Below are 121,896 nucleotides of genomic sequence, written 5' to 3'. Positions count from 1 at the left end.
TTCATTCAGGACCCACAGGATATCTTATCTCTGTATGCAAGATTTCAGTTGGAAACTGGGAATATAATGTCCAGTAAGATATGATCCTTGTCTCCAAGGGGCAACCAGTCTTGTGGGAGAAGACAGCCTTGTAAAGGCTCAGCACAAAATCCTGGGGAAGTACAGAGGAGCATGTGAGCCAAGTCAGGATAGTGTAGGGAGAGTAGGGTTTGGGGAAGGATCTGACAGAGATGCTTTAGTGGAACTTTGGAAGGCAATTAAGAATTAACCTGATGAGAGGGGAATGGGCATTTGAAGCAGGTCACAAAGATATTTGAAAAAACTAGAATGGAAGTAGAAAAAGCAGTGTGATCAGGGAACTGCCAATTGTCTAGAATGGCTGAAGCTAAGGAGTGGGTGGGGGCCCAGAAAGAGATGAGCTTGGAGAAGTCAGGCACCAGATCCAGAAGCTCTTGTGAGCTGATCTAAAGGGACTTTGTCCTGAATGCTCTGGGGAGCCTGAAGGACTCAGTTTTGTTTTTTGTTTTTTTTTTTTAACCAATTTTTCTTCTAGACATTTCAGTTCCTAAGACCTGAAGATCTCAGAAGTAGCCCTGTTCAAATGGATGTGAGAAATGAGCCTGCTCAATGGACATTACAAATGATACCATTAGACCCAGAGCATGGGCAGTCATTTCTATTCTGGGCTTGGTTCCTGATGCAGGAAGAAACCTTCAAGTCATCTCTTCCCCTTCTGTGCCCACAGTCTCTACTTTAGCAGAACAGGGATAAAAATGCTGCCACCAAGCTGCTATAGTATGAGAAATGATAAGACCAAAATGCTCCATAAACATAAAGCACAGAACACCAGAAAAGTCCTCCCTAGTTAGAACATGATGTCTTTCCAAGTAAAGTCTGGAGGAATCAGAAAAAAATGTATTGCATTAACTTTGTTCTTTCATTATCAGCAGGAAAATTGGCAGATGTATTTCTCAGGACTGGTTCCACTGCCACCTATGTCTTCTTAAGATCTTGAGTTTGCTGCTGGAGCTGGGGTTAGAGGTAACTGGGGGATTTCCCTCTTCTGAGCTGGAGCTAGAGAAGGGCAGGAGGATACGAGAAGAGTGGCAGTATATGTTACCACCCAGCAGGTTCCTGCCAACCTCATAGGTTGTTGGGAGGATGGAGAAAATCCAGGTAAAGGGTTTAGCTGAGCACAGTGCCTGGCACATGGTAAGCCCCCAGAAAATGTTAGTGGCTATCATTAACCTGTATATATTTTGAGACCAGCTCTGAGCTCACAGGGCCTTCCATCTCTTGCATAAAACACCTATCTTTTGAGATTTTATTCCCTATTAAGCCACAAGAACTTCCTGGGCAGGTACCATGATCTGGCAAGCTCTGTATCCTCCACAGTACCGAGTAGGGCTCTGTAATCCTCCTTGTCCCTCTTCTGAGATAGCACTGGTCAGTTTGCCTTGTATTATAATTATTCATGTTAGTGTCTTGCCTGAACTGTGGGCTGGGCTCCTCAAGGCAGGAACTTTAAGTCTGTTCCCAGAAACAAGCATGCTCAGCCCAACCCTGCTCTAAGGCCTTAGCACCTGCTGTTCTTTACCTGGCCCTCTCTCCCCAGCTCACACAGTAGCTGTCACCTGCAGAGATGGTTCTCCTGACCATTAAGATACTACCTCCCCTCCACAGTCTTTTACATTATTTTATTTTCATTAGAACTACCAGTATTTGAAGTAATTTTATTGGTTTACTTACTTGTCTTTTCCATAAGAAAATAAGCTACTGCATGAGAACAGCAGCCTTATTTATCCTGTTCATTTCTGTATTCTCCTGTTTTCTATAATAGTGCTTGGCATATAATAGGTGCTCAGTAAATATGAATAATTGCTGAATCAATGTTACATGAAATGACTGGGGGAGTGGGCATTAATACCTCTTCTTCCAGACTGAACAAAAGGTCAGCACTGTGAAGAATGCAAAACACATGTGGATCCAACTTCTAAACTGTTTGGAGAACAAATACCAATATGCCTGAGAAAAAGACAAGGCAAACTATGACCAGGTACTTGATGGCATAGAATCAGAGGCAATAGAGAAACAGGTGGCTGAGAAAGAGCTTGAGAACAGGGATCACATCCTCCCCATCCTCTCGTGTTTAGCACTTAGCACAATAGTTGTGGAAGAGTTGCTCTGTGCATAACTATTGCACTGTACTGAGTAGGTGGCACGCCAAGGTAATATTGAGGAACTAGGTAAGATACAGACTTGGTGTATAACTTGGTATCTTGGTTTACAAATATTTTTACTCAACAAATTCTCAATCTTTGTGTGTTAAGAAATTCTCTTGGATTGGGGACGTGGTTCAGTGGTAGAAAGCTTGCCTAGTATGCACAAGGCCCTGGGTTTCAACCCCAGCAACACAAAAATAAAGAAAAGAGAGAGAGAAAATGAGAGACAGAAAGGGGGCGGGGAGAGAGAGGTGCAAAGAGATATTTTCTCTTAAATCTACAGTCTCTAAATAGATACACACACGTGTACTAACAAAATAATGTTTTGGTTAAAATCCATGTCATTTATTTAAACCACAGAAAACTGAATATCTTCTATGGTCCAGGTCATATTCTTGATGCTGGAAACAGAGGTAAATCCTGACCCTCAAGGAGCTTACAGTCTAGTGGGGAAAAGACACAAGAATAAATATAATGTAACTAGAATATGCAAAGGGGACCACTATGGAAGATAAAGAGCAGAACAACCTAAATCCTATGGTCAATGTCTATAGGAAAGACAAGACCCAGCTAATGGACATTTTCGTGAAAGATAAATAAGATAATGGTTCTCAAAGTGTGGCTCAATGATTACTTACATCAGAAGTCTCTGGAGTACATTATTAAAATGCAGATTCCCAGCATCCAACATTCTGATTAAGGTCAGGGGCCTGGGTATCTGCATTTTAAAACACTGAGCGAATCCATTTGAGAACCAGTGAGTTAGGGTTTGTCCTTTAATTGGAATGAGGAATTATCTGTACATCTGAAATATTAAACTGTTGGTCTTTAATGAGGAGCAGGGGAAGTAGAGGAAGGGGTTGCCATTTATCAAGTTCTATTATAGTCTATTTATAAGTTAACTTAATTCTTAAAATAGTCCTATGAGGTAGGTATAATAATCCTTATTTTGCAGATGAAAAAATGAGAATTAGAGAGTTTAATTTATTCAACATTATAGTTAATGAAAAGCAACACTGATATTTGAACCCAGATTCTCTTAACTTTAAAGTCTGTCAACTTTCTATAACACCATACTGGTACCAGGGGACAAATTAATGGATTAAATGTTACAACTTTCTTTTAGTTCTTTGTCAGATCTCTCTAGGTAAATAAATATAAAGAACAGCCAGATGGTACTTTAGTCACACCCAATATAATTTATCCATGGATACATCCTTCTTTGGCAAGTTGGGATTGAGGGTAAAGCTGAGAGGAACCATAAAACAGGTGGCTGTTTCTTCTTTTTCCATCATCATCCTACCTCCAGTGGAGGTGTACTATGGCACTGGGTATGGTGCTGCATGCCTGTAATCCAAGTGATTTGAGAAGTTGAGGCAGGAGAATTGGAAGTTTGAGGCCTGCCTAGGCAACTCAGTGAGATGCTGTCCAAAAAAAAAAAAAAAAGTGTGTGTGTAGATCTGGGGAGGTGGAGATGTAGCTCAGTGGTACAGTGCCTGGTACTGGGAGGGGGGTGGTGGTGGAAGGTACTAACCGGGTCTGTCTAGAGGGAAAGGCAAACAACTACGTACCCATGAATGCAACCCCGCCTGACAGCAAAGATTCTTGGATACAAAGTATTCAGAACTGTGGCGGGCATTGAAGGAAAATGGTGGGCTGATACCAGTTAAGTTTCTCAAAAGATGAACTGTCAGGACCAAGGGTTGGTCCAGAGTTTGCAATTAGCTCGGCATTTTTCATTTTCTTCTGTGGTACTGGGGATTGAACCCAGAGCCCTGCACAAGCTGAGCAAGTACTCTACCACTGAACTATATCCCTAGCGCTTTTTAAATTTTATTTTGAGTCAGGGTCTTGCTAAATTGCTCAGGATTACCTCAACATTACCATCCTCCTGCCAGCCTCCTGAGTAGCTGGGATTACAGGCATGCCTGCTGGAAATGGCTCAATCTTTGGAGAAATTGTGGAAAAGATAGCAGCTTCTGTAAGTTAAAACAAACTCTATCTGCACTATCTCTCTACACACTGACTCAGAAGTACAACAAAATACTCAGCTCAAAAAAAAAAATGGGAATCCAGTCCTTTTTAAAAGCTTGTAGATAGGCCCAACCTATAAATCTTCCATAATGAAGAACACACATATACACACATGCAAGCACACAGCAAAAACTGCTTAAATTTCTACTCACCATTTTCAGTGTTACCCAGATCTTATGCAGGGGCAGCAGACAAGTAGAGCACATTAGATAAAGAAAAGGGAAGTGTGGTGCAGGTGACTGACAATAATAGTGGGGGTAGCAGGGACCCTGAGCTCAGAAGGATGGTGTGTAACTATCATTCTCTTCTATTACTGAGCTTGGAGCCATAACAGTGATACTATAAACTACACATGAGTTTCCAGTGCTGAAGAACAATTTTCTTATTTCTGGAGTTTCAAGAAATTGCTGAGTGCCAAGATGAAGTGTTTTTTTTTTTGTTTTTTTTTTTTTTTTTTTTGGTGTTGAGCATCAAATCCAGGGCCTCATTCATGCTAGGCAAGTGCTCTACCACTGAGCCACATTTCCATCTCCAAGATGTTTTGATAAAATCAGCCCATAGCACTGACCCCATGGACAGACAGCACACAGCTTAGATTTTACTATTTTGTATAACAGACTGTGAGCCAGATTTTATTATTGCTACATTTTCTCACAATCTGGGGACGTGTGCATCTATCCATTTTTCCATGTAATGCTTAGTTGTTAAAAAAAAAAATCATGCAAATCTGGAATAATCTCCTCCTTAAAAAAGTGCTTTATTTACACTGTACTGATTCATCCCCTTCGAATGCATAGCTTCTAACAGGCAGAGTTAGAGGCATAGGTACCACAAACTGTGGTTTAACAATGTGCAGGCACTGTCTCTATTTATCTAATTGTACCTGAAATCTGCTGATACCCCAAACCAGCTACACTACAGGAAACTCTGGGGGGCATCTAGATGGAAGTAATATATAATAACATATATTAGAGGCTAACAGGATATTTGGGTTGTGCCTTTGGCTAGCTGACTGGCACATGGGAAAAGTATATAAAGCCCATATCTAACTACAGACCTTCAAGTTTATCATCATGTCACAAGTTCACAAAGATGCATAACTGGGAGCAATGAGCAACTGCACTGTTACACTATGTAAAATCAAGTCAACCAAACTACAGATTCCTGGCTATCTCTTGTTATGACCAGAAACACTTAAAAGGAAATCTCAAATGTGCTGAGAGGTAATTATCAGAACATGTGGGTACCTCTATTCTTGAATATTAAGTATTAGGGCTCATCTCCATAATCCTTTTTTGCCATAAGCACACAGGGCAACTCAACACAGACTGCTCATTAAATGCTGAGCTCTTTAAGTTCAAGGGAGGATGGGTGGGTTCTAGGTTATCCAGGGCTGAGCTGCTCTATGAAGGGCCAAACTTTACAACTCTAAGTCTTATCTTGGTTCTGGGTACATTTCAGTTCTGTTCCAAGTCCACTTTGCTCCAATTCAGCGATGACAGACATATATTTGAACTCATTTGGTCTGAGGTTAAAGGTCTCCACTAAACCATAGGTCTCTTTCCGATCAGTGCCATAGAAGAGCTGGACTTGGTTGGCAATGCACTGTGCCTCAGCAACATTCTGTAAGGTAAAAAGAACTGTGAGGCCTCTCCTTGCACAGGGCCACAAAGCTCTGAATGCGAGTTCTGTGGTGGCTGGGCGCTCCCAGGAATCACTGCTTCAGAAAGCTTCCCTGACTCTTTGATTTCCCAGGTCTTGGTCAGAATGTTGGCGGGCATTTAAGGAAAATGGTGTAGGGCTGATACCACTCAAGTTTCTCAAAAGATGAACTGTCACCTACTCCATAAAACCAAATCACAGTATTTATCCCACTGTATTGTATCTGTCCTTTTTATTTCTCTTTTGGACTTGACTAATACAAATTCCTCAAACACACAGACCATGACTTGTTTTATATTTCTGTACACAGTGACATCTGGTGAATGTTTGCTGAATAAATTAATGCATATGTTCACAATTTCCCTCTTCATTCAATTTCTAAATAACTGTTAAATATATCTACAGGAGAAAAAGGAGCAAGGGTTACCCAGCTCTGAGAACTAGTTTTTGTGAGTACTAAGTTCTCAACTAACCAGACATACACTTGAATAAAACCTGTTACTGATACCAGTTCAGTGTGAAAAATGATGTGAAAGCTAGTTGTGATAGTTTTAAATAAAATGTGTCCACAAATTACAAGATACTTCTCCTTTTGGTGGAGCCTAATTTCCCTTTCCTTAAGGGAGGGTGCACTCAATGACTTGCTTCTAACAAACAGACTAAGATGAAATGATAAGGAAGGATTCTTGCTAGTAAGACATAAGAGATTATAGCTGTGTCTTGGATCACTCACTCTGGGGAAAGCCAGTTACCATACCATAAGGACATTCAAGTAGCCTTATGGAGAAAGGAATGTGGTGAGGAAACAAGGCCTCTGCCAATAGCCATGCAAGTAAATCCTCAAGTGCAATCTGCCTTTGATGACTACACTCCTAGCCAACATCCTAACAGCAACCTCATGAGACTTTGAGCCAGAACTCTTCTTTTTTTTTTTTTTTTTGGGTGCTGGGGATCGAACCCAGGGCCTTGTGCTTACAAAGCAAGCACTCTACCAACTGAGCTATCTCCCCAGCCCCCTGAGCTATCTCCCCAGCCCCCTGAGCTATCTCCCCAGCCCCCCAGAACTCTAAAGAACTATGAGGTAATAAATGTCTGCTGTTTTAAGTCACTAAGTTTTGGAGTAATTTGTTATGCAGCCATTTATAACCAATCTACCAGCAAAACCTCAAGTAGAAAAAGGGCCACCTTCTCTAAAGGCAGAGCAGGGATGTAGTGATCACAGGAGTGTGGGGGTATGTGGCAAGGACCACACCATCAAAACCTTACAAAAGAATTACCTCAAATGATTCTTTCATTTCTACACATTCTGCAGTTCTAGCTCATCAGAGGCACTTATTCATCATCATCATGTTCACATGGCCAAAATCAAACCCCAAAAGATACTGGAAAATTCCCATAAAACCTGACTGTTCAAAGTGTGATGGGTCTAGTTACTGAATGATGAAGATGAGTTTATAAATACTGTAGGCTATGCTTCACCTCTATTCCCTCCATGGGACTTTTAGGTAATTTTTCATTAGGCACTAATCTCTGAGACTGGATCTTCAATCAAAATCCTTTTCCCAAAAACCTGGCTATGTAAAATTAATAGAATTTTAAAGTTGGAAGGAGCCTCAGAGATCACCCAGTTCTCATTTAATAGGTCAGGAAACCAAGGTAGATGAGGTTCAGGGACAGGCTCAAGGTCATGTAGTTGGCCAGTGGCAGACCAGGATAATCCCAGACTGGTATTCCTTCCATTTCACTCTGCTACTGTTTCTGATAATTAGGATTGATTGAGGTCACTAACTTTATCAATTTACTTTTCTTTTTTTTTTTTTTAATTTTTTTTTTAGTTGTCAATGGACCTTTATTTTATTTATATGCAGTGCTGAGAATCAAACTCAGTCCCTCACACATGCTAGGCAAGCGCTCTATCACCAAGCTACAACCCCAGCCCTCAATTTACCTTTCTTAAATTCAAATGTGCATCAACTGCAAACCCTTCCTAAAGTAGGTGCACTGCCACAATCTTAGGCAGATACTACCATTCTCTGAGCCCCAGAGGGGTAGGACTTCAGACATCAATCATTCTTTTATCTGAGGCTTGGGTTGGTGAAGGTAGGGGTAAGTTTAGTTGTGTTCACTCCAGAACAGTGCTGTCCAAACTATTCTGTAGAATCCTAAGGGTCCCTTCACCTCAGTTTTAGCTGTTATTTCCTGGGATTTTACATAAGATTGTTTGGATAAAGGGTTGCTCCCTCTACTTTAAAAAGTTTTTAAATGGTGTGTAGGGAGGTAAGATATAGGGAGAGGTACACATCTTTCTCTCCTGGAGGGTTATGGAAAGCATCCCTCATTCCTTATTCACTCAGCCTTTTGTTCTCTTGATTTTCAACATAAAGCATCAGTCTCTTCCCTTTCCAAGACCCAAGAAAAATATACTAACTCCCTCTGATGCTCAATAAAAAGGTATATTAACAGACTTGATTTTTTTCTCTCTTTCAATCTTTGTATCTCTTATGATTTGGATCTGGACTGTCTCCCTAAAAAGCTCATGTTTTGAAAGTCTGGTTCCCAATGCAGTAAGATTCAGAGGTAGGGTTTTGAGGAAAAGATTGGATTATGGAGATGTAAGCTCATCAGTGGATTAATACATTTGACGGATTAATAATGTGAATAGACTACTAGGTGGTAACTGTAGTCAGGTGGGGTGTGGCTGGAGGAAGTAAATCACTGGAGGTTGTGCCTCTGGGGACTACATCTTGTCCCTGGCTCCTTGCTCTCTCTGTTTCCCAGCTGCCATGAGCTGAGCAGCTTTCATCTGTCACATCCTTCCGCTGTGATCTTCTGCTTCACTTCAGGTCCAAGGAATGGAACTGGCTGAACATGGACTGAATCCTCTGAAACCGTCAGTCAAAATAAACTTTTCCTCCTCTAAATTTTTCTTGTTAGTTATTCTGATCACAGCAACAAAAAGCTGACTAACACAATATATAGCTACAATCTATGTACCAAGTCCGGCCCATTTTATTCCTTTGGACATTTCTGGGGCCATTTTCTCTCTTCCAACTCCACTACAACTGCTGTAATTCAGATCTTCAATACCTCTGGCCCAGACTATTCCAACTGTCTTCTAAATGATCACACTGACCTGACTAGAACTGCAGAATGTTTAGGAAGCAAATAATTGAGGTTAGCAGTCTTAAAACCTAACTCTTCATGTGTTACTTTGTTAAAACCCTTTAATAACTCTTCATGCCTTTAGGTATTAAAGTCAAATTTCTAAACACAATCCTGCAAACCTCCTTGAAAAAGAAAAAAAAATATAAGTATATATATATGCTATATAAACATATATTTAAATGTATATGTAATATATATACACATATACATATACATATATACACATACACACATATATGTATATGTATCCCAAGTCATTTTATGCCTTTTAACATTTACTTATGTTATTTTCTCAGATGGAAACACTTCCTCTTCCCTGTCCCTCCTCCAAGAAGCCTTCTTACTCCCTTTGGGCCAAGGACACTGCCCCATCCCTGACCCCACTTCTGAACCCTATATAGCATCAACTGTATTCTAATAAAATCAATAAAATCATCTATTCATACAGATGTGGAGTCAAGCAAGGTTAGATTTTTTTAATATACTACTAACTTTTCAGCATGAAAATTCAGAAGAAACCTCTAGTTTTCACATATTTCTATCCATCTGAGATTAATGCTTTACAATACTTGGAAATGCTGTGCTGTAAGTGCACTTTTCGTGTTCCAGAATATGAGGGACCATACATGCATATTACATTTCTAGGTTTCCCTTCTCTGTATCACGTACCTTTACAATAAATTCTAAAGCATGTAGTTCTGTACTACATTGGAGCCTCATAGTCATTTATACAAGGCAACAAATGTTGCCTGGTATGTTGTCAAATGTCATAAGGTCAAAAACCAAATTAATGGTGATAAGAACTATGTAGCAATTTGAGACCACCAGAGTGAGGCTTTACCACCTCCCTGTTTCTGCATGGAACAGTGCAGAAAGGGTCTCCTCTGATCTGTAGAATTCTCTTTAAATATGGTCAGATGCTGTGCTTTGCACTCTATCACACTTCCATGGCCAAATGAAACTTTGTTATTATCGGTAACTGTATTCCCTCCAAATCTCATTGTGTAACATACACATATTGTCTACTATTTCCTACCTTTCTAATTCACTCCCAACTCCAACAATCTTTAACCCCACAATTCTTATTGTTTCAAATCTTCCTTATCTTTTCACTCCCTCTTTACTCAGCTTCCATTCCTTGGTCAATAATTATAATCATTCCTTTGCATCTACCTTTAACTTCTTGGTCACTTGGTCAAACCATATCCTTAGTTCAATTCAACTCTCTCTCTGTACCCTACCTACACAAAAATCCTCTCTTCCTGGTATGCTGTCATACCATGGGCAGACAAACACTTCTGTGAATAGTAAATATTTTAGGCTCTGTAGGTCATACAATCTGTAACTACTCAACTCTGCTATAGAACAAAAGCAGCCATAGATAATAGGTAAATGAATGTGCATGGCTATGTTGTAATAAAACTTTTATATATAGACATTAAAATTTGAATTTCATATACTTTTCACATGTAATGAAATTTCTCTCTCTCTCTTTTTAACCTAACCATTTAAAGATGCAGAAAACATAACTCATGGGCCTTATGAAAACAGGCAGTGGGTTGGATATAGTCTATAGTCTGTAACTTGTGGATCCATCCTAGACAATTTTGTACTTTCTCTTTTTGATTCAAATGTCTAACATCTATTTTTCTATCTTACTTTCAGTGATGGCCTTCCTTTTCACTGGGCAACAGTGAAACTTTGTGTCCTTATACTCTGCCTTCTCTCCATTAATATGCTCCTGGCAAGAAATCAAACCCTCATTCTCAGACTTGTCCACTCAAAAATATCACTTTCCCTCTTTTTCTTATATTAGCAATATTTCCCTCTCTATTGAATCTTTCCCATTAGCATGTAAGTGTTATTTACCCCATACTCAGAACAAAGGACATTCCCACTTCTCTTCTTCCAGTCAGTGCTCGACTCTCCTCCCCTTAAGAGTTGTTAGTGTTTACCCTTCCTAATTTCTCTTTCCATCCTCTCTTAAATCTACCCCAATTATGCTTGTACATCATACCATTTCTTTGAATCTGCTCTCATAAATGCTCTCCAAAACCTCCATATTTGTTAAATCTAGTAAATTCTCAGTCCTCATCTCATTTGTCCCATAAGCAAGTGAGATTTGGCCACTTGAGCAATCCCTGTAGCTTGAAACATTTTCTCTTAGCTTTTAGAGCATTCTACCATCTTAATTTTCCTTCTGTCTCACAACTATACCTTCTTAATCTTCTTTGCGGATGCTTCATCATCTCTCCAGGACTCATGTTGTTAGAACTCTTCTCTATCTTCACTTATTTCATTGGTGATTTCATTCAGTCTTGTGGCTTTAAATACAATCTGTGTGCTGGCAATCCCATATTTGTATCTGTAGTCTGAACCTCTCCCCTGAACACCAGGTTCATATATCTAACTGCCTACGACTTGGAGATCTGATAGGTATCTCAGATTCAATATGTCTAGAAGTAAGTTCCTGATTTTCCTTCCAAACCTATTTCTTCTGAAATCTTGTCTATCTCAGTTAATGGCAAAACTGCACTTCTAGAAAGGATTTTAGATGACTTCCAGTTGCGTATGATGGGTAGAAGATTTAAGTGGAAGGAAGAATGGGAAAAATGGAACTGGACAGTTTTATGAATAACAAGCAGAGAATTAAGAGTCTCCATCATGTCCTAGGCCTGCAGCCTACTGCTACTGTAAGATATTAGCTGAATAACACTGTCCTTTCCACTATGCATCTGCTAAGAGAGAATAAATGAGTGTTATAATGAAAAATCTCAGGGTAAAGAGGCTCTAAAGTGTCACTATATTGAGGACATCCTGAACTATCTCTGTCGGATAGTGAGATTGAAATGAGCAAGAACTATGCAAACAAGTTGTAGAGTAATCATAAAACTGCTCCTTGAATCTATGCAGGGAGAATGCAATGGACGTTATCAGCTGTGGGCATATATATGGTCAGTGCTCTAACCTGGTGATTCCCAAGTGGAAAACGAAAAAGAAGGAAAGGAAATCACATGTAAATGAAGGTTATATGTGAACAGTGTGGAAAAAGATAAAGAGAGAACTAGTCTAGACTTTGAGCTCTTCTCTACACTTAAGAAGCCATTTATTTGTCCACAATCTCTTACCTGAAATCCTTAGGGTCAGATGTGTCTTGGATTCAGAATTATTTTAGAAAGGGAATAGGTACAGATAATGTATAATTATGTATCATACAACTCCCATAGAAATACAGTTAGTATTTCCCTAATAAAATGTGTAATACTCTATGTCAAGTGGGACTAATAAGGACTATAAATGGCCTCATCTCAGTTTAAGTGAAGATTATCTCCCAAATGAATGTAAGCCAAGTAAGGTTTGTTTGTTTATTTTGGTACCAGGGATTGAACTAAGGGGTGATTGACCACCAAGCCACATCCCCAGCCCTTTTATACATTTTATTTAGAGATAGGGTCTTGCTGAGTTGTTTAGGGCCTCACTAAGTTGCTGAGGCTGGCAAGTTGCTGGGAAGGCCAAGTAAGGTTTGTGACCAAATGAGTATTAAAAAACGATCAGAGCTAGGTGTGATGGCGCATGCCTGTAATCCCAGCAGCTCAGGAGGCTGAGGCAGGAGGATTGCAAGTTCAAAGCTAGGCTCAGCAATAGTGAGGCACTAAGCAACTCAGTGAGACCCTGTCTCTAAATAAAATACAAAATAGGGCTGGGGATGTGGCCCAGAGGTTGAGGTTGTGTGCCTCTGAATTCAATCCCCAGTACCAAAAAAAAAAGATCAGAGACACTGGATTTCAGAATTGTGAAAAAGTGACTGAGGATGTGTTCTAGCTTCAACTAGCAAAAGTGTGAGCAAGACCAAATTATTGTTAACTTTGTAAATAAGAAACAGCACAAGTAAGTCTCTAGAATTTTACCTCTTATGAACTTTGATAGAAGTCGACGAACACCTTCAGAACCACTAGGTAAATTCAAAGAGGTAAATGTTGATTCTTACCAGAAAAGTGGAATCCATTTCTGCTGTCATCAGCACTATGCCCTTTTCTTCCTTAAGTTCAGGGTAGTGATATAAAATCAGTTGGCTGGCCGCAGTGTCCCCTCGGGTCTGCAAGAGGAATACTTATCAAGGTTCAATAAGGTGCCACCACAACAAACTGCAATTTCAAAGCAATAGAGAGTCTGGAGGAAACTATGGCTCTTAAAAGCCCCTTGGGTGGCAAGTGAGTTGGAGGATTGGTATGTGGGGGCAAGGTCAGACCTGTAAAGGCACAGTGAAACTGACAGTTTGCATGGTGTTATTTGTGTCTTCAATTGGAAAAGGTTTGGCTTTTTTCCCAGAAAATGTTTATAAAAAGGCAGTGAATCCTTCATGTCGACTATACATTTAAAAACAAAATGGCACAAGCAGTTACCAAATCAAGTTCTAAAGAAAGCAATGTGCCTGTGTAATTGCTACATTTATGGACTAGTTCATTTCATAGCTAAAATCTACTCCCCTTGGTTGGTTCTGAAGACTGAGCTCTTTTTAAGTTGCAGCAAGAGCTGGAGACACAGGCCAGATTTGTAATGAACAGTTTTAAAATATAATCTGGTTGGGGAGGGGAGGAAGGAAAAAGAATGACAACATCATAATTTTATGAAGAAGCAGCTGTGAGCTACCATGCTCAGCAAAATATTGACTTTTGTTTTAAAAGATTCAAATGCTTTGAATCTAACTTTTAAAATCTAATATTTGGGAATAAACAAAAAAGGAAGCAAACAAAATGACATTCATTAAATGGAAACTATTACCCTTGTACCTCAGAAGGTGCTGACTTGGTTACTAAAACACACAAAAGACAGAGAACCTTCCTCAATGGGCTTAGAGCTTGGGTTAAAAAGATAACATCCTAATAGCCATATTTGTTAAGTGGGGCACATGCAGTAAGAGCTACTGAGGTCTGGGAAAGAGACAAAAGAGAACCAGATATAGTAAAAGAAAGTGTTCTGAGGTCTTTCCTCTAATTTCTTGGCATTGAGTGGGGCCTGGAAAAGTAGCCCAACATTCAAAGTATGGAAATTTAGCAGTGCCATACCAAGTAATGCTGGGAGTTAGTACATATTCTGTGCCCCAAACCTCAGAAAGGGCTCTTAGTCCCACCAACAAGTAGGTCTTTCTTCTACCTGTGTGCTTGGTAGGGCACAAACCACCTACCTGAATATTTATAAGTGCAGTGAAGTGGAGTTCAGTACCTGTCCATTGTCCTACAAAGAACTCATAACCTTCCCTTCTTGGTAGTGCACACAGAAACTGTGGGAAAAAAATACACAAGGAGACAGATAAATAAATGAAGTCATTTGCTCTATGTTTATCCACCTGCATCAATCACTTCATTTTTTCAATACTTGGTTTCTAAAACATTTTAAAATTATGAAATTCATATGCAACAATAAAACACTTTTTGACCCACTTAAGAAATAAAGTGGGGCTGGGGTTGTGGCTCAGTGGAGAGTGCTTGCCTAGCACACATGAGGCACTGGGTTTGATCCTCAGCACCACATAAAAATAAATAAATAAAATAAAGGTATTGTGTCCATCTATAACTAAAAAAAGAAAAGAAATAAAGCATTAGAGATATAATTTGAGGATCTCTCTGCATGCCACTCCAATCCCATTCTAGGATTAACGTTCTGTCTTGAATTTGGCATCTCTCATTCCTTTCTATGCTTTTATACTTTTAACCTATATGTGTAAATCTATAAGCAAAATATACTATTTGAATGTTCAAAAACTTAAATCTTATCAAACTGTATATATCTTCTTATAACTTACTTTGAATTCACATTGGGCTTCTGAAACTTATACATGTTGATAAATATAATCCTTTAATTTTTCACTACTATATGCAATTCTATTACAAAAAATTCTCACAATTTATTTCTCTATTTTTCTCTTGATGAACATTTGGGTATTTTGGAATTTCTAAGTTGACTAATGGTACTGAAATAACTTTTGTTCCAATTGCTATAATCATTTAATGATACTAGCACAGTATCATTTTAAGAGTTTTAATATAATCTTTTAATATAAAGAAATTATTAGTTTTATGCTCAGGATGCTCAGAATTAATGATAAGCAGTAAAGAATGGTGCCAGAACAAAATAAAGTCCAACAGATATTAGTCACAGAGTTGTCTTCTTATTGGCAACCACTCAGGCTCTGATTCATTACTATTAGATGAGATAACTGTGGTGGCTATTTGATATTCTTTATTAGGGGGGAAAAAGTTTATAGAGTTTTATTTAGGCATACTTGAAGTACAATAAATTACATATATTTGAACTAAATATTATAAATTTAATATTTATATTAAAATTTGATGAATTCTGTCACTTGTATACTGTGAAACCATTACTATAATCAATATAATGAACGTATCTCAATCTCTAATAAAAGTTTTCCCATATCCTTTTGTAATTCACACCTCCCTGTCCCTCACTATCCTTAGGCAACCACTGATTTGCTTTCTGTGACTATAGGTCAGTCTATATTTTAAAGAATTTTGTATAAATGGAAGCAGAGAATATGTTCTTTTTCAGGGAAGACTGGCTTCTTTCACTGAGCCTTAGTGTTTTGTGATCTATCCATGCTGTTGCATGTATTAACAGTTTATTCCTTTTCATTGCTGTAGATTACTATTTTATATATGTATAGGTACAGGTGTATGTTCTCTCTCTTTCTCCTCATAATTTCTATGACCTGTGACAAATATTTGAATTATTTCTACTATTTGGTTACTATGAACAAAGCTATTTGAACAATCATGCACAGATCACTGTATGATTGCTTTTAGTTCTCTTGGAAAAATATCTAGGAATAGAATGTCTAGTTAATATGGGAGGTATGGGCTTAGACTTAAAGAAACTTTTTCTAACATGGTTTTACCATTATATATAATCAATAGCAGTACGTGAGAGTTCCAGTTACTCCATATCTTCTCCAACACTTGGTGTCATCAATTGTTTTAATTTCAGCCATTCTAATGGTAGCTCATTATGATTTTAATTTGCATTCTTATAATGACTAATGATCTCAAGCATCTTTTCAGCTGCTTATCTGTCATTTCACTTCTTAGGTGAAACATGTATTCAAATATCTTGTCCATTTTTTAATTGCATTGTCTGTCCTCTTTATTATTGTTTTAAGAGTTTTTAATATAACTTGGGTTGCTTCCACCTTTTGGCAATTTTGATTAGTGCTGTTAAGAACATGAGGGCTGGGGAGATAGCTCAGCTGGTAGAGAGCTTGCCTCGCAAAGCACAAGGCCCTGAGTTCGATCCCCAGTACCGCAAAAAAAAAAAAAAAAAAGAGAGAACATAAGTATACAAGTAAAATGTATTTCTTTTGATAAAAACTAATGATTTCTTTTCTTTTGTAGTTTGTGCTTTTCATGGCATACTTAAGAAATCTTTGCCCAACTAAACCTAAGATTTCCTCTTTTATTTTTCTTCTATTAGTTCTATTTATATCTATGACCTAGTTTAGATTAAATTTTGTATAGTATGAGATAAGAGTAGAGGTTTATTTTTTTTTGCACATGGTTATCCAATTGTTTTAACACCTTTGTTGAAATCATTATTCCCTATTTAATTATTCTGGCATCTGTTGAAAAACAACTAACCTGAGATAGGTTGGTCTATTTCTGGATTCTCTATCCTGTTCCACTGATTTCTATGTCTATTTTTATGCCAATGCCATGATTTTTTTTTTTTTTTTGGTACACCCCCAGCCCTTTTTATTTTTTATTTTGAGACAGGGTCTCATTAAATTGCTTAGGGCCTCGCTAAGTTGTTAAGGCTAGTCTCAAACTTGCAATCATCTTGCCTCAGCCTCCTGGGTCACTGGGATTTCAGGTGTGTGCCACTGTGCCCAGCTCCACACTGTTTTCATTACTATATCAAAGCCTACTGAGATTTTGACTGGAATTGTGTTTAACTTAGAGATCAATCTGGAGAAAACTTACATCTTAACAATATTGAGTCATCCAACCCAAGAACATGATATATCTCTCCATTTACTTAAATATTATTTATTTTCTATCAGCAATATTTAGAAAAAAATTTTGAAAATCCTAGAAATTATTACCAATACCAAACTCACCGGTCAAGTCAGCTACCCATTCTCTTTCCCTGGAACCTTCTGACAGCTCATTAATTCAGCAACAACCTCATAATTTACTTTAGGCACATATTACCAGAATAGCATGGCCAAAACTACAAAGAAAATTGCCAGTAAATTAGGAACTTGAAAGAGGTTGAACAGATTAAGGTCTCAGGTACCTTCTAATATGCACTTACCCTAATAGAGTAAGATCAACATCAGAAAGGCCTGAGATGTGGTAGAGAGCTACTAGTCCAAGGCTTATTGGGTTAAACCCACATGATTTTGTAAGGCTACAAATCTCACTTATCAGTACAATTAACATGTGGGCATCTTTGTTAAATAAACAGTACACTATAACAAGTGAGAGCAAGGAAAAATATGGGATGGATTGGAAAACACCTTTCTTGGCAGTACTGCTGGGCAATCCTTACGTGGTCACCAAAAACTTACTGTTGGACAGGACTGAGCCCGGTTCCAGATCAAATCAAACTTTTCTTTCTGTAAGTTAGAAAAGAATAAATCAGTTCACAAACAAGGGAGCACAAAAGACCACAATCACAATTAAATTCACCAAAATTGGATTCTAGAACTATACAACAACCAAAACAATCTTTAAATTTCATAATTTACAAATCATTTTTGTAACTGAAAGACAAGAGAAGTCAAATGTATGCTTTGCGGTTCATTTTCAGAATTATGAGTAAAGAAAATGCTTCAAACTCTCCAGGGAACTCACTAAGTTGTTCAAGGGAGAGCTGAGAAGGTTTGTTCAAACAAGGAGTTGGTATAAGAGATCTAAAATATAATGAAAAGTGCAGATTGTTTTGAATGTTGAATTCATGAAGTGTATAGCTATATATGTATATGAGACTAAAAAAAATGAAACAAAAAACTGACAGTGATAACCTCATCCATAACAATCAAAAGGTCTGGCTTTATTCTTCTACCTATGTTTTCCTCCTTATTCTTATACTTATTCATGTAAGCACAGTATATATTTTTATGCTTGATAAAAATTAAGCTTAATCTAAGCCACTTCCTCTTCAGGGAAGAAAAAGAACAATTGAAGAACTAGCTGATAACCCAGTATTTTAAATGTTTTCTGGTCAGCAGAAGGGCATTAAACCAGAGAAGCCAACAGCATCCCTTTCTAGTCACAGACCTTAATGGTCATGCCAGTGACTATCTCTAAGACAGCAATTTCAAGAAGGGAAAAAAAAAAAAAATCAAGAAAATGTACTTGCTAAGGGGAAATGCCAGAGAAAGACCAGGAGGAGGCTCCAAGTCAGCTTGGGTATATGCTATTTATAGACAAGAAGTGAAGAAAACTATACTAGAGGCCATGTCTTAAATTCCAACAGCTTGGTTGAAAACATCAAAAAGAAATAAAAGACATCTGGAAATTACTCAGCAACATGAACTTATACCATGCTCCCTTGTCAGAGACTTAACTCAGAGACATTTCTAAACCAGAAAGAGGGAAAACAAAAGCCATAAATATACCATATGGAGCTTCCAATCTTTGGTGCTTAGGGCGTAATAAAACTCCTCAGAGCGGTAAAATCCAAGTTCTCAAGAGGCCATAAACACAAGAAAAGTAAAGGCAACTGCCTGCTAAGGTTAGAGCACTGACCTTCATGTGTAACACTTTCATTTCCCGTCCAAACTACTTACAGGAATAACTGCATAGACTGTATCTTTTGCTGCAAAATACTGCTGCCAAATCTGTATAGAAAAAAAGGGGATGAATTTGTGACAATGTGGCTAATCTTTTCAACCTATGCCAAGAAATGGCGATAACTTTTGTTGCTCAGAATATGCTATTTGATAGCAAAGAGGAAAAATCCACTGTAGTGCTTTTATAACTAATACATAATTACAAAGAAGATTTAATGTCACACTCTTATAAATGATTTAATTCTAACTCTTACTAAAAAATTCTGTCAGAGAAATAGATTTTATGACCTTTGAAATCACTATTTTCAAGATGTGCCTTATGTGTGAGATTCTGCCCCCCACTTTTTTTTTTAAATATATATCTTCCTTCTTTCCTCCCCAAACCCTCATCTCCTCAGTCAACTGTAAGCCTGTCACTGACAGAATGAACATCAGTCATTTGGAGTTCAGGGTCTGGAGTCAGGAGGACATGAATGTAGATCTCAGCTTCAATCATTTACTTGCTGTGCTACCTTGGGCAAATCACTGAAACTCCCTAAATAACATCAATAAAATAGCAATAATATCAACCTCACAGGATTGTTGTGAAAACTAGCTGAACTAATACAGGTTTGTGCTTGGCACAAAGTAAATGCTAAAAGTAATGCTAGCCTTTATTAGCTATTATTGCCATGTTATAGGCAGGTTTTGATATCCTGCTTCCTGAAATTCTTTCATATAAGGAAGAGATAGAATTTGCTAGTTGACTATGGTACATATCATACAGAAGTCCTACCTGTGCCTTGTATCAAAGAACAAACAGCGCACAGTTGACCTTCATGATGTAAATACCAAAGTGTAGGGAATAAAAATTTATATAATGCAGGGTTGCAGTTTTAGCTCAGTGGTAGAGTGCTTGCATAGCACATGGAGGCACTGGGCCTCAGCACCACATAAAAACAAACGAATAAAGGTACTGTGTCCATCTAAAACTAAAAAAAAATTAAAAATAAAAAATTATATAATGAAATTACAAAATTAGGAAATATGGCAAAGAAAAATATGACCCTAGTCTTGCTATCAGAAAAGAATCACTGTTGTTATTTTTAACATATCCATTTCTAGTATGTCTTAAGAATGTTTTTTCTATTATAGTATAAATAGATATAGTACATATGCAATACATATAGTACATCTTGCTTTTTTTAATCCCTTAGCATATCACATACTGTGTTCACATTTTACTATTATTACTTTCATTATCTTCCATATCTTTTTATGTTATTGCCTTTGACTGGCAAACCTTCCTCTCTATCTCTGACCACCCAAATCTTTCCTGTTCTCTGAAGCTGAATCTAAATACCTCTTATTCCATGTAGTTTCCCTTGATCATTTCAATTAGATGAAATAAAAATAAAGCAAGAAGAAATAACAGACACATTCTACGAACAGAATGACAATAATGAGGGCACAGAAGTCAGGAAAGGCATCATAACCAAGGTGACCTCTGAGTGAGCAGGTGTTGAAAATGGGTCATCCTTCCCTAGAAATTGCTCTACTTTGTCAACACTCCCACTAAAATATAAGGCCCCAGGATGATGGCTCAGTGGTAGAGTACTTACCTAGCATGTGTAAAGCCCTGGATTTGATCCCTGGCACCACACACACAAATACACACAGAAGTCCCAACTGAAGACACTAATCAAAGTTGATCTAGCTAAGCAAAATACAGAGCACAAAAGGACCTGCTACCTCCTAGGACCTAAGCAAACCACTCAACTAATGCAGCCTAAGGTTGCTTTGTCTTTTTTTTAAAAGAGCATGACAAAACATTGTCTTCTTATTTTAAGGACAGCATATTCTGATCATTTGATTTAATTTATGATATTAGCAAAGTTTATGAATCAACACTGAAATTTATGAGACTAATAGATATTTTCTAACTTGGTTGACCTTCACTACTCAAAAATTATTTCAATGAATATAAATTTATATCTATATTTATAGGTCTAAATGATACCTCTATGATTAGGCTTCTTAGACCTGGTTCTCTCGCTCCGAAGTGACAAGTATGGTGCCCATGATCCACTGGCACTCCTTCCCAAAGGCACAGTATGAGGTTGCATAAGTCCCTATTAACAGAAACTAGAACCCTGTGCTGACTTTATTTGTTTTTGTGTTTGTCCCTCCACTAAACTTATTGAGGGTAGGAAATTTTGCCTGGCATAGAGCCTGATATTTAATAGGCATTCATAAATCTTGCTAAAATAAATGATATAGTATCCAAATGAAGTCAACTCTAAGCAAATATGATGCGAAGTCAAACAGATATGGATTTGAATTCCAGTTCCCTCAACTATAAATTGAGAATAACAATACCTCCTTCACAGAGCAGTCCTGAGAATTTAATGAAATAATGCATATGAAGCACTAGGCACAATATCTGACGGAGTTTGCTACTTTTATTATTATTTTGATAATTTAGTATATATACCTAAAATTAAATTCATGAAATGCCAAAAAATAGATTCTTGTAGTTTATAAAGAATCAGGCATGAAAAGGTAACTGGCAATGAAAATCAAGGCATATATAATGATCAAGTAGGCAGGACAGATGATGAGTACTTTGAAGGGAGGAATTCAGGAAGCTTCCTACAGAAAGTTCTGGAATAAGGGGAAGAGATGTGGCTCAGTGGCAGGTACCATAGCACTACATATAAATAAATAATTAAATAAATAAAAGAAAAGATCCACTGACAACTAAAAAAATATTTAAAAGAGATAAGGTTCTAGAATAATGGAGGATTATGAATGCCAAAAAAAAAAAAAAAAAAAAAAAAAAAGGCAGAGAGATAAGTTACTTAACATTTACACGCAGGTTCCCAACATAATATTTATTTTTATTCATTTAAGAACATAACTATAGCCCATTGTTCTAAGTACTTTACAAATGTTAACTGGTTTAATTCTCAAATAACTCTTTGAAGTATGAAGTTGTTATCTCCACTTTGCAGTGGGGAAACTAAGGTTCAAAAAAATAATTTGTCATGTCAGACAACTAGAAGGTATAAAGCTAGGACTTAAAACTGGCATTTCTGTTCTAGAGTCTATGTTTTAACCAGTATGCTATGCTTCTCTATAAGGCAAGCAAAACTTCAAGAGGACTCAGCTGGTGAGGATATGATATGTAGAAGGGGAGAAATGGGAGCAGGAAACCTATGGAAAAGATAATACTGTAATTCAGGTTTAGGGTATTGATGGTTTCAAATTAGATGTAGGCAACAGGAGTGAAAAAGGGGAATTGTAAGTTGGTCAGGTATGTGAGAGTGAGAGCAAGAAAGACAAGTTTGCTTATGCCACTGTTCATATAATTCATCACTTTTGCCTCATATGACTACTTTTTCATTTTGACTAGAAAGAGGTGTCAGAAAATGTATGCTCTTCCTACTCTCAGATTTGGTTCATGGAACACATTTTCATGGAGTATGCCAATTCATTTTCATTCATTACCTGTTTTATTTCTTCTGCAGTTTTGTCTTTCACCATCTCAATGTTAAAGATTGAACTGAGAGTCTTGAAAGAGAAAATAAAAAGCATTAACAACTATAATTAAAACAATAATAACAAACACCCCTCCCCACAGCTTGATTCTGTCTCTAAGCCTTGTAGGAAACAACATGTCAGTACATAGAAACAGATCTTCATTAAGTATAGAAAAAGCATATGAAAACCTGTATGCTCAGAGACAGTGAGTCTCCAGCTCATACAGCCTTTCATTGTTCTACTCCTGGGGAGTATCTATTAGATCTCCATGTTCATGCTTCATCCTCACCAATGAGTCCTACAGCACTTTGCAGATGCTAAAAGGAGAAAGGTGGTTGTTATTTTTAATGTAACTGCTATTTTACCAGAGATGGCTCCTTATATGCAAATTAAGTGACAGACTAAATATGTTTTTATTAGATTTTTAAAACTACTTCCTAGAGAAAGGAAGGATGTTACTATGATCCCTTCAAATTTTCTCCAGCACCTCCAGAACCCATACTTAAACTAGGGGTCATGTCAAGGACACAAAAATTCATAGAAATATTTCTCATCTCTGGTTGAAAAAAATCATCTTACACAAAATCACTGAACCACAGTAATATGCTCAAATTTTCAGCTTCTTGCTATAAATGTCTCCTACGACTTTAGACTTAGATCTCTATATTTAACTGGAAACCTACCTTGTCTTTAGTGAATCCTCTACTCATAGACTGTTTCCCCAAGGCATCTCTCTGAAATACATGATGGGACAGGATATCAATCTATGCTTTATTCATAGGAAAAAGAAAACCAATTTAGCTGAGGTGCACAAACTCATTAAATGATTTTGCACCTAAGAACTCACTGCTTTCCACTATTTATAACAACTGTACACATTATTCTATGAGTTATTGTTTATGAAACAACTTGTCCCTAAGATTCTGAGATCCACAGATGAGAAAGGATTTGTTTGTTAGTAAACATTATCTGCTAGTACTGAGAGTTCATTCTATACCTGCCACTATGAATATGAGGAATTCCTTTGAAGAATTAGGTCTGCTTGAGTTTCCTGTGCTAGGCCCTTTCACCTATTTCACATTGAGCTGCAGAGGAGGTGAGAAATATAAAGATATTTTTTTAAAGACTGCTTCTTATTTCTGACATCACTTCTGATGGCAGGTGTCCTTAGTGGACTAGAGTCTTTCTGAGTACTGTCATTTATTTTATTTTATTTTATTTTTGTACTGTCATTTTTTTCCCCCAGTACTAGGGACTGAACCTGGGGGACCTCAAACATGATAGGCAAATTGAGTACTCAGTCTCAATAGTCTTTCCATCAAATCAGATTCCCTCTCAAAAAGGCAAAAAAACCCTGAAAATGATTATTTTATCTCCAGGCTTACTATCTCTGATAGAAGTTACAGACCAGAAATTCTAGTTCAAGGGTTTTTTAAAAAATGTTTTTTTAGTTATTGGTATATGTAATTAATATGTATATATAAACCTTTATTTTATTTACTTATTTTTATGTGGTGCTGAGGATTGAACCCAGTGCCTCACATGTACTAGGCAAGTGCTCTGCCACTGAGTTACAACTCCAGCCCCTCAAGTTGTTTTTGATACTAAGAATGGCTGGTGGATGGCAGATAATTCTGAATTTTCTACTCAGTCTCTAAGTTTAAGACTATGCCTTTCTAAGATATGTGGGAATCTGAAGCATAAAACCTTGCTTTTGTCACTCTATGATTTAATGAATCCAAACATTTGATAACTTTTGTCCATAGAACCTGGAACCACAAATGAGATAAAAATCTGGTGCAGGGGCTAAGATTATGGCCAGTGGTAGAGCATTTGCCTAGAACCTGTGAGGCCCTGGCTTCAATCCTCAGCACCACATAAAAATAAATAAATAAGTAAAATAAAGGTATTGTGTCCACCTATAACAAAAAATATTAAAAAAAAAAAAAAACCTGGTGCAGAAAAAACCTGTTACACAAGATATAGTCTTGTCTTTTGGTCATAGCCTTATATAATGGTTGCATCCTAAAGAAGCTGTTTCTTCATATGTAGGAGGGAATTAATTTCATGTTCTTACTACTTGTTCCCAGGTATACCATGAAAACAAAACAAACAAGACATCCATTTACATAGCTACATTCATCTTCCAGTCATAAAACCCTATGTATTCATTTTCTGAAATATTCTTCAAATTCATTGTTTCCATTTCACTTATAAAAAAATTTAAGCTTCAAATAAAAGCTTATCACATTTTGTCAAATCAAAGACACCACTGATCTTCAGATTCACCATTATTTTATGTATCAGAAAATAATTAATGTGGTTATTAAACAATAATGCAATACTTTCATATCACATCAATTTTAATTTTGGAAATGTTAAAATATGGGGAAAAGTGGTCTTTAGAATTGATCAAATAATTACAATAGTTGAAACTGTATGCCAAAAGTCTCAAATGCACTTAATAAAAAATTTAAATGGATGCTTTACTTTCCCTGTTATGGATATTTTGAGTCTGTGAGGAGAATTTTTTTGTTGTCACACTAATTGATTAGATAGTTACCATAAGCCTTCCTCTGTCTAGTTAGATAAGGAAGATATATAGTAAATGAATATTTACCTAACAGTTGCAGAATTAAAATTAGGTACTTATTCTATATCTTATCATTATATATTTAATTTCCAAGAGTGCTTACAAAAAAGGTACAAAGACTTCCCCCACATAATATTGAAAATTTTCAATAATATTTACAAGAGCTACTGATGGGTAACCTTGCTACTATAAACATTTATGATAGGAAATTAAGGTATTTATAGTAGGAATGAATTTGTTCACATGAAGTTGTAAACTTCACAGGAAGTTTATCATAGGAGGTTGAATTTGCTCCCCAATTTTGTGATTAGCTTGTGACTATTTATTTTGTTCTAATGAACTCAACCAGTTACTGAGTAGATACTCTTAAAATTTAGGATGCCTAAGACAAAGAAAGTTAATTTCCAAGTAAAATTAACATCTCTAATTTGACTTTACAATACCAGGTAAAATCCAAATTTTCCACTTTTACTACTTATTGCAGGGTATCAAAAACTAGTACCTGGATTACTGCATATTTTCCCTGGTTCCAGCTTCTCTTATTTCAATTGTTCTGTGCACCACCCTACATTAGTATTGTTCAAATTATAGGCTGTAAAATCAATTTAGTGGACTGTCATTAGATTTTTTAAAAGATGACTTGCATTGCAAGTCATTTTTTGTTATATCATATATATATATATATATATATATATAATAAGTTGCAATATAAAATATATTTCTTACATAGGTCATGGCCAAAAAGTTTGAAAAATACTGCATTAGATTAATTTTTCTACACACAACTTTCCATATACTTTCCAATCAGCTTTGTTTCCTGTTTAAGCATAACAATGGCTATTATATATTAAATACTTCTTATGTGATTATGTATTAAGTACTTACTGTGTGCTAGAGTCTGTGCTAAAAAGTTTTCCATGATATCTCAATCAATCTTCAGCACAACTCTATAAGCAAGGTACTGTTAATATTCCTTTTTCACACAGAAGCAAACTGAGTCAAGCAGAACTTATATAATTTTCTTGGAGAGTCACCCAGAGAGTAGGTAGAAGAGCTAAGATTCAATTCCTGGCATCTGGCTCCAGAGCCCAATCTCTTACCAAGTAAGCAGTTCTATCTCCACTCCTTAAACCTAAATGCTCAACTTGGAGGTTAACTATTTCTTTGGTCTTAACATTTCCCTCTGCCTAAGGTGAGGGGCATCCTTTGCGAGCACAGCTCTTGCTGGGCTGAAATTAGGCAAAGTACCTTACTGTATCCTAAAATTCTTTACTTTCAAAGCTCTTCCTCTATTTAACCTAGTTCCTTAACAAGGGGTGGGAGCTGAGTATGGGTGGGCAGTAGTTGGATATTAGCAAACTAAATCCAGTTTGCCACCTGTTTTAGTAAAAAATTTTTGTTTTCTGTTGGAGTTGGGGACACTGGGGATTGAATCTAGGTGTTGTGCATGTTAGGCAAGTGCTCTACTACTGAGCTACTTCTCCAGTCTTATAAATAAAGTTTTGCTGGAACATAACCACACACTCATTCATTTACTTACTGTCTGTCTGCTTTCACAGTATAATAGCAGAACTGAGTAGTTGCAACAGAGACCATATGGCCTACCAAGTCTAAAATATATACTATCTGGTCCTTTACAGAAAATGTTTGATGACTCCTATTCTATATCCAAGTCCTACTCTCTTCTCTCTGCTTAATTTAAATCCCCTAGTGTTACAATTTGGATCTGGAATGTCTTCCAGAGGCTCATGTATTGAAAGCATGGTTCCCAATGCAGTAATGTCCAGAGGTGGGGCTTTGGGGAAGTGATTGGATCATGAGGGCTCTGATCTTATCAATGGATTAATCCACTGACGGATTCATAATTTGATGGCATTATTGGAAAGTGGTGGAAACTACAGAAGGTGAGTCCTAGTTGAAGGGAGTGGGTCTTTGGGGGCATGCTCTTGGGGACTATATCTTGTTTATAGCTTTTTTCTCTCTGCTTCTCAGATGCCATATTCTTCCACCATGATGTTCTGCCTCACTTCAGACCCAAAGCAATGGAGCTAGGAGACTATGGACTGAAATTTCTGAAATCAAGAGTCAAATTAAAAATCTTTTCCTTTGATTTTCTTGGTATTTTGTCACAGAGATGAAAAGCTGACTTAACATACCCAGACTCTTCCTATCCTGGATCAGGTCCTACCTTCCCTGAGAAATTTTCCGATTCCTACAGTCCAGTGCTGTTTACACCTTGTCTTCACCATTAGCCTGCACGTGCTGGGAGCAGGGACTCTCCTTTTCATCCTCTACCACTCCACCGTGACCACACTATCTTGCCCAGAAAGAGAAGGTTAAACATACATGGATGAAGACTGAGTAGAGAGAGGCTATGTTAAGATCATCTAGTTGACCCATCAAGGAGCCCACTTCAAGGGTAGGGGTTGTGGGGTATAGGGAGGGGTACTGGTAGGCCAACGACATAAAAAGGGGCAAGTCTTACCTTCTCCACACATTTGATAAAATCACCTTGTCGGGAGTGCCCCACTGGCTGCTTCTGAAACTCAATGCGCTTCTCCAGGCGAGACTCAAAAGCAGCTGGGTCAGACCTGATCAAAGATAAAACAAAAGATAAATTGCCTGTGTTGTTCTGAATTTTGAAACAATAAAGCACTGTATTCCACCTCAACAGAGAAAGGACAGGGGAATTCAGAGAGGCTGAAGTGTTTGTCTGGACTGGGCACAGGCCTGAAAATCAAGAAAGTAGAAAAACAAATCTAGTAATCTGACTATTATTAATCCTTAAGGGGCCAGCATAACTTTTTTCTCCTGCAGACTCCTTCCTAGGCAATACAGGGACTGGTTGCTCATATATTGTCACTCTAGTGACAAAGAATCCTCAGGATGGAAAGTGTATTTTGAGGTCATTTTACTGGGTCATCTCCTCAGGCAGGAATCCTACAGCATTTCTATGAGGTGTCAAAGCTTTCACTGAATATATTTAGTTCTTTGATATCCACCTCCCTCAGGTTAAACATTAGTTTTATTCAGATCAGGGTAATTCAAAGACCTCAACTACCCTATTTTGCAGAAGAAGATTTAGCATCTGAGGTTTTCCCTGACATATTTTCCAAAAAACCTGCAGATGGAACATGAGAAATTGTCTTTTATGTTAAAATGGGGCTCATCTCCAGGCTTAAAGTCTAGGTTAGGGTTGCCATCCTGGTTAATTCTTCAGGCTGTGGAGTTGACAAGGGGATATTTGACAAAGGCATTATCCAGGTTACTCTCCAGCTCCTTGATTGTGAGGACCACAGTGTCATGGGTGAGATCTGTAGGAACCAGTGACATCTTCACTACCCCTCTGGTAGACTTTCCTGATTATGGCATTATAAGGAGCCCTTCTTCCATAACATTCCTTTCTAGAGATGACATCAAATACCACTCTATTCACTGACATGTAGATATGCAGATCTTCCTTCCCTCTGGAAGGACTGTGTCAGTCCTGCTAGTGGCCAGATACCTGGGACTGTCATGGTGAGTCCACAGAGAGAATGGCATCTTGGGCAGTAGAGGGCTTGCTGGGCCTTAGAGATATAGAAATAAATAAGACAGCGTCCCTACCTAAAGGAGCTTACTATCTAATGGGAAAGACGGACATGAATAAGTACATAAGAGTGCTACAGGTATTATGAAAATTTGTTCAGACATCCCCAAATGACTGAGGTGGTTTCATGCCTCTGTACTTTTGATTATGTTAGTCTCCCCCTTAACTGGAACATCCCACACCTTTCTTCCTATTGTGTGTGTGTGCTAGATCATAGTACTCAAAGGAAATTTTGGTAATAGAAAAGGCTAAAGAGAACAACAGATATTAGGGTGTGAAGTCAATGTGGCACCTTGGAAAGCTTACTCTTAAGTAAATAACAGTATGTGTACATGTTGATGGAATGATCTGGTAGGGAAGGAGAGCAAAACCATTATTTGTTCATGAGTTAAGAATGAATGGGAGCTGTTAGGCTTTCAGAATGTGAGAAGACAACTCTTCAGATGCTTGTGTGTTAAGGGATAAAGGAAAAAAACTGGAGCGGAATTGCAGGTGAGGGAAAAGTTTCTGAAATGACAAATACTTGAAAATATCTAAATGATGGAGGGCAAAAGCACTCTATTCATTTATTCCATCGTTGTTTCAAAAAGTGAGAAAGATCAAGATAGTAGCAGTGAGATTAAAAGAGACCCCCTTTGAAATTAAAAGCAACTTCCTGGTCATTTCTGCATCCTGAACTTCCTCATGCTTAAAGGCAGAGGCCAAAGAAGACTAACATACTCTGGCTAAGCACAGCCTAGCTAAATCTACATGTATACCACCAGGCTTTTGTTTCTAGAAATATAACTTTCTGTTGAACTAGTGGGAAGCAATCTAGCTACTTCAAACTGCATAAAATTCCTCTTTCTACTGTTTGCCTATTTCTTATGTGGGCAAGTGGCAAAATGCAGCCAACTGGGATCCAGGTAGGCTCCCTGGCTTGGCTACCAGTTACAAGATAGGGTGGTTTGGAGACTACCCTGCCAAAGTCTCTCCTAAGTCCCCTTTTCACCTTTGGTCTCTTTCAGCCGGCTCTTCCCTTTTGAACTCTTCAGACTCTTCATGCTCCCAGGTTTCCCAAACCCCTTCTAATTTCTAGGTCCTTCCCTATGGAAGCTCAGGGGTAGTGTTAGGAACCCTGGAGTCAGTCAAATTCCAACCAGTTGTGTGACCTTTGGCAAGTCTCTTCCTTTCTTGGGTTCTCAGTTTCCTTATCAGAATGAGAGGGTTCGACAAATGATACAACTGTGACAACACTGTGCACTTCTCCCGTCCACAATCTCCTTCCTATGCAGTTAGGGCCCTAAGTTAGGAGACTAAGAACCCAAGCTTTGGGCCAGGCCTCGGCTGACTCAATATGTGACCTTGAGCAAATAAAGTCTGGAAGGCTTCATTTTTTCATTTCTACAATGAGGACAGGTCTCTCTCAGCTGCCTGACTCACAGGGCTGTTAAAAAGTCAACTAAAACAGACAACTGTGGAAAGAGCCAGGGCTGTGCAGAAACTAAATAGTTGTGTGATCTTGGGCAAGTGCTCCAGTCTCTCTGACCCTCGATACACTATCTGCTCAGTGGGAGCTGCACTAGTGCCCACCACGCGGGGCTGATGGAAGGCCCAGAAGCTCCGATCGCGGCCGCCAAGTCCTTCCCTCTCCCCGCCCCCCGCCAGCCGGCCGGGGCGCACCTGCGCAGCTGCTGGATCTTGTCCCGGTAGCGGTCGTAGAAGGGGTTGGCCTCAAGCTCGGCACCGACCCCACTGCCCTCCGCGCCCCCAGATGGCCCGCCCGAGCCGAGGCGCACAGGGAACACGCGCAGCTGTGCGGGTGAAACGAACCCCAGGCTCAGGGCGCGGCTCCGCACCGCGCACAGGCCCCGGTAGAGCCCAGCCACCTGCAGGACGGCTGGGCCCGCGCCACCCGCCGCCGCCACCACAGCCGCCATGGCCGCCCCCGTGTCCTCCTCCTCTGGAGCGTCGGCCCCCGGCCCGCGCGTCCCCTCCATCGTCCTCCGGGTCTGCGGCGCCCGCGCTACGCCACCGTGGTTCCGGGCGCCCGAGGTTCCGGGTTCAGGAGATACGCCAGGTGAAGCGGTGAAGAGGGTGAAGGGTTGGGGACAGGGGATAGAAGGGGGATCAACGCTCCAGCCCCTGCGCTCTTGCCGCCCTGCGTGCGCCACGGCCCGCCTCCTCCCGAGAGCCGGCCCGGATTCACGCCCTCCCTCTCGAGACCAGCAGTCTCTGCGCGCTAATCCTCTGGAGAGCCGGCGGAACTTTAGGGTCTTCTCGGAGCTTGCTTCTTTTAAAATTCACTTGACACTCAAGTAGCAGTCTGTTCTTTTACTTCTAAGTTTTTTTCACCAACCATCCTCACAGCTACGGCTTCTCTTTACTGAGTTTTCTAGGTGCAGTAAACCTCATCGGATGCATATCCTTTGAGGCAGGCATTATCCTCCTTTTACACATGAGGAAGCTGAGGCTGAGGGTGTAATATTAAATGACTTCTCCAAATTCTACCCAAGAGCTGACCTTTTTCATAATGGCAGCTGCTTCCAAAGTCTTTTTTCCCTCTGCTTCCTGACATCTAATTGCAGCTCTAGCCAAACTGAACTACTTCCTAGAGTCACCAGGAATTTCCCTTGACAAGTCTTTATTAAGGCTTTTTTGGATCCCTGGAATGCATTCTACCTCTTCCTCAACCCAGATGCCACTATCTTTTTCACCTCTAGAACTATGTGTGAGCTCCTGAGGTCAGGGACAGTGACATCCACATCTGTCTCACCGGTCCCAGCCTGAGTGGACCCTCTGTCAAGGCAGTCATTGGTTTGCATTGTGTGGAAACCTTAACCTAGGTCTTATCTGACTGAAACCCCACCTGAGGCAGGGACAGAGCCTCCAACCCTGCTCAATCAAACCTGTACTCATGAAGACCCACCGCTCTGTACTGGGAGCAATGTTGTGCTGGCCTGTACTGGCTCAGAATCATTGCACTTGTTCTCTCTGCATAGATCTGCACTGGCTGCCTCATCATCATCTAGGGCTCAGTTCCTATGTCAGCACCTCAAAGGAACCTTTATTGATGAACTTTCCCATCCTTTTTTAAAAGACTTTATTTTGCCCTATTATTTATTTTACCCTACTTTATTCTTTTCATAGCAGTTATCACTATCTCAAATTCTTAAATCCTTGTTTACATCAACTCGAGATGCTTACATTCCAGTGCAGTGAGACAGACAATAAATAAATATATGTTGGGTGATGATACATGCTATGCTGGAAAAAAAAAAGCAGACTAAGAGAGATGGAGATAAGGGGACACTCAAGTAGAGACTTAAAGGAAATGAGGGAATCTATATGAATATCTGAGAGAACAGCTTTCCAGGAAGGGGGAACAGCAAATGCAAACACCCTGAAGCAGGAGCATGTGTACTCTGCTTGTGGAACAGCAAGGAGGTTATCTATTTGAATGAGTGAGAGAGACAGCAGTAGAAATGAGACTAAGGAGGTATGGGAATGGTTGATTAGATTGCTTAGGGATTTGGAGGCCTTGGTCAAGGACTGTGGCTTTAAATCTGAGTAAGGTGGAAAGTCACTGTATGTTTTTTGCACAGTAACATGATCTATTCTTAAAAGGATCATTCTGACTACTGTAACTCAATGGTGCCAAGGAGCCAAGCCAGGATCAGTGGTGCAACCTTCTGGGAGGCTGTCCTAGGCTTGATCAGGAAATGACTTTCTAACTGAGCTGGTCATAAATGCCTCAGGAGATGGTAAGCAAGTCCCAGAGTCAAATGAACCCTGGGGGACTGGTTGCTGAGAAGGGAAGTTCTGCCCTCAGCCCTCAAGCATCTAATGGGAGTTGGATGAGACAACTCTCCAAGTCTCTTCAAACTAGAGATGATGGGAAATCAACTGAAAGGACTATTTGCCTCAGAGTAGGGTTGACCACCTGGGAGGATAAGGAGGTGTTCAGTGGTGGAAATATGGGGAGAGGCAACTCCTAAGTGAAGGAGCAGCATGAGCCAAACTCTAGAGGTGAATAAATAGGGTCTTTGGGGAATCTGGCATGACCAGAAGGAAAGGTATATGAAGGATATGGAGAAAGATGAAGCTGGAAAGAGATGCAGGACCACACGGGGGGAAACTGATAATGTCTAGGAAACACTTGCCAGCACTTGTTGAAGAAACAAAAGAGAGATCGTAGGAGCCAAAGAAGGAGGCTTTGACCAATTAGTTCCTCTGAGCAGTTGTTTCCCTAATAACTTTGTCAGAAACTTCTTGAGGGCAGGGCTGCACAATGTTCACTGTGCTCCCTACTCCACTCCCCACTGGAAAAGGTATCCAGAAATGGCTCCCTAATAACCAACAACATAAATATGAGCTCCTGAGAGTGTGAGGGCCCTTTCCTGGGGGCTGTTCTGTGAGTTCATCATAAGAAGTTGGGAACAGACACTTCTGTGGTAGACCAGCCTTTGATGGAAGACAGCTATACTCATGAGATGCCACCAGATGGAGTCCCTTCCTTCCATCAACTCAGAACCACTCCACAAGCACCACCCTTGCTCAGAACCTGGTGACTTCTTTATGGAACAATGGGCCGTGGGCCTTCTAATGATTCCCATGAACAGATGAGTGCGCGAGTGCATTCTTTCCAGGGCCATAGGCCTGGTAACAACTCAACCTTATGGATTCACAAAAGGAAGTCCTGGGTCTTTCTGGCAGAAAGTACCCCTTCAGTCCTTTGAGTGTGAGGACAAACTTTCAGGAAAGACCTTTTGCATGGACGGGGCGGTGGCTGCCTGCATGGCGTGCTAAATAGTTAGACAGACTTTTCTAGGAAACTAAGGATTCCTAGAAGACAGATCATGTTCTGCCCAACCAGAAAAGATGCTGTCCTTGTCAAGTGGTGAACTTTTAACTTCCTTAAGGGCCTTGCCCTTAGTGAGGCTTCTCAGTTTGATTGATTGGATGGGTCCTGACCTGGGAGCCAGAAGGCCTGATGACTGGGAAGGTCAAGCTGAGTCAGCTTGCCTCTTTTTCTTTCTTTCACTGCCTCAGTGTGGGGTCTCACTGTATTTTGGATTCCTGGGGCTGTGTTCTGTGATAACTGGTGGCTGTATTCTCTTTCTGCACTGGAAGAAGAACCTGTGGCAGGAGAAGTGTGTCCAGCAGTGGGTGGAAGTGATGAGAGCTGCCACCTTCGCTTATAGCCCATTGTTATATTGGATAAACAAGTGAAGGCACTATGACATGAATGCAGCTGTCAACACAGGCCCTCCTCCAGCTGTTACCCAAACTGAGATTAAAGTCCAGATTTCGGATTCTCTGTAGGAGGTGGACACCTCTCAAAGCAGGTGTTATGCTGTCAGAGACAGCAGCCCCATTGCACAGGCCCCTGTTCCCCTGCAACCTGCTCTGGTGGTCCCACAGCTCCCCTATCTAGCCGGATGCTGCAGCACCAGACCAGATCCCCCATTCCCGATTCCCATCTTTCAGGAGATACCCTTTGCCTCACCCCTCCTTAACCTACCTCCCATGCTGAACCACTCTGCCTCCTACCCATTGGCCAACTGTCCTGAAAGGAATGTCCACTTCCATTCCGTTCCCACACTGGCCCATAGGGTGAACTGTTTCAATGCAAAGCCTTTTGCTTCAGGGTTGTATCCTCCTCTCACTGATGGTGGGAGCTTTAGGTACCAGGGGTATTAGTAGAAAATGGAGCTAACTTCAGGGAAGTGGTATTGACACAAGAGGTCAGAGCCCATTTGGATGCTACATTATTAAAGATTTTTTAAAAGTTAAGAGTCTTTTGTGTCTCATTTGCTGTTAGGAGAGCAATGTCCTTCCCTGTTTAATGAGGGGCACAAGTCTCACCCATACAATGAGAATTAGAGGTTGGCTTTGAAGAGACACATTGAACCAATACTTGTGGATGAGCTCAATTCCCTCCCTCCAGTATTTAAGCTCAAATGTGTGCAAGACCATGGGTTGGGTTCCCCAAGGCACTGTTCTGCAGGATGGGAACTATAATTGCCACAAGAGTGACAGTTGCTGAGGGCACATGGCTATGGCAGTTCACTGGCCAAACAAGTCATGAGGTCCATGAACTGCATCACACTATGGGTCGAATGACTGATATCAATGATGGACTGATTTTTAGGTGGTTGTCTCTGTATATTATTTCTAATACTTGAACACTGCAAAATGGCTATCATGATTCTTCTCTACTGATGAAGGGACAAGTTTCAAGGGAATATGCCATTATCATTTTTTGTTGTTGTTGTTGAGTTCTCCAGTTTACATCTGCCAGGCATTAAAGTTCCTGGTCTTTCCGCCATACCCCATGGTATCCCTTCCCTAATCATGTCTTGTTAAAACATAATTGGTGAATGCTTTGGTGTGTGTAGAGTGTCATCAACTTGGTTTACAGATTGGCTTAGAGGAAGGGCTGGTGAGTACCTCCTAAAATTATACATAGAAATACATCCATGGTATGTATCTTAAGAGATCTATGGCTGCCTGTCATTCTACTACATGGGAATATTAATAATTTTTATACTTCCTGGAAATGGTCCTAAAAGGAGAGACAAAGATAATTATGAGCTATTTGGCCCTAGTTTAAAGATAAAAAAGTCTGCTTTTGTCACAGAAATTTCCCCCATTTACTTTGGAAATGAGAAAACCCACTCACCATATTTGATCTAAACTTTAAATGTAGACTTCCCTGAGAGGAAGGGCCAGTTTTTGCCTATTTTGTGGAGTGTGTGGTGTGTGTGTTAGATTGTGATTCTCAGAACTTAGTAAACGTGTAGTTAATTTTTTTTTTTCCTGTGTGTGGGCTGAAGATATTAGGTCTAGCAACTGCAAAGAAAGTCCTAGCCCTATCTATATGACCTCTCTCTAGCAATGGATTTTAAGCCTTTTTCTTTTTTAAAGGGTAGTTGGGACATTTTTTTTTCCTTTTGTAAACATGATCCTATATACTTTTTTTCAGAATATAAAACAGGACTGAGTGGATCTTCTCTGGTAGAACAGGGGCAGAGCTTCACTGCTACCTTACCTTGCCCCCTCTTCACCTTACCTGCTTCAACCCTGCAGGCGCCTAAAGTCCATGACCTATAGTCTTCACTTCTTCAGGCCCAATACTCTGATTCTAGAATACTACTTTGTGCCCACCATCTGTCAGCCCTTGCTTTCAAAGGAGGAAGGAATCCATAAACATAGGGATCAAAGCAGATTTTCTTTCTCTTAAGAACCAGGGGAGTGGGAGGAGGCTTTAGTAAGACACAATGAGAGAAAAAGGAAATATTTTATTTAGATAAATTAAAATGGTTGTTATCACTGATATGAAATAAATAAAGTTCAACTTGAGTCATGAAAACCTTGAATTCACTCCCTCAACAGAACCAAAATTGCTTATATGTTACCAAAATAGCTCCACTAGAATAAAGTAGATTTGCATTTCTTAATATGAGAAAACAAGGTAGGTTAGGTTCATATAACAAACAATACACGCTCTATAAAGTCTCAGGATACCCAAATGTGTTCTGGTTTGGTTATGAAAGAAACCACATCTAGTTGGTGTTGGTAAGCAAGCCAATGAGGTGTGCAGCAAACAAAAGCTGTCACTAAAAACAACTCAACAGGCCATTACGAATATGAGCCCATCATAGTCAAAATCCCCAACTGTGACCGGCAGGACAAGCAAGGGGGGCTGTAGGGCTTATGTCCAGCAACTGCAAAGAAACAAAACTGTAGCAGAATGCAAAACAGCCAGCAGCAGGGGAAGGGTGTCCACTCCTCGCTTTGTTGCCTCAGACCCATTCCTGAGTGCCAGGTACTCTGCAGTCATCTTGAAGCCAGGCACTTTGTTCCTTTGGGTCTTCTCTTTCTACAGTACCTGTTTGCCTCCTTGACTTATGGGGAGGCTCTTTTAAGTAAACACTATGCCAGACAGAAATATAAGGCAATAGAATAAGAGGATCAAGAAGTAATGCTTTGGGAAACTAAGGAGAGAAGCAGTAGGAGCTGCCAGACTGAATAGGTAAAAGGATTTAAAATCAAAGCCAAACTCATACCACTACCCGATTTTTCTCACAGAGCTGAGAATGTGGCAGGTGAGTCTTGACTATAGCTAAACACAAGGCACAGGCTGGGTAAGTGAGGACAGCATACAGCTGTCAATCCCAAATTAACACCAAGTGATAGGTTTCTGGGGCTTGTAGGCTGGTGAGTCTGCTCCACTTGAACTAAAGTTGAGATACCTACCTCTGACTGGGAGACATGGTAGTTTCTCAGGCAGGATGAAAAGGTTATCACAGGCCTGAATGCAGTATGGGTTCCTCTGGCAGACTTGGCAGAGGAGGGGATGGCACTACCTACAGCTCAGGGGTGATGCTGGCAGACAAGCTTGAGGTGGGAAGAACAGAAGAGAAACTGAAAAAAACAAGAGTTTTCCATGGATATAGCTGTTGGATATAAAAGAAAAGTACATACTACAAAGAGTTAAAAGTGTCCTGAAAGTATATGCCTATGAATAAGAACTTGAAACTAAAAAGGACAAGCTACATTACCCTCAAGTATATTTCATATAAATCAGTTATCAAAAAAATACCTTCCAGGTACAGACATACTATTTATGGTACAGTATATACAAACATAGCAGTATAATTCAATTTATTGCTAGAACTTTATTTGGTTGTTACAAAATCTGTAGGGGTGTATATATTAAAAAGGAGGAGGCATGGAAAGCAGCCAGAAAAGCAAAAAATTATCTTCAAGTTTCCTAAAGTGCCAGGCTAATTTTTACTATACTTTAACCTTTCCATGAAAGTGAAATAACATAGATAGGCAAGGGAAATGTTAAAGAAAGCATTTTAAAAGGGAGAAACATAAGCAATAATGACAAGCAGACACATTCATTAGAAAAGACATTGTCTTGCTTTAACTGAATTTTAATACTTCTAGAAAAAAATTTAAGGTTAGCCAACACCAAGCTGAGTGTTATGTAAAGAAAAAAACCAGCCTTTACACGTTTAAGGGTACTGGACTGCATTGGCTCACAGGTCAACTTGGACAATTAAATGAAATGAACTCTACTAGAGAAGTCGGTGCCATGAGAGCTTCTCTAGTTTCTCCCTGACTTGGCTTCAGCAAAGTTAAGTTTTGTACAAGTAAGTTTTCCTTTTGTGTTGCCCAAAGATTGCTTCTGGGAACAACAGAGCAAGTGTAACTCAACATACAGGTGACGTGGAGGTACTATTCCTTCCAGTCCAGAGACCTGCTGTGCCAGGTCCACATAAGGGAGAAGTATTGCACTTGCTACCATCATATGAAGGCTCCTGCTGTAGTGCCAGCTAGTTTGGCATCTTCTGGACAGAAAGCCTCTATCTACTTCTGAGCTGATCTCTGTAAGGAAACAATATGATTTCACACATTTCATTTTACAACTTTTTTGGCCTTAGTCATCTTACCAAGAAAACTATCAGTGTTTTTGGTTAGCTCCCAGGTAAAAGCTCAAGTTTCTTGTGTTAAAAGTAGATGTACCCCTTTCTTCTAATGCTCTGGGTGGCTAGTCTGAGTCAGTGACTAGGAACTTGCATTATGCCATTCAGAATGGAGATGGTACTGAAGGTAGGAGCTAGTTATAGCCTTAAGATAGACTTGTGGTAGGTGGGTTGGGGAAGACAATCTAACTCACTTGAGGGAAAACTTTTTATGCTCATAAACCCTAAAGAGGATTAAAAATGAGGAAAAATCCCCAAAAGACTTCTCTGGTTCACAGGTAGGGATTCACTGAGGGAATAGGAATAAACACTCAGAATCCAACTTTCTTAACCCTGGAGTTAGCACTGTTCCCACAGCATCCAGTCCCTGAATCAATGCCCCTATATGCAGGCTAAACCCCATGGCAGCACCTTGGCCTTTGAGGGATGAGTTAAGTATATGTGAACATAGTTTCAGCTGCTACCCAGATCAGATAAGTGATTTTTAAATAAGTTCATCTGTTCACATCCTGCTCAAAATCATTCTTTCTACTTTCTACACAATATGCACAAATTTTCTTTCATTTTAAATATTTACAAACAGAAAAGGCCTATCTTTTAAAGATAAGGCATTTTCTGAGTCTCTATAAAGTGCAGCTATTTAAGGCAAATTTATATGAAATATAAAAGGTGGCTTATTCTCTCTATATACATTTTCCAGTTTTAAAATATAAGGTCTCCTTCCCTCAAAAAAAGGAAGGAGAAAAAAAGAGGGCTTTATTATTTCTTTTCCTGGCAATTTTAAAATGTAAGATATTACTGGTTTCAGGAAATCATAGATTTCTGAACATCAGATTATAAGTAAAATGGTTTTCTTTTTTAAAAAAATAACTTTTATATAGCTTTTCAAACAAGTTAGAAGGTGGCAATGTGTCTGCTACAATAGTTTGGAGGACTAGAGGGTTGATGTGTAAAAGGGTTGTTTTGTTATGTAAGCAGATTTTAGGTAGTCCAGGGTATACATCCATTCCTAAAATATGTCTGATGAGGCTAGACACCTAAAGCTACTCTTAGCTCCAGGAAGGAGTATCTTCCATCTCCATTGGAATCAAATGCTCTCAAGCTCTCTGGTTCTGGCAAGGTAGAACCTAGGGAGTTCCAGATTTCCTGGTAGGTCAGCTTCCCATCCACATCCTGGCCAGTCTTGTGGAATAAATCCTGAAGATCTGTCAAAAAGGAATTATGAAAAATGTATGTGTCTATTATACAGAGAAATTCAGTTGAGAATAGGCTATTAAAGCATTGAAAAGAAAGCTACTTTGCAGATCTGTTTCTAGAAGGCAACACTTAGGATTTCACTAAATCAGAAAGACTAATTTTTGATCCTGTAAGAATGAGAGGAACATTATATGACACCATCCCCCCCAAAAGAGAAGCAGCGATAGGCAGCTGTGGGAAGAACACATGACCTGACTTTCTCTCTGTCCAGGGTCTTCCCTCTAGATTCTCCAGATTTTAATCCGTTGAAGGAATACAGAGGCCTGTTTGATAGAAGCTAGTCTGTAAAACAGATGTATTGTGATATTTCTCACTGGATGACTGAGTGGGGACTGGAGGAATGTCTTGGATATTCATAAGCAGTAACAACACCAAAAATTCAAAGTTCTCTCAGTTTTGATAGGAAAACCGAAGCTCAAAAAGGAAAGTAACTTGCCTAAGTTCATGTAACTCTTATATGGATAGATATAGACTAGAGTAGTTTTCTTATTATCCACGGAACACTGTCTCTCTGGGTCCAGAAATTGAACAGCTCAAGACCCAGGGACTCAAGAATACAATGAGATGCCATTTCATAATTTCTTGGATGGCCGTCATCAAAAAGTGTTGGTTAGTATATGGAAAAAGTGGATCAAATTCTCATATATTGCTGATGAAAATGTAAAATGGTGCAGCTACTTTGGAAATAGTTTGGCAGTCTCTCAATAAGTTAAGTTACCAGCAATGTCCCAGTGATTCCATTCCTAGGCACATACTCAAGGGGGATGAAAACATAGTCTACAAAACCCTACACACTAATATTCACAGCAGCATTATTCCTAATAGTTCTAATGTGGAAACAATTCAAACCCTAATCAATTCATGAAGGATAAATAAAATGTGCTATGTCCATACAATGGAATATTACTCAGCCAAAAAAAGGAATGAAGTACTGCTACATGCTACAATATGAATAGACCATGAAACCATTACACTAAAGAAGCATACACAAGATCATATCTTATGATTCCATTCATATGAATCGCTCCAAACAGAGAGGAAGCTGGGAAATGATTGTTCAATGAGTATAGAGTTTCCATCTGGGGTGATAAAAATTTTGTGGAATTAGTGACTGGTGATGGTTGCATAACTCTCTGAATATACTAAAAACCACTCAATTTCACATTTTAAAAGGGGACTGTTATAATTATGTGAATTTTATTTCAGTTAACAAAAGAAGAACCAGAAGAATATTTTAAAAAATTTTTAGTTGTAGCATGCCTTTGTTTGTTTCATTTTTATGTGGTGCTAAGGATCAAACCCAGTGCCTCACACATGCTAGGCAAGTGCTCTGCCACTGAGCTACGGCCCCAGCCCCAAAGACTGTATCTTTTCAAAGCTTCTCTTTTTCCACTCCCCACCACCCTGCCCGCTCCAACTTTCTTGTAGTTAAGAAACAGCAATGCCACCAGATGATCTGTATCTTTTACATTCCCAAGGCACTATTTCAGCCGACTGGATTGGAGAATTTCTATCAATAGTTTAACACTTAAAAAAACTTCATTTTGTCCCCATAGTCAAATAAAAAAATTAGTCTCTAATACTGAAGAAGGTCACTGAGGTTTATATGTCTTTAAAAATCTTCCTAAATTCTTTTTTTTTTTTTCTTCTTCATTTATTTAAGACTACGCTTAACATTCAATAAGCCTTATGCTGTTTGGAACCTTGAAAGAATGAAAATGTCCCAAAGGGAGGGAAAACCATTTCAATGCAAGGTCCAGTCCAATAAGGAGTTCTTGTTAACAATTTACAAACAGAACCCTATTCTCACTCCTGTCATAGGCCCAGTTATGCAGCAAGCAAAACCTCAAAAGCTCTCTGAAAGCCAGAAAAGCAAGTGGGACTCTTTTCCATGCCTGCCACCAAGTGGCTAGAGGAAAAAACTATTTTTATATATATATAATAAATACTTTTTTTTTTTTGGTGCCATTGAGTTTACATAACATGCTATGAATTTTGTAGCAGAATTCAAATAAAAACGATTGCTGCTTTGAGTCATTTCAAAAGTGTCTAAGGCCCATGTTGAAGACTGAAGTGTAAATGTTCAGACTGCTATTCCGTAATCTGATCAGTCTTTCTCCCATTCATACTCATCAGTTCTTGATATAATAATGGAGAGCAGGGAGACAACTTATTTTGCCCTTAAATGTCACTCTCTACCCTGCCCCCACCCTGAAAATAGGACAAGAAAATTCAGGGAGAGGAAAAAATGAAGTGATCACATTTAAATGGTGATTTAAATCTTTAAGTGTTCTATGTTTTAAGTATTAATTGCAGTGTGTAGGTAACTCATTCATTTACTTAACATATATTTGTGTGTACCAGGAATTACATCAGAGGTTAGGGAGTGAATAAAGACATGGACTTTGTCCATGGAAGTTAAGTTTTATATCACCCAGGAAATCACAAGAGTGACATGTGCTAAACATGGGCAAACTCAAACAGCAGCATATAGGAGGAGGTCTTGAGAGGTATGTTTCCTGGTGGAATGGTATCTAAGTGAAAGTGAAGAGCAAGAGAAAGGTAGGTGGAAGGAATGGGTGATTTTCCAGGGAGTTGGCAAATGCAAAAGGTCTTAACATAACAACAAGTAGAACATACTATTGGATATAATGCAAATATACTCTTCTACGAATTCTATACTTCCTGTTATTTATTTTGCTAATATTCAGAAAAAATATTTTTGGAGGGCCCTGAAAAACCGGGTCAATTTTTACTTTATTTTACTAATCTTACAGTATTGTATATGCTTTTCTGCTCTCTACACTATACTATAATATCTCTGAGGCAAGAAAGTGAGACGGCACTGCTTATTATATGATCTAATGAGGTACTTAGTGAATGAATGAAGCTCTTAAGAAACAATGGAGAAACCAGATGGTATACTGGTTAAGAATGTAAACTTTGGTGTTATAAAGTTGCAGCTTGAATTCTGCCTTAACCAATTATTTGCTCTTCAGATTTAGGCAGTTTCCCTATCAGTAAAATGAGCATAATGCATGAATACTTATGCTCATAGGATAGTCATCGGGATTATATGACATGACACATATCAAGTGTCCACAGGAAGTACTCAATAAATATAGGATGTATTTTATCATATGTTAAAACATTAAGAAGTTATTACTTTAACATTCCCACAATTATCCCAAAGTACAAAAATTTACCTTCAATGCTAGAAATTCCTGGTAGGGAGATAGGCCTTAGTTGGGCAGCTTTCTCAATTTGGTCTCCAAGAAACTGTGAAAATTTTGGCGATGTTGATGGCTTTGATGTGAAACTCTGTACTTGTTCTGTAACAAACACGTATGCTTTAGTATAATCAAATCTAACACCAATTAAACTAGTATCAAAGGTCATATTTTAAGGATAATTGTTAATGCACATAATTTAAGAGAAATAGTTGAGAATTAAGTAGTATAGTGACTACGTGAAGTTAAAGGCTTGGATTGAGATGTCTATAGACAAGTGAAGGTGAATCAAGATTACATTTTAGTTTTCAAGTAGAAGTCCCACTGGAATATTTATACAGGTTGAACATGCCTAATTAAAAAATCTGAAATGCTCTGAAATCTGAAATTTTTTAAGTGCCAACATAACAGAAGTAGAAGATTCCTCATGTGACCTCATATGATGGGTCACAGTCAAATGAAGGTGTGCTGGGCTAGGTGGTGCATGCCTGTAATCCCAGAGGATCAGGAGGCTGAGGCAGGAGGATTGTGAGTTCAAGGCTGGCCTCAACAATTTAGTGAGGCCCCTAAGCAACTTAGTGAGACCCTGTCTCTAAATAAATATAAAAGGTTTTGGGGATGTGGCTCAGTAGTTAAGCACCCTTGGGTCCAATCCCCAGTACCAAAAAAAGAAGGTGCATAAACATATTGCGTAAGATTACTATCAGGGGCTGGGATGTAACACTGTGGCAGAGTGCTTGCCTAGCATATGTGAGGTCCTCAGTTCAGCCCCCAAACTGCAAAAAAACAAACAATAGGGGGAAAAAAACAGTCTGCCCCCCCCAAGAGCTATCAGACTATATGTGTATAAGGTGTACATGAAATGTAATAAGTTTCATATTGTGACTTGACTACCCTACCCAAGATACCTCATAATATACATGCAAATGTTCTAAAATCTGAAAATCTGAAACACTTCCAGTCCCAAACATTTGGATAAGGGATACTTAAGCTATAATACAAGTTAGCATTATACATATTTAGATGTAAGAGTTTAAGCAGCCAAGTGACAACAGCATAAAGCTGGATGTTAAAGATCTTTTAACATTCTGGGAGATATGCAATAAGCCTGGTCTGGGATACATGCTACCAGACAAGTTGGTGCTAAACGAGTGTTACTATGAGATTATATAGCACCAAATATTAGGACAAGGCCTCCCACTGTAGTTCTGTTTCCCACCAAAGAATCCAAGGGAGGCTATATTGCTTTTCCAACCTGTTAGAGAGGGGTCAAAGCCAACACTGTGTAGTGCCTTTGTTTTGTCCATAAAGGAGGTGAATGCATTTGCTATATTAATAGTTATGTTTCTACCCAACCAAAGTCAAGTACCCTTCTAATCTAATAATTCTACCATTACATGTTCATGATTTTCAGAAGGACTAAAATTTATTTTTAAGTAAATTTTATACAGAAATGAAAAGTCCCATGAACAACATTTAGGGCTGGTTTAATATGTTGTGACAGTAACATTTTTGCCTATAATTGGATGCAGACAGCATGGAGAAGTCTATTTCCAGCTAAACATTACCCATTCTTCCCTTAATAGACTAGAGTACAAATCATGTACAAAATGGGCTTTTTCTAAATGAAAGCAAAGTGCATCAGCTTCATCTCGGTGCGCTCAGGCATCACTCACTGGGTTCGATCAGTGCTGCTGAAACACCTTTCCCACTCCCTGTGTGGGAGCAAGCTGCCCAAGCCTGCGTGAAATATTCAGAAGCCAGCCCAGTGCTCACCTTTGTCTGCAGTCTCTGGAGGCCTGTTGCTCTCAGGTTTGTTTGTGAGAGCACTAATCAGCTGCAGTTTCTCTCGTAGCTTGGATACCTGAGAATGTGGACTATCTTCCTTCTGCCCAAAACAAAAATTCAAAGAAGGTTTAAGGTAGAAGTAAGACCTCAACTGAGTCTCCACTATGCTCCCTGACCCTCAGAAAGTTCCCTCTAAAGGCACTGAAGGAATGTCTGAACAAATACCAGGGATATCTTTGTTGTTCAGTGTTGATGTGTGTCTAGTGGGATTTGAGGCTAGACCATTAAGGCAACATTATGCTCCATATGATCTGATTTGCTGGGAACATTTGGCTGATGGGAGAAGGCATGCATGGTCAGCAGTAAAGAAAATGTACCCTTGCTCAGGTACCTGTGCGACACTCATTTCCTAAATGAGGAGGATATTGTTTTCTGGGAGCTATATCACACTAACTCAATAACTGTCCTAAATATCTCACACTACATTGTGACCAGACCACTTGAGTCAGAGCTTTATGCCCGAACCACCCTAAACCCCTGCCCCCAAAACCAATAACAAAACAATAACAAAAACAGCTGAACACAAACAAACCAGAAGTATTCCCCTATACTTCTGATTTCCCTATGGAGATGGTAACTAATAGCAAGAACTGTTAGAAACATAAAGAAGGAGCTATAATAGTTCTAATTCAAAGTCTTATTTGTTAAATTTTTAAAAAGGTTTTCACCTACACTTTGTTTTATTCCAAGGAAGACTTAAGAGTGGCACATAAAAATAAATTTAATTATAAAAAGAAAAAAGTCTACCTTCTATAATGCTAGTTTCTGCTTATGCTACTGTGAAGAAAGGCTTGCCCTCATGTGTATTGGAATATTAGTTCATCTCACATTTCTTTATTCAATATATATTTATTTTTCTCTCTTCTATTGCTACTTCTACCCTAATAGTAGGTCATTCTGTTTATTTAGGGAATTCCAATATGAACCCATGTAATGAAAACAAGGTATTAAATGACCGAAGAATGGTAAGGACAAATTGTATCTGGTTAGGATACTTAGATGAAGTAGGACAAAGGAACTGGTACACTGGCATGACCATTAAAAACACAAGGAGTTCAAAAGTAAAGTCAAGAAATGTAGGTGAAAGTGTATGCTTGGTGTTGTGCTCTGGTATTTTCTGTTAAATGTGAACTATTGCTGAAATCACTACTACTTTCTAATAGTAAGCAACTGTTACCTTTTTGTGCTCAACACTTCTATCTGCCTCTTAAATTTTCTTATTCTCTAAGTATGGTTTAAAAATATTTGCAGAGGCAGAAAATTCAATAAGAGCCCAGCTTATGACGCATTAAATGTTAAATATATGACTTTAGATGATGTAAAAGTGCTAAGGATGAAAAAATAAGATGGAAAGCATTACAACGAAAACTGCCTGTACTATGGTTCTACTCCAATTTCATTTCCTCTGAATTTCTCAATGCAAGGTGCATCTCAGATGACACTAGTAATTTAGTAACAATCTTCCTGGCTTTTCCTTTATCTTAGCCCAGGACTTATAATATTAAACGACACTCTAATCAGAGAATGCTACAATCAAATTTTCTTGGCAGAGGAGTGGATATCAAAGCATAGCACAGATTGCTTATTTTATCTTGACAATATGTCTGGGTAGAACAAAAAGGGAAAGGTACATGGTGAAGGAAACTGGCTTACACTTAAGTGTACTAATGTGTGAATGTATTAAGACTGTCATCTAAACTTGGGAAATGATTTTGAGGCTAGACACCATTTTTAGATGATCTATATACCTTTGTCCTCCATCATTAGTATAGATAATTGACTATCTTGGCTTAAGTCATTTCCCTAGGGAGCCTTCTTGATCTCTTAGAACTCCCTCAACATATCCTATATATTTCCTTTATAGCACTTATTAGATTTGTGATTAGTTATTTGTGCACTCTGGGTTAAAGATTTTTTGACTGATGGACTTTGAGTTTTACTAGAATAAGGGTCACAAGTTTATCCTGCTCACTGTGGCCCTCCCAGCTTGGTACAAGATACACACCTGATACAATATTCATTTATTCAATAATATACTAACTAATTTACTAATTTCTTTGTCTTGAAGTTTTAGCAGTGAGACCAAAGTGCTACTTTTGAGAAGAAAGTAGCAAGTCACAAGAAGAGAGATGCTGATGCATTTATTTTTACCTCATGGTAAGCCTCCTGTTATTTACCTTTATGTTTTGGGCTTTTATGGTATCAGTACTGTTGGTCGCTTGATCCAAAGACTCTCTTTTCAGAATGGCAGCTCTATTACTTATCTTAGAGGACAAAAAGAACAAGAGGAAAAGATTAAAGATAAATAAACATTGTAAACTGAATGACATCTAGTACTTTTTAAAAAATTGGTCAAACTTATTTAAAGGGTTTCAGAATACTTTTAAGAGAAATGGCAGAGGAGTGGGAGAATGGGAAGAGTGAGGGAGGAAGGTTACTGAGAGGCCAAGTGGAAACTGGTGCTTCTAGTTGTTTCAGTCACAAACTTTAAACTTTAAAGTATAAAGGTGATAGAACTTTTACCCCGAGCTAGGCTGGGCAAGATGCCAATGGAAGAAGTAGTAAGACAGACTGATACTATTACCAATTTTCTGTTGTAGAGAAATGAAATGGGAAAGCAGAGACAGTACAGGAAGTCTGAAGGTATTAAGTTTTCACAATAAGCCTTGAAAACCTTCAAGGTATAACATTCATCAAATCATTCAAGGTTCTCAGCTCCTACTTAGATTAGCTGAGTTCAAAAGGGCTTTAAAAATATAGGGCTCCTTTAATCTTCACACCTTTGTAGTAAATTACACACCTTCCCCAGGAAGGGGAGGTGGAGGCCAGGTCTTCCTTTTCCACCCTTCAAAGTCATATCCAGGCAATTTGCCAAGGCTCCACTGTGGTAGAGCCAGTTCAAACACTCCTTGCCATCTGCCAGGGTTTATCTTTATGTGTGGGCTTGCTTCCAGCTTTGGTGGTTACTTGAATTTACAGTACAATTTCCTGTATTTGGTTTCATATTTTTATATATGTCTATGTCTTTGTTGTATAAAATCTTGGGAAGGGCCTACAGATGTTAAGAAAATAATCTACAGGGATCCCAGCATAATGTATGAGAAAGGTAATTAAAGCAAAACAAACAAAAACCCAAACAAATCACATTCTATTCTTTGAGAACATGAAAACTGCAGAGTCGGGGGCATCAGTGATTTAGTAGGTTACTTGGTTTCCTTATATGTAAAATGAGGGACTGTACTCAGTGACCTCATAAGTTAAGCTGGTCTGACCTGATCTGTTTTAAATGGATTTCCTGATATTATAGGCAAAAAGTTCCCTGAAACATGCAGAGAGAAGTAAGATTTCTGAAAGCCAAATTCAGGCTTAAAGAAACTGCAAAAGACAGCCAGGCATGGTGGTGAACTCCTGTAATCCCAGTGGCTAGGGAGGCTGAGGCCCTAAGTAACTCAGTGAGAACCTGTCTCTAAATAAAATACAAAAAAGGACTAGGGATGTGGCTCAGTGGTTGAGTGCCTCTGGATTCACTCACTCCCCAGTACCAAAACAAAAAACAAAAACCAACAAACAAAAAAACAACAAAAAAAAGATTTTTGGTAACTGTCACTGTTCCTGCTTTAATGACTTAGAAAAGATCAACACGACCTCCTTTGGAAGTATGTGTCAGAACTTCCCTACCAGATGGGGCACTGGTAACATAGTAAACTTTTCATCTCTGCCAACAATTTGTGGTGAGGCCTTGACAAACAACCTGACTCCTCCACACCTCCCTTTCCATATCCAGTCTAGCACTGCTGCACAGTTCACATCACAGAACAAGTGTAAAGACTAATGGAGACATGGACCAAGCACAGTACAAATGTGCAGCCTCTCAAATATGCCAGAAGGACTGGGCTCAAAGGTGATGGAATGCCATCTAGGTACAAATAATACACAGTGCAACACAAACATGTCACAAAAGATCTGAAAAGGCTTACCATACTGGAGGTCAAGTTTGCTGTGTTTTCTACTTCACTCAGAGTAACCACATTGCTTTCTATCAGGTTGATTCTCTGAGTGAGATTACTGAGTGTTTCATTCATCCCCTCGAGTTTAAGATCACTCTGTCTCTGGTATGCCACTAGGGCACTGTTTACCTCCTCTAAAGAGTTATGAAGGTACAGGATGTCCTGGAGTGGAAATAAAGCAAGTTGCAGAATCCAGCCAAAGATGAATATTAGGTAAAGCAGAGGAGCAGCACCAAATAACCATTATTATGTCAAGTTACTGAAGTAAACTCCTTTTCCTGGTTGTGACCACCAATTGTCTGTCTCTGCTTTGTCCCTCCCACTCTAAATTGTTCCTAGTTTACTCCCTCTGGAATTGTTTGATCTCAGCTCAACAGGAGGGGAGGGGAAAGAGGACTACCTACGTAATTCACTTTCTGGTCCTAGAAAGCAGAGCATTTGGGAATTAATTTCCCAATGTTTACCTCACCTGCTGGCAGGAAAGCCTGCTGGGTTATTAACTGAAAGTTCCATTAACCTAATTTGTCAGTACAAAACTACCTTAGGAACAATACCAATTACTGAATTGGCTAGTAACAAAACCATAACAAATAGTGCATTCTTTAGTACAAGATTCAATTATTTTATTGACATCCATTAGAACTGATTGCTACTTAAAAAGGAATGATGACTATAGGTTTTAAAGGGCATTAAACTCAGGACAGAAATTCTTCTTAGTGAAGATTTCCTTTATTCTCCTTAATGTGATTCTGAACTCAATATCCTTTTTTCTCCCCTCTTGCCTTTCGTCTTCAGACTTTAGAAAATCCCGATTTTCAAGGATATGCTTCCTAACATTCTTAGAATTTACTGTAGCTTAAAATAGCCATCACTCTGGATTAATCTGCTATCCATCCATCTTTGACTTGCCCAGATTGCTATTTTTCATAGTGTCAGGATAATCTGGTTATCCTATGTCTTTCAAGATGTGAAAAGGAATTTACTCCACTGATTGACATGCAGGGGAAAAAGCAGAATGCTAAAAAAGAGACAGGGCACATTCTGGATCCCAAGATTTCAACATGCATCCCTCTCGGCTTAGCTCTCTGGTAAGTGAACAGAAGTTAAATGTGCCTGCAGAGGCACCATGGAGCTAGGCCCAAACTCCTCAGGCCTCTACCCACAGCCCATTGTGGTCCAGAAATCAAAAGTACCTGTTTCAAATTCTCACTGTGGGTTTTATTTTCAAGTTCTGATGTAGTTGAAGGTGATGGAATAATTTGGTTGCTTCCATTGGTCCCCTTTGAGAACTGCCGCTTCTGTTAACACAAAAGGAGGTTAGTGTCGGCAACAGTTATTAGGTTTATTTAACTATCTGGGAAGGTCCTGGAACAGTCTAGCTTCCCCCAGAGTGTACCCACAGATTTACCTATAGGCATTCCCTAAGAACCTATACTGTGACTAGTCTTGGGCTAGGCACTGAAGGCATCATGGACTTTTGGGGATGTTCAGCCTAACATATGGGCTGGAGCAGTAGCACCCAGATTGCCCCAAGAAACTGAGATCCTCCTAGTCTGCTTCCCAGTCTTTTAATGGAATGAACTCCCTACAAACCATTTCTCTGCTCCCTCATCACCATATACCCAGAGAAACTACATAATCACCAGAATATTCCTGTGACCAACTCAGTCTAAACCTGGGAGGGTGAGGTCACTTCACAGGCCTAAAGGGGATTGGATGTTATAAGAGTAGTTAGTCAGCCACATAACCACAGACCTCAGGTATTGAGCATAACCACTGATCATGAACATTTTTAGTTTTTTCCCTTGTAGCACATACCAAGATCTATGTTTGAGGGTCACCCCTTCCTTTCTGTTACCTCCCCACTGCTCTAGTCTATCTGCAGAGACTGAAGTATACATGCTTATATACATTTTTTCCTATTAGTGGGAAAAACTGCACATCTTAATCCTTCACAACCTATAACTATGACTTAGTATAAAGTATGTCAGTAGAAGGATTACTATTGGCAGCCATAATAAAGTAAAGAGGCACACTTATTTACAACAGAATGTAATTGGTGAAAGTAAATTGTTTTCCTTGAAATCTGACAACCTAGGCATTAATCAACTCTGGTTTTATGAGGGAAAAAAAAGCAACATTGAAGAGAAATGGAGGGAAAACCATGGCTCTAGAAAGCAGGAATTTTTCAATTAGGAAAAAGTATTTCAGAAAATGATTAATTACTTGAAAACAAACTCAAGATAAAAGAACTGCTGAGTTAGAGGGGCTCTTATTATTATGGGTCAGAGAGTTCTTCAGTGGCAGATCCAACTAGAAGTCAATCGTATGGACACCTAGATCAATGCTTTTTCCTTTGGGTTAGCCCCATTAAATAACAAGGATTTTTGTTTCCAAAGAAAATGAAAAATTCTCCCTGCTGAGTTCTCTGATAGAGCTCTGGTCCCCTTCGTACAAACTGCCCAATTTAAACTCAGAATTCTGAAGTTAGTAGAGAGCATGTGGGGCAGATCTAGAAATTAGTAGGCTAGAGAACTTGCATGTGCTTTGAATACTCCTGCTTTCAAACAAGTAACTCATCTGTTTAGCAAGACATCAAGGGTCATGCCATCCTTTTTCACCCTTCATAAATCCTTTCTGGAGCTGTTATCTGCTCAGTGATTAATTTTGGTCTCTGAATGACTGCAGACATATGCAGCAGTATTAGGAGACCCAGAGACATTTGAAAACAATTCCTGGGCACTGCAGGGTCTTACTTCCATTTCAGCTATTTATTGCTGCATAACAAATCACCCCAAATTTTGTGGCTTAAAATAACAACAAACAACAATTTATTACTTCTCATGAGTCTGTGACTATGCTCAGCTGAGGTGGGAGGGGTGGTTCTGTTCTATGTGGTATGGAGTGAGATCACACATACGGCTGCATTTCATCAATAACAGGCTGGAGTTGGAACATCCAAGATGGCCTTTCATCCTCTAGATGACCTCTTACCTTGGCCTCTCAGTGCTTGGGAGTTTAAGAGCCCTGCCCAAATTCCTGATGCTCAGAATAATGAGAAATAATAATTGAGGTGGTTTGTTACATAGCAATAAACTAGACAATTCTCCACATCCCTTTTGTTCTTTTCTGTTTTCCACTCTTCCTGTTCTATCCTCAGGAACTATGTTTTGTCATTGTCTCCTTCAGCACCATGTTTGCAAAAGATTCAGCTTTCAATTCTATTTTCCTTAACTGCTTACTTTACAGAATGAGTACATATTGCTTATTAGATATTTTAGAAGGGTATGTAGAGAGGGCCTGTTCAGATCAGTGGAAAGTGAGCATCATGACTTATAGAGAAAAGGGTGAGAAGCATGTTATCTTTCTGTAATATCTGCTGATCTCCTTACCATTTCACTTTGCAGCAATTCCATGGTTTCCTTGTGTTCATCCACAGTTTTCTGTATTGCCTCCACAGCTAGATGGACACTGTTTAAAGTATTGCCAATGGAAGCTACACTCTGGACAGAAACATGCAGGAATGTCATTTTTTTTCCTTTTAACAGCTCTATTAAGATATAACTGACATGTTATACATATTCAAAATGGTTTTGATTATTTGACATAAATATACCAGTAAAACTTTTACCACAATCAAATCAAGAAACATTTATCCAGAAGTTTCTTCATGCCCTTCTGTAATTCCTCCCATCCTCTATCCAGGCAACCACTGATACACTTTCTGTCACTGTATATCGGATGCATTTCTAGAATGTTACATAAGAAGAACCAGTGAGTGAGGATACACTTTTAAAGTATAGCTTCTTTCACTCAGCATTGTTGAGATTCATTCATGTTGTAGTTACTCAGGATGCTGCATTTTATTGTATGGCTATATCAGTTTCTCTTCTGACCTGTTGATGGACATTTAGGTTGTTTTCAGTATTTGACTATTACAAATAAAGCTGTCATAAACTTTCATGTATAAAGTTTATGTCGACTTCTGTCTTAATTTCCCCTCATATGCTTTCTCATCATTACAATACCTAGGAAGCAGATGGCTGATCATATGGCAGATCTAGGCTTTAATTTCTGTAAAAAACTGCCAACCATCTTCTAAAATGGTTATGCCATTTTGCAGTTCCACCAGCAGTGTATGAGAATTCCCATTACTCCATATCCTCACTGAAACTGGTACCATCGGTTCTTTCAATTTTAGTCATTCTAATGGAAGTACAGTGGCATACTGTGATTTTAATTTACATTAAACACTAACTCAATGTAGATAAGTATTTTTAATTATTTCAAATATCTTCAAACTATGAATTCTCTAATATGTATAATTTCCTGTATATATAAAACCAACAAATTTCCTCAGTTTAAAGAACTTTTACTAGAGAAAGATAAAACCTTTTCTAAAAAAGATATTGGTTTATAAATGTGGGACCCAGAGATAAAATTCATCCACAAACTGATTCTATCAAGCCCTGCTGTGGGCATGCAGATGGCCAGGTATAACACTGTGGACTGCCACTGGGTCAGGAGCAAATGATTTCTGAGCAAAAATGGGCAGGAACAATTTTTAGCTCTGAGAAACCCAGCATTGCAGACATGAAGGAAAAAATCCATTTCTGTAGAATCCTGTCAGCAACTATTGGGTAGAGTTGAGTACATGGAGCAACTTATTTTGCTTTGATTAGGCCTAAGGAGTCCAAGTGTATAAGGGACATGATTCAGAAGCCATCTTTTTAAAAAGCCCTGTCCTAAGGGAACAGTCAAAGAATGTTACTCTTTGGTGGGTTCTGGCCTTTTATAAAAACATTCTGACAATTTGTAGTATCATAGTATCATATTAGTATTTTTAACCAAGGTAATATTTTATCATACTGATATACAAGAATCCAAGAAAATAAAAGACAACATTCTCACCACTATAAAAAGCAATCACATGCCATCCATTGAAGTTAGGTAATTGAGATGACTTATGCTTCAAAACTGAGACACTTGTAAAAAAAAAAAAAAAAAAGCAGCGTCTAGCATTATCAATATAAGGATTTGCAAAGAGACAAGAGTAGAAGTCTCTAAGTTGGAAAGCTATGTAAGCTCTGTTGTTACAGGCATTCAAAGACACCTACTGTTAGAAAATCCTCACTGGCTGGATGTATGAGCCCAGCAGGATGCCTGAAGATAGTAAGCTCTTGTTTAGAGATTTTTTTAAAGAAAGCAGCTGACAGAACCATGTAAACTCTAAAATGAAACTCTGAAACTACTATTGCCACCAACTGCAGAGAGCCTGGTACACAGTGGAGGAAGCTGCACAAATATTTGTTGAATTAATGAATATCAGAATAAGTCAGTCTCCTTTTTTAATGAAAGACTGCCAGAATTGCTTCTGTACTAATGCCTACAGACACCTTTTTCCTACTTGGTCCTTGGGAATAATGGCGAGAATCTGGCTTCATCAAAGTTGTCCTTTCTATTTTTTTTTTTAATGTTTAAAGTAGATCACCAGAACAGACAAGCTGCAAACTAAAGACTGAACACATACTGATGCTGTGGCTATAAAATAGCAAGTTTATTTTTGTTTGTGGTTCAGGAATTTCTTTCTGTTATTGAAACAACTTAAAAATTTATAAAGACTGACATATAACTGAATCAAACTTATCACATATGAACTTTTAAAAGTCAATGATCCTAAACTTAATACCCACTGTTTGGGGTTCTCTTACTCCTGAATTCTTTCTTCCATTTCCTGCTGCGGGGATATGTTCCTTATGTTCAATTAGGTACATTCTTTCCCTTTCCAACCCCCATCCAGTTCTAAGGATTCCTGAGTATCATCCATTCGGTTGTTTCTTGCTTCCTGCTCTAGGCCTGAATCTTAGGGACAAATAAAGAGAAATTCTGAACTATTTGTTTGTATAGCCCCTAGAATCTATGCATATACTTACAAGTGAACTGTTTAGAGGATGTGTACGTTTACCTTTATAAAATGTCAGACTGTTTCCCAAAGTGATTTTTTTTTCAATTTAAACTCTCAGCAGGAATGTTTGCTTCACATCTTTAGCAACACTTGTTCCTTAAATTCTTACTTTTTGCTTTCCCTTAGGTCATTTTTTAAGGAAAAAAAAACAACTCTTGGCTGTCTTTCCCTCTAGAGATGGCCCTCATTCTCCTTTGGATATGTACTTGATTTCCTAAATGTATCTGTCTGTGTCTCTAGAAACAAAAACAAAAACCAACTCTCTTTAAATCATGGAAAATAGCAGAGATTTAGGGCAACACTCATGAAAAATGGTCTGCTTTCATAAAGACAATGTGAATGAAAAATTGAAAAGGCAAGTATTGAAAAGCAAGACAATAGAAGCAAACATGATTTGGGGCAGAGTAAATCTAGGACTGTGAAAGACAAGTCAAAATGTGTGAACCCTATAAATCATCATTAAAGTAACATGTTGCAAATTAAAGGTCCAATTAACCAGATCAAAACAAAGTTTTCTGAACTCTGTAGAACACAATGATAACATTTTGTTATTGCCCTCTCTGAGCAGCTGATTTTAAATGCCAGACTTTCAAAGAAAACTTTTAAGAAGCTAGAATTCCAGCAGAAGGTAAATCTCAGTATTCATATAAAGCACTTACTTTCTGAAGTCCCTCTACAGTGGTAGGCAGACTAATTAAGTCTGCAGCTGACTTAACATTGGCTTTAAGGTGGTTTACTGCAGAAATCAACAGAGAAATCTGGAAGGAAAATGAAAAACAAACAATGAAAACAGAACTTGTAAATATGTTTCCTTCACAAACTATGTAGCTGATAAAGTCAAGGTACCCTTTCAGTTCGCAGGATTAAGGAACTTAAAGTATTGAGATTCAGGAGGTAGCAATAATACCCCTTCTTTCCCTGCCCAGTTTAAACTAGTGCCAAAGAGGGAAAGAGAAGTTATTATTCTTTATCATAGGTCTGGCGGCTGTAAGGTCTAAAATCTTAAATTATCCAAAAGATGCAGTGATTACACACAATTCTTCAATAGTTAGACAAGAAGAAAGCCAATGATCAAGGACCACTTCAAGGTTTCATTTTGGTAAAATATAACACACTCAGTTATTTAACTGACTTTTGTTCCAGTCCATGTGGGGACATATTTTATAAAGTAAAAGCCCATCATTACAAAATATAGTCTACAGGAACTATAGCTTGACAATTTGAACAGCACTTTCAACTATTTAGGGATTTGGTTTTGGTTTAATAATGTGATTAATATTTCAAACTCAATAACTCAGCCAAAGCACTACATTGTACCCTGAAGGGGCTCAATAAATACTACTGACTCATTGACTGACTCAATAAATGTATTAAAATAGGAATTGAATCAAAATAAAATGTGGCTTCCCTTCTGCTACTTAGGGATAGAATTCTAAATAGCTGAACTTCTCTCTTGCATGGAGCCTGGGGGGACCTTTATAACATTCAACTTTAGGCTACAGATAATATTCTAACAAGGCTTGCAGTGTAGCTCAAAAAACTCTTCAAAGATTCTCAGATCCAAACTGCTTTCCCAATCCAAATTCTAGGATAAGAATGCAGATCTACCAACAGCAATGGTATCAAGAATGGCCTCGTATAGTAACCACTGGTGTTTCTGTGCACTGCTATAGGCCAAGAACTGTGGCAGGCACCGAGGGATATTAGACAAAGCAGAACCACATTCTCTTATGATTCCTTCAACAGATGCTTGGCATCTTCTCTGTGCACTACTTCAGGCAGAGGAGACAGTGGCAAATAAGATCATGGGGTTCTGCTCTCATGGAGCTTTTATCCCAACAGAAGGTGACAGAAAACAAGAGAATCACAAAGTATTTAGTACTATGCAAAGAAGTTAAACAGAGCTTCTGCAGTGAGCAGCAGCTTGGTCTGGATAAGGGAGTCCAGTGAAGAACTTGGGAGTTCAGGTATTCAAGTTCTCATTTCCTTTCCCTTTAGGATAGATAAGTTCTGAGACCTGACCATTTTTCACTCACTTTAATGCAACAAATATTTATTAAGTCCTACTATATACCCATAGTGAAAAACACAGATGGCAGGGGATATTATGGTGCTTATGTATCAGTGCAAGGAGATAAACAATTTTATATTAGAAAAACAGCAGATGGTAGACAGCATTAGAAGAAAATTAAAATAAGGAGACCTGGTAAGAGTGACTGGATAGTTACTTTGGATCAAAGTCAGAGGCGGCCTCTACAGAAGGAATTTAAACTAAAATCTAAATAATAAAAAGGTATTAATCCTATAAAGATTGGATGAAGTACTCTTCAGGGTAGAGGGAATTGCCAGGGAAAAGTCCCATTACAGGAAAGAGCTTGACACAATTAACGACTAGAAAAAATGTCAGGCGACAGGACCAAATAAAGTGTGTGGGGGTGGGTTGGTGGGGGAGGTGAGGCCAAAGATGCAGGAAAGGGCCAGAACAGGCAGGATTTTGTAAATCAGAACAAAGATATGGTATTAAGGTATTAAGGAGATAACTTGCAGGAAGGACTATTGCTATTCTGTAGACATATGGAAACCAGAAAGAAGGCAATTTGAGTAGTCTAGGTAAGAGATAATGGTGATTTGAACTTCAGTGATAGCAGAGGTAGTGGCAGAAGTTGTAACTAACATGATCTGCTGGGAGCAGGTGAGGGAGAGAGAGGAATTAAGGAAAACTACCTCAAGAAGCTGAGAGAGAGGGCACATTAAAGAACTGATTAAACATTAAATGTGATATTGGGTAAAGTTCTGAAATATTAGGTGGGAAGGAATAGACTTTAATGAGGCCTGTCCTAACTCGGACTCTGATGAAAAAATTAAGTTTTATATACAAAAAAATAAAATGGGCATTCTTCCTACCTTAGAGGGATTACAGTGGCATTAGGGAATTGGTAGGGAACAACAGCATGAATAGGCTCAGGGGTACTTTTTCTTCATAGTACTTCTCAAGGTGATGACTTATTTATTTGTGTGATTATTTGATTAAGGTTTCTCTTCTCTGCAAGACTGTAGGTTCCAGGTGATCAAGGACCATGTCTGCTATATCTTCCACAATATGCTTGTCACAATGACAAGAATTAGATAAGCATTTACTGAATAAATGGATGGATGAGAATAATGTGTTTAGGATGAACACTGAGGCGGCTAGTCCAAGCAGAGTAGGGAGAGAGGCCAGGAGGCAGGACATAAGGCTAGGTAAGTAAACTTATTTTTCTCATCAATATAGCATGCATAACAACAACTACTGCTTAACAACTGTATCTCAGAGGGATGTGTGATGGTTCTAAAATATGTTTACAAATTATTTGATAGTCTTACCCTTGAGTGTGTCCTGGACTAAAATGATTTGCTTTTAGTGAACAGAATAAAATGGAAGGAAGGGCTGGGGAGATAGCTCAGTCGGTAGAGTACTTGCCTTGCAAGCACAAGGCCCTGGGTTCGATCCCCAGCACCACAAAAAAAAAAAAAAGAAAGAAAGAAAGAAAAAAGAATAAAATGGAAGGAAGAATTGGTAGCTTTGGAAATGAGGTCATACATAAAAGGCATTATGGCTTCCTCTCTTCTTGCTTGATCACTCATTCTGGGAATGCTAGTTGCCATGTTGTGAGGACATGCAAACATCCCTAGGACAGTCACCCTCTTACCCTAGTTAGGCCTTCACATGTTGAAATCCCAGAAAACATCTTTGCTGCAACCTTAAGAGATGCTATCAAAACCACTCTGCTAAACTACTCTCCAATTCCTGACTACGGAAATTCTGAGATAATGAGTGTTGGTGTTTTAAGCCACTAAGTTTTGGGATAACATGTAACCCAGCAACAGATGACTAATATAGGTTATGAGGACTGCATCACATATGCAACTAAAGCATAGTACCTGGTACAAACAAAACATCAAATAAGCAACAGTTCCTTAGTAATACTATTTAATGAGCACTTAAGTAATTCTCCATAAGGGTTCCAAAATAATTCAGACCACTCATCAACAACCTAACTCTAAAAACAAAAAGATGAGAAATCTCAACCCACAAGGATAGATTCTCAGCAAGCTATAAACCTCTAAAGAGTAGCAATTACATTAAGAAGATTTTCACCAGGCCTTTAAGAAGATATGAATAATATTAAGATTTGAAAAAGACATAAAGAAAAAGGCATTCTCAGGCATTGTTCATGGGAGTATATATTGGAAAAGCTATGTTAGAAGGTGCTCTAGGAATATCCTTCAAAATTTGAAATGGTCATATCTTTTATTTGACAATTTCTTTTCCTGAAAGCTATCCTGAATATTATTGCTTGAGTATACAAAGATATATGCACAAGGATATTAAGGTCTTTCTTACATGTAACAGCAAAGTACTAGAACCATCTAAACATCTATCAGTAAGGATGTAGATACAAGCATTGAACAAAGCCAAGCTGTAGAACAACACATATCAAAGGACCCCATTTATTCCACACACACATGCTAACCCATAGCAAATTCATATTAAAAGCTGTTATGGTTTTCTAAATACATAGGAAAAGATGCAGCTCATATTATTGATAGTGGACAATTATAGGGGCAGGGAAGACGTGTGTGTGTGTGTGTGTGTGTGTGTGTGTGTATGTGTGTGTGTTTGTGTATGTGTTTGATAGATCGGGGTACAAACACATGGGAACTGAAGCAGAGTGTCTGTGTAGGAGTTCTATATGTATTTTATTATTTAAATTTTATATAAGAATATATTAACACATTATTTATGAGATTTTTAAAAAGACAAAAGATGAGGAAAAATACACACACATGAAAAAGATACCACATAACTTTGGAAGGGGTTTGATGGGTCTCCTCAGCTGCCCCTTTCTTCCATGTCCTATATTGGACCTTCTAAGATCATCTGAGCCTTCCAATCATAAAGAGAAAGAAGTGATTCCTCCCCCAAGTATGTTTTACTCAGTGCCCCACAGTCTGTATACAGTTGGCTCAAAACCAATTTGATAGGTAAGAACATAGTTACTCCAAATCCCCTATCAATTATGTGATTACCTTTTGGTCACCAGAAGGAACAAATTCCTCCCCCTGACAATTGGCCTTCTAAAGCAACAGCAAAGAAGTAGAGTGATCTAGGCTCAAAACTATTGTCCCAGATTCCATAACATCCTGAGGTTATGACAGAACTAGTCAGAAGTGTAAAATCAGGAATGGTAGGTCTCACAAAATGTCAGTGTGGTTATTTGGTAGGTGTCATTTCACCCAAAACCAGAGAAGTAGCTAGAAGCCAATGTAGGTAAAATTAGGTGAGGTACTGTTTCTCCTCTCTCCATACCACAAACACTCTAGGCCTAGGGTTTCAGTTGCATCACTAAAAGAGTATGCTCTGAAGAGCTGACCGTCAGCTCTGCAGTTACTTAACAAACTTATGACTTATTACTCATTTATTAGACCTGGATTGGGGCTGGGGTTGTGGCTCAATGGTAGAGCACTTGCCTGGCACGTGTGAGGGACTGTGTTCGAGCCTCAGCATAAGGAAATAAAATAAAGGTATTGTGTCCATCTACAAATATATATACACATATATATGTATATATGTATATATATAAATAAAGACCTGGATTACACATGGTCAGTCATTGAGACTCAGCTATATCCCTGTAAATTAAAGGTTGGATTCCATGTTATAGCCTTCCTCTCTTCAGGGGACTAATGCCAAAATCTCTGGAAAATTACAGCAAAGCTATGTGTGTATCTGGAAAGGAGAGATGAGGGGCACCTTCCCATTACTATCTCTGGAACTGCTCTGGCTTCTAATAGGTGCATTCTAGAATGTCAGATTTGATTCAAGCATTAAAAACGTATCACTAAGTCACATTTTGCAATCTGAAGAGTCTAAAAAGTTGAATAGAAACCATTAAAAAAATTCACATATTAGCCAAAAGATGAGTCATGACTTTTATGCATATTACATGACTTTTCATTAGCAAAATTAAAAATAGCCCCTGTAGATCATCTGCTTAATAGATCACTTTATACTATAAAGTAAAAAATGGTGTTCTTTTTTTTTTGCTTTGGGGTTGAAATGAAGTATTCTTTAAATAGTAAGAAAAAAGTTACTAAAATAATCATCAAGGTGAATGAGTATGAGCAGGAACCACCCCCTCAGGAGGTACCCAGCATCTTATCCTTTCAACTTTATCTGTCAAGCACCTACTGAATCCTGAAATGCACATAAAGATGGGAGGCAGAATGGGAAATGGAAAAGAGGCTCTCAACACTTATTCTGATGTTAGTACTGCTATGCAGCTGTGTGATCTTCTGCAATCTACTTAACCTCTTTGATCCTTATATTCTTACCAGTAAAATGGAGATACCACTTTCTACTTTATAGTGCTATAGAAACAAGGAAAGAAGATCACAGATGTAGTGCTCTAATAGTGGTCTGCACAAAGAGAACACTCAATGAATGGCAGTTATCATTACCTGGTAACCTACCACTGCCATCCTGGTAACCTACCACTGCCATCATCACCATCATTTTCATCATCATGCTTAAGACTCAGAGTACAGTGTATAACCTTCTATGCAATTATATACACATGTGAATAACCATCACATAAGTTATTTGGAACAGGTGCTTAAAGATATAGGGAGTACTACATAAGAGCACTCAAAGTTCTTCTTGATAAAGATTCTTGTTGATGGATTTGAGCTCTGGCCTCTTTCCATCAAGATAAAGCTATAATGAATGACTAAAATTTCCTAAATATACCATGTTTCTATTCATCTACTCTTTTGCACATAAAGTTCATTCTCAATAGTAATGGTAGTTATCGTCTAGAAAAGTTGCAGCAAACACTGAATGAGTGAATGCTAAACCACTGCTCATAGGCGAAATACAGGGTTAGATTCCTGCCAGGCCTCTTGGTCACATTATTATCAACTGATCTCTATAATACATAATTTTGTTTTATGTGTGTTTTCATTTTAAAATACCTTAATTAACGCATATTGTTGACTCACTAACATTGAACTCATAGCAGCACTGCAAGTCATGCTTGAAGGAAGCCTAACCTATGTATTTATTTCATATGGCATACCACAGTCTCCTTGCATTTAAGAACACCAGAGCATTTTATCACTAGGCCTCAGGGACATTGAAACAGTAAAATCATCAACAAAAAGTATAAAAATGTGAAAAATGTAGCAATAAATATACCATAAAAAAGATACTTGTTTACAGTATAAGACCTGAAATAAGAAGGCAGTGTGTTGCATTGTTCAACCTCAGATATAAACATGTGTACTGAGTGACTCAAATTTTTGCTTCTGTGAACATGTCAGTGAATGATTGCAAAAGCCTCACAAGTACAGACTTTAGGGTTACAAATAAATTTTAGTGAGTATGAGAATTGCAAATATGGAATTACAAATTATGAGGATAAGCTGTACTAATATTTTTTTAGTTAAGTACCCTCTTCTCTTCCTGCAAAATTCACCTGGCCAATTCCTGTTTGTCCTTTAGGACTCAGCTCAACATCTTTAGGAAACCTCACCTAACCCCAGCCTCAGTTGAATATATACTTAAATATGCCCTTGCAGTACTCACTTGAAACTGTCTGTTGCTTATTAGGCTGTTTACAACTGTTCACACCTTCTAAAAAATCTCTTCCACTTTTTTGGTAAGACCCTTGAGGAAAGAAATTACATCTTTTTGGTTTAACATCTACTATGCTATGAATTTTGTGTCACCCTAAAACTTACATGGTGAAACTTACTCCGTAATGTGGTGGCATTAATTGGTGTAGCCTCTAAGACATAATATGGGCTCCACCCTCGTGAATGGAATTAGTGTCTTCACAGAAGAGGTCCAAGGTACTTTGTTTACCCTTTCTGACATGTGAGGACATAACAAGAAGGCAGCATGTATGAAGCAGAGAAACGAACATTCACTAGACATCAAACCTGCTGGTGCCTTGATTTTGAACTTCCCAGCCTCCAGAACTGTGAACAATAAGTTGTTGTTGTTTATGTTGTTTATAATATAGTTACCTAGGTATTTTGTTAGATTAACCCAAATGAATGAAACTAGAATCCAAGACTTAGCTCCATAAAAGCAGCTCAGTAAACATTTGTGGAATTAATAAACTTCAAAGAAAGTGGAGATTCCCCATAATGGTCAAGAAGGAATGGGTATAAATTCAGAGAATTTTATGAATAAAACAAAAATGTAAAGGACATTCAACTGCTAGTTTAAAGATTTTTCAAGGGAAAATAAGATTTTAAGTTTTTCAAACTGATGGCTTTTGTTTTAAAAACTGCATTAACTTTAACTTACATTGTGGTAAGGACAGTGCTTTGTTAAGTGATAAAATACATTTTCCTGTTGTTTAAGTCACTTTGAATTACTTTAAAAAATGCCACTAAAGCATCTTAATGGACAGAGTTACTTTTAGATATAGAAACATAGTTAAATATTAATTTTATTTTTATACTTATTTTGGTTTAGGGCAAATGCCTCTTACTTGAATGAACCATCAGAGAGAGATGCATAGCACTAATTTTAGAAAAACAGAATGCTGAGCTCCCTTTGGAAACAACATGAAGCTCCACTTCACCATCACCCATCCACTGTTTGGGCCCATGCCAGCAAAGAATTGCTGTGAGGCTGGCTTCATTAGTCACTCCCAGTATCACTGAAGGTATACTGAAGCTAAAATGGAAAAGGCTGAAGTTCAATATTCCCCAGTTTTATATATAAAAAACCCCAGGACTGAAGTAAACTTCTCTATATACCTGTCTTCCCAGGTACTTTTTGCATTAAAAATCATGGCCAGGTCAGAAATAAAAGTGATTCTTTTGTGTCCAGATTCCTGGTTAAATAGAATTTGGAAATCAAAATATATTCCAAAGATGTGAAAAATCCATGTCTTCTCATACTAAGAACCAATCCCCCTTTGATTCTTCCTATAATGCCATTTATAAGGAGATGGGAAATAGCTCATGTTGCTTTTTCATGTTAAACAATCTCTTTCTCATCTCAGAATAGTTAATTCCATGACTGGCTACTGGAATTGACAGATTGCCTCGGGAGAGATGCTAATTATCTCACAGGGTTTCAGTGTAGTTTACTTTCACCTGATGTAATCTCTGGCCAAACTGCTCATTTTCTGTGTGAACATAAGCAAGGTCACAGTTTATCCTATTCTTTTTGCATGAAAGGAGTGAATACCTGCTTGTCCCTAATTACTAAGAGTCCAAGGATAAATGGTAACTAGTAAATAGTAGATGCTATAGCCTATCAATTATTTCACAAATAATTTAAAAAAATGGAATTGAATAGGAAATAACACACTGTAAGGCATCATATGTATTTAGAGTGTGTCGTTTTCAGAAACATTTATCAGTTACATATAGTGTCTTAAGACCATTTTCTGTTGCTATAACTGAACACCAGAGACTGGTGTTTAAAAGAATTTAAACAATTCTTTCACCAATTTAAAACCAATTTTTTCACCAATTTAAAAAGAATAGGGGTTTATTTAGTTCATGGTTCTGGAGGGCTGGAAAGCCCAAGAGCTTTCTAGTGTCTGGTGAGGGCCTTCTTGCTGCATGGTAACATAATGGAGGACATCAAATGAATATGATGAGATAAAACAGTGTGCCAGCTTAGTTCTCTCTTTCTCTTCTTATTATATGATCATAAGGGGCTCGATCTCATGGCCTCATTTAATTCTAATTACCTCTCCAAAAGTGTAACTCCATATACAATTAACACTGAATATGGTGATTAAGTTTCCAATGCACAAACTACTGGGGGACATCCTCAAACTACAGCATATGCGTATGTATGTGTTTATGGAGCAATGATGTAAAACAATCCTTACTGTGGGTTCCAGGCAAAAGTTTGGAAGCCATGTGGTGCCTAGGCCATTGATCTTTGGTACTAAGTACTGAACTACTTGGCTCCTGACTACTCTTGAAAGGTGTAGCTTCAGAAATAATCTCAAATACTTCTTCTAGTACAGTACTCTCTTCCATAGCAAATTCCCTCTGTTTGGCTCATTCTGACCCTTGTAACTCCCCTCTGAAGGAAAGAACATACTCTTAGTTCCACAAAGATGACACACCTATTTTTAGGCATTTTGCCTATTCACACTAAACAATCTCATCCTTGTCTCAGGAGAGATGCTAATTATCTCTCAGGGTTTCAGTGTAGTCTGCTTTCACCTGATATCATCTCTGGTCAAACTGCTCATTTTTAGTTTTAATTCATTTGTTACTTGAGTTTTCTTTTCAATGACCACATCTTTCCTAAATAAACTGAATAAACTGCAGAGAGGGACTATAGATATCCAGTGGCAATAATAGCTCCTTAAATATATGAAACGCATGGTCAACATCCTTAGAATAAGTCCTTTTTCTCTAGCACATTCCTTCTTTTGGAAGTAAGGTCTACTGAGCTCTAGCCAACTTAGAGACTGCAAAAGTATATTCTAGATTTGCTTGCCCGGTCAAGGTATTTAGCTAACTTTACCACCTGCTCCTAAGCTGCTCTAGAATGACCACCATTAGTTACAATTTCCAGATTTGGTTTAGCATAGTATATAGCACTACATCCCAAGGCTGCAACTGTAAGTTTATCAACTCTATTAAATGAAATAAAGTTCTACTAAAAACAAGTTATCCATTTTCTTGGGAGTTGGATGACATTCCTTTTTTATTTATACCTATACTGCCTCATAGGAAAAGCCAACTCAACAATTTCTAACTCCTTCTACACTGCTCTAACTTGGAGGAACTCTGTTCATTTACAGAAAGGGTTAACATTTTAAATATTTGGTAAATATATAACTAATATGTATTTTAATGTATTGGGATCATACTATGCAAAACCCCAATTTAAAAAGTCAAACAACCTGAAGTGAATTTTCTATTCCCTCAGAGTTAATACAGAAATAAATCACTGCTACCTGCTTATTCATTTCTGTGATGTTGAGCCAGACGTCGCTCAAGCCCAGCTCTTCCAGATTCAATCTTCTCAAGTTGTTTCTGTTCATTGAGTAGTTCTTCATTAAGTTTGGGGATTTCTTGGAATGAGCTTTTCTGATTAGATTCCACTAACAGGAAAAACAAAAACAAAAACAAAACAAAACATAATAGACCCAGGCTTCCCTCATGATCCCAGGATGAAAAAAAATAGCCACACAGTTGGAAAGAAGACGAATTAATAAAAATTAACTCTGGGATGATAACGATCAAATTCATATCTACCAACTACACTGTTATTTTATTTACATAAATGCATATCTTTACACTAAGCCCCCATTTTAACTGGAGCTATTTCACTACCGGCATTGCAGTTTTTAATAGTCAGGTGGCTAAAAATTAAAAAAAATCATGAGCAGAGGAGTTAGATTTGAAACTCTGTAACTTATTATGGTTTTGAGCAAATTATTAACATTCTTTGAACTCAGTTTTCTCTTTTGTAATACAGTGATAAGATGTACTTCCCTGGATTGTTAGAATTAAGTGAGAGAATGGATATTAAGCACTTAACACAGCTGGCCAAGCATACAAGAAGAGATACATAAATGTTAAACACTGACCAGTTCAGTTAAGGAGTTTTTCAATTACTCAATGAAGATTTATAAAGCTTACTCCATTAATGCTCAAGTGATACCAAATAAATTATATTTTTAAATGCTTAAATCTATTTTTCTATTTCAAATCAGTCAACTGCAAGGGGTATTATCACTTTTCAAAAACTGTTATGTGGGCTGAGGTTTTCAATATTTTCATAAATAGCAAAGTGTTTTCTAAAATCTGACATCAACCCGAAAGTTCCAGATGAAGTAGAAGATAAAGGACATGATAGGTGAAGTACAGGGTGATATTTGGTCTTTTCCTTAGGAAACACTCTCTCCTGAATGGTTGAGAGGTTTACCAGCCTGAAGGCAGAGGCCCGAGAGAGTGCTTTCTCTTCTTTAAAAAGCATTCTTCCTTCTAATGGAAAATAAAATATTGATAATGGTTGGTCCACCAGAATAAAACATACATTTTTTTTTTAAGTCACAAACCACCTGATGGTTATCACATACTTTCTTTTAAACCAAAAACAGATACAAAGTACCAATACTAAACAATTTACTAAAATGTAAACTCCAAGGTTGGGTCTTTTCATTTCTGTGTACTCTGCACTTAGAATACATCTGGCATGGGCTGGGGTTGTGGTTCAGTGGTAGAGTGCTTGCCTACCATGTGTGCGGCATTGGGTTCAATCCTTAGCACCACATAAAAATAAACAGAAATAAAGGTATTAAGAAAAAAAAAAAAGAGAGTCAACTCTTAAAAATACACCTGGCACATTTCAGGCACTCCACTGAGTCTATTCTACCTCTTCAATCTAATAAAGAAAACTTCAACAAATAAAACTTCCAGGGGGTGGGGGATATAGCTCAGTTGGTAGAAAGCTTGCCTCGCAAGCACAAGGCCCTGGGTTCAATCCCCAGCACAAAACAACAATAACAACAACAACAACAACAAAAAACTTCCAAACAAACATACTTAACAACAAAAACTCCCACAAAAAACTGAGGGTGGTAGTAGATATTTCATACAAGCCCAATATAGGAAAATTTAGAATAATGAAATTAGGTATTTTTATTTATCTTTCAAAATACTTGCCAAAGGATTTTAAGTAACAGACTTTCCTAAGTACCTTTAATGTGGCATTGATTTACACATGGTTTGTAGGAATACATCCATCTCATATAGTAAGAATTTTATACTATTTAGTCTAAACTAATGAAGCATGTTACTGAATTTCTTATTCATTTTCAGTAAGATTGTAAAGAAAAACCCATCCATGAATGTTCATATTCAGGTGGTTGAAAATTCCAAAGAAGGTGAGTTTTCTTTCTTTTCTGAAGTCTGTATGCATTAAGGAGTTAAAAGTGGAACAGAAAATAATATAGACACATAACAACCTGGATTACAACTATTAACTAACAAATATATAAAAATGATAAGTCCTGAAAATACTGTGTCCTGAGGCTTGTTTGAATCAAGAGGGAATCATAGTCATTATCTGATTTGGGCTTTTTAGGAGATACAAGCTAAGCAGACATACGTTACTACATAAGTGGGAGGAAGTGTAACGAACAAACAACTTATACTTACTAATTCATGTTCTTTCAACATGGAAAGCAACTCATTTAAAATCTAATATGGGGGCTGGGGGTACAGCTCAGTTGGTAGAATGCTTGCCTCACAAGCACAAGGCCCTGGGTTCAATCCCCAGCACTGCAAAAAAACAAAATAAAAATAAAATTTAATATGTTAATTTTCAAAAGAATTTACCCAGTTGATTTTTTAATATATAAGATTAGGAGATGGAAATTTCTGCACATACTTTCAAGCAGAACATACATAATGCTGACAGCAATATTTTTTATTTATACAATGCTACAATTTGCAATAAACTTTGTGTAACCATTATCAAACAACTTGTTATTGAACCTCTACCATGAGCCAGTCTTGCACTTGGCACCACTGTATACAAAAGACCCTTTAGTTCTTGATCTAGAGGGGAAGTGAGGCATGCATTACTATATAGTGTGAACAATGCTGTAAGAGAGGAATGCCCAAAGTGCTTGGTGGCACATATACATTTTTATGTGAAAACGAAGACTTGGAAGGAATAAGTGACTTGTTTAAATTTTACAGCTAGTAATGAGAAACCTGGATTCAAACAAATTTTCTGTTCCAAGGGTCAATACTCTTTCGAGTATACTCCAGAGGTCACAGACACATCCTAATGCCCTCATTAGCATAAGATCATTTTTAAGGTCTATATACTAAATATGAAGCCACTACTTGCCTGTATAGCCAGAAAAGGAGATACCTAACACATTAATACTATCCTTCTCTTCCAAATTCTTTCCCTTTACTCTAATGTTTCACACTTAAGTGACAAAGGAGGATGGCTGGGAACAGAATTTTCTTAGAATAACTGTGGAGGTCTTTCAAAGTACCTGCTTCTGGAAAAAGGACACTGAGCCAAGCGTTTTAAGGTCAGCCAGTACTTTTAACTCAAGGATCAAGTTATTCCTTGACCACAAAGGAAAATGCCAAGCCTATCTGTTTTGCTATTTCAGATATTTTAGCAATCCCACTTCCTTACCTCACAAGCACTTTGGGAAATTTATTGAAATAAAGAATGAGGTGCTCTGAATTTCTCAAAAAAGTATTAAATCCAGGTAAGATGGTGATCTTATTCAAGTCAGTGAATTCCACTGTCTCCTTGAAAACTAAAAAGTAAATTAACTTATTGAAACATATTTAAAGTAGAAGCATAATTCAAAGAAAGATTATTTAAGCTTCATAAGAGCGACCCCATTTAGTCAGGATACCATAGATAATTGGTTTGAAACCACAGATAATTGGTTTTCACCAAAAAACTCTTGGGCAAGCAGTCTACAATGGTCCAGCCTATGGATTGACTGCTCTAGGCCCCAACCTCTTCTCTATCCTCTCTCGGGAAGTCCTGCTTTCAGATATTGAAGTGATGGCATTTCTGTTGTAGCAAATCAAAGACATCAAAAGAGGTGGATTGCTAAATCCAAATCTGCTTCACTTAGCTGGCTGACAAATGTAGACAGGATCCCAGGGGAATGTTGCTCACTGTGAGAAAGCCAGCTCCAGGGTCCAGGGTCCAGGATCCAATTCTTGGCATCTCCTAAATACACTATTTCCAGAGATTGGTATTAACAAGTGTTCACTAAATATTTGTTGACTAATTTACTGTCAGGCCTACCATATGCCCTACATTCTCCAAACTTAAGAAATTCCCTGAAAAGCTCAGCTAAGGTATAAGTTACCTTGGGTATCTTACAAATAAGAGACATAGAGTAGTTAGAGAAAGGAATCCCTAGAGGGCAGAACTGAGTAATGTTTTGACATGTATAAATATATAATTGCAATACATGATCAAAACAAGCTGTGGCACAAGCCTATGAAGTCCAATTATGGAGAGATGATGGTACAGAGAGTAGTGTCCAGTGGTTACTTATGGTTAAACACTGTTTCTGAGAACCTTGTTTCCAATTTCTGATTACTACTTACATATAAAGAAAACACTGGCCTTAGAAACACTTTGCAATACTGCAAGGACAACCATTAAGCCAGAAAACAAACAAACAAACAAAAACAACAAAACAAAACAAAACAAACATAGGGTATAACTCTCATTCTTTCTTCTATTATTCAACTAGTTGATAAAACATATAGGTCAGGATGATATTGGCAGAAAATTGTGGTTTTACCCAATGCATTCCCTGAATCTGAAGAAAACCAAAGTGAGCATTTGAACATTTTTTCCCAAGCAAAATCACTAGACACATAACTAGCACACTAAGAGTTAGCTGTCCTTAGATCAGGTTCAGAACTTGAGTAACTGCAGGCAGCAAAGAGAAGTTGGGGTGAAGGAAAGGTCAGATGTTGTGATCGCTTAGGCTTAAGATAGGAATAAGAACTCTAATTCCAGTTCTGAAGCCAGTTTTCTTTGTGACCTTGAGAAAGACCGATCAGTTTCCCAGTGTGCTAATGCTATCAAGATTAGGTATTTGTGCTTAAGTTTAGATTAATTCCTTAATTAGAAAATTAACCCATGAAATCTAGAACCAAAACTTTCAGTGTTGCTAAACAAAGATACTGAGGTTAAATATGGTGGAAGTTACCATGCAAACACAACTTAAAGAAAAATAATTTGAATGTGTAAAATACAACTTCACAAGTATAATATATTAATGCTTGGTAACTTGAAAAGTCTCTTAAACCTTGACACTCATTCATGAGACATGTATTCTGCCAGCTGTATATTGTTCAAGGTAGGCACTATTATGGTTATTGCAAGTTCTTCATGAATATGTAATTTAATTCAAAGAATCACAAGGTTTCCTAAAACTTTAGAATGATAAAACTCATTATCACTGGTATTTGAAGTCTTTTCCTTAAAACAGAATGTCATCACAACAAGCATAGATAAAGAAATCTGCTAGTTTTTGCTCTATGCTTGAACACTGATAAATATGCAGAAAATCAGCTCTTCTAGTACTTCTACTAAACTTCTCTTAGATTATTGACTAAAATTAACATCAAAGAAATCTATGGGCATTTGGAGAAATGTGTGTAGACTTAAACAACCACTGACAACAGTGATTCAGTATACTAGTGGTTATATACATGAACCTGGACAGCAAGGGGGCAAGAGGACCAGGTACAAATGTCAGCTCTGCTACACTTAATCATTGAACAAGTTACTTAATCTTTCTAAGCCTCTTTGCTTTTAAGAGCACATTAAAAATAAAATGATACTTATTGCATAGGGCTGTTTTGAGAATAAAATGATTATTTGTGACATGGCATACAGTAGGCATTCCATAAATGTTGATTATTATCATTGCTCATTCCTGTGTTTCTACATGTTTTTTCTTACCGGAAAATCATTTGACATAAACAACTACACTCCTCCTCAACTGGTCCTGTAAGGTGGAAGGAAAGAGCCTTCCACTGCCACTTCATTTAGTGAAGTTTAAGTCACAGGCAGAGATCAACCAAGGCTCAAAGCTGCTCTTCCCTTCTGTATTCTAACCAACTGCAATGTATTTCAGATGCTACTTGTCCTGGTGGTGCATAGTACTGTCTTTAGTCTATGGGTTTAAAAAGAAATAATTGGGCAGGTGTAATCCCAACAACCTGGGAGGCCAAGACAGGAGAATTGTAAAGTTGAGGCCAGTCTCAGCAACTTAATGAGACCCCATTTCAAAATAAAAAATAAAAAAGGACTGGGGATGTAGCTCAGTGGTAAAGTATTCCTGGGTTTAATCCCCAGTTCCTCCCCCCAAAACCAAAAAACAATTATTATAAACATTCAAGTTGACAGTTGAAAAAGCGTATAAACATGCTAAAAAGAATGTACAACTGTTTTACCAGAGTGGGCAAAACTTAATACAGCTTGATCCAATTTGTCCTTGAATCTGGAAAAGAGTTTGAGATTAAGTTCAGAAAAGGGTGACCACTTACTTGTTCTAAATCTTTCTTTGAGGGTATCTAGATCCTCCTTCAGAGCAACTTGCATCCACACCAAGCCAACACAGGCAACGACACAGGCCGCGAGGATGACAAAAGCACAGAGAGGATAACAGATCTTGCAGCATCGTAAGTAGTCTCCCCTATCATAAGAACACTGCCATCAACATCAATTCAGGCAAGAGGTCTTTGGAGAAAAGCTTAGTAAGAAAAGTGTAAAACCAGTAGTTCTCTTCAATTATTACTGCACTGTAATTTACCTATTTTTCTTTCTTAGATATATGTTCACTCACTTCAGGGGACCTTGTTTCAGTTTATTGAAACTTCACAAACTTTTAACAAGTTTTACTGCAAATGGAATGAAAGAAATAGGATCTGTAGGGTTAAGTGGACACCTGGTGCGCTCTAGTTTATTGGCTCAGAAGGAAGGAAACAGAAATAGGCTAGATTTCACACCAAACTCATCCATACCTCAAGGTCTAAACTAACCCAGTAAGGTAACTATTCCAAAATTAACCCATCATTAAACCTTCATACCCCAAACACAAAATTAAGTACCAAATCTGACAAAGTCACTAGAAATCAAACTCTTCTTTAACAAATAAAGATAGGTAGACATTCTAAAGAAGCACACAAAGGATCCAATCTCTTTTGGCACACCAAATTTCTGCCTAGCTCTTGCCTCCATATCCTCAGCAGAATCTCCTTTTCTTTTAGTGTGCCTTCTAACAGGATCCAAGGGTACCTTTGAGTTTCCCTTTAGCCCTTTCCTAGATTCAGCTCCAATTTCCAACACGCTCAAAGTGCACTATTTGTTCAGTGACTGCCCCAACTATATAGTTTGGGGAAAAGTTGTTTTCTCATCCTTCATCCTCCATCTTCTCTCAAGTCTCATACTTTCTGTAGTATTCCCTCACCATATTCCACCATCACCAAGATTTAGACTCACCATGAGTACAAAAAACAATTAGCAGTTGGAAGGTCCTAGACTCTCCTACATTTTTTATTTAAAGGCCTAATCCCAAAAGTTTTTCTGCCCCTCTATTCTTAGCCTCTTTAAGTCTTCCAGGGCCCTTGGCACATTCCCCAAGTCCACATCTTCACCCTATACTTGGGGCTCTTCTTTCAACACATAAAGACTGACCTCCAACTTATCCTTCATTCAGGATCTGAACACCTTTTCCCCTTCTTTGCTTTCCAAGGTTTACCTTCTTTTTTCTTCCTATGAACTTCCTTCTCCTTCCCACTGATTTGCCCCATTGGTAATACAAGGAGATGGCTCTTACCCATCCCTCATCACAGCATTACTCACTTGACAAAGCGAGAGCGATTTCCAACACACCGAATTCCTCTTCCTCCTCTGAGCTGGAATCGGAGTCCGAGTCAGGAGGCTCAGTGCGAAGCAGGCGGTGGCTGCTTGAGCCTTTCTTGGGCTTCTTTCTACGGCTGTCCCCAGACAAACCGATCAATGCATTAAGCTCTTTGCGCTTTTTCATCTTCTTGTGTGGGGTGGGTGGAGCACCCACTCCTGAGCTGCCAGGTTCGTACCCGACGCCCAATTCTCTTGCTGCTTTGGAGCTACCTTCCAGGGTGGGAAATCCTGGGCCAGAGCCCCCTGGTCACTCCCACCCAGGGGCGGGACTGACCAGATCCGCTGGGGGCTGGAGAATGGAGCCCAGAGGATACTGGAACTCAAATGGGTGGGGAAGTCACATAAAGAAGGCCAAGGTGTTGGTGATCCAAATGGATAAAGCTCGGGTCATGAAGTGTAGGTTAAGAGAGTGGAAAGGTGGCAAACTTTATCTCCCAAAAGGGAGAAAGCTAAGTCAAGAATGAGAGATTCTCAGCCCTGGTAAATAGGCAATATTTCTAAGTGTGCTCCAGGAGCTGGGGAAAGACACACAGAATAGGTACTTTGAACATCTGGGACAGGACTTGTTCTTGAAAAGGGAGGGGAAGAGGCGATGCACAGCAAGACGGTGGGAACTCGCTGGTTAGAGAGGTGGCAGCAGGAGGGAGGTTTGCCCAGCCGCACTACAACCCGGAACACTGCCAGGGCGCCGAGCCGGAGGGGGTTTAGGATGATCACCGTTCTCTGGCCTCCTTCCTGAGTTTGAAGGGAGTCCGGGTCGGAGGGCCTGGCGGGACAGCAGGTAGTCCGGTGCCTGGGAGACCCCAGCCCTGCTGTCTGGGCCTTGGGGGCGCGGTGCTGAGGGGGTGACCGTCGCTCAGCCCGCCTGAAGCGCTCCGGCTGAGTTTGAGGTGTTGCGACACGGGCGACTTGGGTAACTCACACTCGCCGCTCCCACTCCAGCCGCGACTTCAGCCTTCGTTCCGGCTCCGGCCGCGGCTGCTCCCAACGCGCTGGTAGCGACGGCGGCGGCGGCCGCGGACTCCAGACCCGGGCCATCGCTCCAGCCTCAGCTCACTTCCCCTTTGGCAGTGGCCCCTGGCACCGCCTGCCAGTAAGCTGGGCTCCCATTGGTCGTCCGCTGGGTGACGTCACGCAGCGGGTGCGAATGACGGCAGGGAGGCGGGGCGTTAGAGGTGTCCTGGTTCTAGGCGATGGCTGGGTCCGGCCTGCCGGTTAAGGAGGCCCCGCCCCCAGGAAGGCCACCATGAATCTGCCGCTCATCTGAGCGGGGGTGGAATTTTGTTTGCGAAGGAGCAGGGGCGTTGGTAGGCGAAGCACCCGGCTGCTAGACCTGCTTGGAAAGTTGTTCAGCCGTCCAGGCCCTCGGTAGCCAACTGGACTAATCTAGTCTGTAGGCTCCACCCCTCTGACTCTAAAGCAGTTCATTAAGACTTTGGGCGTGTTTCGGATTAATGATCCAGCTGAACACATTCATTCTTCAATATTTGTTGAGGGCGACATTTCAACAGCTTGTTCTAATGCTGGGGATACCGCAGTGAACAAAATAACCGTTGTCATTGTCGTCCTGAACAGGGTTGCCAGAATTTAGCAAGTAATATACTGGACACCCAGTAAAGTTTAAATTTCAGATAAACAGGACTTTTTTTTTTTTTTTTTTTTTTGATAAACAACATCTGGGGCTGAAAAGTGCATTGCCAATCTGAAATTCAATTTCATCTAGATATCTTGTATATCTTGTCTATCCTTGTAGCCCTCATTCTAGTGGGAGGAAAGCAACGGCCGGCAAACATAGTCACGTCAGGAGGTGATGAGTGTTATGCTTCTGCTATAAGGAGATCTTTGGTTAGAGGTCCTGAAGAAGGGAGAGAGTGAGGTGGGCAACAGCTGCAGGAAAGAGTGACCAGGAAGACCTGTTGTAGCTGGACCTGAAAAGCAGGGAGACTGGTAGAAAGTAAGATTGAAGAGACATTTTAGCCTAGTCCTAGACCCCCTAGGACCTTACATAAGGACCTTAGGAAACCATTGGGGGCTTTAAGCTGAGAGGAGACATATTCTGACTTTTTAGTTTTAAAAGAAAAGATCACTTTGGTTACTGTGTGGAAAAAAGGATCAGGGAGAATGAGGGACACAAGAAATGAGTTTACTCCAGCCTCACTAGAGATGATGATGCTAGGTGAGGATGGCAGCAGTGGAGATGGCAAGCATTCTGGATGCTTTTTCAAGACAGAGCTAACAATATCTGATGATGGGTTAAATGAAAGTCATGAAAAAAAAATAAAAACAAAAAGAGGAGCCATGGGTGACTCCAGAAGCTTGAGGTGGAACAACTGGAAGAAGGGCATTTCCATTTACTGAGATGAGGTGTGTGTGTTGAGGGGAGGGTTTGGGACAAGCTTGAGAAGCCAGGGGATATTCAATTAGGAATGTACAATATGGCTGCTTGGTGTATTCAATGGGAATTCTGGGTGGAGATTGAGACCTGAAATATAAACTAGGGAGTCATGAGGCATAAATGGCATTTAAAGCAAAGTGCTTTGACCTACCTGAAAGTCAAAATACTTTTTGCACCCATATTCATTTTGTGGCAATTGTACTGCCTTTGTCCAGGGATTTCCACCCAAAGTCTGAGCTGTGTCTGATTTGTCTTTAAGTATTTAGCTCAAAGGTACACACCTAATAACAATGACCCATAAATATGTGATGACTGCATAACTGAGCAGTGTTGCACAGAGGTATGGGCAGAATTTTGGAATCGAGATCTGGGATTATATCCTATTTTAAACTAACTTTGTTGGTATAGAAGTCATTTAACTTTCCTGAGTTTCATATTCCCTCTCTGTAAAATGGGGATAAATACCTCTTTTGCAGGACAGACAGTGAGAAGGTGTTTGTGACAGTGCTTTTGAAGCCCCAAATCATGGTGCATTTGTTCCAATTTTATTGTCCCTGTTTGTAAAGCTGTGTTGTCCAAATGCAGTAGCCATTAGCTACATTTGACAATTTAAATATACATTTGACTTATTTAAAGTGAAATATGAATTTTATGATCCCATCATTTCAGAAAGTTTATTGGGCAGTTCTGTACTGTGCTTTCTTGAAGGACTGGAAATGGACAGGTGATTTCAGGAACCATTTCACGGACGCATCTTGTAGTCACCTGAAACCCCAGGCAAAAGAGGTGGCTGACGGGGGGAGGGGTCCTGTGTTGCAAATGCTATGTCCTTACCATGGGAACTGGGAACTGAGTAACCCAGGGGCAAGGGGTAGGGCCAAGGATGCACCACCAGGCTGCTATGACCTCACCCTCTCTATAGGTGGAGACTGTGGAAAGCAGGCTGTGCCCTGCTCTGAGTTACTTCATGATGTACAGAACAATAGTTTTCAGATTGTGCCTAACCCAGAGTTACTCTATTTTAAAAAGCAGTAATTTGCCGTGACTTACTCCATTCTGAGGTTAAGTGCAGAGGTAGAATGAGCTATACCTTGTTTGTTCAAGTAAACAACCACTGTCTTCCTAGCACAACCATAAAACTGGTAAATTCATTGTGCTAATAAAAATGATCGCCTGTGAACTTACAGAATTAAGCAGAAGCACATGGATGCATGGGTGTCTCAAACTCATATCAGAAAAACCAGGCCTATGAGCTTATCAAAACACTTGACCACCAAATGAAACAACTATCCCCACCTAAGGTCTATAAAAGGAGAAGCACCCCAAGATAGGACACAGTGGCACACTGACCCTGTCCTTTGGTCACTTATCAAGAGCCTTGCCCAGGAAAATCGCCACAGTGATGAACCTCCAATTCTCTGTCTTGGGGCTTCAGCACAGTCTGGTTGCTGCTGCTCATAAAGGCCGTACACAGCTCACTCCAAACCGACATCTCAGGTTGAAACTCTAAGCTGACACTCTGAAAGTGCCCTCTGGAACCTGGCCTAGAATAAGTTCCTGCACTTTGACAGCTCTTCACTCTTAATAAGTGATCTCAATATGATCGTCTACAGTGATTCTTTGCATTGTATTTGCTCTCTGACTTTGCTTTCAGTTTAGCCTCCTGAACTCCTGTGACTGCCTTAACCTTTCTTAGCCTTTCTATAAGATATTTCCTTCTCTCTCTTCCTGTCTCATGTGTGAATTGAATGGTGTAGATATAAGTAGTTAAGACTGGAATAAAAGTACCTGTGATTGCCTGACTTATGACTATCAGGTGACCACCCTCATATTTAGTGAACTGCTACTCCTGAAAGTGGTGTAGCTATGGATTTATGGTTGGTTATTCAATAACTTATGACATTGTGGAAAGACACAAACATGTTTGGTCTATGTTAATTGTATAACTCACTCACAACAGAAACCTTCCCCAGCATTGGCCAGTGGACTGGTCTTGAGTGGAGAGGCGAAAGCCTCTGCTGTGACTGTCCCTCAGTCCGTCTGTTTGCCTGTTTGTCTATGCTCTGCAGATCAAGCCTCACCTGTGTTGGCTAAGTATCTCCCAGCATGCTGAGTCACTCTTCAAATGCTGCTGACCTAGTATGCCTCTCTGGTCTCCTCCTTTTGACCTGGGACCCAGGTCCCAGGCCTGTTCTCCCTTGGGCCTGGTAGTACAAGGTGAGTGTAGACCATCACAAGGGTGTAGGTCCCTGTCCCATAACTCGGCATGCACACCTTCCCTTCCTCTTCCTGTACCTGCATCCAGACCCCCACAGAATCAGGGGATTACAGGGAATAGAGCCTGGCAGGGGATCTGGAAGACAGACAGCTAAGAATCCATTTAGGAAGGGGGAGGTATGGAGGAGAAAAGAGACAGCCTTGTGTGAACTGAGGCTCCAGATACCCAGTGTATGCTCTATTATTCCATCAGACTTCACATACAAAGCAAGAAGTTCAAGAGGGCTAACCTGGAGCATTAAACCGCACTTGTGGAGCTCCCTTCTGACTGGTGCACTCTATGCAGCTGCACTGGTCACATACTTGTCAAACTGGCCCCAGTGGTACTGGGTTCACAGAGTAACTGTGCAGAAGTAATGTGCCTGACACATAGTAAGTAAATGCCCAGTAAATGTCACTTGTTCCATTAATGCAATCATAAATTATTAAATATGATTTATAGATTTATTAATTGTGATTTTGATGATGCTTCAGTTGTGGGAATACATCTCCATTTATCTAGTAGGAAGTGCTGCTTATACTTGCTAGAAGATGCCTCTTTGGCATTATCTTTCTTGATTCTTTGCCATGGTTGAAGTGGGAGGAAGGAACAGAAGTGAGCATTTTTACATACTTAGGTATCAGGCAGTTTTGTGTTAATCCTCACTGCAATAAGTTAATTTTCACTAGGTATGCATCTTATTCTTGCTCTAATGGAGAAAGAAATTAATGCTTGGAGATTGAAAGAGGCTTCACCCAGGGACACACAATAAATCAGTGGTAGACATAATAAATCAGTGGTAGATGCTGTGGCTTGAATCTGGATCTGTCCACCTCTGAAGCCTGATTTCTGCATCAGTGCCCAGCACCATGTGGCAGAGCCCATTGCCTGGTGACTTTGTCCGTAGCTCACTTGAAAAGGGCCTGCCAGTTGAAGCCTCTCATCTCTCCTGAGATGCCTTATGGGTTTTCCCCCAGCCCCTTCCCATCTTTGCTGCTGCACCAGCAGCTGCATCCTGTACCCTGATGAAGGGGTCTGAGCACAATGGGAAGGGGAAGGATTAGGTGGTAAGAAAGGGGCCAAGCACCAAGATGAACAATGACTTTTTCCCCTCATGGGTCCCAAGAAGCCGGAAGCAACAACTGGTTCCCAGCATTATTGTGGGAAGGGGTGAGACTACCCCTGGCTGGAATTCTCCTATTCTAGGCACAGCCTCCTCTGAACTGCTGCAAGTTTTTGTGCCACTGCTTAGTTGAATCCTTGTTTTCCCCATCTATAAACTGTGTCTTTAGTGTCCAGAACAGAACCCAGGACTGGGGAAAATGAAGGGTTGCTTGCTGACTTGAACTATTGGATTTGATCAGACTAAAAAAATGTTCAGGCATTGTTTTTCTTGGTGATTCCATCACAATCCATTCATCTGTCCCCAAGAGACCCCCTATTTACTTTCAAGGCCTTGTGTGCTGTCCTGGAGTACAAAGATACTTAGACTCGACCCAGCAAGAGTTCCAAGGAAGCAGGCAGTGTCCATCCCCACCCTCTCAGGGTAAATGTTTCAGAAAGGCTTGTAGAAAAACACAAGCCAGGAATGATTAGGTTTATTTTAGGATAAGAATAATTATCCTGGAATGAAATGACCTTACCATGCCCTCCAGCTCACCTAACCTGGGCCTCCACTCTGGCCTTCTTCCTCTGGGGTCTGAACTGGAGAGAAGGCTTCAAAAGGCCCTGGAAGGAGCCCTAGGCTGGCAGCACTGGATTTGAGTTTCAGTCTCTCCATTCCCTAGCTGTGTGACCTTAGGCAAATTCCTTTTTCCTTTCTGAGCCCAGCTCCTCATCTGTAAATTGGAACTAACAATTGTTCACCTTATGTCAGTATCTGTGATAAGGATTACTTTTAAGTGGCAGGCTTTAAAGGGTTTCAAGGAAATTGCTAAGTGCACTAATTGTACTGGGAGACTGGCCTTGGAGAAATCCCATTTGAACCAGGGAACTTAGCACAGTCTGGAGAGATGTCTGGATCAGAAAGGGAGGAAGGGCCCACTGAGGAAGGGCCTGGTGTGTGTGTGTGTGTGTGTGTGTGTGTGTGTGTGTGTTTGCTCATTCTGTGCATGCTGCTCCCTCCAACAAGCCTCAGTGTTTGTGAATGATGGAGTGAATGGGAGACTCTGAGTCAGCAAGGTCATGTGAAGGATCCTAAGAAAGGCTACCTGGGCCCTCCTGGAGTTCTCTTCTGAGGGAACAGCTCTGGTCCAGTGGTATCCAGACCCAATCGATATGTGTCCCTCCTCACTGGAGAAGACTGGTGTCAGGGAGACAGTAAAGGCAAGTGCAGCCTGTGCTGCCCTCTGCTGGTTCCTGAACAGCAACACTTCATACATGGGTCTCCTCCCATTCACCCACAGAGATCCTCCTCCCTGTTCAGTTCTGTGTTAGGTCCAACACAGGTAGTCCCGTGTGCGTGTGTGTCTGGAGACCCAGACATATACACACGAACAATAAAATTGTGATAATCACCATGAAATAAGTTGCAAAAATGATAGGAATGGAATGAGGAAAAGTTTTCAAATGGTGATGATCTTTAATTAATTCGTTGATTCACAAATTTTTTAAGCATATGTTTATTTAGTACTTAATGGTGTTGCAAGCCTTAAGATTTGTTCTGGAGCTACAAAACCAGAGAGATTATGCAAGAATCTGCATGAGTTTACATTCTAATGAAGGGAAACAATAAATAAGACATTTGAATATATGGTATTGAAGGATGAGTACTAAGGAGAAAAATGAAGCAGGGAAGGAGGAAAGGGAGTACTTTGGGGATGATCACAACTCCTGAAGTAACATTTGAATAAAGACCCAATGGAGAGAAAATTTAGCCTCTGAACATAATTGAGTACTGGTACTGGAATTCTGTCCCACGTAAATAACTAGAAAGCTGGACAGATATGAGAAACAACTATTTAGACATGGGACAACAGTTAGCACAGGACTGTGATCCCTGAGAGAAAGAAAACAAACAAAAATGAGCCTGATGACCATTTTGCCTGAAGGCACATTCTGGCAGAGCAGGGAGGGGAACCCAAGTAGAGAATGGGACCCTTTTTGTGTAGAAGACACCCACGTTGGCATTGGAAAGACTGAGACACTAGAATTTTCTGGGAAGAGTACTAAAAGGAAGGAGCTATTCGGAAAAAAAGAGCTCCCTGAATCCATCTAAAAAGTTATGCATATGTAGGGTGAAAATTCATGAGTGTAAGCAAATAACTACTGGGAAGCTGTAAGCAGAACAGCTTGTGAGATTCAGTCAGGGCTGAGAAACATTCAAGGACCAATTGACAGAGTGGAGAGAACTTGATGAACACTTGGAATATTCAGTAGAGACCTCAAAAGGGTCATGGTAGTAGGGCTAAACTAGCCTTACAGTAAAGATCCTAGCATCGCCCAAATAAAGGTTAACAATAAGTTTCAAAAGGAAAAAGGTTGATTCACAAGTAACTTAATTGCCTACCTAAATGAAACAAATCGAAGCATTCTTCAAAGGAAGGAAATGAAAATTTGGACTCTCAACAATGGGACGTTTACAGTGTTCAATGTCCAATAAAATGATTAAAAATGTAAAGAACCCATAAATTATGACCTACAATCAGGAGGAAAAATCACTCCTGATTGTAGAAATAGTTGCCAAAATGACAGAAATGATGGGATCAGCAGACAGATTTTGAAGCAGCTATTCCAAATACATAGTAAAAGGTTTAAATGAAAACATGAACCTAACGAGAAAAGAAGTAGAAGTTACCAAACGGTACTTCTAGAATTTAACAGTATAATATCTGATCTAAAAATGCACTATGCAGTTTACCAGCAGATCAGATAGCAAAGAAAAGATCAGTGAACTTGAAGACATGACAATTGAAAATATTCAAACTCTATCACAGGGGGAAAAAAAGACCAAACAAACCAAAACCAGAAACAAAATCAAAACCAAAAACACAAGCCAAACTGTAATTCTACATCCAGTGAAAATACTCTTCAAAAATGAAAACAAAATAAATACACTTTTAGACAAACAAAAGTTGAGAGAATTCATGTCAACAGTTCTGTATTGTATGTAAAACAAATTGTTTGAACTACAGTAAAATAACAAAGCTGGAAATTTGGATCTATACAGAGGAATGAAGAGCACTGGTAATTTTAAATACAGACCTATTTTTCTTGGTTTAAAAAATTTTAATTGACTGTTTAAAGCAACAACCAGAAGAATGTATTATGGGGTTTATAATATGCAGAAGGAAGAATGGAGAATCCTGAAGCATATTGTGGTTTTTTTCAATATGTGTGATGTGGTACACTTTGGTTTGAAGGCAGATTGAATATTGTAAACACTGGAGAAGCTACTAAAATAAAAGATTCATGGCTAATAAGCTAATGGCAGAGTTAAAGTAAAATAGTAAAAGATAGTCAATCCAAAATAAGGAAGGGAAAGAGAACAGGACAAACTGAAATTTGAGGGAGTGGCTAAAATTACTTAAAAGATTTATAGTGTTAAAAACTTGTGTTAGAAAAGAAGGTTGAAAATCATGTGTATAAATTTCTATCTTAACATGCTACCAAAAAAGAGAACACTAAACTCAAAATAAATAAAAGAAAGGAAATAATGAAGATCTGAGTGGAAATCAGTTAAAAAGGAAACAATACGTTAAACCAAAGGCTGGTTCTCTGAAAATATCAATATAATTGATATACTTTTAGCTAGATCAATCTAGGGAAAACAGAAGACACAAATTATCCATATGGGAATGAAAGAGGGAATTTCATGACATAGCCTTCAGACATTAAAAGTATGAAGAGGTAACATCTTGAAAAACTTTATTCCAATAAGTTTGATGAGGTGGACAAATTCCTTTAAAAATCACAAACTGCCAAAGCTTACTCAAGGGGAAAAAGGAAAAAAGGTATGATCTAAATAGCCTTATATGTATTAAGTAAGTTAAATCTGTAATTAGAATCTCTCCACATTAAAAAAAAAAAAAAAAAAAAAAAAAAAAAAAAAAAAAAAAAAAAGCCAGGCCGAAAATAAAAAACAAGGAAGAGGGGGCTGGGGTTGTGGCTCAGTGGTAGAGTGCTTGCCTAGCATGTATGAAACACTGAGTTCAATCCTCAGCACCACATACAATAAACAAGCAAACAAATAAATAAATAAATAAAATAAAGGTGTCCACCTATAACTAAAAAATTTTTAAAAATCGAGGGAGAAATAACACCAACCCAACACAAATTAATTAAAAAAATATGGGCGGAAGGAAATTTGCCAACTGATTTTTTTGAGTTCAGTATTATCCTGACATTAAAACCCGATAAAAACATTACAAGGAAAGAAAACTACAGATGAACGTGTTCTCTTAAGAAAACAATGGTACAAAAGTCTTTAATGAAAATTAGCAAATCAAAACTAACAATATGTAAAAAGGACATATCATGACCAAATGGGCTTCATCCTAGAAATGAAAGATTGATTTTGCATTTGAAAAATCATTGTAATTGCAATGTTATCAAATAAAGGAGGAAAACAATGTAATCATCACAATACATGCAAAAAATGACTGATGAATTGGATATGGGATAGGAAGGAGAAAGGAAGGAAGGAAGGAAGGAAGAAGGAAAGGAAGAAAGAGAATTAAGGCCAAGCAAGTGGGAGACAGAGTTGTTAATTATTGAGATGGGGAAGATAGCAGAAGTCATTTTGGGAGGAGTAGATCAAGTATTTTGTTATAGACACATTAAGTTTGAGATGCCTATTGGACATTTAAATGGATCTATAAAGTAAGTAGTTAGAGATATTGAATCTGAAGTTCAAGGTAGGGGTTTAGGTTTAAAGTTTTAGGACTAGATTAGATCACTATACGATGAGTGGAAATACAACAAGAGTTCTGAGCCCTGGGGATCCTCCAATCCCTAGCTTAGGTTCTTGGGAGAAACCATCACAGAAGTAGGTAGTTTGGGCATGAGCAAAGGTGTGTAGGGACAGACACTATCAACACTGCTTAAACTAAGAATGTGGAGGTCATGAAGGATCTCAAATGCCAGGGTAGGGACATCACTGAAGGGTTTATGAAGAGACAGAATCATGGTCAGAGTCACAATTTATTTTTTATTTATTTTTTGGGATATGGGGATTGAACCCAGAAGCACTTTACTACTGAGTTACATCCCCAGCCCTTTATTTTATTTTATTTTTTTAATTTTAAGACAGGGTCTCACTAAGTTGCTTAGGGCCTCACTAAGTTGTGGAGACTGGCCCTGAACTTGCAATCCTCCTGCCTCAGCTTCCCGAGTCACTGGGATTATAGGTGTGTGCCACCATGCCTGACTCAGAGTCATAATTTAGAAAGGCTGCTCGGGCAGCACTGAGGGGATGAGATGGAGGTTAGGGTGGGGTTAGAGCCCTTGGGCAGGAAAACCAGGCAATAGGCAAGAGCAAGTATGAGGTCATTTTATCAGGCTAGATACTAGCCAATGGTCTCTTGATATGGGATTTCTTTGTCCTTGGGCTCCTCCAGTATCGAAGTCTCCAGGGATTTTTCTTCTAAAGATTCCATCTGGATCTTCTTGGCTTGGCCTGAACCAAGAAAAGAAAAGAGAAGAAAATAGAAAAGAAAAGAAAAGGGGGTGGGGGTGGGGGGGAAATTTGCTGAGGGTTCTGTCCATGGTGCTTACGTGTTAGTTCCCATTTTCACCTCTGGAGGGCACACTGACATTCCCATCTCAGATCTCACGGCTAACGAAGACTTAAGCCCAGCATCATCTCGCGTATGGTGTTAGGTTCTGGTAAAAGATGCTTGGGGATGTGTGCTGGCTTCACCTCTGTTTAGATCTCCCATGTTGTAGTTGTTTGACCAGACACACTGAGAAAGTCTTCATATCTAGGGAACTGGAGGGCTCTGACCCAGTCTTTTTCCAAGGTTCCACACCACCCCTATGATTGACCACATGGAGGTGGCTTAGGGTTTGCCTGGCTCCTTAGTCTTGTTTCTCATAGTGGCCTAGTTGCCTCTCTGCTCAATAGCTCATCTGTGTAACCTGTAGGCCCAAACATTTTGTCATTTTGTCTTTGCATGTTAACTTTTCCTGAAAAGTCACTTTATGCTTCCTTCATACGAATAATCCCAATTCAAATGAGGTGTACCTGTTTCCAGAAAGCCTTCATGGATCCTTCCCAGGTTGCTTAGGTATATCATTCCGCCCCCCCTCCCCCGCCCCCGCCAGGACTGAGGACTGAACTCAGGGCCTTGCACAAGCTAGGCAAGAACTCTGCCACTGAGCTAAATCCACAGCCCCCTTCACCTCTTCTTAATTGACACTATGCACAAAATTGACTAATAGTCTTGGCTCCCGACAACTGTCCTTACTGATCCTTTTATCGACCTGTTCCCTTTTTCCCTTCCTCCTTCCCTCCCTTCCTCTTCCCCTTCCTTCTTCTTTCTCTCTGTCCCTCTCCCTCTCTCTTCCCTCCCTCTCCATCCTCACTCTGCTCTGGAACTCACAACCAAACCCAATTCAATAAATAATAATCAACATTAATTTACATTTTAGCACCCATCCCCTTTCTTCATCCCCTGGTAAACTCTCTCCTGAAATTAGTATTTGTAATTTTCTTGATTAAAAATAAATACATAGCTTGGGGTTGGGGTTGGATCTCAGTGGTAGTGTGCACTTGCCTAGTATGTGTGAAGCACTGGGTTCGGTTCTCAGCACCGCATATGAATAAATAAAAAAAATAAAGGTCCATCAACAACTAAAAAAAATTAAAAAAATAAATACATAGCTAATTTTTATTTTAGTTGTTACTGGAATTTATACAAAGGATATACTGTATGCAATCTTCTGAGACTTGTATTTTATTTCAACATAACATTGAAGTTTCATTTGAATTGTTACATGGGCTATAGTTCACTCAATTTTGCTGGCTTATATAAAATGTTATTTTGTGTAAATATGTCACAATTTATTCATCCATTTCCCTCTCCATGGGCATTGGAGTTGTTGCCATTATTTTGCTATTACAAATAGAACTGCTAAAAATATTGTCATACATGTATCCTGGCTCTCGTCTTCTTGTACATGCTTTTCACACACATGTACACATAAGACTGAAATGGAATTTCTGATTTGTACAGTATGTGAAAATTTAGCTTTACAAGATAATACTAAGTTGTTTTTCAAAATTAGTGTGTATAGTAGAATGGTTGACTCACATTCTCTCTAGCTTTTGCTTTCGCCAGTCTTCTTAATCTTGGTAAATTGAATGGGTCAATTTGAATTTCATTGTAGCCTTTTATTTTTATGTCCCTTCCTACTAATTAAGTACAGCCAATGCTTATTGAAGATATGGTTTCCTTTTCTATGAAATGTCTGATTGTGACTTTTGTTCATTTTTCCTGTTGTTTTTCTTTCTCTGGATGATTTGAGGCATTTTGTAGATTCTTGATATAAATCACTTGCTGGTTATCTGTTGTAATGATTTTTCCCCCATTGGTAAATTTCTCTTTTCTTTCTTTTTTGCCTTTTGTCAACAGAAGTAATTATTTTAACAGTTAAATTTATTAATCTTTTCTTTTATGATTAGTTCTTTTTAGGTGATAAATTGTTTCAGAAATCATTTCCTAGGTCACAGTTATAAAGATATTAACCTACTAAAGCATTTAATAATAAATGCTTTTATTTATTATTAAATGCTTTAAAGTTTTCTCTTTTCCGTTAGTTCTTAGTCTATTTTAAGATGACACTTTTTGTATATGTAGGGGAAAAATAGGGATCTAATTTCATTTTTTCATCACTGTCATATCATTTGATAACTTTTTTGGGGGACAATTTTAATCCATATTGGCCAATTTGTACCATCACACTGTCTTAGTTACCATTATTTCATAATATATTCTGATAGCTGGTAAGACAAATCTTTCCTCCCTATTTTTATTCTTCAGAAATACCTTGGATATTCTTGGCTTCTTCCTGTTCATTGTTAATTTACCATAAACTTGCCAAGTTTCTCTTTAAGAAGCCCTGCGGGGATTTCAACTGGGGTTGCCTTCAGTCTAAAATCAACCTTTTAACCGTAATAAGTATAGGTATTTATGAATATGAGATAAATATTGTCTCCATTTATTTCACCTCCCCCTCCTTTTCTTCCTCCCTCCCCTCCTCCTTTTTCTTCTTTTTGCAGTACAGAGGATTGAATCCAGGGCCTTGCAGAAGTTTTCTACCACTGAGTCACATCCCCAGCCCATTTTATTTTATTTCTGAGACAGGGTATCACTAAATTTCCCAGACTGGCTTCAAACTTGCCATCATTATGCCTCAGCTGGGATTGCAGGCATGGGTTACCAAGCCTGGTCATTTTCATCTTCTTCAATACCTTTCAATAAAGTCTTGTTTTCCCCAACTGTTTATTCCATAAAAAATATCAGGGTTATAGAATATTCACAAAAGTAGTAAATCAACATCTATATACCTTTGCAATATTTGCTTTAGTGCTCTATTATATAAGTATTCATGTTCTTTCATTGTGAAATATTTGAGACTGAATTGCAAATCAAATTTTGAAACTTACTCCCCAATAGTTCTATATCTAACTCCTAAATTCTTCAGAATGAGTACAACATAATTACCACACTCAGGAAGTTTAACACTGATACATTATTTATTCTTTAATATATACTTCATATTAAAAATTCTCCACTTGTCTCTTTAATGTCCTTCAGGATCAAAGTTCTCACACTGTGTTTAGTTGCCTTGCCTCTTTTTTTCTCCTTTAATCTAGAGCAATTCTACAGCTTGTCATTGATCTATGTGAATTTTATCTTTCATGATATTTATTTTATTTATTTAGTTAGAGCCTTTCATGATATTTTTGAAAGCATAGGATAGTTTTTGTAAAAAAAATTGTTTTTAAATTTGATATAAAATGACTGGCCCAATTTACAATCCCACCAGCAATTGTCATGTAATTGTTTTCTCATGATAGATTCAGATTAAGCATATGGGTTAGGAGTACTGTATCAGTAACTCATGTATCACATCTGAGGGCACACAACATCATCTAATTGTTTGTGATGTTTGATCATTTGGTTGAGGAGTTACCTCTCAGTAATGTCTTATGATTGTTTGCATATAGATCTTATGCAACTTTGTGTCATATTTATGCCTAACTACTCTATACAGAAGGTTCCCAACTTCGGATAGGTTTGACTTAGGATTTTTTGACTTTCCAATGGTGAGAAAGTGAAACACATTCAATAGAAATCATACTATGAATTTTGATCTTTTCCAGAGCTAGTGATAGGCAGCTCAATACTCTCTTGATGCAAAGCAGTGGCAGCAAGTCCCAACTCCCAATTAGTCATGTAATTATAATGGGTAAATAACTGACACTGTGCAGTGTACTGTGTTGCTAGGCTGTGGCATTCAGTTGGTAAGGTGTATTAATGCATTTTTGACTTATGATATTTTCAACATATGATGGATTTATTGGTTGGGATGTAACCCCACTGTAAGTTGAAGAATGACTGTAATTTTGTTACTATTATACATGGCATCTTTTAAAAATTTTTTAAATTTTTAATTTGTTCTAATTAGTTATACATGAGAGTAGAATGCATTTTTCTTTTTTTTTTTAATTTGCTCTGATTGGTTATACCTGACAGTAGGAAGCATTTTGACACATTGTACACAAATGGAGCATAACTTCTCATTCCTCTGTCTGTACATGGTGCAATCATACATGTATATAAGGTAATAATGTCTGTCTCATTTTACCATCCTTCCCATTCCCACCACCCCACCTCTCCCCTCATTTCCCTCTGCACAATCCAAAGTTCCTTTATTCTTCCCTATCTTCCCACATCCCCACTATGGATCGGCATCCACTTATTAGAGAAAACATTTGGCTTTTGGTTCTTTGGGATTGGCTTATTTTGCTTAGCATGATATTCTTTAGTTCCATCCATTTATCTGCCAATGCCATAATTTCATCCTTCTTTAAGGTTGACTAATATTCCATTGTGTATATGTACCTCATTTTCTTTCTTTCTTTTTTTTTTTTTTGGCTGCTGGGGATCGAACCCAGGGCCTTGTGCTTACAAGGCAAGCACTCTACCGACTGAGTTATCTCCCCAGCCCCTCATTTTCTTTATCCGTTCATCTGTTGAAGGGTATCTAGGTTGGTTCCATAGTTTAGCTATTGTGAATTGAGCTGCTATAAGCATTGATGTAACTGCAGCACTGTAGTGTGCTGATTTTAAATCATTTGGGTATAGACTGAGGAGTGGGATAACTGGGTCAAATTGTGGCTCCATTCCAAGTTTTCTGAGGAATCTCCATACTGCTTTCCAGAGTGGTTGCACCAAATTGGAGCCTCACCAGTAACGTATGAGTGAACCTTTTCTCCAAATCCTTACCAACACTTATTGTTGCTTGTATTCTTGATAATTGCCGTTCTGACTGGAGTGAGATGAAATCTCAGTGTAGTTTTGATTTGCATTTCTCTAACTGCTAAAGATGTGAACATTTTTTTTTCATATGTTTATTGATTGATTGAATTTCTTCTTCTGTGAAGTATCTATTCAGTTCCTTAATCCATTTATTAATTGGGTTATTTGTTTTTTTGGTATTAAGTTTTTTGAGTTCTTTATATATCCTGGAGATAAATGCTCTATCTGAGGGGCATGTGGTAAAGATTTTCTCCCATTTTGTAGGCTCTCTCTTCACATTATTGTTTCCTTTCCTGTGAAGAAGCTTTTTAGTTTGATTCCATCCCGTTTATTGATTCTTGATTTTATTCTTGTGCTTCAGGAAGTTAGTTCCTAAGCTGACATGGTGGAGATTTGGACCTATTCTTACTTCTATTAGGTGCAGTGTCTCTGTTCCAGTGCCTAAGATCCACTTTGAGTTGAGTTTTGTGCAGGGTGAGAGATAGGGGTTAAACTTCATTTTGTACATATGGATTTCCAGTTTTCCCAGCAACTTTTGTTGAAGAGGCTACCTTTTCTCCAGTGTATGTTTTTAGTGCCTTTGCCTAGTATGAGATATCTGTATTTATGTGGGTTTATCTCTGTGTCTTCTATTCTGTACCATTGGTCTATGTGTCTGTTTTGGTGCCAATACCATCCTGTTTTTGTTACTACAGTTCTATAGTATAATTTAGGGTCTGGTATTGTGATGCCTCCTGCTTTACTTTTCTTGCTAAGGATTGCTTTGGCTATTCTGGATCTCTTATTTTTCCAAATGAATTTCATGATTGCTTTTTCTGTTTCTATAAAGAATGTCATTTGGGATTTTAATAGGGATTGCATTAAATCTATATAATACTTTTGATAACAAGGCCATTTTGAAAATGTTAATTCTGCATATCCAAGAACATGGGAGATCTCCATCTTCTAAGGTTTTCTTTAATTTGTTTCTTTAGTGTTCTGTAGTTTTCATTGTAGAGATCTTTCAACTCTTTTGTTAGATTGATTTCCAAATCTTTTATTTTTTTTGAGGCTATTGTGAATGGGGTAGTTTTCCTAATTTCTCTTTCAGTGAATTCATTACTGATGTATAGGAACAAATTTGATTTATTGGTATTAATTTTATATCCTGCTACTTTGCTTAATTAATTTATGAGTTCTACAAGTTTTCTGGTGGATTTCTTGGATATTTTAAATATAGAATATTTTTTGGATATTTTAAATATGTCATCAGCGAACAGTGATAGTTTGAGCTCTTCTTTTCCTATTTGTATCCCTTTAATTTCTTCTATCTGATTGCTCTGGCTAGTTTCAAGGATAATGTTGAATAGAAGTGGCAAAAGAGGGCATCCCTGTCTTGTTCCAGTTTTTAGAGGGAACGCTTTCAATTTTTCTTCATTTAGAATGATGTCGACCTTGGGTTTAGCATAGATAGCTTTCACAATGTTGAGGTATGTTCCTACTATATCCCTATTTTTTTCTAACTGTTTTGAACATGAAGGGTGTTGTATTTTGTCAAATGCTTTTTCTGCATTGATGGTGTCTTTTGAATATTGTTTCCTTCCTTCCTTCTTTCCTTCTTATTCTCTTTCTTTCTTTTTTCAATATTGCAAATTGAACCGAGGGGTGCCCTACCACTGACCTCCATTCACAGCCCTTTTTAAAAATTTTAAATTTTGAGATAGGGTTTCTTTAAGTTATCCAGGTTGACCTTGAACTTGCTATTCTCTTGCTTCAGCCTCCGCAGTCACTGGGATATAGGTGTGTGCCACTCACCTGACTTTGATATTGTTTTCATTAGTAATGTTTTGTTGTTGATGTATGGAAATGCAATGACATTTGTATATTAACCTTACATCCAATTGCCTTGCTATACTCCTACTAACTCTAACCATTGGTCTATGGATTTTTTGTTTTGTCTCATTTTATGCCATCATATTATGTGTACAAATTCACAGCTTTATTTCTCCTTTTCCAACCATTTATGCCCGAACATGTTTTATTTTAACTTTTTATGGTTAAAGTTTCTCCTTTGTTCTCTCTAAGCCCCTGAACTCCCCTCATCGCATTGACAGTACAGTGCTATTATTGTGTGATCACTTGTCTATCTCTTTTGTTAGTATGAGAATTCTTTGAAGACATAGACACAGTAAGTCTTGACCCAGAGAAAATGTTTGGGAATAATAACAAATATTTATTGAGTGCCATGCTGTGAATTTTGCAAAACTAATTTCATTTAATTCTCCTAACAACATTATAAAGTGGGTACAATTATTATCTCCTTTTTTCCCCAGGACAAATGGGGACAGTGGAGTCCTCCCAACATTTATTACAAAGGTCACGTGCAGCAACATGGGGGGCTGGGGAGAAAAGATCCCTGTCTCATTTATTCTTCACGTAGATCTTGGGTGTCTGCCAGCCCTCAGGGGCCACCTTCAGACTCGCTTTCAGCCAGATGCGCCTCAGGTCTCTCTCGAACTTGACCTGTTTCCTTTTCAGGCGTTCTTCCGCCGCAGGAACCGGGTCCTCTTGACCAGCTTGCAGTACTTGTGGTGGTTCATCTTTCGCCGGCAGATCTTCAGCACATTTTTGCACTGCATGTGAGGGGCATCCCAAATTTCCTCGTGCCCCTGCCTAGCCCCGGCCTCCACCTGACTGGGTGGAAACTGGAAGGGCTGGGTCCGAGCAGCAGACATTGGAATTCCCGTATCCAGTCTGGGCAAGAGGTAGCGGGCAGTCAGCTCTCCAGAGGGCTGATGGTCTCCTCCTGGGGACCAGCAACTCCTCAAGCTCCAACTGGGTCCCCTTGCCAGGAAGGGATACACCCCTACTTTGGCCAGTGGGTGGCAAGGTGTATGGTGGCCAGCAGGCATGGCTGCCCAGCACCCCTGAGACAGGCCGGGGCCGACTGCAACCTGCCCGGGGAAGAGACCTGACCAGCTGGAAAGTCAGGCACTGCAGGAACGTGGTTTGTGGGAGGCGGTCGCCCCAGGTGCTCAAGGGAGCGAAGTGCCGAGAGCGCTGCATCTGCAAGGCGAGCGTTCTCGCCGCACCCTCGCCACCCCGGCGTTGCGATCCCGGCGACTGGAATTTATCTCCTTTTTAAAATGAGCAAACAGATTCATAGAGGCTAAACAAACTTTCAAAGGTCACATACTAGAAAGAGGCTGAGCTTGAATTTGAACTCAGATTCAACAAGTCCTAATATTTTTCTCTTAATTTTTTTTTTCACGGCTTTCCCAGCGAATTAATGAGTGAATTGGTAGGAGGAAAGATTGGGGTGCTCCCTTTAAATTCTAGGGAGTTTAGGAAGTTCTCTTCTTGTCTCTATTTCCCTGGAGAACTATGAGCACAGGCTGCTGGTTCTGGCTATCTTGGAAAGTCATAGTGGAATCCCTGCCAATGCGGTGAGGTCCATTTTACATTCTGGGGGTTCCTCCAGAATGCTAGGGAACCATAATCTAGCAGAGGCATCACAGGGGCTGCTATTGTAGCACAGCCCTTACAAATTTAAGCAATTTGAGTTGTAGGTTAAGACTTTTTCCTGTGTCCAAAGAGTGACAGGTAGCTTGATTCCTCAGGGATTACATGGTTCCATCTATGCAAGTTACAGATTTGGCAGCAGTGGTAGGGGGTCTTCTACTTGAGAATTCCCAGGGATCAATCCCTCCAGGCCAGTCCCTGGCTCCTAGTCTTGGACTGCTTTTATCTTAGACTTTGCAACTTTGATAGGGCTGGGACTAGACAATTCTAAGATACAGGGGATCACATTAGTAAGCCTGGTCTAGAGCCTAGCCGTGGTCAGAGATAGGAGGAAGTGCTCCCTTATCTATGTCCTGTATTGCTACGGAATGACAACTATGTTTTGTCCAGAAGTCCTGAAATATATTATTGGGGAAAGGATAATTACACCTCAGACCTAATTTACTTGCTTCCTGCAATTACAAATGACTATTATGTTTGCCTTGAGTTTCCTGGAAACCAAGGCACAAAGGAAACCACAATGGATATCAATTCAATTCATGAATTCTGCTGAGTCCCATAAGATGTTATTAAGTGTGTCATGAATAAGCAGTTTCTTAGTCAAATAGACCTGATAAACACTGCATACATTACACTCCACATCCCATTTGAAGATTTCTAGTGGCATTATATAATGAAGGTTCAGAGATATCTTTTAGTGAAATTTATTTTTACTCAAATTTCTCAATTTGATTGATTGTGAAGCCTCTTTTCTCATGGAAAATTTGTTAACAGCTTGCAAGAAACTAGGGTTTTGAGTAGTTTATTTTGGGAAATGTTTAGTTATATAGTTTTTCTCAACAGACAAAAATTTTTTTTTCCTGATTGATTCTAAATTCTAAGGGAGGTTCAGGCACATATCTGTTTCTCTGCCAATTTGTCTCTGTCTGTCTGTCTAAATCTCCCTCTAGCTCTATGATTCTTTGTCAGTATCCATGTGCTTGGGGATCTCCAGGCTCCTTTTTTTTTTTTCTTCTTCTTCTTTTTTCGCATTGCTAGAGATTGAACCTAGGGCCTTATGCTTGCGAGGCAAGTACTCTACCAACTGAGCTATATCCCTAACCCTGCTTGGGGATTTCTATAGGTTGTGGGGGGGCAAGATAAATTCCCCAGGTGGAAACCCACCTACTGTGATCTAACAAATTCAGTAGGGTGAATTCAAAGCAGAGCTTTGGAGGTGACAGTAGCTAGGAAGCCCATCAGGAGTTGGCCCAGAAAACCTGGTGCATTGTGTGGGAAAGTTCAGCAGCATCTCAAGAGCCTTGCCAAATATGAGGTGGTGTGTACTTGGAAGCAGCTGTGGTTTCAGTTGGTTGACTCTGGTGACTCTATTCTACATTTCCCTTTTCTCTGCTTTGGAGGTAATGGACTTGAGGAGCAGAAAGAAGGATTATGCTGGAAAAGGATGTGATTGGTCCTCCTGGACTTGGCTTCTGCCTTTGCCCTTTTAGGACTGAAAAACTGGGGTTTTTGGAGTAGAGTGGCAGAAAACCAGGCTTTTCCTTGACTCTTCAGGACACACACAGTCCACCTCAATACTTACCTGAAGGAAGACTGATTGGAGCTTAGAAAATGGAGCTTGTAAAGGGCAGCTTCCTAGATTTTCCAGGAGTTCCCACTACTCAGAATGGTGGGGAAGGGGCATAAAAAATTGCTTGACCACTAATATTCATGGGATGGCTCAGGCTTTCCAAAATGTTCCATAGACAGAATCTCAGTTGGGATTCATAGCAACTCTGTGAAACACGGCAAGGATCATCACCCCATTTCACAGCTAAGAAAATAGGCTCAGAGAAGTGAAGGGTTGCCTGCAACTTCACACTTCTGGTGAGTAGCTGGTGTTCTATATGCAATATGTCTGCTGCCTCTGGAAAAATCCACGCCAAGCTAATGCCCTCTGCAGTGTAGGGGGATTCCTAGTCTGGTTAGAAGGGCAGGGTGTTGTGTTTGGTCTTGGCTTCTTGTGATTCTCTCCCCTTTGGTGTTTACCCCCTTTGACCAGCAGAGGGAAGCACTGAAACACAGAAATTTCTGAAGCCTAGGACTGGTTTAAATTCATCCTCACTCCATGTATCAAAGCTTCAGCAGAGTTCTAGGTGAATAATAATGGCAGCCATTTACTGAACACTTACTAGGTGCCTAAATCATTATCATAAGCAGTATTTCTAATCTTTAAACAACTCTGCGTGGCAGGGACGACTACCTCCATTTTCCAGATGGAAACTGGCTCAGAGATGAAATCACTGAGGTCATGGAGTTGGTAAATATTTTGCATGTGATTTAAACCGGGACTCCTGGTTCCCAAGAATTGGTGCCTTTCCATTAGTGGGCCCAGGACAAGTGCTGGATGACTTAAATTGTGGAATGAAGTCAGGGAATGTTCCTCCTCCTTCCCCAAATCCTGTTTCTTCATGTCAACTCCATATCCGGCTGAGTGCAGATCCCCAGCACAAGGAAGAAGTTACTGCTTCTGCTTCCCACCTCCCAGTTCTATCCATGCCCAGTGTCTCCATGTTGCTTCCTCTCTTTTTTCTGAAGCTGCCTCCAGTACTTCTTTTCCATCCAAAACCAGAACAGACACCAAATATTTGGGTAGAGTCTGGACACTGAACTGGATTGGACCCCGACTTCTGGTCTCTGCAGTTGTTGATCAGGTCTTTCTGCTACTTAATCTGCACCTACATGCTCCTCAGTGACTATGTCCTGGCATGAACCTCCATCCTCTCTCGTCAACCCTCCACACTGATTTCCCACTCTCCAGTTCTTTCTACCTCCCCACATTAATCCTCACATAATGGCCAATGTGGACCTCACCAACCATGCCTCAATGCCTTTAGAATCTTCTAGTACTCCCCATGGCCTAGAAAATTCCTTAATGGGGCCTGTAAGACCAGGTATGACCTCTGTCTCTTTAGTACCTTCCCTCAATCTGCACTGTCCTCATGTTCACTGCCCTGGATTTATCCAAGGCAGGCTGTCCTCTGCCTCTGTGACCTTTCTTAACCACACTATGCCCTCTGCTAGAGGGAGCTCATTTATCCTTCATTAGCTCTGGTGGCCCTTCTTCTGGGAAGGATTCTATGACCCCAACTGGAACAAATTCTTCCCTTCCCTTTCTCATGTCCCAGCACTGAAAATATTTGTCTACTTTGATCTATTCTGTCTTTCTCTTCCACTTACCTTTGAGCTCCTGCAGGGCAGGGACCATGTCAGAGGTACCTCTGTGTCCATAGCCCTCAAGCAAAGCCCAGCACACAGGAGTAGCTTCGTGGGCGTTTATTGAATGTCTGATCTTGACCTTGTATGGCTTCACTGCTCAGGCCTGTGGTTTCAGGTTCCTACTGCTCCAATTTCCTCCTAGGCGATGGGAAAACTTTACAAAGTGCATGAAGAAAGAGCCTCAGTTTCCCTGTTGATCAGTCTCCTCCTTCCTCCAGACACCCTTTCATAATTAGGACACACCTCCCATCATGGCCACAGGGAGATCCTGCTTTCACATCAAGACAGAGTGGAATTCCACCTTGGCCCAAGCTTTGGGCACATTCCTTCCTTCCTTCTCCACTAACCACTTCTCTCTCCAGCAGTCTGTCTTTGAGTCTCTATAAAATGTGACACGGCTCTTGGCCTCCTGCATCACTCATTCACTGTTGCTGTCATTTATCAGGAGAGAGGGAGACGGGGGGAGAGAGATGGGGTAAGGTGAGAAATACCTTTATGTTCCAGGGCTTCTATCTTTTCGGGAAGTGACAGTACTGATTAAGCAAAAGTAGTTTCTCCTCTTTGGCACTTGCTGCTCAGAAATGAATGGATAATTCACTGTGGGGAACCTCAGCATCTCCTTGAGGGAAGGTCTGTGCAGGTTGCCAGATCCCTCAATCCCATATTTTGTTGTCATCTTTTAGAGAACTGATTCATGTTTTCTGTCCTTGTCTTGTCCTCTCCCACTCACAGACATGTTTATTTTATTATTAGACACCAACCATGCCATGGAGGGATTCATTTTCTGTCCATCTATGCTGATTTCAACTGCCTTGTTTAGTCGACGCATTCTGATCACTGGAGAAACCATTATCCACCTCTAGGTGTGTCTACTAGAGCTCTGGTCAAGTCCCGGAATAAATTCCAGATAACATTCCTAAGTCTTAAGATTGCTGTACCCTCTCTTGTAGTGATGTTTCTTTGAGCATCAGAAATCTTACACATTTGTTAAATTAGTCCAAATGTATGCACCCTTTGGAAACTGAAACCCCATAGAGTCCCTGTTGCCCTGGATAACTCTGTCAGTAACATGGGCACAGGCCCAGGCCAGAGGATTTTGGGATCACTGTCTATGGGGTGTTAGGTAGGCAAGCTGGTTCACATCTAACCTGTGGCCGAGGTAATTTCGTTTCAAAATTTACCCTTTATTGTCTTTTTCTAACCAAGAAAACATTCTCTTCTTAAGGACAATTCCACTTTCTTCCTAGGCCAATTGGTCTAGATTGCAGATGACTATTTAATATAATTTTTTTTTTTTCAATACTGTGGATTGAACCTGGGGCCCTAGTGCACACATTAGGCAATCCCTCTGCCACGGAGCCACACTGTCAGCGTCTAGTGTTTAAAATGACGCCCTCCTTTTTTCTGTTACAAAACTACAAAACTGTGTAATCAGAACTATGGTAGAGGCCAGCATGGGGAACTATGGGGAACTTGGGACAGAGACAAGGGAGAGACTGGTTGTAAGAGTGGGCTGCAGAAGACTTCCTGGAGGAAGCATTGTGGGGTGCAACTTAACAGACTGATCACCACTGAGAAGCCCAAATTTGAGGATCTTTATTAACTGGCCGGCTGACTGTCTCACACAGTGCCCACAATTGCTATTGGGAGGACAGCCCGGAGTGCAGGGGTTTTTATACCATAAGTAAAGCATGTAGGTACATTAATCATAAGTGTTTGTTGCTGTGATTCAAAACTACAGACTAACATCATGAGATCTAAAATCATAAGCAGAAGGGGAAGTGGGTCAAAATGACCTTAGTTGGGTACAAGTTAAATAATGGTTACTAACATCCAGACAATCATTCTCTGACAGCGTACATTATCCAAGAAAAATAGGAACCAAAAAGAGAACAGTTTTACCTTATATAAGAATTGCCATTTTGTGTTGCCAAACAGGTTATGCTAAGCAACAGTTGTATAGAACGGTTGTATAGCAAAGGTGTATAGAACATAATTGGATTAGTGGGCAAATGATTAGGCAGTTACAAGCGAGGGAGTAGCCTCAGGGAGGGACCCAAACTGCTTTCTAACAGAGGCAGGGTGTTCCCATGGGAGAAGCATTTCCTATATAACATGGAGTCTCAGGTAAAATGGAGTCTGTTTGGTCATTGCCCATGTAGCCTGGCCCATTACAGAACTAGCCATTTTAGCTGGGTAGAGCATTTCAGGGTGTGATGAACAGAAGTTGAGGAGGAACTGCAGGGTGTAGGTGGGCTCTAGGTTGACTCTTGGGAGTCAGTTTGTGCCAGGTCTGGGACATAAAGGGTCTGGCTCCCATCCTAAGGGGAAGAAGTATGAGCCCATCAGAAGGTTCTTGGCAGGGCAGTGTCATAACTTAAATTGTTGCTTCTCTGCTCTCTTTCTTGGTATGTGCTCATTCCATTCTCCTCACCCGAAGTGCCCAGTGCCATTCTCTTCCTTATATGGGAAGGCTTCTGGCTTTGCTAAACTTGTGCCCTATTTCCTTCCCCTCTACTGCCTGCCTCTTATGGCACCCTGAACTTGCGGGCTTCTGAAAACTTTCTTCTCTCTTCCACCTCCAAGCCTTTGCTCCTGCTGCTCACTGGGAATACCCTTCTCCTGCTCCTCTCTATCTGATTTTCTGTTATTCTTCCTTTCAGTGTCAACTCTGTAGCTACCTCCTCGAATCACATGCAGGCCTCTAGGTTGAACCAAGGCTGTCTCTTTGCACAGAGATGATGTTTCTAATCTGTGTCTTCTCTAGTGCCCCAAAGAGAACCCCAGCCTCAACTTTGGCTCAACTCCCAGCCCAGACCTGCCTAGGTAGGTGGCTGAGTTGCTCTCTGGGGTGGTTTGGCAGAGAGGGAGGCAGGTGGAGTTGGCACTGCTTTCAGTGCCTGAAGCCCATTTCTGACTCAAGGCTCAAGGTGTATAGAACATAATTGGATTAGTGAGCAAATGATTAGGCGGTTACAAGCAAGGGAGTAATCTCAGGGAGGGACACAAACCGTGTTTTAAGTTCTATGAAGCTAACTTGTTTCAGAGCCAGATGGCCTGCATCTTAACTCAGCATCAGTACTGATTTGCTGTGTGACCCTCCCAAGCCCCTACCTTCCTCCTGAGTCTCTGTTTTCTTATTTATGATAGATGTAAGGATCTTAGAAATATCTTTATCTGTAACGTGAAAGTTTGAGCCAGAGGATCTGTATGGGGTCTCCACAAATGTTTGCCATGAATGCTGCATTGGGTCTGCCTGTGCTGTGCAGATGAAGCTGGCACCCACCCCTGTGTTCCTGGAGGGCACAGTCCAGGGAGGCATGTTCACACTCAGATGCTCCTAACACGGTGGTAAAGGAGGAAAGGTCAGGCTTTGTGCTTAGAATCACCTGGGCAAGTCTTGGTCGAGTTGCTTTAGGCTATTGTCTGTTTCTCCCTGAGCCTCATTTTCCCTGTTGGTAAAATGAGGATAATAATTCCTCACTATGAAGGGTGTGTTATGAAGGTTAAAACCTTCTTGCCCCTCAATAACCCAACAACCATATCTAAAGAACTTGGTGCTCCTGATGTTATCGTAGGGATTGCAGAGATCAAGAGAGGTCTGTGGGGTCTCTCAGGAGGTAGGGATTCACTCTGCTTGAAGTGGAGGTGGATGAGGAACCTTCCCAGTCTGGACCTTGGAGGATGAAGAGGAGCCCCTGAGGAAGAGCTATAGGGGCACAGTAGGCACAGCCCCCCATCATGGACCGCAGGGCCTGCTGTAAGGCTCCCAGGCTCTGCCATATTGCTCCAAGTGGCTTTCAGTCCCTCAGTTCTGCTGGGCCCCAGCTCCTGCTTCTTTCCATGTCCTTCTCTGTGGTTGTTTTCAGGTTTCTCTGCTGTCCACCATTTCCTGCCCATCTCTCCCTGCTCATGGTTGGCAGCCTTCTCCCTACCCAATGCATGGGTCCTTCTACCCTGAAAAGAAGGTAGTGTCCTCCTTTGTTTGGCTCCTCAGAACCTATCTTTCCCTTCCCCTGCTTTCATGCCCCTGCTCCACCTGGACTTGGCCAGTCCTGCACCATAACTCTCATGTCCTCCTCCATGTTTGGGAGCTGGACCCATCTCATTCCTCCCTCTGTCCTGCACCTTCAACCCTGTCCCTTTCAGTATTTAAAATGCTCACATCTCCCCATTCTAAAGTAGTGAAGCCTTCCCTGGGCCCATCAGTGCCCCTCCCCTGCACAGCAATTCTCGGAAGAGTTTATTCTTGGCCCGTATTGTGCACATTCTTCACCTCCCACTCCCTCCTCTTTCCACTGTGTACTTGTTGCTAGCTCCAGGGGCATGGCTCTGGCCCAGGTCATCAACACTATTCTACCCCTCCTGCTTAATCCACTTGACCTTTTTAAACCTGCTCAGCAAATATTACCAGGTCTGAGAGTCAGGTAGTTGTTCCCAGGGAACGGTTGGAGGTGAAGCAGGGAGACAAAAGTACTTAGCAAGCTCTTGAGTTCTCAAAAGCCACCTTAAACCTAAACTTCCAAAGGGCAGGGGGTAGGACCCACAGGATGGTATTACTGTAATTTGATTACTTGCCCTGACCTGCACCTCTGTTAGTGATCCACAGTTAGAGATTTGGCTTGCTAGAGATTTGGCTACCATTCACCATCTGGTCTGTTTTGCTAATGTGGAGTCCTATTATCTGAACTAGGGAGGAAGGAGTCTCAGAGGGTATTGACTTAGTTCCCTCATGGATGAGAGCCCTAGCCTCTGCTTGCTCATTTCCAGTGATGGGAGCTTAGTATCTCATAGCTCACACACACACACACACACACACACACACACACACACACACATATATATATATATAATATAAATATAAATATTATTTTTTCCTTTACTCATTCATTTACTGGTGGACATGTAGGCTGATTCTATAACTTGGCTATTTAAAAATATTTTTAGTTGTACAAGGACACATAACTTTATTTTATTTATTTATTTTTTTATGTGGTGCTGAGGGTCGAACCCAATGCCTCACACATACTAGGCAAGTGCTCTAACACTGAGCCACAACCCCGGTCCCATAACTTGGCTATTTTGAGTAATGCCATGATACATAATAAACATGAGTATGCAGTTATCTCTATAGTATGTTGATTTTGATTCCTCTGGGTGTATCCCCAGAAGTGGTGTAGCTGGATCACGTGGTAGTTCTATTTTTAGTGTTTTGAGTAACCTCCTTGTGAATTTCCTTGTGACTGTGCTAATCTACATTAACACCAACAAAGCACAGGAGTTCTTTTTATCCTCACAGCATTTTCTCACCAGTGTTTCTTCTTCTTTTTGATAAAGCTATTCTGACTGGGATGAGATGGACTCTTGGTGTGGATTTAAGTTGTGCTTGCCTGATGGTTAACTATGTTGAACATTTTTCATATATTTATTGGCCATTTGTGTTCCTTCTTTTGAGAATTGTACAGCTCATTTGTCCATCTATTGATCAGATTATTCGTTCTTTTGGTGTTAAATTCTTTTGAGTTCTTTATATATACTGGATATTAATCCTCTATCAGATGAAGGTGGCACAGATCTCTTCCCATTCTGTAGGCTGTCCCTTCACCCTGTTGTATCCTTTGCTGTGTAGAACTTTTTAATTTGATGTTATCCCACTTGTCAATTCTTATTATTATTTTCTGAGTTGTTGGAGTCTTATTGGAAATTGTTGCCTGTACCAATATCTTGAAGTGTGTTCCCTTTGTTTTCCTCTAGTATTTCAAAGTTTCAGGACTTAATTAAGGTCTTTGGTCCATTTTGAGTTGATTTTTTATAAAACTTTGCATCACTGGAATGAAATCAACTCAATCATAGTGTATGCTTTTTAATGTGCTGTTGAATTAAGTTTGCAAACATTTTATCAAGGATTTTTAAAGCTTTATTTTATATATACATATATACATATGTGTGTGTATGTGTGTGCATATATATATATATATATTTAATATGGTGCTGAGGACAGAACCCAGTGCCTCACATGTGCTAGGCAAGCGCTCTACCACTGACCACAACTCCAGCCTCTGTTGAGGATTTTTGTGACTATGTTCATCAAGGATATTTGTCTATAGTTTGTTTTGTTGTGTTCTTATTGGGTTTTGATAGCAGGGTAATGCTGGCTTCATAGAATGAGTTTGGAAGAGTTCCTTCCCTTTCTATTTTATGGAATAGTCTGAAGAGCATTGATACAGTTTTTTAAAAGTCTGGTAAAATTCATCAGTGAATACATCAATCCTGGGCTTTTCTCATTTGGGAGAATTTTTATTACTGCTTCAGTTTCATTGCTTTTTATTGATCAGTTTAGGTTTTCATATCCTTTTGGCTCAATTTTGATATGTCATGTATCTCTAGAAAAATGTTTTTTGCTATGTTTTCTAATTTATTGGCATATAATGGTGTATTTTTTTCAAATATTTTTTCAAAATATTCCCTGATGATACCTTGGATTTTAGTTGTATCTCTTGTAATATTCTCTTTTCTAGCTCTAATTTTATTTACTTGGGGTCTTCTTTCTCTCTCTCTCTCTCTTTTTTGGGGGGGGTTAGTTTAGCTAAGGGTTTGTGAACTTTGTTTATCTTTTCAAAGATGAACAACTTTATTTAATTGATCTTTTGCATTCTTTTAGTCTTTTTTTCATTTATTTCTGCTCTCATATTTATTTCTTTCCTATTAATTTTGGGTTTGTTTTGGTTTTGTTTTTCTAAGACTTTGGGATGCATCTTTGTTTTTTTTTTTAACTTTCTGTTTTTCTAAAGTAGGTACTAATAGTTATAAAATTCCCTCTTAAAACAACTTTTGCTGTGTCTTACAAGTTCTTGTAGGTTGTGTTTCCATTTTCATTTGATTCTAGGACTTTTTAAATCCCCTTCTCTCCAGTTTCTTCAACAACTCACTGCTTTTTCAAAAGTGCATTGTTCAGTCTCCACATTTTTGTATAATTTCTGATGTTTCTTTTGCTATTGACTTCTAATTTCATTCCATCATGCAGGAAATTCTTTCTTTCTCTTTTGCATTTGTTAAGATCTGCTTTATGACCTCAATTGTGATCTTTTTGGAGAAAGTTCCATGTGCTGATGAAATTAATGTGTATTTTGCAGCCATTGAATGGAATATTCTGTAGATGTCTGGTAAATTCATTTGATCTATAATGCAATTTAACTTTGAGGTTTCTTTGTTGATATTTTGGTCTGGATGATCTGTCAGTTGGTACTACTGAGGTGGTCAATGGAACAGACACGAGTGGATGTTTGTTACTTGTGCCCTCAGCTTTTCTTTCCCTGTCTTCTTCGGCTCTGCACTTCTTTGTAGAGCAAAGGTTGGGGCTGTTCACCCAAACTTCTTTTGTCCTGACTGCCTGGCAACGAGCAGGAGTGGTGTTGGCCCAGAGTCATTTGGAATAGCTCTTAGTTGGCTGTTCACCAGTTGGAATTATGGCAGAAAACAAGGTTCTCCCAACTGAAATTCATCCTGGAGTGACTTGCTCCATGAACTCCCAGGGTCAGATGGAAGCCAGACACTGCCATGCATCTGGTTCTATAGTGCCCTTTGTGAATTCTACTTGGAAGGTGTGCCCCATATTTTATATATTTCCTTTTTTGTGAGTTTTTATTTTGATTGAGTGTATATTTTTTCAATCTATTTTCAATCTGCAAATTTAAGAGTTGTTAAATTATGTTTCTTAAGTGTCTACCTGTAAGTTTTAATATGCATACTTCCCATGTCAATGTCTGAAGTTAAATAAAGTTAATACTTAATCCTTTCCTGAGTAATTCAGGGACCTTTGAACACTTTAATTCTTATTTTTCACCCCACCCTAGCCCTATATATTATTACTTTCAGTTATTTTACAAACCTTCCACAGGGCATTATTGTTGTTGCACGCAGTGTTTATTTTCATTTACCCATGCACTCGCCACTTTCTTTACTCACCATTGCAATTTGGACATTCCTTTTGGGATTTACATTCCTTATTTTTTTTTCTTCCAGTGCTGGAATTGGACCAGGAGTGCTTTACCACCAAGCTACATCTCCAGCCCTTTTTGAGACAGAGTCTCACTAAGCTTCACAGGCTGGTCTTGAATTTGCAACCCTCCTGCCTCAGCCTCCCAAGTCATTGGGATTACAGGTGTGCACCACCATGCCTGGCTTAGTTTTAAGTATATGCTGTAGGCTTTTCTTTAATGAAGTTCTGTTGGTGACAAACTCTTTGTCTGAAAATGAAAGTTCTTATTTGTGCGAAAATGTTTTAATTTCCTTCTCATTCTTAAAAGATAATTTCTCTGGGTATGCAAATCTAGGTTGACTATTATTTTTTTTTCTTAGAGTTTGAACATATTAATGAATCTTATAGCTTCAATGCTGCTCTTGATAAGTAAGTAATTAGTCTAGTTTTTCTTCATTTATGGGTGGCCATTTTTGTCATTGCTGTTATGCAGAGTAACTATAATATGTTGACATGTGGATTTCCTTTTTATCTAATTCACTTAAAATTTATTAAGTTCTTGATTCTGAGGATTTTTGTCTTTCATAAGTTCTGAAAATTCTCACTTTTTATTTCTTCAAATTATCCTTCCTTCATTCTCTCTGTCCTCTTGTTCTAGGACTCTGACCAAACATAGGTTAGAATTTTTTTTTACTTTATTCTCTCCATGTTTATCAACCAATTTTATACATTCTTCTAAAAAGTCTTTTCAGGCTGTAGGATTGAAAAAGTTCTCATTTCTATTTTAGTTTTTAATTCTCTCCATAGTGTAGTTTAACTCTGTAAAATTTATTCACTCAAATTTAAATTTTTAATTTGCATATTTCTCATTTCTAGAAGTTGTATTTAATTTCTTTTCAGGTATGCTTTGATCTTCTTTATAGTTTTTTGCTTTTTACTTACATTTTTTATCTTTAAACATTTTTCTTTAGGCTAAAGTGCATTTATTTTTTAAAATGGCAATGATAATTATAAATACCTGAGTCTCTGTGGATCTGATTCTACTGTCTGTTTCTTTTGGCTCTTGCACGTGGTATCTTCTTTCATTTAGTGTTTTGTGAGTTTTGATTAAAGGTACTTTTTTTTTCATAGATTTTCTTTTTCTCTGTGGGAATTCTTTGAAGCTATGTTGAACATAGTTCCTCAAAATAGGATTTGGTTTTGCTTTTGTGAAGAACCAGAATGGGTGGGGAGCTGTACAAACTCAGGACTACTCTAAATCCTTTGCTTGAGGTTTTTTAGACCATTCAATTCCAGATTTGGTTCATCTTATAGTTATGAATTCTCTGAGTAGATCAAGAAACAACTTTCCTAGCATTAATATTTGAGATTAATAATATTTCTTGCTTTCTTCTTGGAGGAGCATAATTTCTAGTGAGCTCTTAAACAGATGATGCAGACCTTTGATGTCTCAGACTAGCACTAGTAAGTACTTGAAAATGTTTCTCTTCTCCTTGTGATAGTCAGCTTTCTGTCACTATACAGCATATCTGAGATAGTTAATTTGTAAAGAGAAAATGTTTATTTTGGCTCACGGTTTTAGAGGTTTCAGTTGATGATCAGGTGGACCGGTGCTTTTAGGCTATTGTGGGGGTGCTGAACAGCAGTGGTGGGGAGAATGTGGTAGAGCAAATTATTCACCTCATGACCAGAAAGCAAAAGAGGAAGAGGAAGGGGACATGCTCTTGGAAGTGGCCAGGATCTCATAATCCCTTTAAAGAGCATACCCTCAATGGTCTAAGAACCTCCCAGTAGGCTTCACCTCTTAAAGATCCTACCATCTCCCAATAATGCCACCCTAGTGACCCGATCTTTAACATGTGGGCCTTTGGGGGTCATTCAGTATCTAAATTATAAAATTTTGCCTTGGACCCCAAAGGTTTATGTGCATTTCATAAGACAAAATGCATTCAGTCCATCCCCAGTTCAAATCTGAAGTCTCTGAGATTCAAGGCAAACTCAGTCATGAGACCCTGTAAAAATAAAAGAGAAAATTGTGTACTTCCAAGATATGGAAGTGGGACAGGTACAGGGTAAATATTCCTTTTTTTTTTTTTTTTTTGGCGGTGCTGGGGATTGAACCCAGGGCCTTGTGCATGCGAGGCAAGCACTCTACCTACTGAGCTATATCCCCAGCCCCAGGGTAAATATTCTTATTGCAAAAAGGTAGAATAGGAAAATAGTAAGGAGGGAACAACCTGAAGCAAGACTAAAATCCAGCAAGGCAAACATTAAGTCTTGAAGTCCATATCTGGGATTTGGGCACATTGTGGTGGCAGGTGGACTTTTAAGAACTTGGGAAGTCCTGCACTTATGGCCTTGCTTATTGTAGCCCTCGTGGTCTCTGTTAGGCTGAATTCACTTGCCGCCTACAACTTACCTTGGCAGATGTGCATATTGCTGGCACCTCTCTCTTTGGGGTCTCCACTCAAGAAAGCTTTGACTTCACTCCTACAATCTAGGCATTGCCATGTCAGGGGATGTTTTCAGAGACTCCAGTTCTGCAGCACACTGCCTGGCTTCCCAGACTTTCCTTTGAAATCTTGGTGGAAGCCATGAAGACTCCCATAACCATCCATGAGATACTTTGGGAAAAAAAAAAAAAGTCTTTGGCTACAGGGAATAATAACAAGGGTGGAGCCAGTCCAAGATTAAAAAGACAGTTGCTTGGTAGATGTCCTTGCAACAATCTTTTAAAATGAAAAGTTGGAACTGGGGTTGTGGCTCAGTGGCAGAGTGCTCTACTACCATGTGCAAGGCACTGGGTTTGATTCTCAGCACCACGTACAAATAAATAAAGGTCCATTGCCAACTATGAGAAGATACTTAAAAAAAAAAAAGAAAAGTTGTGGTGCTGGCAGAGTCTTTTGTGATAGTTACTATCAAGTAGTTGTGCATGAGAACCCTTCCTTCATAACATCTCAGTTTTGTTTATTTATTTTGTTAAAGTTGACACAAGTGACTGAGTCCCATTTGATTTCATTATGTAAACACACATATATTTAGATATTATATATATATAATATATGTATACATGCATATACACACTCTACATATATACACATATGTAATCTATATGTATGTATACACACATATATATATTTTCTGAAAAATTTGAAGGTAAATTTCATTCAACATAATTCATTCCTAAATTCTTGAATTGGCAATTTCATCTGAAGTATGTATTTGAATGTTTTATAAATAAAAATTAGAAATTCATCATCCATCTAGGTAAAAAAGATATTTATTCAAAATTTTATTTCTGCATTTTATGCTCATTTAGCAATTGTAGGGTTCCAACTCAATGATCTGAAAAGAGAGGTCCTGGGCAGTGCTGCAGGAGGAAGTGTTTCTGTATCGAGGTCCTAGAGGATGAATAAGATGTAAAAGGGAGTACAAAGGGATGGACAGAAGCTTGGTTCATAGGTTCACCTTTAGCTATTAAGGGATGAAGAGACATGATTTATCAACAACACCCGTGAACAAGGTTGAGGCAGGCTTAGCTCAGCAAGAGCCAAGGCAGAATCCAGCCAGGTGCAGCATTTAAAGAAAGATCTTTTTGATTTTTAGCTCAGCACTTTGAGCTCTGAAATCCAAACTCATGGGAACCAACCCTATTGGGCGTGACAGTCCTGTGATCATCTGTCTCCCATCTTCCCTATCCATCTGGGTGGTTGTATACCTGCCTGGTAAATCCTGCCTGAGCTGAGATAGAATGTGTCTGGGCATGAGTTCCCCTAAATCCAGTTGTTAATCTTTCAGAAATAACTCCAAAGCAGAAAGGAAGAGGCAAATGGCTGGTGGCAGAAACTTCCCACCGTATCTCTTCCCTTGATTGCTTGAGACCTAAAGGGTGTCGTCTGTCTTTTCATACTGGAAAAGTACTGGACTGTAAGTGCTGTGCCTCCCTCAAGTAGATGTGTCTTCCCCAATTAGTGTGATAGGGGGCAAAGCAAGGTAGGTATAAACGCTCTGCCATGGGATGAGTGTGTGTGTGTGTGTGTGTGTGTGTGTGTGTGTGTGTGTTCATGTGTTTGATTGGAGATATCTGGGAATGACTAAAGGGAACCCTTGTATTCCCGGAGTGGTCCCCAGTTGCTTGAAAGGGAAAGGCATGTGGCCCATTGGGGAATGGGACAAAATCATCCCTAGGCTGGTGAACAACTTCATAGAAGAATACCAGGTGGTGCAAAACGATTGATGAAAATTAGATTCCTGTGAGGAAGAAACCACAGCTGTTATTCTCAGTGTCCCCTTCAGTTCCTTTGGAGAAATCAGTCTCCCATTTCCTCAGCAGTTAAGTCAGAGGACTGAGTGGGCTTCCAGTGCAAGTGACTTCTGTGAGTGGAGGGAACATCAGGGAAAAAAAATGCCTTCAACTCCTCCTTGACCCCTTTCTCTTTTTACTCCACCTACACAACTCATAGGGTCTTGTCCATTTCCTTGACTTTATGGTTCAAAGTGCTGGGCTAAAAAAAAAATCAAAGAAGAGATCTTTCTTTAAATGTGCTGCATCTGGCTGGGTTCTGCCTTGACTCTTGCTGAGCTGAGCCTGCCTCAGGCTTGGTCATGTATGTTGTTGATAAATCGTGTCTTGTCATCATTTAACCCCTAAAGATGAATTTTGAAGCTTCTGTCTATCCATTTTGTTCCCCTTTGCACCTTACTCAACCTTCAGGACCTAGCCATAGAAACACTTTCATGTTACCACCTGGGCGGTGGGTTCCTGAAGGAGACGTGCCTGGCTCTTCCTTGGAAGCTTCCATTTCCTCTTTTCTAGGTTTTTGTGTGCATAAGTCCTTCTTATGATCAAGGTATAATCAGAATGCCTACCCTACCCAGGTGAAGGAGTGACACATGAGACCAACAGGGTGTTCTTTCTGGAACCTGAAGTTTGAGATGATTCACCTGTCAGTATGTCCCAGTGAGACTGGCTACTAGTTATTGCTACCTGGATCCCCAGAGTTCCTTTGATTATTTTCATTTATGACTGATTGCTGCTTCTAAAACTTTATTGCTGCTCCAGGTCTCAGTTTAAGAATTGCATAATGTGTGTCTCTGCTTGGATTTCCCACAAGCACCTCACACTCACTGCAGTCAGCTCTCATCTTAACTTCTCCCCCCGTTAACCCTCTTCCTTCCAACCTCTTCCCCAAACTTGCTGCTCTTCTGGCTTTTTTTTCTCTTCCTCAGAGAGCAGCACCAACTCAGGTATTCAAGTTAGTAATTTTTAAAACATCCTTAATTCTTTCCTTTTTCTTATCATCTTCTAATTTAGTCATTAAAACCAATGCTTTCTTTTTTCTTAGTATTTAGTAATGACTCTCTCAAGATCCTATCTCTATCCTCAACCACAAACCTGTGAATGTCCACACCCATCCTCTCCTATATCCCCCAGTTTCAGAGAGTGAGGAGTCCCCCTTCCTGTTTGAGAGCAAACCTTCAAACGTGCCATAGACTCCATCCTTCCTACAACTCAGCTTGTCTTCGATCATCCCCTCTCTTCTATTTTCTATCTTCTCCTCAGTCTATCTACTTGTCCAAGTCCTTCCCAAGTCCCTAAAACACCCTCATCTGACACTTGACACCACATTCCTTTCAGACACCATCCGAATCTTTGGCCTACACTTCTTTTCTATAGGGTTTGAAAAAGTCGGGTATGCTCCCTGATTTCTTTTCTATCTCAACATCCTGCAATCATGTTTCTACCTCCATTGCTCCCTTGATGCAAGACTTTCCAAGATTTTGGACCATCAGGATACCTTCTATCCTTGTAGATTTCTTGGTGGTGCCACACTCAGTTCTCTTTATTTCCTTTCATTCAACTAGTATTTATTAAGTGCTGGAGAGAGAACAGTGGGGAAGACAGTCATGGTCCCTCCTCTCAGAGATCTGAAATTCTAGTCAGGGAGATAAACATTGAATAAGCAAATGAAAATATACTAAGGAATGAAAAACAAGTGTAAAGCCCCTGTGGAGTATGAAACAACTGAACTCAATTTTGTATAGGAATTCATATACCTTTTCCTGGAGGAAGTTCTATTTATACTGAAAGGTGACCAAGACTTAGCAAAGAGGGGAAAGAGGATTTTCTGACTGGGGAAAGAGCATGTGGGAAAAACCTGAAGGCAAGCAGGAGTCAGTGTCCTGGGAGACTAAAAGGGAAGTTAATGTCAGCATCCTAGGAGTGTGGTGGGAGAGGATGAAGCTGAGGGGGGAAGCAGGACCCTGGATTGGGGGCCGAAGTAAGGATTTCATCCTTTAGTTTAAGGGCAAAGGAATCCATAGATGAGTTTTAGGCAGAGCAGTGATGCTGTCAAATCTACTTTCTGGAAATGCTATCAATTGCATCATGGAAAATGCCTTTGAGGGAGATATGTGGATTTGGGAGGACCAGTTCATGTAAATATGATTTGGTGTGCACTTAGGAAGTGGTAGTGGGTGGAAAGAAGTGAATGATTGAGAGTTCTTTGGAATGCACAGTCTACTGAATGTGCTGACATTGGATTTGGAGGTAATCCACAGTCTACTTCTGAGAAAAGGGGAGGATGGTGGAGCCATCTACTGAGGTACAGCACACAAGTGGGCAATAAGTTTTGTTGCAGGGAAAGAATGTTGGACATATGGAGTTTGTGATGCCTGGGAGACAACTGGGTGGGGATGTCAAGTCAGGATGTGTTTATTTGAAGTTTAGAAGAGTGGTTTGGGTGGAAGGTATAAATTTGGAGATTGTTGGAATACAGATGGGAGTGGAGAATTGTCTCCAGAGAGAATAAAGAGGGAAAGGGCAGGGGGTTTGAGACAGAACTGTGACATCACCAACATCTAATGGTCTGGAAGAGGGTTTGGTGGTCAATCTCTAGGTGACCCTCAGTGGTCGTGTCTCCTGGGATTGACACTGTTGTGTAACTCCTGCCACACAGTATCAGGTCTGTCAGTGTGACCAATTGAAAACGATGAAAGTGATGATGTCACTACTGAGACAAATGATGAAAAGACTCTGGGCTCCCTTTTTGGTTGCTCTCTTGTGCTTTCTCTCTCAGATTATTGCTCAGAGGTAAGTCAACTGCCACACTGTGGAAAGCCCCAGGGAGGGGACCATGTGCTGACAGGCATATGAGTGATCTTAGAAGTTGGTCCTCCAGCCATTTCAGATAAGCTCTCAGCCAAGAGCTTATCCACAACCCTATTAGAGACCTAACCAAAATTTACTTATACTCCTCCCCAGATCCTAGTTCTCAGGAACAGTGTGACATTAAGCTTATTGTTTCCAGCTGCTGTTTTGGGATAATGTATTATTTGGCAACAGATAGATACTATGGAGGGAAAGGAGACAGCAAGGGGATTGAGTGGGGCTGGCTGCCACAGCCATCTGGAGCTCCTGGATAGAGAAGCTGTGCAATGGCTAATTTTATGACAACTTGACCATGAACTGCTCAGATGTTGGGTCAAACATTATACTGGGCATGTCCGTGAGAGTGTTTCTAGATGAAATTTGAATCAGTAGAGTGAGTAAAGCAGATGGCCTTCCCTAATCAGCTGAAGGTCTGAACAGAATGGAAAGGCTGAGAAAGAGGAGACTCCTGCTGCCTGCTGGGAAACCTCTTTCTTCCTACCTTTGGACTTGAACTGGTCTTGAGTCTACTGGTTTTGGGACTGGAAATACAATGATACCTCTTCTGTTTCTCAGGCCTTCAGACTTGGACGAGGGCATGTAAAAGAGACATGAAAGTTGTCAGAATTAAAGTGGAGTTGCTGGTGTCAACTCTACATGAAACGAAAGTAAATAAAACTGGGGAATTATGAAGGAAGCATTCTTACACAGGACTGCCTGATAGTAACCATCACAAAAGACTCTTCCAGATGACAAGCATACAGAGGGTACCACAATCTTACGCAAAAAGTACTTCCACAAGAACATGTGCCCAGGAATTGTCTGGTAAACTCATATTGACACAACTTTTTGTTATTAGTCACTGTGGCCAAGGATTATGGTTTCAAAATATCTGACATAATCCTCATTTTTCTTTTTTGAAAACTTCCCCTTGTCTCAACCTCTTTGAATATGCCCTTATTTACTATTGCAGATGTGTTTGCCTTGCAATACTCTGCTATTTCCAAATAAATACCATTATTCTTTGGAGGACCTCTCTCTGATTGTTTTTTATTTAGTTTGGCAAACTCTGCCATTCGCTTTCCTGGGTCTTCAGGTTGCTCTCTGTAGATTTTGGGACTTGTCAGTCTCCTGCTAGGATTATAGGCATGTGCCACCACACCTGGCTGAGTCAATTCCTTTTTTTTTTAAATATATTTTTTAGTTGTAGGTGCTGAGGATTGAACCCAGTGCCTCACACATGCTAGGCAAGAGCTCTACCACTGAGCCACAATCCCAGCCCTGACTCAACTCCTTTTAAGAAATCTCTTTCTTGCTCTCTATATTCATCTTATTTGTGCTATTTCCTTGAAGAACCCTGACTATTACAGGTTGCATCTTCTCCATTACATCAGGATAACATGGATAGAACTGGAGAAAAGATAAAGCTGAGTGGCGGTAGCCAGCCACTTTGATCAACCCCTCCAGACTCTGCTGTGACAGCCTCCTGTCAGCTTTTTGAGGTTGGCCATATGAACTCCTGCTGGCTCAGGCACCATCTTACCTCCCACTGTCCTCACCTCCTCATTGCTTTATTGGAGCTCGGGGTTGCTTTGCCCTTTGTCTCCAGGCTGTATCCTCTGGGCAGACCTACAGAATTAGTGGAAGCCCAGGAATTTTTCCTTAGGATCCTGCCAAAAGGTTATAGAGTTCAGGACCCTCTGACTACTCCCAATTACCAGGGACCCTATGCCATGAATTTTGTCTCTCATTCTGAGTTCCATCACTGGATTGGCTCAGAGTCTCTCTTCTCTGTGTAATTGTTCCCTGTGTCTTCTGGCTCTGCCAGGGAGCTTTCTTGATGACTATGCACATCTCGAGACTGAAGTTGTTCTCCCAGCTCTTTCACTGACTTGCTAACCTTGTCTTCTTGTCCATAGACTAAAAGATATATTTCTGAGGTTCTCAACTGAGTTCTGTAATTCTGGTGGGAGAAAGCCAATAAACTGACCATAGGCTGAAGAACTAAGAGATGAGGATGGGGATTCTGTGTGCACCTGGAGACACAGCAATTTTGAGGGGAGGATCTCAGATTCTGAAGGAGGCTTCAGGGACTTAGAGGCAAAGAGAGCTGTTGCTTCTCTACAGCACTATTGCAACTCTAGGCAACAATCCCATCACACTGCCAAATTGGAAACCTCCCTGACCCTTGGAACTGTGAGATGCTGGGAGATGTTGCAATGGCAGCTGTGGGTCTGCCCGGAGATAGACTCTGAATTCTATCTCTAGTTGTGCCTCATTTCCTCTCTGGGGTTCCTGATTCTCAAGAAATTCCCCAGGGGCTTGCTGGGGTCAAAAGACTAGTTCTAGTTATGTTTGCTTAGATGGGTCCTCTGGATCCAGGAGGACACTATAACTGTCCCCAGAAACTCAGTAGACCATCACCTTGCTGTCATTGCTGCTGCCACTGCAACCTGTCCCTGAGTCACGTCCTATCTGAGGTTGCTCCTGGCACAGTGCTCCAAGTCTGCCATGGGGCTCCTGAATACATCACTTCTACCAAGGTGGAGTTTTAAATTTGACTTTTAAATTTTGAGACAAGATGTTAAGCAAATTGAAAATACAGAAAGACTAGACCAGAAACTGACAAACCTATCTCTCAGATTTAACAGGTGTGAATATTTTGTCATATTTCTTTCTGATGTCACTGTATTTTTTTTGTGTGGAGCTGGATATCAAATCCAGAACAAGGGCTACACAAAGGCTTTACCATGAATTATACCCTCAGCTAGCTATAGCTAAAACCCTACCCTGATCACCCATTTTTCCTTTTCTTCTATTCTGCCTCTACAAAAGTCTAATCAGAAATTAACATGTATTATTTCTATGCAGGTTTTTATATCTTTCCATGTATGGTGTGTGTGTGTGTGTGTGTGTGTGTGTGTGTGTGTGTGTCTGTATGCAATACATAATATAGTTTCTTTGTGTCTTAAGATTTTTATAGCTAGTTGAAGTAGAGTGTACCTATAATCTCAAGTAGGATTACTTGAGCCCAAGAATTCCAGGCCAGATTGGGCAATATAGTGAGACCCATCTTAATTTTTTTTTACATAAATGATTATTTGCTTTTGTAACTTTCTCCCCCACCCCACTCAGCTTTATTTTTATTTTTTTGATATTTGTTCACATTGATTTGTGTAAACTAATTGATTCATTTTAAGTGGCTTATGATATTCCATTGTAGGGATTATTCAGTTTATGTGTACACTTTCCTACTGAGGGAAAATGGAAAGTTTCTACTTTTACTTATTTTCTTTTAACCTTTATAAGCACAGCCACAAGGAATACACAGCACCCATGTATGGTCCCTGGGTACAAATGTGGGAATGGATCTGTGGCTAGAAGAAGAATTGCTGGGTGGTGAGGTTTGCGCTTCTACAGCTTTTCCAAGCATTGACACATTGCTGTCCAGCTTACACTCTGACTAGAAACAGATAAAGGTTTCCCTGGGTCCACACCAACATTTGGTATTGCTCAGTTATTGCATGAGAAATGGTCTCTCACCGTGGATTAAATTTCCATTTCCTTGATTTCTAGTGAGGTTGAACATTTCTCCATGTTTTTGGCCACTTGTACGAATTTTGGCCACTTCTATTTTCTTCTATGAATTACCTTTTCATATGTTTTGTCCATTTTTACATTGGTATGTTTGTTATTTACTTATTATTTAGAGTCTTTATATATTTTGGATACTAATGAATTCATTGTTAGTTACATACTTTGTAAATATCTGGAAAGCAGTGTGGAGACTCCTTAGAAAACTTGGAATGGAACCACCATTTGACCCAGCTATCCCACTCCTTGGCCTATACCCAAAGGACTTAAAATCAGCATATTACAGAGATACAGCCACATCAATGTTCATAGCTGCTCAGTTCACAATAGCCAGATTGTGGAACCAACCTAGATGTCCTTCAATTGATGAATGGATAAAGAAAATGTGGTATATATATACAATGGAATATTACTCAGCCATAAAGAATGATAAAATTATGGCATTTGCAGGCAAATGGATGAAACTGGAGAATATCATGCTAAGTGAGATAAGCCAATCTCAAAAAACCAAAGGACGAATGATATCACTAATAAGTGGATGATGACACATAATGGGGGGTGGGAAGGGTTAGTGTTAGTGTTAGAGTTAGGGTTAGGGAGGGGGGCAAGAATGGAGGAAGGAAGGACTGTATAGAGGGAAAAGAGGGGTGGGAGGGGTGGGGGGAAGGGAAAAAAATAACAGAATGAATCAAACAACATTACCCTATGTAAATTTATGATTACACAAATGGTATGCCTTTACGCCATGTACAAACAGAGAAACAACATGTATCCCATTTGTTTACAATAAAAAAAAATATGATTCCATCTGACTTGGCTTTTTTATTTTTCTTATTATATATCTTTCTTTGCATTCACAAATTTTGAAATTTTAATGTGGCCAAATTTATCAACTTTATTATGTGATCAAATACATCAATTTTTCCTTTATGGTTTCTATTCTTCTAAAAGTTTTAAAACTTTAAAAAATTTAATGTTTGGGTCTTTAATTTATTTAGAATTTTTGTGTATTACTTAAGTCAGAGGTCTAATTTTCCCTGTTTCCATGTGGACAGTCATCACAGCATCATCTATTGATTATTTCATTTATGCTTCCTGATTTGTAATGGTACTTTTGTCACATGAAGTTTTTGTGTCATTAATAGTATTTCTGTTCCTCTTGTGCTATTACCACACTTTTCAATATTATTATAACTTTAAAATAAGTCTTGATATATCTTTGAAGGCCGGTCCACTCTTAATCTTTTTAAAATTCTTTGGCTATACTTAGCCCTTTATTATTCTATAAGAATTTGAGGATTAGCTTATTAAGTCCCATGAAAATTCCTATTGGGATTTTTTTTTGGAACGGCATTGAAGTTACAGATTACTTTAGGAAGAAGGGCCATCTTTTTGATACTGAATCTTCTCTGTGGATTTGGTATATTTCCCCATGCATTAACTTCTCTGCACCTCAGTGACTTGTGAGACGGGGATTAGATTTCCTTCTTTAATGAGCTCACAGAGTTTTGTGAGAATCCATGGAGATTATGCTGAAGAAAATGCCTTCCAAAGTCTGTAGTTCTGGACATGTTTGTTGTAGCCTTGGTACATTATGAGAACCAACCAACTTCTGACTTCTATCTTCCTGAGATAAAAATTCATTAGAAATGGGCCACACCTTTTGCTAACAAGTTTCCCATGCATTTTTCCCTTTAACATAATTCAATAAGCACTTTCTGAACCAACAGAGTATCAACTGGTGACCAGTCATCCCTGTGTGCCTGACTATCCTGATTTTATCACTAAAAATTCTGTGTCCTGGGAAACTTTCAGTCCTAGGCATACTGGGATGGTCAGTCACAGGGTTTCATGCTGAGCCATGGTCACTGAAGAGTTGAAATGGAGAAGTTCCTGCCTTTGAGGAGGGACAGAGTTCTTAAATGACCTTGAGTGGTTGGAGGATGAAGGGAATGAGGTTCATGGACAACAGACTAATGAGCTCACAGGAAGGGAATCACAAACAGCCAAACTCAGCAGTTTGGGGTGGGTATGGCTTGGGAAGGGCTTCCTGGAGGAAGTGCACTGGGTAAAGAACATAAGGAATTAGATAGGCGGAGGTTGGGAATTAAAAGAGAAAAAGTCACTTATACTTTTCTCCCATCTGCCTCCAGACTTCCACTCATGATTTTGTGTTAACTCTGCTGTCCTTCTTGGTCATCAGATCTTTTCCAAAACATTATCTTAGTGCAAGATAGGATCTTGATCAACCGTCCCATTGAATAGATGAGCAGACTAAGGATCTGAGAAGGAATCTACTTTCCCAGGATCATACAGGGAGTTCAGGGCAGAGGTTGGTCCAGAATTCAGCTCTCCAACCCAAAATGCAGCCCAGTTTACCCCAACCTGTTCATTCTGGGGACCTGTTCCTGGCCTCTTATCCAAAGACCCTCTGGTTGCTCTGGAAGAAGGACCCAGGCTTGCCTTACTAAGACCATACCTGAATGCAACATACCAGCTTCTGGGCCTCCTGATGCTGCCTACCCTACCCACATTCCACAGTCCCCTTCTTCCCCCATCCATTTCACATATACTCAGATTCAGACACCAGACGGGTGCAGCTGGGATTACTCTGAAGCAAGTCTATTTCAGTGGGAGAAGCTGTTGAGAAGGCAAAGAAGCCCCAGAGTCCAGTCTCAATGTTGTCTCAACCATTCTCCTTTTACTGATAACCACCCATCCAAAAACAAATATAAAACTATTAAACTATTCTTAATGTGACAGCTGGTACTTTACACACATTATCTCCCTTAATCCATCAAACACCTTACAAGGTAGATACTATTTTAATCTTCATTCTATAGATAAGCAACCTGAGATTTAGAGAGGCTGGGTTTGCATCTGAGGTCAGACAGAAATCCAAGATGATGGTCTTAACGAAGGTCCTGGCAGTCCCAGGCAGCTAGTGTGCCTGATGAAGAGGTTGGCTAGGTAGGGCAGGAGGGGAGAGCTGTAAGAGCTACCTATTGAACCTTGGAGCTTGGGAACCCCCACATGAATATTCAGTGTCCCATAAACCAAGAAAAGAGATATGGGTATTATTCAATTGCTTCAGACCTGCAGAGAAGGAGGGTATTTGGCATATCAAAAAAACTCTATCTGGCATTTCAAAAGGAACTGTTTCCTCATCTCTCTCCCCTTCCCTCCTTCCTTCTCTTCTTTCCTCTTTTTCCTTTCCCTTCTTCCCTAGGGACCATGACTCACCAATTTTTCTGACTGACTCTCCTGGGGGTCAGCTAGATGGGTTGGTAGTGTGACCTCTGGCAGGTAGGGCTTCTTCTTTCTTGAAGAATCCAGGCAAGGGGGGATGTTTCCCTAAGAGGACAGCTCCTGTCCATGGACTCTGTTTTAGTTAGCCTTTTCACTGCTGTGACTAAAAGACCCAACAAGAATAGTTTTAAGGAGAAAAAGTTTTTGCGGGGCTCACGGTTTCAGAGGTCTCAGTCCATAGACAGCTGGCTCCATTTCTCAGAGTTAGAATGAAGCAGAAAATCATGGTGAAAGTGTGAGAGAGGGAAGCAGCTCACATCATGATCAGAAAGCAAGCAGAGAGAGAAAGACTCCACTTGCCAGATACAAAATACATACCCCTAAGTTATACCCCCAGTGGCCCACCTCCTCCAAACACACCCTACCCACCTTCAGTTACTGCTCAGTTAATCCCTATCAGGGATTAATTCACTGATTGGATTGAGGCTCTCATAACCCAATAATTTTCCTTTAAACCTTGCATTGTCTCACACATAAACTTTTGGGGGACACCTCATATCCAAACTGTAACAGTTCTCCCCTGTGCCTTGTCTATCCCTGCCCTGTTTAACATCTCCCACTCATAGAATTTCAATAGTTTTCCTCCTCAGGGGCCTGGCTGGTGCAACCAGGAAAAGGTGTTCAGGTTACTCCCTGTTTATGGAAACAGCCTGGCGTTCAGGTTACTCCCTGTTTATGTCTGGCCTGTCCTCTCACCCATACCTCCTCATCAATCATACTAGCTGGTTGGGATTGCTAGAAGCTTCAGTAAGGAACATAATCACATCATCTTAGGCAGAAGGGTGGGGACCTTCGGGGAGCAGGGATTCTGGGACCTAGCCACAGAAGTGCCAAACGCATCCCCAGAAGGCATCAATATAGCCCATTTCCAATATATTTTGTTTTGGTTAGTAAACATTTCCTCGCTGTCTTCTCCCCACTGGAATAGTCAATCCCTTCAACATCTACTTGTTGGTTATTGATTTAGTATCTACTGTGTGCTGGGAAGTGGAGAAAGCCCGGAATGTCCCTTGAAGGTTTATGGAGCTGTGAGTGAGAGCTGTGCTGTGTTGTGGATGCCCATGGTTACACTACTCAGTGCCTGCACAACCCTTCATTCATGCACCTGGTCATGGTTTACTGAATGCTTCTATCTTGTCTATCCCATGCAAAACCAGGGAAATACAAGCTTGGTCTCTGACTTGCAGCAGAATGGAAGGGTTTGAGATGGGACTTATGGAAGGGTTTGAGATGAGCCAAGCACTCAAATGGCTGCAACAAAGAAACCAAATCAACGTATGCCAGAAGAGTCGTAGAGAAAGTTGGCAGATTTCAAAGACTGACTTTAATTGGTGTTTCTGGAGAGGAAGATATCATGTGGGGCCACTGATGCAAGAAGCAAAGTTCAGGGCTCTGCAGGTGGAAGAAGATGTAAGATGGCATGGATTGCATGGTGAGGAATCCTAAAGGGGTGGATTGCTGGGTCAGGCCCAAAATGGCTATAGTTAGGCCCCCTCCCCAAGACTTCTGGAAGACTATGCTATGTTTTTAATGTGTAGCCAGGGCTAACTGACTATGTTGTTGTTAGTCAAGGCCAGAAACACTCTGATTCATTGTATGTGCTTGAGGTCATTAACATTTGCTTGTGAGCATGTGCCCACTGAGACAATCTATGTGCTTTTTTAGTCCTGTATATAAAAAGGGCCTATGGAAAATATTCGGGGGCAAAATGGGGGCAAAAATAAAACTGGCCTGGAGCTGAAGTCAAAGTTGGAGACTATTGCCACCTCTGAATCTAGCATATCTATTATCCTAACTACATCTTGCATCTTCTCCCATCTGCTGAGCCCTGAACTTTGTTTTCTGGGACAGAGCCCCCACACAACAGAAGGCTATGGAGGAAGGCTTCCTGGAGGAGAAGATTTATTTGAAAGGATTTGGATAAAGTCAATCTATCTCCTTTCCATCTGTTTAACACCTTTTCTTCCGTATTCCCTAGTGCAGAATGGGGATTAAAGACTGATTATTTTCTTTTCCCAGGAGTCTGAAAAGGTGCCTTCCAGTCTTGTCCTACAAACCTGCATAACGATGGTCTCTTGGGCAAGTACCACTGGTCAAGTAGGGTCACTTACTCTTAAGCTAGGGGCTTGGGGAAATGGTATGTTGGAAAATGTTTAACACCTGGTTTTCTGGGGGAGGAAGTCTTGATTTGTAGCATTCGCCAATTTCTGTGGTGTAAATAATCACATGATGGCCAATTTTAGGCTACCAGTATGATGTCACTGAACTGTAAGTTGGAAATGATGCTCATAATCTGCTCTTGAGAGCCAGTGCCAGCTCTTTCTAGCACATTACTGTATAGAGGGTTATTTCTAAGCCTCTTTACAGTAGTTTTTTCACATTTTATTCATTTATTTTAAAAATTTTTTGTTAGTACATTATAGTTATATGTAATACTGCTGATTTTGACATAATTATACAAGCATGGAATAGAATTTGTTCTAGTCCAGTCTCCAGTACTTTTCCTTGCCCTCTCAATCTCCCTCCCCCTGTTCCCTTTCCTCTATTCGACTGATCTTCCTTCAATTTTTGTTTTTGTGATGGGCTGACAGATCTGACTCCATGAGAATGTTATAGGCCAGACTCTAAGGGAAATGACTAAACAGACTCCATTTTGCTCTGAGACTCCATGTTATGTAGGAAATAAGCTTCTCCCATGGGAACACCCCACCTCTGTACCCATCGTCAGTTACTTGTTTAACATGTTTAATAATATACAATGGAAACTCCTATGTAGTAAAGAATTGCTCTGTTTTGATTCCTATTGCTCCCAAACAATGTACCATGTGAACAGTGATTGTGTGGATGTTAGTAATCATTCTTTAGTTTGTACCTAGGAAGGGTCATTTTGACCCACTTCCCCCTCTGTTGATGATCTCATGATGTTAATGTGTAATTTCAAATCATAACAACAGACACTTATGATTAATGTGATTTTGGTATAAGAACTCCTACAACCCTGTGGTCGGGGCTGTTTGCCCAATAGCCATTTTTTGGGGCATTGTGTGAGACAGTCTACCGGCCGGCTTAATAAAGACTCTCAAATTTGGACTTCTCAGTGGTGATCGGTCTGTTCTTAAGTTGTGCCCCATACAGTATTTATTTTTAAATTAGGGCATTATATAAAGGTGACTTTCATAGTGATATATTCATATCTGTACAAAGGATGGTTTAGTCAGTTTCATTCTACTGTTCCTTCCTTTTCTCATCCCTCTTCTCTCCCCCTCGTTCCCTTTCCTCTACTCCACTAGTCTCTCTTCTATTTTCATGGGATTCCTTCCCACACCTTTTAAAATATCTTCTTTTTTTTTTTTTTGATTTACTTTCTGAATATGAGAGAAAACACTTGATTTTTAACTTTCTGGGTCTGGCTTATTTCATTTATTATGATATTCTTCAGTTCCATCCATTCCAGCAAATGCCATAATTTCATTCTTTATAGCTGAGTAAAACTCCATTGTGTATATATACCACATTTTATTTATCCATTTGTCTGTTGATGGGCATCCAGACTGGTTCCATATCTTGGCTATTGTGAATAGCGTTGCTATAAACATTGATGTGGTTGCATCCCTATAGAATGCTGATTTTAGATCTTTTGAATACATGCCAATGAGTGGGATAGCTGGGTCATATGGTGGTCCCATTCCTATGTTTTTGAAGAATCTCCATATTGCCTTCTAGTGTGGTTGTACTAATTTGTAGTCCCACCAACGATGTATGAGTGTTCCTTTTCTCCACTTCCTTGCCAACATTTGTTATTATTTGTGTTTTTGATAATTGGCATTCTGTCTGGAATGAGATGAAATCTCAGTATAATTTTGATTTGCATTTCCCTAATTACTAGAGATGTTGGACATTTTTCCATATATTTGTTGGCCATTTTTTTTTTTTAATAGTAGAAGTTTTCTATCAGGTCCTTGAGAGCCAAACTAAGACCAGTGGGTGGAAATTTCAGAGAGGCACATTTGGGTTTCAAAGAATCATGTTTCCAAAGTGACTGGATGTGGGTAGCTAGTGGGATAGAATCAGGGAGTTGGCTACTACTCAGTCTCTCTTTC

The 121,896-nt window shown here is 39.5% G+C and overlaps 3 protein-coding genes and 1 pseudogene across 4 annotated transcripts; 1 reads left to right on the top strand and 3 right to left on the bottom strand.

The window, feature by feature from the left end:
- Positions 1-2,540: 2,540 nt before the first annotated feature.
- Positions 2,541-30,760, bottom strand: Atpaf1 (ATP synthase mitochondrial F1 complex assembly factor 1). Of its 2 annotated transcripts, none has more exons than XM_047554815.1 (9): positions 30,261-30,760; positions 27,495-27,600; positions 23,100-23,150; positions 22,384-22,446; positions 18,892-18,942; positions 17,668-17,715; positions 14,269-14,364; positions 13,072-13,179; positions 2,541-2,665 (listed from the first exon to the last, which is right to left on the bottom strand). In XM_047554815.1, the coding sequence occupies exons 1-9, from the start codon at positions 30,575-30,577 to the stop codon at positions 2,564-2,566; spliced, it is 942 nt and encodes a 313-aa protein (XP_047410771.1). In that variant the 5' UTR covers positions 30,578-30,760; the 3' UTR covers positions 2,541-2,563. The 2 variants fall into 2 exon arrangements, with proteins under 2 accessions (XP_047410771.1, XP_047410764.1); XM_047554808.1 differs by having other exon boundaries at positions 2,541-5,879; positions 30,261-30,753.
- On the top strand, positions 30,265-34,373 carry Tex38 (testis expressed 38). Its single transcript, XM_053743422.1, is given in 1 exon segment — positions 30,265-34,373. A coding segment is annotated over 1 exon segment (459 nt). The 5' UTR covers positions 30,265-33,821; the 3' UTR covers positions 34,281-34,373.
- A 1,488-nt stretch (positions 34,374-35,861) lies between these two features.
- Efcab14 (EF-hand calcium binding domain 14) lies at positions 35,862-73,930 on the bottom strand. The gene is given in 13 exon segments (XM_047559831.1): positions 35,862-39,282; positions 42,541-42,666; positions 44,341-44,452; positions 46,590-46,676; positions 48,390-48,581; positions 49,613-49,717; positions 51,812-51,922; positions 55,044-55,142; positions 65,376-65,426; positions 65,428-65,522; positions 71,488-71,636; positions 72,806-72,833; positions 72,836-73,930. Coding segments are annotated over 13 exon segments (1,485 nt in total). The 5' UTR covers positions 72,990-73,930; the 3' UTR covers positions 35,862-39,106.
- Positions 73,931-91,403: 17,473 nt separating this feature from the next.
- On the bottom strand, positions 91,404-92,048 carry LOC124963454 (aurora kinase A-interacting protein-like; annotated as a pseudogene).
- Positions 92,049-121,896: the final 29,848 nt, after the last annotated feature.

This window comes from Sciurus carolinensis, chromosome 1 (assembly GCF_902686445.1).
Source record: "Sciurus carolinensis chromosome 1, mSciCar1.2, whole genome shotgun sequence".
Classification (NCBI taxonomy): domain Eukaryota; kingdom Metazoa; phylum Chordata; class Mammalia; order Rodentia; family Sciuridae; genus Sciurus; species Sciurus carolinensis.
The sequence above is the reverse complement of the archived record's forward strand: the minus strand, read 5'-3'. Positions and strand labels throughout refer to the sequence as shown.

Excerpts from the sequence above, each read along its gene's own strand:
- Atpaf1 (XM_047554808.1), bottom strand. The coding sequence starts at position 30,577 with ATGGAGGGGACGCGCGGGCCGGGGGCCGACGCTCCAGAGGAGGAGGAC. Across the intron at positions 22,447-23,099 it reads GAGGATTCACTAAAGACAAG|ACTCTCAGTTCAATCTTTAA; the intron begins GTAGGTTTCCAG and ends TTCTCTTTCAAG. Across the intron at positions 5,880-13,071 it reads AAATGGATTCCACTTTTCTG|AATGTTGCTGAGGCACAGTG; the intron begins GTAAGAATCAAC and ends TTTACCTTACAG.